This window comes from Cinclus cinclus, chromosome 3 (genome assembly GCF_963662255.1).
Source record: "Cinclus cinclus chromosome 3, bCinCin1.1, whole genome shotgun sequence".
Taxonomy (NCBI): domain Eukaryota; kingdom Metazoa; phylum Chordata; class Aves; order Passeriformes; family Cinclidae; genus Cinclus; species Cinclus cinclus.
In genome coordinates, this window is record NC_085048.1 from 55,614,120 (window position 1) to 55,758,298 (window position 144,179).

A 144,179-nucleotide genomic window follows, 5' to 3' on the forward strand; every position below is an offset into this window, starting at 1 on the left:
TAGGCTGCTGATGGGGAGTCGCATCCTCCACATCCCTCTCCCGCTCCTACAACGAGGGGGAAACAGGTATGCAATAAGGACGGTCTCTCTTTGTTGAATATTTTATGGGAGTGGAGGGATCCAGTCACTCTATTTCCTTCCTCTGCCTCCAGTGCAATGAAAAGAAACTTCAGGGCAGCAGAGACTAATGCCGAAAGAATTTGATTCCTGAATTTTTTATGCCTTTTAAAAGTTTTTAAAACCCTACTGCATAAGGATAATGGCATTTTCTACCAAAAAGTGCATTGCTGCTGACAATGGCAAAGCATTGAGTATTCAACCCCTGCTTTTATCCGATTCCCCTCTGTAATCTCCCAGATAAGAGCAAGCAAAGCGTTTTACTTGTAGACCTTTCATATCCCTCCTGGGAAATTAAAAGTTGCAAAAATCCACCGTGGGATTCTGAGAAGCTTAAGGGAGAAATAATGAACGCTTGTTAGTGAGAAAGGAAGAAAAGTCTGAGGAACCTGAGGACAGAACTGTAAGGAAAGTCAGTAATGACTGAATGGCTCTGGAGAGGAGGATATTAGCCAACAACAGTGAACGGATCAGGATCATTATGTATATGGCCTTAAGGGACTCCACCCAGAGGAGATAGCAGGGAAACTTTCTGCAAGACAGGAGGGAGACATAAAGTTTCTCATCCCTTTCTTTCAGGTTCATGAGAAAAAAGGAGCATCACACCCTAAGGATGGCTCCATGCTGAAGGACAGCAGTAACCCATCTGGCCTGCAAAACTGCTGGGAGGAGGGTCATGCTTTCTAAATGAACTTCATTTCAAGTAAAGAATTTATTTTGAAGAGCCACACACATTTGGCATCCCTGCATTTTTATTGTTGCAAGTTATTTGCAGTGGAAATAAAGAACAATGACAGAGAGGATATACTTTTTTGAAGGAATTTTTTATTATTTATAGCTGAGGAATGAACACCAATATGTTTTACATTTCCTACTTGCAGCTGTCATTTGATGCCCAGTGTAAAGTGTCCAGGTTGCCCACTGCAGCCTACCTGTGGCCCTGGGCTGCTGGACAGTGCAGTATTTCCTAAGAGTTTAGAGCACTCACATGGACTGGGGCAGCAAGTGCTCCCAGCAGAGGTGAGCTCCACGACCCCAGTCTACGATGTCCAGCACTGTATGAGTAGAAAAAAGCAGAGGGAATGTATATAAAGGAGACTCAGAATCTGGGAAAAAGATGCTGGGAGATGAGTGGCAATTTGAAGAGCTGGATATCAGCTGAGAAACGTCACTTCAAGTGCTACTATATTCTTTACTTTTACCACTACTGGGTTGTTCTCAGCACTCTAAAACACATGCACTGAGATCCATTTCAGGCAAGTCTCAAACAATGAGTTTTTAACAACATCCTGATGTACCGGGTTCTTGTGTGCTAAGACAAGCCAAAACAAGAAGTCACCCCTTATGCGTCAGTCTATAACGAAATTAATCTGAAAATTCAGAGTATGTTATTGAATAGCATGCAGCCATTAGTGAAATATAAGTCTATTTTTCTAAAACCTTAGATGACAGCTTTCTAACAACCTGGATACAGATGGCTATTGACCTTATTATAGCAATATAGGTATAATGAGTACTGAATCCAGAGAGTAACCATTTCCTGGGTACAGCAGGTCATGTCCCCCTCCACAGGCTACCCTTGCTTCATAAGCAGGACTCATGACCAAATCAAAGGAAATCAGAGAAAGCCCCAGTCAGTAGTGTTCACACTTCTGTTTTCAAATAGCTAATTTGAGGAAAATAAAGAACAACCTGACTGATGATGATGAAATACTTCCAGCTAATTTGCATCTAAGTAGGAAGAATATTATAGAATTCTAATTGGAGAGAAATGGATGAGTAGATCAAGACAATTCATACCAAGGAAGGCCAAAAGTAATGGATGAGGTGTTAGCTGTTAAGAAATTTCCATGCTTCTGAAATTTTCAGATGCATGTCAGTGTTTTACTTTTTACGAAAACAAAAGTTGATGTAATTCATTTAGCTGTAGCTGACATCAGTTTCAGGCAGAACTATAGCCAGGAGTTTATGATCAACAAGATTGGAGTACAATGGGAAAAACAAGCCTGATCCCACATTGCAGTGAGATTTCACTTCTGTTTGATAAAGTTACCAGCACTGGTGTAGAAAATTCTAATAAAATCAAGAGAAATAGCTTCTCAACTCATGATGAAGGAAATGCACCTGTAGTCTTCCAGTCCCACAGGCAACAGCATGGCCTGAGTCAGAGAGGGAATGACACAGATGTGGTTTTACATGGCCTGTGGAACTGGATTACAAATTATGTTTGAAGACTAAGGACCACAATGGAAGCCTGTCACTCTTTGTGGTTTGGATTTGATGTTTCACATAATTATAAAATTAAGAGTATCATGGAGTATGGAAATGGCCTTTGATGCCAAAGTCCAAACTGACAGAAGTAGTTCTGGCATCCATATAAGAAGGGGAAAAGGAGGAGGGAAATATGCTGAAAATTGCAAATTAACATTTATTTATACGAATTTTTTGGTTGATAAGAAATGAACTGTAGTTGATAAGAAATGAACTGTGGGGAAGATAGACACATTGTCAGATTTTATCAGGTTCATGTCCTCTCCTTTTGACTAACAACCTTAGCTAATAAGCAAAAGTCTTATAGGCATGTGCACAGTCGGGAAGTGAGTTATCAATGCACAAGTGGTCCAAACCCCAGAGGGAAACAGCCCAATGTGGGACTGGGACAGGGACACAAGGGGACACATGGGATCTTATGGCTCTCCCTGGACACATGGGGCCTTATGGCGCTCCCTGGAGATGGGAATCTGAGAAGTCCAAGTCAGAAGAGATCTGAAGCTTCCAGCTCAATCTGAAAGAGATAAGACTTGAAATACTCCCTCATAAGAAGGGAAGAGACAGCTGACCTGACTGCAGGCTCCGAGGGAAATTATAACTCTCGTGAAGCTGAGTTCATCTCCAGATTCAGGCATGCTGGTCATGAAGCAGTGACAGAGACTTTCTGCATATCTCAATAAAGAATTAACTTTGATGTAGAAATGTATTGTTTAAAAGATAACTAATGCTATTTCACCTTTACAGACAACTATACCAGGACATGATTTTCCTATGTATTAGGATTTGGGATTGGGATATATGATTTGTGAAATATGTAAGATAGATAGATAGATAGATAGATATGAAGTATATACAGCCAGTGATTATGGGCCAAAAAAGTAACCTTCCGATTCCTTTTACAGTACAAATGTTCCACAGTAATCAATAAAGACTTGTTAAATACTAGTGAAGAGAGAACAAAATGGGGAAGTAGCAGACTACAAAGGTACCACTTAGATTTCAATTAGCTGTCAAAACTCTTCTCTTTTTAACCTATGGCCTCCAGCAATTCAGCATTGTTTGTCATTGTCATTTGTCTCCTCTACTTAAACACTCACTCTTTGAATGCCTGCAGCAGTCTGATGGGAAACATTCGTGGAAAAAGATATTTCTGAAAAGACTTTGTTGTGTTTGGAAGAACACAATTCAATAGAGCTAAGAAGAAAATGTGATTCAAGAGGGCCACATACATGCTAACATTTTTGGTTTTAATCACAAAAATAGAAGGAGAATTTAAAAAAGGTTTAGAGTGTTTATTTTTTTTTCCCAAGGAGCATTTTAGTGGAGAAATGGGAAAAACTGACTGAAACTGGTTAAAAACAGTGTATCTCACCAGTATTGTCTTCTTGTTACCTCAGTTTCCCTCTTCTGAGTATTCTTCCAGCTTTAGCACATGCCCAGGCTACAGAGCACAGCGTAGCAGTGAATGCCTCCAGCTGTGAACAAGCTTCCTCAGCTTGTTCCTGGCCCAACAAGCAGAGTGTGCTGCACTTCGTGCTCCCACTCTCGAGAGGTCAGTCTCACCAGCAGTAGGTCACAATACCAGCAGCAAGATGGTTGCTCACAGAAGCTGTCCACAGTGATGCCACAAGTCTGGCAGTCCCCAGAACATGGGTACTGTCCCCACATGACACCAACAAGGTAAACATGCTGTGTTATAGTCCTCCCAAAATTCAAGATCTTCTGAAGAATTCAACCAGCCTTACAAAATGCCTCTCTTCTCAGACAGATCATCTGTTATAGAGGAGAGAGCAATTTTTTTAAGAGGGAATATTCTCCATTCAGTGGGTCTCTGTGATATAACTGACCATTAACATGGTGAGATGAAGCCCCTGAGGATGGTGCAGCCACATACCATTGCTCATTAACTACCAACAGCAATGCAAACCAAAGCCTTACTGGCAGTTTTTAAAAATCTTGATAATTTGACATTTAACAGCTAGGAAACGTACCCTCAAGAAAAGGATTGGCGAGTCATGGTGGTCACCAGGGAGCAGAATACTAAACAGGAAAACAATCATGATTCATAAAGTGCTGTAGTGCCACTGAATGTAGCAGAGCTCTACTGGTCCAAGCTCAGGCTCTCTCTGAGAGCACCAGATCCTGTCAGATCTTTACAACAAAGAAGTGGGCCTCACTGCCCACATGCTAATTCCTCATGCTGTCCCACAGATTTTCTCAGTCTATCCACCCCTGCACAGTCCTTTGACAGTGCAGTTTTGCAGCACAAATATTCACGTTAAATACTGCTCACTGCTAATAAAGGATCACACTGTCATTTTCACCCAGGACAGGTGCCAGGGAATTACTGCTCAGTCTAAGGGGGGAAGTAAGATATGCTTCAAGGAAAGAAATATTGAGCAGTAAATTAAACACAGTGAAAGTCTCCTTGAAGAGTCATCAGCTTATGCTTATCCAATGCTGACTACACAATGAAAAGCTCATTTCATTAGGAAAAAAGGCTGACAAATCCATGTGACTAAGAAAAAGACGTCCTGAGGAGGCTGTCCCTGCTACAGTACAAGAAAGCACATTGTGAAACTGCCGTGATGTGGGTGGGAGAAGCAAATTCCAGAATTGCAGATGGTATGTGGCAGCATATTGATCACTCCCTGACAGGACTGTCCCAGCTCCACACAGGCAGTTTGCTTGAAGGAGATAGAAAATGGAGCAGCAATACTCTTGTAACGCAGGAACTACCCTAAACAGTCAGTTCATCTTCTACATGAAATTGTCCACAATGGTTAGAGCTGTTTAATTTCTTCAAAAAGACTTCATGCTCCTGGGGTTTGGGCTTTGAGGCTACAGAAATTGGGAGAAGGACTTTCCAAATCAGCTGTTAAACTGCAATATATTTACTTTAGGTCATTATATAAAAGTATGGGTTCTCTCTTTATTATGATGTAGATTCCTTTGTTTTTCTAAAGTCCTATGCAAACTTTTAGCTATTTAGCACTAAACTTTAGAAGACCTGACCTTGTTCTTCATAACAAAAACATGTGGTAGGGAACCTCTAAGATGAAAGGCCTGCATTTCAACCCATGCACCATATTCAGCTGTAAAAACAGTCTTCACACTCCCCTTGAGAGCTATTGAGCAGGTTTAGCAGTATACTGCCTCAAAAGGAATTGTCTTCATGGCTCAGAGAGCCAACAGCCCTGTTTTAGCTCATACTGAGGGAGAAATCTGAAGGGAATGCTGCTAAAAGGCCATCACACACTGGAAAGTGGAAATGGGAACAGATTCAAGTACAAAGTTCCACATGACTGAGGAGCATGTGGATTTTTTACCCACATTTTAGGCTTTGTTTGACCCAAATCTTCCCCAGACATGCACCTACAACTCCCAGCCTGAGTTCAAACACTCAAGAGATGGCAGCACCTCCTGAGTCCAAGAAAGCAAATTACATCTGGAAATGGTTGCTATGGTTTCTGGGAGACCTGTGGTGGATCCTGGACCTGCCTCTGACTCATCCAGACTGCCAGACTCATGTCTGCAACAGATCTTCAATATGCTTGATGCTCTGGATCTCCAGAGACTGGGATAGATTTCAAGTTGTGCAGAGGTGATGTACAGATCCTTGGTCACACACCCAGAAGGTTATGAAAAACATGTTCTGCTTCTCCTGCCAAGTCTTGTCTTACTTGCCTGTTTGGTGGTCTTCTGAGTTCCCTGAGGTAAAACAACAGCATTTCCTATCACTCTTCACACACTTTTGCAGATAGTCACAGTGAAGTTTTCTTGTAAATGAACATTAGAAATAGGCTTTCCTGGAGTGAAACACATGCCATGAGCAGTGACAGACAACTTCAGGATGATGTATCTCCAACTCAAACCAGATCTTGTCAATGCAGATGCAGATTCAGGCTTTATCAGCCTTTCCCCCAAGCTCTATACAAAACAGGCAGAAATACAATTCTGCTTCAAGCTGGATCAAGCAAACAGCCAGCCAACAAATAAACACACAAAGCTCAGCTATTTAATTTTTAATAGACAATTTTGCAAAACAACTGTTCCACAGCAATAGGGATGATGTTTCATATCAATACATCAGCTATATACGCACACTGACACATTTGTGTAAAGATGAAAGATCAAGCTTTGTGGTAGTCTGTTGCTATCAGGCAATTGGACCAACTGCCAGAATTATCAGATGCCATTCAACTTGGATGCCTTGTAATCTGGATGCCACATTTAGGATATATTGACACAGATTTTCAGGTTTCAGGCACCAGGCAGTGGCAAGTTGGTTTCAGACCTGTAGAAAATAGAAGTTCTCCACACCTCAGAAATAATACTGTCGTCTATGTTTTAAACCAGGTGATACAGCTAGGGACAAAAGATCAGACAGTGTTTCAGGTACACAAGCTTTTGAATGGAATGAAAGGAAACTCACTCTATTTGTCTGATGCTGCGCACCAGACTGAGTCACATCCCAGTGCAGATGTACTCTTTTACATCATGGCTCAAGGAACTGAAAAAGTTGTTTGGTTGTTTTACATGACAGCTACTGATGTCCTATTGAAAAATAAACCCACTCTCTTTTAAGCTTCTTTCTTTGCTTTAGTCACTGAATCATGCTCTCTGTAAGGGAACAGCTCAGTGAAAAGTGGGAGGGCTGAAACACAAACACCAAATGGTAGGACACTTCCTCCAATAGTGCTTTAAAAAAAGTAGTAAGTGATGGTGATTTTGAGCCTGATGACAAAATAGAAATACAAGTGTGTTACACTGCTAGAAGAGTTAGGAAATAAATAAAGGCAATCAAGGATTATGCCTGCTCAAAATGTAGTCATGACCTGGAAAAAAATGCACTCATACAAGGCAAGGCACTCTTTTGCTTCCTTTACAGGTATGCAACCTCATGAGTATAAGACCTCATAGACAAATATTAGCTCTTACTGAAATAATTTTAAGTATTTCTAATTATGTATACTAAAAATTTCTATGGTCCAACTTAATGATTAGGAGCTAGATAACTTACATTTTTTTAATTCCGAATCCTGATCACAGGTGGAAGTTCACAGAAGTGAAAATATCTCTGTGTTGTCAAAGATCTTAGTTATGGCTTTTACTGAAGACCTGTGAGCTGTAAATTGTGCATTTTAGCCATTCTCTCTTCATTTTGAATAAATAAAATGCTTTCTTGCAAAAATCAATGACTCAGGGAAAGGTTTGTTTGCTCTCCAAGTGATTTGGGAAGGCAGAGGAGAATGCAGTTGGGGAGTTCTTGGCACAAATTTGCAGTGTGGAGACAACAGAGTGCAATGGAATTTGGGAAACATTTAGAAAATTATAAAATAGATTGTGTTATATTGTTCTTGTCTCAAGTGATGTGTGGACGATGTTCAGCTCCTGGAGGGAGGGATGGGGGTGAATGGCTGCTGAAGGAGCCAGTGGAATTCACACACTCCAGTCCCACTGGCCTGTGCTTTGTTTTGGAACAGGGGGTGATGGAAGGTGAGAAAAGGACACTGCTTGCACATCTGAAAAATAAAAGGGTTTTTCAACTCTTAGGAAGATATTGTCTTGTATTAATAGTTTATGTGCAAGAAGCAGCAGGGAGAAAAAATGTGGAGGTATTTTTCACCCCTGAACTAGGAAGTGCAGGAAAGCACACATTTAGACAGTCAAAATTGTTTTCCATATTAATTTTTTTGCTAAAATTTTGTCCATTTTGCAAAACATAAGGTGGCATTGTTTTGACCAGAAGGAAGGAAGGAAGAGGGTGGGATAGGGGAAAAAAGTAAAGAGAGGAAGACAAAGCACATGAGCACATGAGAACAGACACATGTAGCACTTCCCAAACAGTACAGAAAAATATGCATAGCCTAAGAAGAATTACAGCACTTCAGAAAATTTGGGGATTGATTAGGGTCACCTGGCAATTTAACCAAAGCAGCCAGTCCATAGTGACCCCTGGTAAACTGACCCAGATTTTCATAGCATTATAAGAGGGCATTTTCAACACGATTATTTGCCTTACAATTACAATCAGTGATGCCTTGCTTATGTAAGGTTACCCCTATTACATCAGGTGTAAAGCAGATCAAGGTCTTAGAAAAACCAAAGCTCAGTTCACTCTGTTTCTAAGCAGAAATCTTATATTTCAAGACCATTGCTGTTCAGGCTTGCAGGACTGCTTAGCTCAGAATGCAATGGGTTGACAGTGGCTGTAGAAAGGAGCCGTGTTTTCATCTTCCCTGTTTACCACTGGCTGCAGCAGACCCAGACACACAGCAGCAAGGGAGCTGAAAGCACCACATGTGGTTACAGAGCAAATTGTCTTTGCATGGTTCCTAGCATCACTACAGGCCATTGCTTAGGGGGAAAGACTATTTGGCAATATTTGGGCATCCAAAATTTAAAGTCGGGAGGGAGTCAGATGTGTGCTCCTCAACATCCTATGCCACACAGCACGTCTACATAAGCCTTCTTCTCTCCTGGACTGAGAAGGAGCAGGTACTTTCCTGCCTAGTGCACATGCACTCACCACATCCTGCTCAACCAGAGGGACCAGTGCAAGATTTCAATACTCACTACCTCCATCAGTCCATTCCACTCCACTTACGTGATCTATGGGAATCATTAGGGGATGTTTGCACAAGCTAGTCTGAAAAAGAAGGTCAGTCAACGCTAATCTGCTGAGAAACTGGCAGCCCTATGAGCTCAGAGCATCAGAACCCATTTGGTTTCAAAAGCAGCAATGTCAAATGCAAACAAGGTCAGGTCAATAACCTCCAGTTCGGTGCCAGTGTACATCGTGGCCAGATTAGAATGGACAGTCTTGCTAAATGTGATAAAGTGCTTTATCATATCTACCCTGGCATCTGATTTCCATGTTAACCCCTTGCTGTCTGTATCTTCCATCCCTTATCTAACACATATTAATAATGTGTTAATAAATATGGAAAGAGTCAGAATTAACATGGTTGTGGAGAGGGGAATGTTTCCATGATAGAGTTACCTGCACATTGGTTGTGTCACTATGTCACTAACACTAATGTATGTGATGCACTGGCTGGTGTTTTTCAATGCATGGTAAACCTACAGTCACGTTAGGTATTGCTGTTATAATGGCCAGCAAGAGCTGTGCAAATGTTAGGGTGAAAAATATGAGCTCCCCTTAATAAAGGTAAGAGAAATTGTATACTGATGTGCTCACATCTTCTTGTGCATTCTTATTGGAAGTAGTCAACCACCTATTAAATTAGGTTACAACATCTGCAGAGATGGAGCTTATGCTTACACATGCAAGAGTTTTACATTTTTACCTCGCAAAGTCATCACACCAGAGACCTGGTTACAATCATACTCTCATAATTGAGAGCAAAGGAACAGTGTCTCTTATCCAAACCAAACTTTCAGTCCTGAGCTACAGACTTTGCATTTTGCATTCTCAGCTCTGAAAACATAGGGTCAACAAAAGCCAGGAACAAGTTTGTGAAATAATTTTGATTGATGACGATAAGTTTGTTCACAGTACATTGCTTCACTGAGCATTAGGAGGCCTTTCCACAGTGATGAGTCAGTGTCTGTAGCTGGAACCAGAAGCCTAACAGCAGATTAATACAAAATCTAACACAAAGGGATCTCCAAGGACTAAAAATCCTGTTAGCACCTTAAACAGCAAAAAGTTGCTGTGGGAAAAGGGCACAAATATCCTTAAGCACACTCTTGTCACATATCCCACAAAACCATTTCTCCAGACTAACACTGAATGGCTTTCTGAGGGACCTGTTGGCAATCAGGACTCCCAGATGTTTATCTGGGGTTGTGAAGACAGGGCTCAGCTCCAGTATTCTCTGAAGTGCTCTCTGAATGGGAGCACACAAAAAATGTGAGTTACCTTGAGCTCTTCCCGTGCAACTGGCACGTGAATACAGTGGTGCTCTGAAACACCTCTGAAAGAAAAAGGTGATGCAAGCATGCATCATAATGAGACATTAGATGGTTAGAGGTACATCACGTTCTGTTAGCGGGTTACTAAACTCTTAAGGAACAAATAGTACGTTTATCCTGTACTTCCTGAAAAGATCAGGGAAGCAAAATGATCCAACTTATTTCCTGTGCTCTCTTGCTGGTCTTGCTTTCTAAAGACCCATGTTTTTTGGCACAGTTGTCTTGGCAAAACTCAATGTTTTAAAATATTTAGTACAGATGCACACTCACAACATTTTTCATCATACACATATTTGGATACAGATCTCTCTATTTTTCTCTTAAGTATGGATAGTAGGTGTTATATTTGTTTGTGGTTTAAAATTCTAAAAACACTCAGGTGCAACGTTTGCCAAGAGCGGCTCTCCATCTGAATTAACACACAGCTTTGAATGAAGCACTAAGTATTATCACGTTTCACTTGTGTATCACATGTTTCACTTGTTTCACCTGCTCAGCTCTTCCATGCTCATCATGGAATATCCATTGACTTATTTTCATTCAGCCCAACTGAGCAAAAAAAATAACAGGCAGAAACCTGCCTATTTTACAATGAAGGCTGAGAGATACTTGTTGGTTGGATGATTTCAAGTATCCAGCTTGACAATGTTTTCATTTGCCCTGGTTTTGAGCTGAGATAATCATATTTTATTGGCTCTACACCAGAGCAGTTCTTCCAGTTGAAATATGGTAGCTAGAACACTCATCTGCTGAAAAACAGTCCATCTGGAATGATGAATCATCAACTCTTGTCTGCCAGTACCCACCCATACAAAATGTGTGTGTCAACCATCCTTTGGATTTACTGAAAGTGGATTTACCACACTTGTTTCTAAGGAATCCGCTAAATTAAAAGCCCATTCATTAAAGTGCAGCTTTAATTCATTTCATGCCCTGTCATGTTATGGATATTCCTATTTCACAATCCAAGCAAGCAAAACAGAACAATCCATCCTTTGATTTGCCAAAACATTCACATGAGTTGGTGACAAATATCTATCGTGGAAGAAATAAGAGCTTTCACATGATGCCTAAAAAAGAAATGTTCAAATGGAGCAACTTCAGTAAACAATTTAAGTTATTTTGAACAAATATTTGCGCACATCAGGAAACAAAACATCCATTTTGTTTTCCAGCTACTTGTTATAAACAACAAAAAATGAAGAACTTATGCGAATTCAAGAACACCACCAACTCCCTTCTTTCCCTTGATGTTTGTAAATTGTCTGCAGCAATGTCCCACACACGCTGAGCAAAACTGCTGATCACTGTCAAAAATGAGATAAATGACACTACAGAGAAAATCTTAGACTGAAGAGGAGGTGATTGACCCTTCCATCATGTACTGTCTGAAAGGGGGCTGCTGCTGATTTGTGAAGAGGCAAAACAAAAGAGCAGGTCTTCCTGATTCCTGGGCCAAAGGGCATGCAGCACAGTTTGTATCTACTCTTCACTTAGAATAAAAAGCCAGAGCGTGCTGAGCTTGTTACTCCCAGCTGCACCTCGAGCCATGCAGCAGATTAACTTTATCCTCAGTTATGTGACTCAAAAAAGTAACATAATCATTACGGAATAGTGGAAAAATCTAAGGGAATTTTAGAGACTTTTAAGTGTCTCCTGTCCTCACATATCTTTTTTTCCATTTCTTAATTTCCAGTGGTGCTAACGACTTTTGGTCTTGACTTTTTATACCCTGAAGAGGATGTTTTAAGCTCTCCTATCTAAGTGCACTAGATCCCTTAAGGGGTTCAGCCCTGAGGACATTGACTCGCTATAAACAGCAGGCAAATGATCCATCTGTTAAGAGGGAATTGTATTGCAAAACCATACACAGCAAGACTGATTTTGCATACACTCCACAGCTGAGATGGCATCAAATTTCTTCAAAAATCTTTTTTTCTTTCATTTAATTTGATCCACCGTTTGCTCCTCTGCATTCAAAGGTTATTGGTAGAAAAAGAAACTGGAGAAGAATTACAATAAACAAATACAAGAACAGGAGAAGTGTCGGTACATTTTTTGGTCCTAATCTTGAAGAAGTTTTACCTTTAGAAGGTCAGCAAGAGGGTACCTACTGATTGTACTGGACATCATTACTTAGGCAAAATAACTAATCTTAAAATTATTTTTACTTTGAGTCATAACAATTAATATGGAACCTTTGAAATAGACTCCCCTTGCCTTGATTCAATCTTTAAATTGGCTGAAAACTCAGGGCAAGGGTCTACTCTCCAACGAGGGGATACAAAAGTCAGATAAACCAGTCCAGAGGCAGCAAAACTACCCTCTTAATTTCTCTCTTAGAGGACATGCCCACAATGGTCCCCACCACAATTGTTTCTGTTGAGCTGCTTGCAGATGATGATGCAGAGAATGCCTGTCTGACACCCTCTGGCAAACATCTGTCTCACAACCTGACAGGTGACTCACCAGTACAGTGAGAGTTATGCTATGGGAAAGCAGTCCCACAGTGTGGAGAAAGAGAATTTGTGGCATAAGTGGGAGGGATAGAGCTCTCTAGCAAGCTCAAACCCACTAGGACAGGTGGATTTGTTTTTTCGGCTCGGCTCAGCTCAGCAGAGATAAAAAGGGAAATTACTTCAGCCCCTTAGTTCATCAAGATGGTACTTGACAACCTCAGGTGGGAGCCACCAGGCTACGGAGACTCTAGGCCAGTTAAGGGATGTGGGAGGTATGTATGAGTTACACTGATGGAATAAAGGATTTGAGTTAGCTAGATAGACAGAAAGAAGGATTTAGTGCAACAGCATCACTTTTTCTTTCTCAGTTTCTTTGCTCTGCCTCCACTCTTCTCTCATCAATAAATTGAGGCAAAGCAAGGGTCACAGCTCTCCAGAAATCCAGACAGCAGCCAGCAAACAGGTAAGAAAAATGCAGTTATGTAACTTTATGGATGTTTTGCTTACACAGGAAATTTAATCAGCAAAGACATCATGTACTTTAGGACTTCCTAAATAGCAGTATTATCTACAAAAGGAGTGAATGCTATTACATGAATTGCCCTTCCAGAGGCAGAAGTATATTTCATCCCCTTCGCCTCCTTGGCATGCTTATAAACCCCAAAGTATTTACAGACAGTGTGCTCCAGGGCTACTGAGCAGTGAATATTTGATTTGGGCAGCTCTTAACCTCTTCTGACTACCATATGTTGCATGATTCAAGAGGTGAGTTTTAAAAACTCAAGAGCCTTTCTTATTAGTGGCTTCCAAATCACCCATTGTTCTACAGATGTGGTAACAGAGCTCCTGCCTTGCTATTTGTCTCTTGGAAATACCCTAAAATCTCTCCTCTTTCAGAGTTACACAACTGAAAATCACATTACAGGTCTGAAATAATAGTATTTTCTTTTAAACTGCAGCATCCCCAAACATTTCCCAAGCCCCAGATTCCATTTGCTGAAAAAGAAAGAGGAAGCAGTCGTGTCCATATGCTCCTTGGAAAGCTACAGATCTAGTCAGGGTTTAAGTTCATACTTCCTTTGTTAATCTCTTATGGCTCCAGAAGAGACACCAGGAGGAGGGGGGTGGGGGGGAAAGGCAGCAATAAGCTGACTTATCCTGTGTCATGTCCTTCTCTGATGTTTTTACAGTTAGCTTGCTGGAGAGTTCCTTAGGCAGCTTCATTTCTCTGCCATGCAGGAACTAAGGAATTTCTTAGCATGTCTTACGGGACTCTGCAAGTCCCTGGGACTTTACTATAACAATTCGAATGTTATGAGAAAGATTGCTTATATTATCTTTGTAATATTCCTTAAAACAACATTTCTTATACCCTGCTTATCAGGGAAGGAAGAAACTAGAAATAAATAAACTACATATTAAATCCTTTGAATCTCCCTCTTTTTAACAGTTAGACTATGCAGTACCTGTAATGTTTGAACAGGAACCTTTCCTCCCTACATATCCATATTATATACTTAATATCTATATGTAGGAGCATGAAAGCCAAGCTTGTTTCATGCACATAAATTGTTTTCAAATTGGTTAGAAAAAAAACATATCCTCTCCTTTGATTCCTGATCCTGAGGACCAACCTCCCCCCTCCCCGCCCCCCCAAGCTTTACACCTCTGCTGCCCTGATTTTCAGGGCATTTGTTTCAGGGTTAGTCCTGCCTGTTGTCTGACTTCTCCCCACCTGGCTCACTAAATTGTGAAGGATGTTTATTCATTTAGAAAGCAGATTATGCATAGGGACTGTAGTGTTCTTCCACCTGTGTGATCCAGAGAGGACAAATAAAAGATCCCCTAATCCCAGTATGTGACAACAGAAGTGAGGAATACAGTACTCTCACAGGAGATGAGTTCAGACAGTGACCAAAGCAAAGCAGAAAAATTTATGGTCAAAACCTATTCTGTCTTCATGCAAAATCTGTGTAAATAAAAACAAAAGAGCAGGAAGGACTGTGAAGATATTTAGGCAAAATTGTTCAACAGGACTACATTTGACAGACTCAGCAAGCCTTTAATAACACTGGCATTCTTCAGGCCATGTGTCCAGTGAATGGCAAAGTTCAATGGAGACTTTTCTAGATCTTCTCAGTCCTTTGATCCACTTGAGCAATGAGTTATTACTCATTCATATGCTATCATGCCAATAATTAAGTGTGACTATTATTACAATTGCTGCTGGAATTTCCCAACAATATTCTTGCCTCCTGTGTAAGCAAGACTTTTATTGGAGACTATCAACCAGTCAAAGCCAAGAAATTTTAGGCAAACGGTAGTGAAAGACAGGAGCTTGTCCAGAATTTGTCCTGCCACTTTTCCTTTGGGGCATCTAATGATATCAAAAGTTCCAGCATCTCAGCTTCTTGAGCATTTTACCATAACCAGCACTACCTCATCCACCAGGTGTCAAGCTTCCAGGCTCCTTGACTTTATTTTGGATCGTAAGGAAGAGCCTCAACAACCAGATCTCTATCATTTTTTCTTCCTCTTTCCCTTACATAAGCCTAAAAAAGTTGTCTCAGATCATCAGCTTCACTTATTTCACACTGTATTTCACTTTTTCAGGTTTGCATTTTAGTTTTAGGAATAACCTATGCTGCTAAAATAACAGAGACACTACAATTTGTATAAAGCAAGGAGTTTTCTACTTCAGTGCAAATTACCTCCCAAAACATTGAAGGACCAAAACTGAGAACGCTTCTCATTTCACTTTATGCCAGTGTAATCTTTGTTGCAAATATCTGAAGAGACAATTTCTTCTTCTCAAAATGAACATTAAAACCTGATGGGCAATATGCTGGCCAAAATAAAACCACACAGCCATATTAAGCACTCTAAAGGCAAATGAGCTCTGCTTGTTAGGCATGCTGTTTAAAGAACCAGAATGAGAATTAGAAGTGTTTTAAGACATCCCCTGAGGGCTAAAAAGAACAGGCTGAATTGAATTTTACTTGTACCATGAAAAGTACACTACCTAGAGCCCTAGCAGCAGAAAGTCAGTAAATGAAAGCCATGCAATATTTGGGCACTACAGGAGAAAGAGAACTAACGTAGAGCACATTAATTATGTCTGTGTAATTGACCATTAATCTGAAAAGAGAGAAGTGATGTTCATCATTCATCTACTTCAACATATGACATTAGAATAAATCATAAGCTTGACAAATCTGGGGAAGAAAACATTGTGTTCTCAAACAGAGAAAGCCTGCAGATTCTAATCCAACCCGTACCAGTGAGTGACAGAGGACAAACGCAAGTGTTTGATGTCCTGAGAACTGGAATAAATCAAGGGCACAAGGGGGAAAACACAGAGGACTTCAGCATTCTTCATTGTTTTTAGATTACAGCAGGGAAAAAATGAAGTCTGGGTTTTGATCTTAAGGAAAATTTGACAACTTTACCCAACTATGTCTTCATATTATTATTATTATTATTATTATTATTATTATTATTATTATTATTCTATTATTAACAGTAGTAGTAGTAGCAGCTTTATTCCTGTTCTCAGGTGTTGATACAAAACTGAAAGAGAGGAATAGGAAATCAAAGTTATCATCCTGGAGTCGAGAAAGGATTTTAACTGTTACCACATTTTACTACACATGCAACAGTAACACTGTAAAAAATCAATTGCTTGTTAATAGCATTACTGTACAAAACAGAGCGAGTACAAGCCCCTTGGTAAATCTTCTGAGGATTGTAGCTCTCCTCACATAAGTTGTTAAGATGTGAAGCTGAAACACACAAGCCAAAGCTCTTAAGCAGGCTCCTACTAATTTACCAGGTGGCATCAAATAAACAACACTTGAAATTAACACCCCATATTCTAAGGGAATATCAGTGTGGAAAAACTCAACGTTGGAATTTTTTTTTCAAATACTGACCAATTCACACCTCTCTTTGTGTGCGCATGTGCATCCCCAAAAAGAGGGGAATTAAAGTTTTAAAATCCCAGCCTTTGAACATGTTTGCCATTAAAAATATGAAAAAAAAAACACAAAACAAACAACCAAACCTCCAACAGTTTCAGCTAGACAGAAGTGCTTCTTTTCAAAAAATGGAAGTTATTTTGATATTTCTATTAGGAAGAGGTAGATACTCTTTTCAAGACAGTGTCAATATTGCAGTTCTTAAACAGGAGGAGACCTTCTATTATCCTGATGCCAGTTTATTGATCCTAACTTTTTCCACAGCCCCCATCACACATCTCTGAGCACTACAAAATCTTTTAATCTATTTATCCTTACAGCACCCCTAAGAGAAAGCAAAGCACTGTTATCCCCATCTGCCAGGTGAGCTGATGAAGGGAATACAGTCCCTTGTGACTCATCATGAGCAGACCAAAGTCCAAGGGCAGAGCAATATCCTTCCAGCAAAGGTAGGAGATTTTATCCACGGCTAAGATACCCCACTACATGAGGAAGACTTTGAGTCTTTGCTCCAAATTACACAAAGAACTGAATTCTTCTCTTTGCCATCTTGGATATTTTCAATGTAGCCCAGCAGCTATTCATGCATATTGTTTGGTACCACATTTGAGCAATGAGACCACTTCTGGAAAAAGTGTGAACAGATAGGAATTTTGTAAAGTGCGTATCCACTTCTGACAAGACCGTGCTGGTGCAAAAACAACCTTCCAGTGTATTTTGCTCATTGTTGCCTCTACATAGGAGGTTGCTTCTCCTGGCACACAGCACAGGAAACCTGCACTTTCAACTCAGTGCTTGGAAAGAGTTGGATCTTGCAGCACTGAGGAGAAAACCTGAGTACAGCATCTTTGAGTGATCTGCCAACAGTAATAGGAAAAAGGTGGTTGAAAATGAAGCAGAGATACCAATTTAGGCATTCCTGACTTCACTTATAAATTCTGGTGTTCCAGCCCCTGGACTATCTTCACTGTTGGGCCATACAGATTTTTGAAAGGAGATAGGAAGCATTCCTGCCCTGACCAACCAGCAATGTTTTTATCCAGGAATGTATTAAAAATCTCTCTACCATCTGTCAACAAGATGAGCACACATGGGGTGGAAATGTTAATCCATGATATTATCTTCCTTCACCTCCTCCAACTGATTCCTGGAGTATACAGCTATGTGAGTCTGATTTAGGCAGAAAGAAATAAAATCATCAAGGGTGGTTAACTTGGCCAAAAAACTTCTAAGATAGAGGTAGCTGTAAGCAATTGGAAGACAGAAAAATTAAGTATGGAAATTAACTGCCTAAATTAATACAAAGGAATGGAAATTTTTCTATATGGTGATGGTTAAGTACTGTCAATTTTTATGCTAGACTAATACAGACTAAAAATTGCAAAAAGCCCAGTTTTCATTTACAGGTCCCAATAAGACATGTACTGCTAGAGTAAAATGGTGTTGTCTAGGTTTCAGTATCAGGCTCAAAAAGGGCATAAATAAAGAACAAGTATAGCAGAGATGAAGGGATTAGACTTCTGGACCAATATACACAAGGCCCAATATATTAAAGGCTAAATTCCTGCCTGCATCTTTTCCACCTAAAGGCAAAACGGGCTGCAGTCATCCCTACTTGCTACTTTGCCACATTTCACAGCTCAGTCAGCATAAACACCATAGGTTTTTGCATTTACATTGAAGCAAACACTTCATGAGAAAGCAGCAAACGCTTCTGTCTATCCCATGACAATATTACAGATTTGCTTTCCTCCTTCTTCATTCTATTCTCTAGTTTCTGTTGTATTTCACAGACTCACAGCTAGTCAAGGTTGAATGGGAACTCTGGAAGTGATTTTGTCCAAGCCCTCCATTCAAACAGGGTCATATCAAATTGGTTGCCTAAGTCTATTCCCAGATGTCTTTTGAATAAATTTATTTTTATTGTCTAAGATCTTTAATCAGCAGTAAAGTCTAAAACAAATTAGAGCTAGCATATATTCTAGGAAGTAAATGCTTTGTAAATGCCTCTAGGCATAGAGATCATTTAAGTTACAGATGTCCTTAGAGAGTCCACATATGGAACCTGACTATCCACCTACAGCAAAATTGAATATTGACTGTTACTGACTGTCATCTAAGTTAGATTCCCTTCATGTTCAGTATAAAAAACTATGGTGGATGAATAGAAAATCTGCCCCTCTGAAAGTCATTTGAGACTTTAGGTAATATTGATGGATTGAGCCCGAATCTCTGTTCCAAGATATTCCAGTGTAAACAAAGCCAATGAACATGAAAAAAGAGAGCCAAGAGTAAGAAAAGAAAGTTTCTCCCATCTTTCAAGAAAACAATGGCACAGAGAAGAGATGAGCTTCAGCTAATTTGCATCTGGTTCAATGCCTTGTACCTGGACCCAAGTTGCCTGGATCATCCAATTTGAACAGAGAACCTTTCCCCAAACTATCCTCCCTTCAAAGCTGTTAGAAATAATACTGCTTACCTATGAAATAAGAAATAAACACTCAAGTCACAGACACAACGTTTTTATGAATAGTTCTGTGAGCACATACTGATGGAGATTTTACAAAGATTGATCTGAAAAAAATCATGTTTCCCTGCTATTTGGACAAGTTTTACTACAGCATCTGAAAGCTTTTTCATTGAACACAGCTCATCACAGCACAACAGGCCCCAGGTTTCCATCAGGTTTCTACATAACACACACTGCTTGCTTTATAAAACCTTGACTGATAAAACAAGTGTGATAAGTGTGCCTCCTGAGCCAAAGAACATTAGCAGCAAACTTTCCATGCAGGCACAGGCAGTGGCTATAAAGTGCACACTAATGGAACAGAGTCAACAGGGATCTCACAATCCATGCACTGATTATGTAAATGTCCTCTGTTTACTTGAGTCATTCTAAGCATTGCCTAAACACAGAGCACAGGGAGTTTTTCAGATGTGAATGAGAATCTACTAAACATCTAAATGCTTTCTTCTTGGGGTTGTTTTTCTCCAGTGCATTTGACTTTCTCAAACCAGTCTAAGTAAGTTAAAGGTGCAATAGCCACTGGAATGAGGAGCCAGCTAGTTAGTATCCTTTAGAAACACTCTTCTTCTTCTAATATGTCAGAAACGAAAAAGCAAGTGCATTATGAAGTTTGGAGGATAGCTATTGTAAATCTTGATGCTGAAAATGATCATTTCAAGCTACGCATCTATGTACCTATAAAAGGTTACAGTGGTTTTGTTTGGTGTGTTGTTGTTGTTTTTGTTGGGGTATTCTGTGGTCCCAGACAGTTAGTTTTAAATGGTGAATCATGCTTCACAAATAAAGTTAATATAATGCTGGAAATTGTGAGGCACAACTACAATACTGTGGATGCCCAGTTCACACTCCTGAAACTTATGTACAAACCGTCCTTCTCATCTCTGTAACTAAGTATATATTCTTTTGCAGCATATGCAGACTCTCCACAGCACATGCCTCACCTAAACCCCCAGTCCTTCAATATTCCTGGCACTCCCACATAACAGATGTCAAAATCTGCGGTTTTCCATCCATGGTCTGCATGCTGAAAGTGGTATTGAAAACTCTTCCATGGTGAATTTGGGGCAGGTGGAAGCAGCAGTTAATGATACTGACTGCACAGATGTTTCCCCAGGAGCTGCTGGATAAATCCCCTGTGTTTCTCACAGAGCAGCTGGGAGTTGAATCAATTAGCAACCAACACAACCATGCTTTTAATGACAATGCAAATTCTTGGTAGAATGAGGTAGGGATCTTTGGATTAGGATGGAAGGTAGACTAGATCATATTTACCCCTGAGGTGAAAGAAGAAGAGCAATTAAAGAAAGCAGAAAATTAGGATTAGATTCCTCATTTTGGCAGACAGGAAAAGAAGGGAAGGAAGAAGCCAGAGAGTGAACTGCTGCTTTAGAGTGTATGAAAGGAAGCAAGGAGCTTCAAACTGGGAAGGGAAGATGGGTGGGAATGAAGTCCTGTTTTGGAAAGCAAGCAGAGACATGCAACGTGCCCTGAAAGTTAGCAACTGGTGCTGCCTTGAGTAGTCCTTCCCAAACAGAGTAGAAAATGAATTACAGAACAAAGGATTTATGGCAAAGAACACCCTGCCCATTCTCCCATCCCTTTTCTTATATAGGAAAAGGAATCTAAGAAGGGCTCAGGCTTGGAAGCGTGGTTCCAATCTCAGACCAGCTAGTGTCAGAACCAACACCCCAAAGTGCATCCACAGGGAGCCAGAACCACTCTGAGGACAGGGCACCTATCCCATATTCCCTCTTTGGTATGTTGCCTACTGACATGATGGTTTTCCATTAAGACAGGACTACTAAGAGAGTACCGTGGAGCAGCTTCCAGTTCTATGAAAGTGGAGATACCATTTGCAGTAAAAAAACAAACAAGCAAAAACATATCCCCCCATAAAAACAAACTCACAACATGTGTACACTAGAAATAATTCCAGGGAATGGCACTGATCAAATTTTTACATTTTTGTTTCATTGACCACCAATGCACACTACAAAAATTTTATATCACTGAAGAAAAGCTCTTCCACAAATTCTTAGATGTAATGTGGCCTAGTTAAGCAGGTGGTTCTTAGCCCTGACTTCAACAGAAATCAGTGATTAGAGTTAAACCCAACCATAAGCATCTGTAGGACCAGAGACTGTGTCCCCATAGTCAGCTTTTCCCAGTACAGTTCACAGCATTCCCAGAGAATCACATCTAAGACCGTATTTTCATATATCCAGTCTATTTAGCTGGTAAGTCAGGCATCTCAGAATAGACAATTTCCACAAAATATTGTTGAAGATTTGTTTTTCTGACTCCCGGTTGTCCTGATAGTCCTTCTTTTTTTGTCAAGATGTGATTCATTAAACTGATTTAAGTGTACTTTGATTTTTAATGTTTACATCAATCATGTTTAGTGAATTCTGTATTTGTATTTTCTGTGATATGCATAATGTTAGAAACACATGAACAATACACCCACTAAGGATAGAAATTACCAGCTCCAAAGGCAAGAAAATTATGTTCATTCCATTATCTAGATCTGCCAACAGAAATCTCATAGATGAACTCTATTCTAATACACAGCCAGATAAGCAATCTTTTATCTCATAATGATTTCTTCTCATTTAGATCTCCATTACTTCTGCCATCTCATTTTTATGTAATTTCCTTCTTACAGATGCTTTTATGTTAAATTTCCCCAAGCAGACAATAGATATAATGTTTTCTTGATATCTATTTCAAAGCCCTTTATGTGCAATGAAAATAAGTGTAGAGAAGCTACAGGAAGGTTTTGTATTCTCACGCACTCAAAAACTATACATATTCTACACTCCAAACTCCTTCTAGATGGAAACTACACTCCTTTTTCTTAGAAACAATCCAATTTCCAAAGGTAAGGATTAAGAAGTTAAGTATCAGGTTTAAAAAACTTTTAATTTTATATAATATTATTGCTCATAATACTGAGGGGGGGAGGGAATCCAGAATGTCTCTATAGTTTATCAGATGAACCATATCCCACAGATCTGATTCAACAATATCATCCTTGAATTCACTACTCCCAACCTGGCCTTCCTGGACCATGTCACTATTAAGAACTGTTTACTAAGGGACTCTCTGAACCAGTGTCCTGAACAGGCCAAAGTCCATAAGTCCAAGGTAGAGGTTTTGTTGACTACTTCCTTAATCCATCAAGAACCAAAAAGTCCTATAGCTTTGTGGGCACTCTGCCTCTTCTACCTTGCCTGTCCCCTCTGAAGAGCTTGCAGCCACCCGCTGCAGCACTCCAGTCATGATGGTCACCCCACTACATTTCCCTGATGGCGACTATGTCACGGCTGTCCTGATGGCCTCCATTTCTTCCTGTTTGTTACCCATACTGTGGGCACTGGGGCAGATGCAATGGTGACTGCTCCACTCTCCTCCAAAATCATCTTCTACGTGTCTCAGGTTCTGCACCTGAAGGGAATTGGAAGCATTTGAAATAATGATCAAATAATCAATGAATAATTCTAACCACTGCATGTTGCTGAAAAACAAATGTGTATGACTCAGATAAGTTCCTGTATGTATTTTGAGACTCAGAAGAGAAGGGGTTTTGAATTAACAGGTTAGAAAAACAGTATGAAGAACATCCTGAGGGCAAATGATCTAACCATTGTGTCATGACATGTATTTTAGTAAGAAAAAATATTAGCTGCCATAGTGAGCTAAGTGATCATTTAAACATTTGCAGACAAATGAACCACTACCCTGCTGAGTTTTTAATGACTTGAGAACAAAAGTGTCTCCACTTAGACACCAGAAGCATTTGACCCTCACAACCCACTGTTGCTGTGGTCACGAGGTTGTGCCCATCCTGCCCTTATGGTTCAGCGTTGAACTGAAACTTCTACTGTCCTAATTCACCATCTGTCAGTTGGATTTGCAGTGTGGTTTTAGCATTTTCAAACTAGATTATCTGAGCAAGAAACTCATCCAAAAGCTCTTCATCCACATATGCACCATATTTGCCTCAGTCTGTAATGGTGACAATAAGTGGCTACATCAATGACTTGTCCTTCAGACAGTCTCAAACTACTGAATGATCAAGACTGCTGTGAGAATTAAAAGATAGGGTATAAAAACTTGCAGGGACAAGAGACAAGGTTCAAGTTACCCATCCCAGTTTGCACAGGCAGATGTTCAGAAATGTCGCGTGTATTTCAGCCTTGGGGATAGTTCTCAGTGTTCCTATTACAAAACTCTAATGGTTGTCTCCATCTCATCTGTCTAGGGCTACTATAATTTTATAGCTAAACATGTCTGGGTTTTCTCCCTCAACAGTCAGTCTAGAATTGCTCTTGCAATATTGCAAAGTTGGGTCATTTCTGGTTCTTGTTTCATCTTGTCCATTTCAGCTGCAGCACTGAATCATGCCACCTACAGACCGTGTAACTTGTTATCCACATGGAAAGTAAGTAGCCTCAAAAACCACATAATGCAAGATCCAAACAGGGTTGCCTAATGCCAAGGTACCCCTGCACCAAAATACTAGGACACCCTTCCTTGCTGCTGCTTCTCTGTGTGCCTCTATCCTGAACTCTCCCTGCATCCCAATGTGCTGAATATGACTTTACTTTTTAACTGAGCAAAGACTGAATTCCTTGTGCCCATAGCTCTCCTTCTTTTCTTGTGTTCAACATGACAGTTTCATAATCATCCATTTTTCTGACAAATACTTCCCCGAGGCTGCCTTAGCCCAGACTCTCTTGGTCATGGGTCTGGGACAGCTTGAGACTGGCTCTGCGCCAGAACGGGAAAGCGCCGTGACGCACCTGCAGCAATCACACAGACACAAAGCACAGGTCTCTGCAGCACTAGGTGTCCAACACAACCTGCAGCAGATCAAGGGGATGCTCAAGGTTTAGTGACCACTGAGAAAGCCCTCTTCCATGATAATTCTTGGCTGCAGCCCTAGGAAGTATCATCCATGGGAGCTCCAGGTGAGGATAATGCAGGGCATTGTGAGGGCAGACTGCTGCAGCTGCCTTCCCACAGCTGCTGTGTGCCAGGCTGCACCCATGCTTGACCCATTTACAGTTGCCATGGAGAGAATGAAGCATATAGAATCATCAGTCCCCCAACTATAATGAGTTCTCATGGAAATAAATATCTATTTGTGAATGCAAACGGGAAATACAATAAAATAATTATGAAAATCCATATTCAGTGATGCTGACAAATATGCATTATTTGACAAAGCTAATCTATCATAATTTGTTATCAGCAGGCTGCAGCTCTAGCCTAACCAACACTCTTAACAAGAGAGGAAATTGGACACAGTTGTGACACCATTCCTTTCAAGACTTTCACATTCAAAACCCAAATACTTTTCATCTTAATGGTGTTGTAACACAAAAAAATGGATTAAAACAGCATTAAGCCAGGAATCACATTTTTATGTGCAGGAATTCTTGCAAATTCCGTGAATAGATTGGTCTCCTTCCCAACGATTAGATTTCTTTCCTCTGTAATTGTGTTGCAGCTACAGCAACTACTAAAGAGAACAGCACGGTGCCACAGATTCTCTAAGATTGCAAAGAAGAGCTCCTTCCAAGTGCTGCTACTCAGCAAGATTTCTTAAAGAAAGAAACAATACTATATAAATGTTCCTTGAGTTTATAGGAAATGACCAAAAATGTTTCATTTAGGCTTCAGTAAACATTTTATACATCTCAATGATTTTTTTCATTAGTTTATTCTCTTTTTCTGCTAAACTATGAATTTATGAATTTCAAGGATATGTTAAATAGTTAAGGTATTGCAAGCATCTCTGCAATTATGAGACAGCTCAATTTTGCAAGCTTGGTGGCTGAAGGTAATTTTGGTCAAGCCTCTGGTTAAGGGTATTTGCAGCACATTTACTGAAACTAGGCTCAGTGAACAATGTTATCTACACTCACGTGTCAGTGGATGGCCCTTGATTAGCCATTTATGCACATGCAGCTAAACACATTCATTAGTTTTTATTTTCATTTGTTTAAAGATCTTAGAAGCCTAGCTGGGGATCACCATTCCCAAACATCAACCACATTTGGAGGAGATTAGTCTTACACTAGAGATCTGATCCCACTTTTTTTCACTGGGCTTTCTGATTACTTTACATTTGTGGTAGCAGGGAGAGAAAAACAAGCTAAAAGAAAAGAGTACAAAAATCAAGGCATATAAAGTCTGTTACTCTAACCAGAATGTCCCACGGGGAAATTATTCAGGGCTAGCAGCCCTGAAGACAGAGGAGGGGAAACCGTGCTAAAGCACGTTTGAGTGACACAGACCCAGGCTGTGGGTTTGTGGGGTTTGGTATTTTTTTCATCTTCTTTCCTGGTAAAGATTAAAGCAGACGGCTGAATACTCAGAGGTAGGCAATGTCTTTCATCAATGTTAGAGGGAGTTGGCTTGTCCCACGGTAACACAGTGCCATCTACTGATTCCTTTCTTTAAGTAAAAAAAAGAAAAAAAAAGGACAAAAGAAAACCACACACGAAATTATATCTTCATATATATATATAAAAAAAAAAAAAAAAAAAAAACCAACCTAAATTGCCCCTCGTGGTAGGGCAGGTGTAATCAACAGCTGCAGCATCAAATGACAGCTGTCCTGATTTTTACCAGGAGCTTTGCAGCACTGCAGCTTACCTCTCTTGACTACCCATAGTTAACTACAGCTAAGCCCAAAATATTTATTTCACAGGTGTGAAAAAATGGGAAAGAAACCCACAAAAATGGGAAGAAAACTTGTATTTTTAAAGAAAATAAACCTAAGGTTTCTCATCACAGAAGACTTCATGACATAAAGGGATGTCTGGATGCTGGCAGTTACTCTAAATCTGATTATCCCTATCCTCTGAGTTGAGGTGCAGGTGCAGGTGCCTTCCAGAAGCCACACATTCCCATGAGCTAAGTTCTGGGCTACATGCCGGGAAATTCCACATATTTCATTTCTGCTCCCATTTGGCCTGAAGAAACCCATCCCTTTGTATTGCTGTATAGCTGCCCCTGGCCAGGAGACAGCTGCAGGCTGCACATAAAGGTGGGGAATGGGATGCAGCTGCATGGTCAGGACTTTGGTATGTGACCACCATGTGTGTCCACTACTCCAGCAGGTGCTATATGGGACTGCTACCTTTCCCTCACCAGCAAATCTACATTTTATCTTCTTTTTTCCTAACTGAGAGGAAGATGACAACAAGCCTGGGATTTAGAAGTGCCAAATACAGCTCACAGCTTCCCACAGATGTTTTTTTTCATACTGTCAGCAAGAAAGAGCCATTCCTAGTGCAAAACCAAAGAGAAACTTTTGCACATTTTTGATTGAACAAGTTTTTATGTCCCGGTGCAGCATTCACCTTTTCCCACAAATAACAATCTTTTCCTTCAACTTGAAATACATTCCTGAAAACTACTGTTTGCATATTGGGCCATAGCAACACCATGAACATACAGAGTCTGAAATGGTGTATCAAAAATAATGGTGAGCAGGCTGCTAGAATAGTAGAAGAGCAGATCCTGAGAGCTTTAATAGTTCAAAGCTAATCTATATTCACCACTAACATGTTATTTTCAATTTACAGGACATGTAGGAAGTTGTCTTTTTGCCCTATCCTGTCCTGACAAGCTCTCATGTGGATAGCATAGCCAGGATTTGGTGCCACCTTCACAATGTGTGTGAAGAGATCCAGTGGAAAGCAGTGAACAATGAGAGATCCAGAAAGCATGGTATGCAAGGAAGACTTGCATGAGGTAATATCACCTAAAAATATATCAAAAGCTACTGAAAAGAGAAGTAACAAAATCTTCCTGCCCATCATGGATAGGAAGAAGATATAATGGCTTTCATTCACAGTTAGGAATGTGAATTCAGGTTGCATGCTGGCAAAAAGCACTTCAGCAGCAGAGGCAGAGAAAGGGGAATAGGGTGCCTGAGAGGCTGTGGACTCCCTTCAACCTCAGGTCCTTACTGAAAACTTTAATAAAAATACAGGTATAATTACTCCAGCCAAAAGCAAAGCCTAGACAAGTTCATGAGGTATTTCAAATCCTCCTTGCTCCATGAACCGCTGATACTAAAATTCTAGCCTAGTAAAAAAATGAGCTTCTTTCCAACTGCTAACACAGGGTCAAAATAAAAGTACAGGCTGATTTCACACATACTGGTGCAAATCAGGAGGTACTAAACTAGGGGCAGTGGAATTACACTGCTGTCAAGCCCAAAAGTATGGACTTTAAGATCATAACCTAGTGAATTTTAGTGTAACAAAAGGCAATTTCTAGATATTTTTGTAGCTATTCTAGTTTCTTTGTTATGTTCTATTCTGGGTTTTATAGCAATAATGATATCATCACCTCATTGACCTGGTATCTAAGTAGTGTGACAGGTGGAAAAAAAATATTAGCCAGGAGAAAGATAAGTTGATTTGTTGCCCCTGCACCATGTTTTAAACCCACCAATAGAAGAATGAAAATTAATACATTCTTTCTATTAAACTCTACTTAGTAAACCAGTATTTCTGCCTTCTGTGGCTAACAGTTTCACACAACTTTATTTTTTAAGCTGGCTAATTTTGTACAGGAAAAGCGTTAATTAAAAATTAAACCAGAGGCTTAGCTAGATCTTTGATTTTCTCTGTGTCTCATCTGTAGCATCTTGCTCATCTGTAACAGAGAGACTGATGTTTTCTCACCCCAGACATCTGCTGTATGATTCATTAAGATTTGTAGGGTGGTTTGCATATTCCCAAGTTTTTAAAATAGATCACAGCATATAATCCAAACACTATATTAAAAATTAATTTCCTTTACTGGAATTTTGACAGAATTCAGAAAATGACTGGAAGATCTGTGGGGTTTTTTTTCCAAGATATACAGTCAGCCAGTGTGACTGCCCATGCTGAACCCAGCAAATAAATCTCTCAGCAGCTTCAGTGGGAATGGGATCAGCTCATAATTTCCCCACTTTTTCTACAGGAAGCCTGACACCTCACTGAGAGACACAATGAGCACCCTCCAAGAAGTGCCTCTACCTCTGCATTTGCATCCTCTCCCAGTGGATCTCCCTTACTAGCACCTCTCAAAAAGCTGGTCCACCACCAGATAGACAGCTTTTATTGCACACAGGAGTATTTATATGTCCTTTCTATTTAGTGTGAGGGGCAAGCAATCAGTACAACTTTGCTTTAGAGGTAATTTACTTACTGACAAGGATCAGCTTAATACCACTTATTGCTGTGGTGAAATAAGTTCTCTTTGGGGTAAAGGAGTTGTTCTTCCTGCCTGGCTGCATGAAGAACATCATCCCTTGTAGTTGTGATAACATTTAACTCCCCATGTGTGGACACCCTTATCATGGGAGTAACAAGTACATTTTCATATTTAATCCATTTCTGAAGATAAATGTTGATAAATGTTTTCTTCCTAAGCAGGAAGAAAACACTGATGTGCCAGGAGCTGATAAAGCCAAGTTTATCGGACTCAGCACAAAAAGACACACCTGATGCTGTGAATATCAAAAGCCCACATTCCAGATATTAACAAATCACCTTAAAACATTTGACTGCACATGAGTAGCCAGCAAACCAGGAAATAGGTATTTGGAAATGTGAGGCAATGGCCACTAACTTGCCAAGGGTATCTGGGACAAAGTGTCCTCACTTTCAACTCTTTCAACTCTTGATGCCATTGACCCCAGACAGGTTGATTTGCCATGGATGAAGCTGTTCAATTCCCCATAGCTGAGAGGGTACCAAGCAAGGACAGCTTCCACTGAACACTACAGCAATGCTCTTGCTTGAGCACTGCAATATCTTTGCTATTTCTCACATTATTTGGTAATTGTGCCCTATAATTTTGCTCTAGCAAAGCTCCTTAGTTTCCACTGTTTCCACATATAATTCTGAAATAAGGAAACCTTAACTTTGTGTTATTAACTTTGAATGCCAGATTACAATTTCCATTATTTATTGACACAACAGACTTTTAAAGAGGCATCTCCACCCAGCTAAATGTAAGATTTTGTCTTCAGGCATAACGATATCTCTGGGAGCTGCTCAGCTCTAGTAAGTATTTACACATATATTTAAATTTAAGCATGCAAGTTGTCCTCTGATGTCAGGCAGAATTCTGCTTAAAAGTAAATTTGTGTTTAACTCACTACACAGATTTTTTCTTCTTTTACTCAATACAGCATAGTTGCTATGGCAATAATCAGTAGCAGAGCACTTGTGGTGGAAGGCAGAATGTTTTGATTGTCATGTGAAGATTCACACCTTTAGAATTACATTCTTTTACTAGCTGCTGCTGTTCTTCCTGCTGGCCCAATGGACTGCAGTGAGTCTTTATTAGCTCTGATAAACAGCAGCAAGACCATGATTGTCCAGCTTGCTCTGAAAGGCCACTTAGCACTGAAGAATTAACAAGGCATTCATTCCCTGTACAAATATCCCAAAGATGATACTACAGAACAGGTGTTTAATCTACAAGGAAACTTCCTTTTCCTTGGTAAGAAAATCTTTCAATTCGCTTCCTCTATAAAGAACACCTGATGAACTCTATTACGTAAATGCTAATCATGATCAAAGGAATTATAAGAAGGGATATCCAAACCATGATCATAAGTCTATAGTTTTCCTGGGTGTGCACAATATATTCAACTTTTATCAGAGTTTCATGGAGCAAAGAACAAATATAGTACCAAGTCATCCACCAAAAACTGAAAAATATCCCCAGCTAGTAAGACGGAAAAACAGATATGTGGGAAAGAATAAATGAAAAGGTATCCAAGCAGACAGAATAAGAAGACACAAGATGCTGTTTTGCCTTAAGCTTACAAACAGGCAACTTTGTAACAATTTCTGAAACTATTTGCCCCGCTGAAAAACCTGAAATCTCCTGGAGTACCTGCTTTCAGGAGATGCTCTCAAGACTGGTCCTGTACAACTTCTTGGGAATTTTAGGAGGAAAATTCAGTTCCTCAGCAGTGTCCTTGCGACTCAGTTGAAGCAGAGTTGGTTAGTTCCAGCCATTCCCTCTGCACGTTCAGTCACCATGCCCAGTATAAAAGGTCAGATGTCCTTCCTTGAGGTCACTGTAGGATAATCAAGGACCCAGTGTCTTGCTACCACCTGCCACAAAGGTCCATGGCCTTTATATGCAACATGAAGACAAGCTGCTACTAAAGACAACATTTCCACAAACAGTGAGGTCCCAGGGGCATCCTGGGATTAAGCATGCTCTGATTGCTCTGTTTCAAAAGTAAAGCACACACAATATACCTGAAATTCATTGCAAATACTTCTCTGATAGAAAGAAACACATACTAAACCTTTGAGACTATAGCTTGGGGTGGGGGGAGGGGGTAGAAAAAGATAGGTACTTTCCATAGCATTTTCTTAGGGAATCTATTTATTCTGACAGTTTTCATGTAAAAGAATGGACCCATGTTAATACAGGAAAGCAAATGAGTAAAGAGACTGAACAGTATTAGTAAGAGCTACTCTGCAGTGGATCTGAAAAGCCACTTTATCTCTGTTTAACTCAGCTGACTCTGAAATGGGAACACACCAGTGGAAAATTTTTTTGTCTCTGCTACCTATTTCTAGACTTGTCAGAAATGTATCACCTGGGTTTTTCCAGTTTTCAGCTGATAAAATGCTTGTTGCTTTTCCCTATATACTTCCATACCACTGTGTTTTTTCATTCACAGTAACTGACCCTGCCTTACCTCAGTTAAACCCTGTCTTATACAGCCTGTTGTCTATGGTCCATTTCCTAATGTTAGTCAGGTCTTACACAACTGTAAATGTCCTACATCCTTCAATTTAAAAGGTACTAGTTTAAAGTCTCAGCATAGAAATTGGAATCTGAAAAAAAAAAAACCAACAGAATCTACCACCAGAAGTGGCTGGACCTTTTCACAGGAACAGGCTGGCATCAATTTCAGGCAAATATCCAAAGATTTGATATTTCAAAGTATATCACACCTATATCTGGTCTAGTACCTGAATCTGAAACTTCAGGTACATGGGTTCCTCACAGGAACAACTTTCCTTCTACCTTTGTAGTGCTTTGTCTTTTTGCTGTATTTTGCTTCAAACTTACAGAGGCAAAGGTAAAGCAGTCAAGAAAAATGTCATTGTAAAAAGATGAGAACAAGGGGGGTTTTTAATAATCAGAACATAATTTAATTTTTAGAAGTTAATGAGCTTCAGTAATTAATTTTAAAAAATCTTATTTATGATTTTAAAATATTTTTGATGAAAAATTTGTTTTTGTCTTTTGAAATAAAGACAAATAAGATTTGAGATGGAAACCAATATCTTCTCCTTGTCCAGAGAAATGCCTGAGAACAACTTGCTGGAAATCATCTGTGACAGGCACGTTGGAAAGCCTCGTGAAAATATTTTTCACAAATGGGTCTCCTACTCAAAAGTAGGGAGGCCCTCCAACCATACACCTTCCATAGTTTGAAAGGAGTATATGTGACCCAGTATGAGAATTTCATGTTCCTTTTGTTTAAACATTAACCAGCTTTTGCAGAAATAGCAGAGAAGTTGCATTCATTCTCTTTTCCATTTATATAAATATTAGATTTGCAAATACATAAAAAATCACTTTGCCCCTCTAAAACTTAAATTACTACAAACCTGAAATATAATTTCATACAATACTTGAAAAAAAACAAACCGTAACAAAAGCAGGAGGGAAAGACCTGAGAATACTTTCCTCTCCTAATATATATGATCAGTCAAATAAGTTTTCTACAGCTATCAACACATTTGCTTCAATATTTCATTTGCAGTTCAGCACTATTAAAATGCCCCTAAACTTAGTCCTCCTTGCTATGTATTTCCACAGAAGCTTGCAACTGTCAGAATTGAGTCTTGGTCAAGCAAAAATCATGAAAATACATATACCACCACCACTCCCTGCAAATTATTATTTTTCTTAAATTTCTCTTGTGCTTAAGGTAAGAGATATAAAAACACCTTAATCTTGCAGATTAAGTCAAGCCATTCCTCCAGTAAATAGCCACTAAGCAGAAAGGAAAATTCCTTTCTTGGCTCAGAAGTTTGTGAATGCTGAGAAGGAGAGAAGACCTCTGCGGGCAGGGTAGTTCCTCAACCTCCTCCCATCCCATCCAAATCAATCAGCAGGACAGCTCTACACACCCTTCAGGGCTGGTTTATATTTAGAACTTATTAAAGAATAAAAAATAGCAAATCATACACCCACTCTGCTTTGGGGAAACAAATGTGCTAGTCAAGGGAAGATATAAATAATGGCATGATGACACAACGAAACGCCTCATCCGGTGGCTTCAGTGCAAGCTGCTGTCCAGGGGCCAGCAGAGCTGCTGGATATACTCCATTAATCTCTTTCTCAAAGTGATGGATTTCTTTTTTTGGGAACAAGCCTAGTTCACTGAGGAGTCATTTTTTCCCCCATCAGCTGAGATCAGTCCCCAGTAACTCATCACTTCTCATCCAGCCCATGCTCTTCACTTGTAACTGAGACTTTCCGGCAACGATACCACAGCTGGCCTGCAGGAAACAACCCCGAACTCCCTATTCATACTCTGGGAAGGGCAGAGGAAGGAGAGAGCAGGCAATCAGATACAGAGTGATAGGAAAAGTGTGACCTTCCTTTCCCTTGATAATGACACCATTTTTTCCCCTCAGCTTTAACCTTTTAATAACATTCAAGAAGCCACGTGAAAACTCACACCTTAATGAAATCTAGATGTAATAACTCCAGTTTTATAGATGCAAAAGAAAACCCATGGTGCTGGGTATAGATACTAGGCCAGAGAAGGTGAACCAACAGCTCCAGGGAAGAGCCATTCTGGGTTATTACTCCACCGGCTACAGGCACTTCTATTAAAAACTGGTTTTATGTTTCATTAAATTAGTTGGACATGCTGTCCTGGGAGCAAGAAAACAGGAGTTTGTGTACCTAGCTCTCCTACTGCAACACAGTTTACCTTTAGGGAATGTGCAAAAAATAAATCTTTATCAGGGGCTTCCATGCCCCCTCCCTGCCAGCCACAAGTGAGGCATGAGGCAAAAGTCATGATGCTTCCAGACACTCGTGTGAAAGGATTGAGAAGCCTGGAACATTCAGATGCTAAGTGCACAGAGAATGAGAAGTTTATATGGTGGCTAAGTAGGACCCCAGGAAACTGCAGCAAAAGTTGCTCAATGTCTTGCCTTGTCCACCCAAAGCTGGCTCTGTAAGTCTACTCAGCTGCACAAGAACTGCAGACACATGTGACTGGAGGTGTACAGGGACGGAAGAGCAAAAAACTGTGATGGGCTTATAGGGAAGGAACTAATAGGATGTTTATTGCTTTCCAGCTGCCTTACAAGAAAGGAGTGCTCAAATGGCAGGCCTGTGCTCTTGGGGTGGTCTACAGCAGGGTGTAAAATTGTTGGGGAGTTTATTTACATGCTCATTCACTCTCTCTGACTTCTAATAGGAGCAAAAGCAGCATGAAATGAGGTCCCAGCTACTGTGAAAAATTGCCAGATAATGGGATTTATGGAAGAGTAAACAAGTTTATACACATCCTGCAAAAGTTAACCACCATATCAAGAAAAAGACATGCTTCCACTTCAAGGGTTAAAACGAATTCATAATTAGAAGGGAGGGTACAAGACCCTGGTGCAATCCCACTGTGCAGGACAAGGAGGAGGCTGGTGAGTGTGTACATACACCTCCTTCTGCTCACAGCAACAATATTTTTATTCATTTTCCCAGATAACAGAATCAAAGAATCATAGAACAGTCTGGATTGGAAGGAACCTCTAAAGGTCATCTAGTCCAACCCTGCCCCCGTCATGAGCAGGGATACCTGCGTTTAAATCAGGTTGTTCAACCTGGCCTTGAATGTTCCCAGGGACTTTAGAGCAACTATAAACTGGAGGGATTTTTGTTAGCTGGGCTGTCACTGCAATCCTGATTTGAGTTAGTGCTGTAGCTCAAAGCCTGTGCTGCCCAGTGTCTCTTTGAGGAGCAGCACCAAGTGAATGAATTTGATCCAAGCCTTGGCATTAACATGGCTGCCAGCACATTTGCTGGCAGTTCCTGGGCACACAGAATGAGTTTCTTCTTCTTAGTCCTAACAGGGCAGAGCTGAGGCACTACTGCAGAAAGCATTGCTTGATCTGCCTCCATCTGAGAGGAGTGAATGTTGGTTTCTTGGGCTGTAAATTCTACCAGTGTTTCTCTGTATTTTACCTATGGTTTTCTCAGAATTAGGGGTGGTGGAGGAAACAACACCAAATAACCACAATACAAGTATTTTATAGTTTAAAAAAAGCACCACCCTAAAAATGGCACAGAGCCACCATTTAAAATTACACAGGGCAAGAGCAATGCCCCTTTGGAAAGTGTCATTTCAAGGTAAAGAGGATGTTGAGGAAAGAGTGTGTGACCCTGCCCATATTTATCCTCCCGAGTAGCTGGGCATGTGTCACGAATCGGTGTTACCAACACAAGCTACTCCTCATTCCCACATGGCAAGCTCTGCCTTGCCACCACGGGAAAGCACAGCCACCACCACAACTGCTCTGTAGGAGCAGCTAACAGCCAGTTTATCACTGTGAACCTGCAGCAGGGAGCCAGCAGTGCCAAAATACAGAAATAGCAGCACTCCTTTTATCACCCAGGGTTTCACAACGCATAATGTGGTGCCAAAAGGTTCATGGATAGGGTGGGGAAATTCCCCTCACCTTTTTCCAGGGCTCATCACTTAGTCTTGACATTTACAAGAACTCTAAGAAAAGGTTTCTCATTTCCAGGTGTGGCAACATGACCCTCACCTCTCAGTTCAGGAACTGGTCCTTACAAATACTGGACTGCATGGGATGCATCCTGAGGAAAGGGTGCAGTGCCACTCTGCGTGACTGCTGCCTGAGACCATGAACTGTATTAACCTTCTGGAGGGAAAGGGGGAAAACGAGACTGAAATATACAGTCACCTTTAAAGAATACTTTGGTCACACAGCGTAATGACTGTCTCTTTACTGTTGCTCCATCCCACTCCAGGGAGAATTGCAGCTCTAAGTGGAAAGCTAAGAGCTGGAGCTGGGCTGTGCTTGGCCAAATTTCCTATTGTGATGACCAGAGGCCAAGTAACGAGAACAGGCTGAGTCCTCCCAGCTCTGCAGGGTTGGTCTGAGTTCACCCTCACGCTTACCCATCTAGAATAAAACTGTCCTGAATGGTAAAAAGGCATCCATTGATGTTGAAAGAACAAAATGCTGCATCCAGCATCTTCCCTAGCACTAGAAAGCACTTTCCTCACATTCTTCCATCAACAAAGTATGCATCAGTCTCCCCTAAAAAGAAATAAGAGTTATTACCATTATGATGATTGAGATACCGAGTGCTCTGCATGCAGATCTATAGGACCACAAATCATATCTATTCAAAGCACAACAAATTGTTCAGGGCCACATAGAAAAAAACTAAATCAAATTTCACATGAGGTTTGTGGAACCCCAGGCAGCTTCCAGACAACCTGATTCGGCATGCCTAATGCACCTGCTGCTCTGATCATGCAGGGCTTAGTCCATGCACAATCACTGCTTTGAGAGTTCACATTTCTTCAGTCTAACTCAGAGTATAGCTAAGTAGCCACATGTGGAAAGAGAAAGAATTCTGTGAATTAATAATAAAAATTACCTGACTTAGCTTCAAGGAAAAGAGCTCTTTCAAGAACACTCAAAATCTGACAGCATCCCAGTGACAACTCCATGGAGTACAACTCCTGCCCTTAATGGCTGTTTCACAAAACCAAAACAAGTTAAGTTCCTATACTACTTCATGGCAGTGAAATCCAAAAGAAAATTTTGTATTGTTCAGAATATTGCCGTAGATTTATTATTTTCCCATACATGGATGAATGTCAGTAATTGCTTTTTCTTTTCATGTGCTGTGAATGGTCTCAAAGGCAAGAGCCAACACCTCCTATAAAAGTTATTTAATTTTTTTCTTTTCTCAGCTTCACCCAAGTCCGGTCCTCACTTATATTCTGCTTCCTTACATCTGCTGTTACTTTCAGTATCTCTAATACTTAGAGGTACATAAATTGATTTACAAGATTAATCTATAGCGAAACAAGAACTAAGCAGCCTTCCTGAATTAGATTCTGACCTCCCAGTGTTGCACACTGAAATCTTTCATTCTTCCTACCTCAGCTCTGCTCTAACTCATCCCTACCAGATACCCAGCAACAAGAGTACACACCAGCTGACACCTTTTTCCTTGAGTTTCAGCAGTTAGTTTTTCAGGATGCCTGAAGACAACGTAAATCCTATTACCAACAAAGAAAGGAATAAGCAAGAAAATTTCAGCCAGGAACATTCTGCCTCTTTCTTACTAGGCAACTTTCTTCTCTAGTGAGATTTGTCACACCATTCCGAACATGACTGCACGAGGGAAAAGACTACCCTCAACTCACTTTGAAGAAATGTCTTGCAGGCATTACAGTATAGTCTGTCCTTAAATTGCCTCAGCAGCAAGAGGAAAAATGCTTCACATTTCCAGATGTAAAATGTGCAAAGAAGATTAATTAACTAAAGTTCATATACTGCTTTGAAGGTGGAAAGACCTCTAAAGAAAGTGTTAAGAACAGATAGCCAGAATCCATTTTTTCCAACCTCATAAAAAGCAGATTGATGCTGGACATAATGTGTACAGACAAATTGTCCAAATGCAGGATTATTCATACAAGTTTTACTTAGAGCCTAAGGAGTTGCTTAGAAACTGGTATTTCCCAGGTGTATTTCAGTCAGAGCTGTGATTTCACTACCTATTTTTGACAGGTAACCCAAATGGGACATTGGAGTAAATCTGGCTGGAGCACTGGGACATTTTCTTCAGCATTCAGGGTTCATAGTTTTGATGTTTAAAGAGCAGATTTCTGACAGCTCACTCAAAAAGTAATTCTTTTTCTGTGTCTGTGCAAGTACATAACAGCTCAGCTAAAAATGCTCTTTCTGCAGCACAGTATGCCCATTAAATAATTCAGATCACTGACTAACACTGGTGAGAAGTGGTATGTAGTAGCAAAACAACAAGTGAATCTGAGTACATGACAGCATATTTCTAAATATTAATTAAGAAGGAAAGAATGAGCATATTTTAATATCAGACCGAAATGTACCTCTTGCTATATTTTGTCCTCAGACAGAACATTATCATCCTTACATCCAAACTTCGTGAACTGCAATATCTTAACCAAACCTCTGGAAGAACAATGGGAGGAATTTCTTTCCTGCTCCAGTGGTGAACAGCTACATCTCTCAGGCAAAGAAGCACAATTTACTTTGGTTAACAATTCTCTAATTCCACTGTGGAAAAGAGGCATTGGTCAGAAAAGTGAGTCTTAGGCAGGATGACAGCAAAACCAGAACCAAACCATCAGTTGATTATAAAAAGTAGACATTGATTTGTACTGTGACCTCCCCTGAACCCTTGTTCTCAAAATAAGGTAGTTTTATTATTTAGATAAGTATATGGCGTAAAGCACTACAAATACATAGCATGCTGTGCTATAAAGAGCTCAGGAATTTAAAAAACTTGTTTTCTCTCTGGCTGCTTGTGGAAATAAACTGAACAGGAAGGTAAGGTCTCACACCAGAGTGAGATTTTCTTTGGAAGCTCTTGGCCCCATACCTCAGCTTGCCCTTCTAACTGAAGGACCACACTATGGAAACTGCATATCTGAACAGTTATGCACATACACATACTTATTTTTTAAACATAAAGCAAAGGTTTCAAAACATATCACCAACAGAGGAAGCAGCCTGAAGTTCCTTGCAGGGGTCAACTGATTAGAAGAATCTCACAATGTTGTAACAGCAAATTTCTCTCTGAATCACCAATAAACTCTGGTGCATGTGGCTCTTGCAGGACACTGGTTTTCACCCCTGTCCCAGTATGACTCAAAGCCACAAAGACCAGAGACACATTTGACCATCCAAAAAACCTCCCCACATTATGCATTTGAATAGGGAAAACTGACAACTCTGGAAAAAAAAAAAATCAACTGTAGGAATATAATTATGGGTTACAAAAAATATCTTTTCCATCCTCAAAAATCTTAGTACAGTTCTGGAAGCAAACCAGCACAGGAAAGAGGTAATTTCCTAATCAAACTTCTAAGGCTATCTTATCATACCAACTCAATGTCCTTTACTTGGAAAACTGGCTACAGTGTCTCCTTGGAAAAGGGACACTGAAATATAGCCATTTAGCAGGACTGAAATCACCTACTTCCAGCAAATAAGTACTCGTGAAAACATGGATATTTCACCACAAGAATCACAAAGAGGCAGATATTCTGCTGTTTCCACCAACAAATATTTTGGCATTCGTCCCGAGGACAAAAGTGCATATTTTCATCTGTTAAATACAGTCAATTCACTGCAGTGCAGCCAATTAAGTGTAAACAAATCAGTTTTTAAAAATTAAGGCAACACTGGGAAATGTTCCTTTTCTTTTATATAATTTTTTATAAATCAACCCTTGAAAATGCCATTTTACAGCTGCAGAAAATGTGGCTTTGCCTGACTTTTTTGTTGGGTCAGCCAAACTAGAAGCAAAACATGAAAACTCTCTGTAACCAAGGATAGACCATTACTTTAATAGGCACTGTTCCCAAAGGAAGAGAAAATCCAATTACTAAAACAGTAGCATAATCTTTTCATTATTATTTCAGGAGCTCAAAGTTAATTGGACAAGTTTAGCATCCTGTGAATGAATGCGTGTCCTCACTTCACAAAAAATAGTCTGTAATTGCTTCAATTTCTCTGAAACCAGGACACAGCTCTCATTAGCAATACCCGGGAAGAAGCCTTTTGTGGCTTTGGGTAATATTACAAACCCCATCATTATCGTATCTGGGCTCCACAGAAGTTCTTACACACAGGGAAATGTTCCTATTTCATCTTTCATGTAATTGCACGAAGGCCACACATGCCTACGCAGGGGAAGCTGCACGAGTGTTTTTGCCTCAGCCTCCACTGCAGCCCAGCATCTGTCTGTCACCTCCTCATGTCCCAGCGGGCTCCTTGGACTGGGCACTCCTGCCTTCACTTGAGCCAAGCTGCAAGGACCAGCACATCTTCCTAAAGCTCAGGACAAAAACAGAGTGGTAGCATCCAGGTGAGAAACCTTGGCCTGATCCACCTGACAGGTCACAACTTCCATCTTCCTCTTTTCACCTTAAACAACTGCCCATCCAGGACCCTTGTGCTCCCTTCTGTAGAAGCATCTGTATTTTCTAGGATATTATTAAGGACACGTGGTGCCAGAGAGAAATGCCACAAGGCAAGCTGTGCCATGGTTAACTCCTCACCCACCAGAGAACACACCTGTCAGGTGTGCTCCACCACCTCCTGTGTTTTAAGAGACAAAACTTGCTCTTCAACACAGCAGCCGAGGAGTGTGCATCTGCCCCTCTGGACTCATCACTGACCCCTGCAATTGCTTCCCTGCATATGAGCACACACAGAGTTGTCTTGGTAAAACAGGCATTTGTGAAGCCAAAAGGTGTTGCAACACATCATGCAAATCCCACACTAGAAGGACTTTTTATAGAATTTGGAGTAATTTTCCTCCCTCCAAATCTTTCTGTTAAAGAGAACAGAAATAGATGCACAATATGACAGTAATATTACATACAAAGGTAAAGATTATTTGCAGATTTAGCACAGTTCTGCTTATTCTTTCCAGGATCATGCTGGCTGTCCTGTTAACTGCAATGATATAGCAAAGCTCAGGCTGAGTTCCACACTGTTGGGCTGCTTTGGCTGAACTGGTATTCTCACACTGATTGAGCTTTCCCTCATAATCTCCAAATCCATTTCAACTGCTCCTTTTCAGGAGGCAGCACCACACACAGCTTCTGGCTGCATAACTAGCCCTCAGCTGCATTAAGATGCATCCTGTTTAACCAATTATAATACTGCAAGGCCTCCCTCTTTTTCTCATTATACCCTGATCTTCACCTAAATTACAACTGTTATCAACAGAGATTTGATGTATTCTAGGACAAAACCTTGGTTTTGCATTGTTATCCCTTAAGTACAAACATCACCCTTCAAGCATTAAGAAAAATGCTTGGAAAGGAGGGGAACAGAATTCAATGAAGAAAATGTCCCAGAATTTCCTGCAACTGTTGTTCATTTCCTCTATTCATTATATTTGGCTTTCTATAGCATATTTAATTACCATCTAGGGTGGAAAGTGAGACCCTGGTCTTACTCTAAGACTATTTCATTCCATTTTCATTTTTCACTCCCCCACCACACAGAAAATCCATTAATTTAATAAGAAACTTGAGGACATGGACACTTCAGCCAGCATCCCTTCTAGAGCTGAGACAGGTGTTGAGCTCAAGCTTCAAGTGTGAGCAAAAACTTAAACCTCAGCCCTGAAGACAAGACTGGAAAGAAACTCCTCACAGTTCCCTCACAATCCCACTGTCTTTTGCCCTTTTTTTTTCCATTGTTGTTATTAAGAGGAAAGTCTTAAGTATCTGACTGCCTGTGAAACTGAATCTTAAGGTGTAGCTTTCTAAAGTTTGGAAATGCAAAGCTTGACTTTTAAAACCAGCCTAGCTTACATTCTCATTCTGCACAATTAAGTTGGGCACGAAACTTTCTCTGACCTAAAAGTCAAGTCTGTTTTCATCCCTGAGAGTTTTACAAATGTGTCTTGCTTTCCCTAAGTTACAAACACTGTGGGAACATGGACATAGCTTGATTTGAGTATAAACATTAGAGCTGATGTGTCCCCTCTCCAAACTACATGCAGAGTCTTCCCTAAGCAAAGCTGCTTTCAGGAATTATACAATAAGAGGGTACTGACATAAATAGGCCGAGAAAATATCTGAAATAGAACAAAAATATCCCTATGCTAATTGAGAGCTGTAAAGGATGGCAAATATATTAATACCTCCCCATGGAAAGTAATAATCTCACACCAGTGAGATAATCTTCTAGTGTTAAACAGAACTGTACTCACTCCATCAGTAAGAATTAACAGATGGAGCAACTCTTTGAGATTTACGTAACAGTAATTAAACAAATCCTCACAATGGCCACATGATTTCATGTACAAGCCAGGGCAGTCTACCAAAAAAAAAAAAAAAAAAAAAAGCTTCACTGTCATGCTGGAAAATTCCAGAAGGTGCAGCCTGAAGAACTCTGCAAGAGCCATCAGCCTCATGACTTGGATCAGCCTGCCTCATCCTCCAGCATATTCTCTTCACTGTCCACTTAGAGTGAGAGCAGAAAACTCAGAAATAAAGCAGCTGTAATAGCTGCTTTATGAAATGAAACACCTTCATTATCTGTAGGAGGTCCTTGGACTGCTTCATCTGTAAGATGAGAAAGTTATCCATACACATTGCCACACTGGAAGTCAGTCTGAATAAAAAACATGTGAAAGCCCTTAGCACTTGATATATAGGAAAATTCTGTGTGCCCACAGAGAGCTTCTGGTACAAGCAGGTTACCTGTCCCATGGCACCTGCTTCACTACCACTAGCGTCAACAGCTCCTTTTAGGGCTAGGACCTGAGGCTGGAGGTAGGCAATGGGAAATGCAAGAATTACCCATTACTCCTAGCAGGAAATTTCCCCACTGGGAAACTCCCTCATGTCTGTACACATATATGTGTGAATGTCTAGTAATCTACAAGAGCAAGTAAATGCACAGTAACTAGAGAAGGAAGAAGTCCACTCATTAGAGATGAAAAACACAGAAAGGGACAATATTTTGTATCTTCACATGGGCTCTCCCTCCTTCTCAAAAGTCAGCAGCATCATTAGCACCAGCACATATCCCTTCCCTCTCTGAGGTGCTGTACACAGGGATGATGGAATGGGGCTCCCCAGAAGCACACCTCTGAGAAACCTTCATAGCCATGCTGGACACAGAGCTGCCACCTCCATATCCCCCACCTGGGGGTCCTGCAGAGCTCTGTCCCTACCCCACCTACTACTCTACCTCTAATGTCTTGGTCCAGAATCATGTAGTTGACACATAGACCTTTGTCTCCAGCATGTGAAATACATCTAGAAATCTCCCATCATATCTAATGCAAAGATAAAATCAAGGCCTGAAAGGAAATTCATCACATTAAACCTGAACCTTGACCAGATCCAGGTGGGAAAATGTATCCCTCCATTTCTACTAATTGTGCAACACTCCATCTGCTGTTGGTGGAAATGTCTGCCACCCACATCCCCCCATCCTCCTGCAACTAAGGACTGTTTCACATCTTTTGGTTTCTCGTGCTCTTCCAAACAGGATGTGTAAATAGAAAATAAATTGGTAGAATGAAACATGCACTGACAAGGCTGTTTATTGCCCTCCCAGTCGAGTGATTGGGGATTAAAAACACCAAAGCAGGTGTTCTGCTGCCACCACATGGTCATGAATAGTCCTAGGCATTTTTAAAATAAAATGTTTACACTTCTTTAGAATACATCAATTCGCTAAGCCGACCACTGTTATGTATTTCCTTAACATGCCTTGAACTGGGGGTTCTTGTACCAAATCCATCAAATGCCCACAGTTCCAACCTGACTGCTAGGTCTGCCCTGCAACCAGGTAGCATCCAGAGATGTGGAGGTGTATCCAACTCTCTTTCTCTTTTTGTTGAAAGCAAAAAAGTTTGTGAGATACCCCATTTAAAAACAACTCTGCAAACAAATGAGGAAGAGTTGGAAGTGGTTTTATATTTTGGTGACAGACATTTCCAACAGTTTGTTCTCTCAGGAGTAAATTCTGGGTTTTATTAATGAAGAGTGATGCTGTCTGTGATGCAGACATATTTTTGTGCAGGGATGTAAAAACCACTATCACTGAGGTCTCAAAGTGACAAGAGGCTTTAATTTTAAAATAGTTGGAGATCAGGTATTAGGATGATTCAGCTTTCTGCCATAAAGAAGGTTAAAATTAAAACATTTATTGTCTCTGTGAATACCAACAGAACGTAATGATCCCATGGTTTAAAACCACTTATTGGGTTAAAGGCAGTTCTTCAGGCTTTCAGTGTAGTGTAGTATCAATCCTTGGCTGCTATCAGTGAAGTGCAATATGGACACATGTGTGGACCACAAGTGAAAATGAGCTGATTCCCCTTTACAATGTCAGTCTTACTATGTGCTTGCTACTTTGTCCCTCAAGGTAATTCACCAACCAGAGCTACTGTCATATATTACTCTTTCTCCAATCTGCCTTAAAGGGACAGATTTTTGAGGCAGGAAAATCAAAAATACAAAAAAGATATCTAGGATCTGTAAGTCATCTGGCTTGGGATGGGTTGGTTGTGGAGTCCACACTGATCTTCTCGTCCAACATGAAAAGCTGACTTTAACATTAGCATTTGGGATGATAATTTTCAGCTGTCATTGATATTACTTGACCAAAGTCCAAGAAAGGAATGGCCACAATAGCAGCCTGTGTTCTGAGCCATTTTTCGTAACTCAAATTCCAGACATTTATTTCACTCTAAAGTACTTCCGTTGACGTATGTCAGTGCTTGATTGTGATCGTTTTGACCTCAGTGAAGAACTCATAAGAATCCTTTGCTCCTTCCCTGCCTATGCCTGAGGCTTTCATCCCACCAAATGGCAAGTTCAGATCTCTCACAAGCCAGCAGTTGGTCCACACCAATCCAGACTGCAGCCTGTGTGCCACCCTGTGAACGCGTCCCACGTTGCCAGACCACACTGTGGCTGCCAAGCCATATTTCACACTGTTGGCTCTTTTGATCACCTCTTCTTCTGTATCAAATGCTACCACACATGTCACAGGACCAAAGATCTCTTCTTGCATGCAACAAGATTCATCCTTGACTTCAGCAATAATTGTGGGCAACATGAAATAGCCTTTCTGGTTGCCAGGTGGGAGGGCCAAAGGATCCACTCCCTCTCCGCAGAGGACTCTGGCTCCTTCAGCCTGGGCTTTCTTCACATAGTTCCTTACCTGGGGAAGCAGCAGAAGAACATCACTGCTAAAGGACACCAAATCCCAAGGGTTCACACATCAGCTGGAGCTCTTGAACATCTCCAGCTGGAACGTGCTGCCCTCTAACAACAGAGGGCAGCATTCCCTAATTTATGGTGTTACATTTCTTTGTATGCAAAGCTGTGTGTTTCTTGCTGAAAAGAACAGTTGTCTTCTCTCTCCTAACACTTACTAGCCTAGCAGACAACACTGCTGGCCCTTTCCACTAAGTACTGTCAAAAGGGTAGGGGGCCCTTGATGAAAACATAAGTGATCCCAAAGCCTTCCTCCCTCCTCCCAGGAGTTTGGGCAGTTTGCCATGTATCTCATGTCATGGTTCACTTATTTACTCCAAGGAATCAGTAGTAATTTCCTGCCTCACAGGCAAGGCTTTTTAAATGTTTACGTGCCACTAGGCTGATGAAGCCATGAATGCTACAGAAAATCTCATCAATAAATGATCAAAGATGTTTCTGTGGCTGCAGCTACCATATGCTTGCTACCTCGAACAACAGAACATACTGTTGATCTGCTTCTGCTGTTCTGCAATTGTTGCCCGGTTTCTCTCCTTACAGAAAGACCACAGAGATACCACAGGGCTTCCTTTTTTCCTTTTAGTCACCTTGGTAGGTAAAACTTGGAAGTTCTCTGTGGTGCTACAGACTAAGGATCTCAGGAAGTGGGTGTTTCTACCACTCTACTTCAGCGCAAGAGAACCTAGAGAGCCTTCTGAGGCATCAGGAAGCGTATCAAAGGTCTGGCTTTCTCTCACTCTGTGGTTTTTCGGTCTGCTTCTTGCATCACAGAGTTCTGGGATATGAGCATCTGCTCTCCCTGCACTCTGACACCACAACTTTCATTTCATATAAGCCACTAAAACAGACTGTGTCTAACTGTGCACCATCTCAGCTGCTCTCCACACACAGACCATTACAAATTACTGCAAGCAGTCCTAGGAAACTGTTTTGCACAAGCCAGAATTTTCCAGAGTGATACAAAAATAAAACTTTTACCTTGTTAACTAACCTATTAGGCAAATTAGTGATCTTAGCAAATGCGCTATTAAAATCCAAGAAAATGTTGTTGAACTCTATGATTTGTGAGTATAAATTCAGAATTTAGAATTATTAGAATTTCCTCATTCAAACAGGAGGAAATATTCTTTTGTCATTTAAAATTATTTATCCCAGGGGAGTTTGATTTTTTTTCAGAGTAATCACATGATCCCAAGCCACAGGCAACAGAAACCTCATTAAAAAGATACCTTATAATGGCTTTGAGTTATTATCCCTCAGAGCTTATCTTGGAGATGAGAAGATCCTTTCCCACATACTCCTGAAACTACCTTTTGTAGCCCTCTAAAAGATGAGATGAAATCACATAAATTCCATGTAACATCACCTTTTCCAGATGCTCTTTACTTATTAGTGCTCCCACATTTATTGTAGGATCTGAGGGATTCCCAGTCTTCCATTTCTTGGTCTCTTCCACAAACCTCTTCAAAAACTCACTGTATATTCCCCTCTGAACAAAGATCCTGGAGGTGCAGAGACAGATCTCACCCTACCAAAAACAAAAAAGAAATCAAAAATACTGATTCATATTACATTGACATGTACTAGGAATTACAATTCACTTCATTTGTGTCCCTGCATCCTCGGGAGTGCAAACTACATTAACCAGCACTGCAAAGTGGGAATATTTTTCCAGATAAAAAACAAAAGAAGGAAAAGGCAAAACAGTATCAGTATCATGCAAACACTACTGTAAGTAAATTTGATTTTATCAATTACATGTTTTCTTCTCCAACATTTTTTATAGAAAACATGATTTCCAACTCTGAATGATCTCTCTCTTCATTTCCTGATAATCTCTCTCTGATACCAAGCCATTTTTCTAACATTTGACCAGACACAATTTCCTGGCTTTGGTGCTCTCTCCTGAGGGTGGTGATGTAATCTTGGTAAAATTTTGGGGGAAGTCCCTTAATTTAATTCTAACAAATCAACAAGCTTCCCACTTACATGGGCAGTGGGACTTAAAGCAGTTGCTTCCCTGAGAGAAAAGAAATATATCTACTTTGAGAGGAGTAATAACACCCTGTTATCTTCTGATGGAAAGCACAAAGAAGAGCCTTTTATTGCTTTGTTTCCCTCCTTGGGAAATAAAGAACCCTTTTTCATATTTTTCTACTCAGGATTTTCTCAAACACAGTCTTGAAATAGACCTTGACAATCTGAGATTCAGATCCAAAGGTAGGTGCACGCATGCATGCAAGCCCTGAGACGTGCCCCTCCTGCCGCCAGCGGGGTTTATGTGTTATAGGGGTGGGAGGCACCTGGTTGGCAAAGCTGGACCTCACGGTGGTGGGGATGCACTGGCCCAAGTCAGCATCATCGAAGATGATGGCAGGGTTTTTGCCTCCCAGCTCCAGCGAGAGCCGCTTGCAGTGTGGAGCACTTTTCTCCGTGATGCGTTGGGCTGTCAGCGTGCTGCCCGTGAAGGAGATCAGAGGCACGTCAGGGTGGCACACCAGGGCCTCTCCTGCCTTGGCACCCCTTCCAAACACGACATTCACCACGCCAGGAGGCACCCCTGATGGGAGCAAAGGCACACAGTCATTGGACCCTCCTGTCGCTCAGGGGGTGTCGCTTCACTTTGTTTTGTCCCTGAAATCAGAAAGTTACCAGCAGCTCCAGGGTGAAAACTTCAGGGGTAGCAAAAATCCACGATATTACCCAGCTCTATGGAACATGGGTTAAATGATAAAACCGTTTCCACTAATCAAGCTTGTCTGACATGCATCATCAGAGATGCAGTGTGCAGTCATCAGGGAACAAGCAACTGTTCTCCCAGTTTTAATTAATAGTTAATTAAAACCAAATCCACCAAATACCACTGTGACACAGTTACCAAGAGCTGATTCTCACTCCTTTATTCTCTCTCTATGGCTCCTTTGCTTGCACCACAGATTTAGGCCATCCATAAGTGGAGTGCAGGAGGGGCAAAACCTTTCATCAGGAGGTAGTGGAAAAAAAGAGCAATAGCTGGACTGGGGAGACAGGATAGTATGAGGACAGAGAAAGCCTTTTGTTCTCCAGTGCAACATTCAGCTACAGCAGTCTTTCCCAAAGCCTTTAAGCACCTTCTGCAGCAAAATAAAACCTCATGCACAGACAAGCGTTTCCATTTCCATTTGACTCCTGCTCCTTAGCATGCTACCAGACTTACCTGCTTTCTCCAAGAGCTTGCACATCATCCAGGCTGTGACAGATGTCATCTCACTTGGCTTGGCAACCACAGTATTTCCACATGCAATGGCAGGAGCTATTTTCCAAGTCAACAAATACAGTGGCAAATTCCAAGGACTGATTAAACCAGCTACAAAATAAAACCACAAAGACAGAGGTCAGACTGCTGGGATACAAAACTCTGACCTCAAGCAGTTATGCACCAATTCAGATCAATGAAGGGAATTTGGCCATGGGTTTTATTTCCAGATAAATGTACAATAAATTTGCAGCATTTCTCACTACAATAACTTCTTATAACATTTGTGAAAATGATTCCAAAACTGATCAGCAGAACTCTCAATAGGTTTTGCTGCTTCTTCAAGGCAGAATCCTATATTCTCAGGAAGTCTTTTAGTATTTCACAGGAATATTAATGCAAGGTTAGTCTTAACAATAATTTACAATTGGTCTATTACAGCAACACATAATACTTTGTGTTCGCAAAAAGCAAGTGAAAGTAATTATGGAATGGTTTGGGTTGAGAGGGTCCTTAAAGATCATGTGGTTCCAACCCCCCAGGGACACCTTTCACTAGACCAGGTTGCTCAAAGTCCCATGCAACCCAGCCTTGAGCACTGCCAGGGCTGGGGCATTGTCCATTTCTTCAGGCAACCTATACCAATGCCTCATCACCCTCACAGTAAATTATTTCTTCCTAACATTTAATTTAAACCTATCCTTGTTCAGATTGAAGCCATTACTCCTTGTTCTATCACTACACGTTCTTGTAAAAAGTCCCTCTTAAGCTCTCTTGTAGGTTTCCCAAGAGTTTTCTCTTCTCCAGGCTGAATGTGTCAGCTCAGACCATCATCCTGCTTTCTCTTGCTCTTTAAAGCCATTTTTTATTTTTCAATTTTAATATTAAACAAACTCTGTATAATATATATTATACACTTTCCAGATAAAATTTTAGTCTATCTTATGAGTGCCAAAATTTATCACTGTATTAACTGTTGTTTCCATGAATTGCTGAATGACCAGAATTATTTTCAGCAATTGCATGCACGAATATTTTCACTTCACATATTAATAGAAAATTATGAAAAAAATATCTGTAATTGTTGCATGTGACTCCTTACAAAAGCCACGGAATTTCTTTCTGTTTGATGGAGCAGGTTCAGCAAGGGACTTTTCCTTATGAGAGTAATTTTACCAGAAAAAGTCATGCTCTCCACTGCTCAGGAAAAGCTGTAAAGAGGTCCTCTAAGTTAGCCATTTTTATATTTTAAGTAATTCAAGTGTAAATGTGAAAAGCTCACATTTATTTAATGTTATATGTTATTTATATTATATATATATAACATGACCTAATAATGAAATCATTACAACACCATTACTTGTTAACTCAGGACAACCACTTTATTTTCTGAAGCAGCAGCAGCATCTAGTGGCCGAGTTCTGCAATTCCCCAGCTAGAGTGGTTTATTCACCCGTGTGCCCTCGGGTCACAGCCTACTGCTGCTTTCCCAAAGGAGAGGGGGATCCTGCTCTTCCCGCTGGAGCAAGAGCTCAGTTCTCCACTGATGTAATGCTGTAATGCTCACCCACAGACACACATGGGAAAAACACAAGAGAAACTGTGAAGGTGAGAGCAATGGTTAAGCCTTATCTTCTTCATATTTTTTTTTTTTTTGCCATGAAGAAGCATAACTGATTTTACATAGAGTTGCTGATGCTTTAGCAGACAAGCTCATGTTTAGCATATGACTCAGAGACAATAAATGCTTTAAAAAAATCTTTGCTGAGCCCCTAATGAGGCAAAGTTTTCCCTACTTTCTGGAAAGCTTTTCAGCCTGTGAGGATCATCATACCAACTCCCACAGGTGCCCTCAAAGTGTAGTGCACACAGCCCATGATTGGCATTTCAGTGCACTCTGTGACATGATGAAGGATGGAAGAGGCAAAGAATCGAAAGTTGTGCACGGCCCGAGGGATGTCCACTGTTCTGGCAAATGTAATAGTCTTTCCTGAAAAAAAAAATAAACATGCTGCTGTCATCATGGACAGAAACACTGCTTTACAGTCCTGCTCTGAAAATTGATTTGTGTGTCTTTTGGGAAATGTCTTTTGTCCTGTGCCCAGGTAATCTCCAGCACAGTGCAGCTGTAGTCAATGACAACAGCTCCCTTCTAGTAATGCATTCCAAATATCTGACAATTGTAGTTAAAGTCAGAAATTCTGAAAAGCAAGAATGCCCCAGGAATCCCAAATCCAAAACCTCCTCAAGGCTCATGCACATCAACTCCAATTTGTTCCAACAGTTCATACCATACAAACTATTTCATCCAAATCCTCCATTTCAATATTCAGCAAGGCACACCATATCTGAAATCAACAGTTCTAAGTCTTACCCTGATCCTTTGACTCTGCTTGTGCAAATGCCTCCAGGTCATGTTCAATCAGGTCTGCCAATTTGTTCAGTATCTGAGATCTTTCCAATGGACTTTTAGAGGACCAAATTGGGAAGGCATCTTTGGCAGCTTTGACAGCAGCTTCCACCTAAAAAAGCAAAAGAGGGATGGTGAATGCTAATGCTAATGCAAGGCTTAAGAAAATATTAAACACTCAGCAGATGAATTCATATTTCAGAGACTGATAATCCAGACCACATTGGTGGGAAGATGACAACTCCTTAGAACTTCCCCATTGTTATCAAAACACTACCCCATAACTCAAGAAGTGTTACTGAAACAGAGTATCTAGAAAACTCTTGTGTTTCTCCAAATTACAGCAACTTGTGGGCCACCCTCCAGGCCTGGAAGAAATGGTGGACTAATCAACTGGCACCAGCAGGTACCACTGGCCAAAACAAAAAATAATCTTGTTTCTCATGGAGGAAAGAGCAAGAATCTCCCCAGAGTAAATGCAGCTTCAGTCTAAATATGCAGAATCCTTGCAACACAAGACTTCAGCCACTTCAGGCAATGATGAAAAAGGGGTTGGTGAAGAAGTGGACTGGATGCTCTGCTAGCTCTTGATTTCTGCCATTCGGTTCAAGCAAGGACAAAGAATATATTTAGGGAATGGACACTCAGAGAAAAAAATGTATCTTACCTGATCACAGCTAGATTGTCATTAATGCCCTCACAGAAAAAAAAAAAAAAGATCCTTTTTAAACTCTGGGGGTTTAGTCAGTTCTCTTACCAGACACCTAACAAAGACTACAGATAAGAATCATTATATGCATTTATACAAAAACACTCCATTCCTACCAGTATTTTGCTTGAGATGTACATGACAGCTACGTGGTCCTTTGGCCTGACATTTCTGAACAGTGGCAGATTACCAGCACTTTTCTGAAGCAGACCCATCTTCAAAGGATTAAAATTCAGTATAATGTTTTCTGTCCCATTAGTCATTTCCTCTGGACTCTGAAATGGAACTTACCTGCATCATTCATCTGTTAATTTATAAACAGTTCCTACTTCATGTTTACCAATCTCACACTAACTAAAGACAGTCATCAATATCGTTCCATATTTTAACTGCCCTATTTCCCAACTTTTGCTTCCTATTTATCACTTTTTCAATACTCCAAATGTCTAATCTCTGCATCAAAGTGGTGGTTTAGTGAAAACTGTCTTATTTGAGTTCCTAAAATTTTCCTCATACAATTTCTTTAGTTTTGAAAATCTGCCAATATCAATAACTAGGAGGATGCTGATGTAATATTAATCAGACCATTATGACCTCTCTGAATGTTGCCATATTGCTAATTCCCATGAAGTCACTGAAGGCTCCTTTTCACCAATTCCCCAAAACTGAGTTCCAAATTTATTCCTTCAGATTGTGATGGGTCTTTTAACACCATCACAAAAGAATTTACAGGCACTCCAAAGATATTTTACTAATGAAGTCATAAAAGTTCAAGCAAGCAAAAAAATAAAATCTATCTACCCCTTCTCCTTCCCCCTCCCACACACATCAGAATTTTTGGGCCCCATAAAAATAATGACCAGAGTTTGAAAGGCAGAGCAGCACCAGTGCAGGGGGGCAAGGTGGAAATTAAACCAACATGCAGAGGGTCACATGGATCACTGGCCAAGCTCAGAAACCTAGACTCTTCCCTTTTGACTGTAGTTCAACAACCTCCTGCTCAAGTGCCGATGGCAGCAGACTGTCAGCTACTGAAGCAGGACCAAACCAGGCCTGGGAAAGGGGAACTGTACCTTCCTGAGTGAGTCCAGGGCAGAAGTCATGCTACCCTGAAAACATTCACCCTCTGTGAAACCATACCGCCTTCACTAATTAACTTGTTCTTTCACCCCCCCATCCTGTGGTACTGCTGCTGCTTATCTGTCCTCTCCTTTGTGGCCTTTTCCACCAGGTGCTGCCAGGAGAGGAGATAGTTAATACTGTCTGCATTTTTAACCCTTCAGTGGGTTTAGAAGGAGGACAAAAATACTGTTTTTTCACGAACAGCAGAAGAGAAAACTAGCAAATGAAGGAATTAAGTGGCAGTACTTTCATCTAACAAAAAGAGGAAAAAAGGAGAGATATGTAGAGAAGAACTAAGCATGCAAAGGTTAAACAGTTACTTAGTTACTCCGACTAGCAAAAACCAGCAAAGAAAGTAAAGCCACAAAGAAAACATGCGTTAAGAATTCAACTATGAAATCCTGTGTCTGAAACATTTCCTCCTGCTTTCCTCTTCTTCACAAGACAGACACAGAAGAGCAACACACAATCCAGACTCACTGTAAAAGGTTGCTATCAAAATACCTCAGGCTGTACTGCCCTCAGGACAAGATGTTTGCTTTTGCAGGGGATGATATGCAGGAGACAGGTTCTTTAAAGAGAAGTGTTTTTAAAGTGGATATTCACCAGCACTAATTCACCAGTCCTTATCAGCCTGTCTTGGATATACAGGGCACCTGCTCACCTTGCTATGGTACTGCTATGTAGAATTTAAGATATCTAGCTGGGGAACAAACTAACCCCTAGGAAAAAATACATTCAGTGTTTTTGGCAGAAAGTGGCTAAAATGGCCACAGCAGATGACCTGGTGCTAAACTGCAGGGTCAGCAACAGATTCGCTGTCTCCCCTTGTTTCACCTTCTAGCTTCTCATTAAATTAACCACGATCACATGCAACTGGACATTGAGCCTTGCCAGAAACCAGCATCCTGAGTCCTTTGTTGAACTCTGGTCCAGATGCTTACTTTGGTATGTCTAGATAACCTCAAGTAGTATGTAACTGCATTTTCTTCAGCACGTTCCATCAGTCACCAGTGGACAGCTCTGCAGAGCACAACCTTCTTGTATAGCTGTCTAAAGGCAGGACTAAAGCACTCACCAAATTTACAGGTCTTTAAACTGGGTTGCCATTGCTACACACAAACACTGACTCAAGAAAGCTGGAAAGAGAAAAACTTTGCTCTTATGATGTTTGAACTGTATCTCTAGAGTGGCCAGCAGCCTCTGGCATTCTCAGATCTCTCTGGTTTTAATGATTTCGCAAACGAATGGACAGGAAGATTTGCACATGCACATCAAAGAGCAAACTTTTCAGGCATACTTAGGATTGGAACGAACTTACATAGATGTATTCCAACAAACCCAACCTGTTGCTCTTTAACCCTTGGTCATCAGCATCTAACAAATATTTACCCAGCTGAAATTACAGTGCAAAGGTTTCTGCTGAGAGAAGCTGTCAATAAGGCTGAAATGTAAGTGAAGGCAACAGCTACACAATGTAGCAGTTTGCTTCAAAAAAATATTTCAAAATGCTGTCCACTATTTGACAATATTTTCCAAGCCCTCTGTGCTATCCAAGCTTGTCCATTCACTTCCCTCTTCAGTAAATCTGCAACACTATTTTAGACACAGATGTGTAGATCCACTATAAAGCAGCATTAATGAAACTGAAGCTCCCCTGATGAACATCATTGCCCATCCACACCTGAATACACAAAAGGTTCCAGGAAACATTCACCCCAGTAGAGAGCACAAGACCAGGAAACCCTATGGATGCAGAGGACAGGGTATGTTATATAAGGAAACCCATTTGTCACAGCCACTGAATATCCAACTGCTAATATCAAAACCAGAGATGTTTAAAATAATTTTTCCATCTTCAGAGAAGAGACACCAAGCCAAAAACCCTTTTCAATGAAAACTGAAAATCATCAAGACACAAAGGAAAAGCACAGTTGCATATGGTGCCTCTAAATTTATTTACAGAAGATATCAATAAACACTCTTCTCACTTACAGATTGTTTGCATTTACAGCCTGTCTGGGTGTTATTGCTCCATGCAAGTTACTGAAGCTTTGTTGATTCACACCAGCTTAGAATCCAAACTTTCTAAAAACATTCTAATAGCAAAATGTAAAAAAATGGCAGCATTTGCTGTCGCAGCAGTGGATTATGCAATACTACAATATAATCAAGAATTTACTTGCTTAAACATTGAAGTCATCATTTTTCTGTTCTCTCGCCTCCAGCCTCTCTCACTCAAAAGGTTGTTACATGCATTTAACTTTTTTCACTTCTTTGTACACGTGGATAGTACTCACCTCTTCTTTGCCACTGTCTGGAACCCTGCAATAGACATCTCCGGTGGATGGATTATAGGAGTCTACGTAGGAGGAACAAGGAACAAATTTGCCACCTATGAAGTTTTCCAGCACTAATAGAGCCTTTGAGTGAGCCATTGTTGGCTGCTCACTTCACCTATGATTTTTTTTCAACGAGGCATCAATTTAGATTAGTATGTCTGTATGTATTTGCACAGTGAGTCCGAACTCCTCCCCCATCTCTCCGTCTTCCTTGCGCCACCTGTAAACAAGTGGGAACAAACCTGGCAGTAGCAGCAGGAAAGAGGAAAAAAATCAGTATTTCTGTGACACTTGGTTCTTTTCTAGGAGTTGAAGCAAGGAGGGAAGAACAGCATAGCTGCTGGAAACGAGCTTTTCTCTGTCTGTAGGAAATAAACAACTGAAAAACAAGAGACAAAGAATGGTTTGACATGGGAATTTCTACCTGTAACAGTTTTTGAAGTTACAGTTTGAAGACATTTTGCAACAACTAAACAAAATCGTTCAACACTCAAACACCTAGCCAGGAACCCACCTCTAAGTGTCAACAGACAAAAGAAAAGATACTTAAGACCAGTATGTCTGCAGCCCATGCTCACTGTTTTGTTATTATCAATACCTTTCCTTGTATCCCCAAAACCAATGCACCTATCAAACCAAAAGATTTGAAGCACTAAGAAACTTTTCCACCAATATCCCCAAACATCAAACACTACAAACAGATGAGTGACCCCTCAATTCAAACAGTTGAGAAGCACGATCCTACCTGGTACACTGTTATGTTGACAGAAATGCATCGGATTGTTTCCCCCCCAGAAAAGCAAGACACTTGCTGTCATGCTTTCCCTTCCATAGAAGGGAAAAGTGGAAGCCACCTTACTACAGAGAAAGTTGTTATTGCAAGTTTTTAATTAACTTCCCAAGAATCTGAACTGCCCAGTAAGAGCTGTATAAAAGACATTTCCTTCAAGACAATGCTGAGGATTATCAAATTGCTTTAAGATCGCATGCAACCTCCTTGTTCTACAGAGATATTCAAAACACTACACACAGAGAGCAGTATGTTCTCACCAGGAGATTGTGAATATCTCAATCAGCAGCTCAGGAAGGTTTTGCATCCTAGACAGCTGCCAAAGCCATCAAGTTTCATGTGGCACAACATGCAATCATATTTTGATTGAAGAAAAGCGATATGCTTTTATTGCACAACAACTGATCATTTATGCTTCAACTAAGTGGCACCTCCAGGCAGAGTTCAAATCTGTGTTGAAATGTCGTACAATCACGTTGAAACTGAATTATGTAACACCTCTGCTTCTCCCAAGCTGTAAACTGGGAAAGCGTGCAAATGGCTTTTCTGTCATCACAAAAAAGTGAGCCTCAAAATTTAATGCAAACATGTGTGAAAAGTGTTATCAGAGATTCACCCTGTATCACACTTCTTTGTCCGTAAACAGTAAGGAATTTATGCAAGTCTTAGAACTGAAGACCATAAGTGTACCCTGATTTAAAGGCAATCTAAACATTTTCAAAGTTTGAAGGCAAGCTCAAGTGGAACAGGTTCAGTGCAGGAGCTTGGCAGTATAAACCTCTGTAATCCAACAAAGGGACCTAAACCTTCACAGTGGCATGTTGAAACGGGCAAATATTTAAGTGCAATTTTTGGTCTATAAAAAGATATAACAAATAGTGGTAATTGATAAACTTGGCAGTAACAGTTTGCAGGTACTTTAGATTCACAAACTTTTACAGAAGTCTTTTCCACATAAAGCATTCCTGATACTTCTACAAATATTCATGCAGCCAACAGTACAATTCATCTATGTGGTCAAGTGCAGGTAGCTGCTGAATTGGGAGCTAAAGAACCTAAGTGCAAAAGAAGTTATCTACAAAAAAAAAAAAAAAAAATCATGTGGGAAGAGTAGGTACAGACCACACAGGACTGTGAACTAAACAACAACCAGACCATTTTTGTGTTCTTCACTAGTCTGGACACAGCTTTACTTTGATTAACCCCACAGATCGATGGTCTGGAGCAAGTGTTTCAGTTCCTGCCTTCCACTACTAACTCTGGGCAAAGGTGAATTGTCTCCACTCTGCACTCACATACAGGTCCTGAAACACCTGAGGTCCTCTCAAAATTCCTACCAAAAAAATCTTCCAAGTCATAGTAAATTGCATCTGTCCTGAGCTGGAGGTGGCAGAAGGACCCTCCCTTCAGCTGGGAGGTTTCATCTGCCCCATTACTGAAAAGCAGGAAAGAGTTACAGGCATAAGTCAGCACAATTTGGCTTTAGCAGACACCACAAGATTAAACTGTCAGCCTTTGTTCAAAAGAGCACTCAATCTGGATGAAAGAGAGGTGTATGCGCAGTGGCTGCACTGAGTAACATGAGAAAAACTGAAATTATTTCATCAGAAAGCCAAGTTGGATACCAGTTTCACATTTTAACTCATAAGTTTACTCTGAAACTTCTCAGTTATGGTAAGTGAAGAATGATTTAACACAATTTAGGAGTGTTTAAATAACAATAGATGAGGGAGACAAAAATGTTCAGACAAATTTATTTTATTATTCTTACTGTTTAAAAATAAAATTAGCCAAAGTTGGCACAGCTTCCACTACACAGCAAAAGAAAATTTTTTTTTTCTTAAATAAATTTAGGGACAGGGAAAACAATCCCATGATAATACTACATGCCATTCTCTTGAAAACAAGGTAAATAATTCTTTTTTTCTCCCTGAATATGCATCAACTCAAATCTAAAAATATTTTAGACCAATAAAGTTACATTACTGAATTAATGTGCAGCAAAAAAGCAATCAAAGAAAATATGTAAACAATTTATATCTGGAAGTAAGGAGTTTGTTTCATGATAATTCATCATCTTTTCCTCTAATTCAACTTTCTAATATTTTTCCATCAAATTCTTTAAGGGCTAAATTCCACACGGAGAAACTCATGAGATTCGTGAGATCAAGAAATGCAACACTTGCAGCTCCTTGTCAGTTGGCATATTGTTCTGCAGCAGGAGAGACTGATGGAGGGATCCCCAGATGTCTCACACAATTCAACTTTTGTCACCACCATTTTCTCCCCAGTTAATTGCACTTGTTCCTTCAACTGAAATTATTGGATTCTTAAATAGAAGTTTGGATATTTGATAAGAGTTTTGCTTGGACGGTGGAAAGTCTGTCATCACTGTCATTCTTTAATCTAAAAATATAAGGAAACAGAAAAAAAAACCTATGGTGAAAAATTAAGTAGTAACTGTAAAATGATTTCAGTGTTTTTCAGTATTATATACTTGTAGAAAAAAAGAATTTCTTTTCCATTTAAATTCTCGGAACAAGAAGACAAATACTAAAATAGCAATTCCCAAATAACATATCAAAGAGGTTATTTAGTCCCAATTCCACAAACATTAGTTTAGCTCTAAACACTGCAGATCTAAATAGAATCCCATTCACCTCAACTTAAATTTAATGAAAAATGGGTGCAATCCACCCTATTTCTGGATTTTATTTAAGTTCAGACAGATTTTTAGGAGCATTATACATCCATAAGGTCTCTGACCGACCTAGGACATAATTCCTATGCATACACAGAGAAACCAGAAATGTTCATGCTGTAATTCTAAAGTTTTCACATTAAATGACTCAGACTTAAGTTCTCAGTACCAAAACTTGGTTAATGTGCAAGATTTTTTACAGGGACAGACAGAGGGACATTCATATTTTTTGCTTCTAGTAGAAGATAAAACATTTATGTTTAGCCCCCCAGTCTTCACTTCCTCTCACACAGGATTAGAAAATGTTTTTAGGCATCAGTAAGAATCAAATGTGTAATTGTCTTTAATTTTAACAGAAAAAGACACTGGAACCAACCTAGACAGAGTTAAAATGGCCAACACTTCTTATTTACAAACTGCTTCTAGTACATGCATACAAGCAGATTTCAACAAGACTGATTTATGTTAACTCAAGGGGAAAGAGGGGAAATCCTAAGCAGGGTAATTTTTACTCCTAATAAATTAAACAGATTCACAGTAAGTTTTCTTCACATCTTGCTGAAGCACTGTCTTATTTATAGCAGAAAGAATTCACTTTTTGGGCTAGAAGGTGTAAAACAGGTCTTAACCATAACATCATTCCTCTGCAGTACAGAAAGTATATTATGAAGATGCCATACCTCTGTAACAACTCCTGCAGCAATAGTGGAACCACTGTAGCGTAACATAAACCTCCCCAGCTCTTTAAAATCTTTGTACAGCTCTAGAGCAACAGGTCTTTGAGTTTGTAGTTCTATTAGAGCATTCTGGCCTTTAGCCAAGAACCTGCAGGTAAAAAAAGCAGAAAAAACTATTAGAAATGTATGCACAGATAAATGAAGAAAAGAACACCAAATAAATGGAAGAAATAATTTTGGAAGGCCCAGAGTATAATTATCAAGCTTGATTTCAAGTATAACCCAAGCCATGAGACTAAAAACTCATTTGCCTGGAGTATAAATATTAATAAGGCATCTAAGTTTTCTTCAAAAACTTCTTGGCAGTCACCACAGTATTTAATAAATTGCTTTGAATCTAATTATCTCATTAACACCTGTTTTTTCACTTTGTCAAGTGGAAACCAAGTCTTGTTTCAACCCCACAACTCAAGAGCCAATTCATTACTTTGCAGAAGTCTGCAACAGTTTCAGCCATGAAGTTTCTGGAAAAGGATTATTCTGAAAAAGTTGTATGTATCAAATAGAATTTCTAGCCAAATACAGCTTTAAATAACTAGAGGGATGTTACTGTAGTTGTATGGGAAGACTCCCTACATTTCTTTTGCACTGACATACTGTCAAATCAAGTGTGTTTTAGACAGTTAGCTATCTCCAGAATTATGTAAGGATCCCATGCTTTAGCATTAAGAGAAGAAATACTGTTTAAAAAAAAAAAAAAGGAAGAGAGAGAGGGGGGGGGGGGGAAAAAAGCCCTTTAAGTGAAGGGCTGCTGATTCCCACTTCTGCAAGTGACCTTAGGCCTAAGTCATTGTACTTCTCAGGTGCTCTGCATTTATCAAGAGGGCAGGAGGTTTTTTCAGTTTGTAAAGCACATTGAAATTCAAACATGAAACCAACTAAAACAATAAAAGCATATTCTTATAGCATACAATTGATTCACAGTAGAACCTGTTTGATACACTGTGTATTAAACATCAACCCATTTCTTGAGTAATTATTAACTATTCATAGCACTTACTTAGGTTTTTTCTTTGTCACTTCACCGGTGCTTTTGTGCAGGACACTCAACAGTCTTGTAATAGTAGCAGGTTCACTTACTGTTTGATAGTGTAAAAGCACCTGAAAATGTTTTCTGCAGTTATTAAACATCCTACAATAATCAGCAATCCTAGGTGTTAATAGTTGAAAACAGCAGACTGTTTTAAAACTGATTCTTTTTTTCAGCAAATACTTATTAAACTTCTCTCACAGGAGTGCCTGCCTCACATCCTTACTCTCCTTAGCTCCCAAACTTTCTGATCATGACTGATATGACAAAGGCCATATTTTATGTCATCATAAGTACATTTTTCATCCTTTAGTGTTTTGCTTTTGCCGCCACAGTGCAGTTCTGTAGCATGAACTGATATTTTGTTTATTTTAAAAGCTACCTTACACTTAAGTGCATCATTATATTTCCACAAGATGTGAGCTTCTAAAGCCTAGCTGTGATGGAACTCACATTCTCTGAAATGGCTCGGCTATATATTAAAAGCCAGTAAGAATATGCATAAACAGCCACAGTAGCCCCATCTAACCACTTAAAATTACAGAAGAATCTGTTTCCTCTGGAGAGACAGAACCACTTCTGGATTCTGAATGTGTCTCATATTCAGGAGGTCAGATAGGAAAAGCCTTGAGCAACCTGCCATGAACAGAGTTTTTACAGAGACTTACAGGAAATCCTTTAGTGATTGGAACCTCAATATTGAAGATGAGAACCCGAGCTCTGAACCGAGTGCAAACTTTAATGGGTTCCTTGGGATCACAAAATACACAGCCCACACTACAAGAGAACAAAAAAAAATCAAACAAACAGGTATCTCTTGACATAGAAGTGTTAAATAATTATCCTTTTCCAATGCAGTGATTAAGACAAGCAAAGGAAAAGCAACACCGCTTTAATACAACCAGGGTTGTGGGGGGTGTAGGTGTGCAGATACCCAGGAGCACTGTATTAAAGCCTGTAACAAAATGCATTCCTAGACAATGTCTACCTTGTTTTGTGTGTATGCATGAAGGGCTTTGTCTAGTTCAGTGAACAATTACGTCCACTGCTAATCAGTTTCTGAAAATGTCATTGTTTCCTGTGTGTAGATATTTTTAAGAATTAGACTTTCATTCAGAGATTCAGGGCTTCCGTTCAACAGCATAATATACTGCAAGGGTGTCCAGAACTGCAATACTGCCGCCTGTAGCTCAATTAATTTCTGGATAATAAGGGAACATCATGATCAGGACTCAAAACCTGAGCTTTCAGCAATACTCATTTCCAAAAAAGTCTACATGGAGTCACAAGAATACTGCTTGCTACAAGTTGGAAAGTAGACGAGACGCAGCTTTTTCACAGAGGCTAGTTTTAGCCAGATGAAATGAAAGGAAAATTAATTCCACAAAGGAAAACATGACAAAAGAGAAAAAAACGGTAAGATTAAACATATACATCAAATTTCATCAATAAAGAGGACTTGAAAATTCGTAGTTTTTCTTGACAGCTCTAACAGACCTCCAAAAGATGAATGACATCAAGGTAACAAATTGACTCAAGACTTCATTCAACAACTACAACAAGATTTCCCTCACCCTTTCACCACTGAGAATCCCACCCCTCTATGAAATGGCAACAAAGAATGCCTGTACTTTTCCCTAAAATCAGAGCATAGATTTGAAAAACTATCAATGCAAGGAGATCTTCAAAGAGTAGTTCAAAAGTTTGCTGTCTGAAGTCCAACTGGAACGTAAAAAAGGTGAACAAATTGTGGATCCTGTTATCTGGCTTGAACAACAAGTGACACTTAAAAGCTTGAGGTTAATGCTTAGCATGAATCCAACAGACTAGAAAAGACACAAAGATATTTGCTCCACCTCAGCACCCCATCAGAATATCAGACCATCCCTTAGCAAAACACTTCAGAAAATAAATCTTACAAGCAGCTAAATGTGTTGCATAAACAGTTTCCATCAATTTCACTTGTACTTATTACAGATTTACTTACTAGTACAAAATGGCAGTTGTTTGCCTGAGCTCTGTTAGAATGACTGATTATTTGAGAAGTTCTTTAAAAATTTTATTTTATTTAGCAACACAGGTTGAATTCACTTCACAACTAAAATGTCCAAGGAGTAGTATAAAAGCAAAGGGCTTGGAAGGTTACTGGTGTCAGCACTAGGGCAAAGGATGAAAACTGACAGTATTCTTCTGAGGCTGCCGTTGCACATGCAGCAGATGTTTCCAACGTTTGTACATGCAAGCCAGGTGATATGCATCACTTTGGTTTTAAATATCCTGGTAGCCACATCATTCTTCAAGTAAACCGCTGTAATGTAGCCCAGTGTAAGTTATACTGCTTTTCATTAAAAACAAACCGTTACTTAGACTGAAACCCAGTTTTGCTCACTTGATTTTGATGATATCCATGCCGGTCAAAGTGAGACTAACGTGATCTCCTGCTGCAGCCCAATCAACTGGCTCATCGTGCAGTGTGATTCCTGGAAATGAGTAAGAACAGAACCTCACAGTGAAGTACCTAGGTTCTGAGCTACAAACAAACAGCTCTGTTTGGGCCATTTGTGCTTCATCAACCATTACTCATCAATTTTCAGTATGAATGGGTTGAGAGTAAAAGCTTTTTAACTGAGAAGCCCGAGGAAGCTTTTTTTACCCCTTGGTGAGGATTCACTCTTCGCTCTCACCACACCCTGCACCATAACATGGCCTTATTCAAGCCAGAGGAGGGGACCTGGCCCTTGTCACCAGCACAGATGACGCAATCCTGAAAACGCTGTAGTACTAATATCTTTGTATCTGCCCCACCCATCCTTTGAGGCACACGCACACCCTAGACCGCATCTTTCATATACTTTATTGCTACTGTGTCAACTTTCATTTACCTTAAGTGGGTTTGCTGACTCTTTCATAAAAAAGTGTAACCGAAGCCTTTCATTCGCAACATCACCTCTATTAGAAAGCACCCTTACAAGCAACTTAATTCTAACTTTTATTTTAATTTCTTTAAAAGACAACCTGGTTGATGGGTGAGGACAAGAATAACTAGCTCTGATTGGACATCTTGAGGTTTCTGGGGGACAACAAGAGAGAAAGAAAAAACCTGGTTTTTTAGAAATACTGCATGTATTTATAGGATCTAGTTCTATTTTGCTGCAGATTGTACCTCTTGACTTGCAGATTTGTTCCTAAAACCATTCGCCAAAAAACATGCCAGAAAGCGTGATTCAACTATAATCATCTTAAGTACCATTTTTAAGCAGCGATGATAATTATTTGATATATCTGCCATTATTACAGAATCAAATAAATTCAGCTTCTTGATTGAACAACGTGAATCCTAATGTTCCCACTGTCTTAAGCAAATATCGTATGCTGAATTAAATTATCACTTCTTTACATTAAATATAAATAGTACGTACTTAATGGACTTATATGCCCAAACTTCGTTTGAATTTCAGTCATACAAGAGGCAGTACAAAAGAAAAACCATAGAATCGTGCTGCTGGAGATACTCAGACCAAATACATCTTTTTCCATGGCACTTCCTCCACTCTCCACACAGAGGAGTGACTACAGTGGTCTGCTACCCAAATTCATCCACATTATTGTAACATTCCTGTGCATGTGAATAATGTGCATAGAACTGCACAAGTTGATAGACTGAAGAGCTTCCCGAATTAGCACTGAACAAGGTGTGTTTGGAATAGAACAGACAACCAAACCAACACATTGCCAAATTCAGCAATAGGCTGAATAGGCTAAATACTTAGATACAAAAAGCTATTCATATCTCAAGGACTCAATTTTTTATTCACAGGCCAACATAAGAAAATCATAATTTTATCTTTCTATTTGCATATCAAATAAAACCAACTTTGCAGTACAAAGACAGTAAGCTTAATCAGGAAACAGCTGAGCACTTAATGTCTAGCTATTTGTTTTCAGAAATCAAATATATTGAAATTTAAATCAAAATTTCTTCTCTTTTCCAGTTTCAAGACACCTATACCCTGAAAGTTTGATACTATGAAAGGATCAGTGACAAATCTTACAACATCAAACAGGAGCGATGACTTAATTCTCAAGCTTTTTCACATCCAAATTTTAAGATTAATTTCTAAAGGCTGTTCAATATCCTCACATTTCCTAAAAGCAGAAACACTCCACAGCAAAGCTGAATACTAGTGATTCCTGTACTGAGTATCTTTACAGACATGGCTGGATCTCAAATGCTTTCACAGGCTCTTCATAAAGCAATGTCAAAAGCCACAAGGCTATAACTTCTGGATTATCTGATATGGTAAAAAAAAGCATGTAACATTTCACATACTCTTCACAGACATATTTATACAGACACAGTCACATCTAAAGAAATTCGTTTTATGCTTTCACAATTTATGTTTGACAGTTAGTATCAGTTTGACAGTCTGTTACCATTTCAGTAACTGTTTCTAGCCCAGTATTGACCTGAAAGTAAACATGCTTCTGAAGACTGTACCTTTTGCAGTGCAAGTTTCATTGGGAGGCATTGCCAGAAGTCGTTCTCCAACCTGAATATAGCCTGCTTCTATTTTACCAGTCACACAAAATCCTGAACCTTGGTCTGCAATAAACACAGAAACAATTTAAAAAAACTTCATAATACAGGTTCCCATCAGAAGTTAGTCCTTCACCAATGCAGAGACAAGCTTTTAATATAATGAAGATTTTTTTCCCTTCTCAGCAGTGTTCAGTACTTGCAAGTTAGCCAGCTGCGCATCATAATGAAAATGAAACATTAAATTCAAAACCTCTAGATCTTTTGTTTTTCAGAACTAAGGAAGAAATATTCTTCTTTAAACAAATGTAGGTACATAAAGAAATATTTTTTAGGGTTTTTTTCAGTATTAGACTAAGCCCCTTAATTTCTAGCATTATTATTTAATTCAGCACTCCCTCACTATAATTACAGATAAAAGGAATATGACAGACCTCTCATAATAATTCTCATGCATACAGGTGCAAATTCCTATGCCATTTACTGTTTAACTGAGTCAGAATCCTACAGACTCTGTCTGCACATTACTTTTTACTCCTGAAATAGTCAAAGAATGATTCAGTTCTATTTAATATGAGGAACTATTATAACAGGAGATGATTTAAATATTGCTGAATAAAAGATTGGCAAAGTTTTCATCTTCAATGTCCTAAAAGTCTGTTGATCACTTGAATGATATGCCAGTTACTTTCCACATACGCTACACATGCACATTTATGCACATACACCTTAAAAAATGCCATGTCTTCTTAGCATCTGTTTGCAGGTGTGTTTAAGAAGAACTCTCTGAACTGATTCTACAATGACATTTTCATTATCCACACAAACAACAAATAATCTTTTGCTGAACATCAGAATTCAGCGATATGAGCAAGCATCTTAGTATTTTCTGTCTCACATTAAATTAAAAGCTGGCTTTAAAGCTGAATTTGAAAGAACAAGTTGATCTCAAATCTTGAGGTCACTTACTACAGACTTGCTCTTTGCACTGATCATAGCTACTGAAGAATGCTTCTGTGTAATGAATGGTTCCATCTTTCTATCTGGAAAAATATCAGCAGTATGCCTACATACTAATTTTCCTCTATTCATTCCAGCAAACGAGATGATACACAGGCAATTAACAGATGACATCAAATGTCACACAGGAAACTGTCAAAGCTGGTACTGGCTAGAAAAAAAGTACCCAAGTCATGTTACAGACACCACCACAATACAGCACACAAAACAACCTGAACTTGGCTTTGCAAGCACTTGTGGTAACCAGAAACATGAACTGATTACATGCTCTCCACCACTCCCAAGCACAATTGAGAACCATTTATCTTTTATTCACATCATCACCAGGTCTGGCTCGGTAAACCAATGTGGTCTTTGAAGCGTCAACTCCCATGCTGACTGCTTCCCTAAAAGTGCCAAGTTCCTTCAGTTCCACCTGAAATCAGTGCAAGTGCAAAATGGATAGTGCGGGACAGAATCGGGGCATAAAAATGGCCCAATTTCTGTGTAGCTGGTATTTGTGTTCTGCCAGGACATGTTCTTTGTCCTCAGGATTTGGTTGGTAGACAAGGCATTTTAGAGTCAAATCAGTCATACCCTAGACAGAATTGTAATATGGTAAGTGGGGACTGATGCAGCAGCAAAGGGATTTACAGGGAACTTTCAGTTCAGGAGATAGTTTGCCTGTAGAGAATGAGTATTAGGAGGACTGTGGAAGATAACAGCTAAAAAAAGTTGGCTGAGGCAGCTGAATCATGTATGTGAGCAGCCTTAATAGAGAAAGGGGTTTTCCAAACTATGTAGGAGTACACTCAGCACTCTCACTTTTTAAACACTTTTATGGACAGCTCCTCCTGAGCATGCACAGGTACTACAACAAAGCTGAGAACAACTGTTGCTTCATGTACTTGTATCTGCAGCTACTTCCTCTGGTGGCATCAAAGTTCATTAAGTTTTGAGATCATAACATAAGAAAAAACAGCCTTAAAAAAACACCTAAAAGGCCACATTTAGTGATAAACCCTCTATATGTAAACTGATTCCCTTCCAAAGTCATTATTTTTTGCATAGTTTAGCAAAATAGATCAAAATTGCTCATTTTGTGAAACTTTGCTCAACCCAAAAATGACTGCTGCTAAAAAGCTGTGATATTATTTTAAAAGATCTCAATCAATAATCCTAACACCCTTTCCCACAGCTCATGAAATTAAAAAAAGAGAAAATAAATACAGAGATGGCATAGATGACAAAACCAGTGGTATCACACTAGGGTAAATTCCCAGGCAAGTTTTCAATATTTAGCATTATGGCTTCAGTTAAATCAGCTAACCAAGGACAATGCACAATATCTAGTGTTTTCGCAAAGGCCCACATGAAAATGGTACAAGCCTGGTATTTGCAGGTTTATACTACTTACAATCAGAATTTTGATCTGATTTTTTTGTACTTCCCCTATAAACACCTTAAATAGAAAGCAAAAATGTTTAAAATATGAATTTTAATAATCATATTTGATTACAAATATTTACAGCAGTTCAAATCATGCTGTCATTTAGTTTGTAACATTTCTCAAGGGACCTACAAAATGTTTCAAATGGCATGAGCTTCTAAGTTACCTGCAATTGTAAATGACTAAATGGAAAAAAAAAAAAATCAAGTTGACCATGAAAATCTTAGAGGCTCAAGGCAGTCTATTTTCGCCAGACAGTGAAAATAAGAACTGATTATAGTTCTTGCTGTTCCATCTTTATTAATGCTAGAGAATAACTCAATTCCTTAAATCCTGTTTCTCACATAGTCTCACCACCACTATCATTTTCTTCCACCTCACCTGCCCAAATTTTTATGAAAAATTAAGGAATGTTATCATTAATCACAACTACAACAATGAAAAGAAAAGGAACAAGACAAACTTGTTTAAAATCTAGGACTGGAAAGCAAAAGAGCCCGAAGCTACACTCATAAAAAGTTTGAGAAATATTGATTTAGTTCAGCAGAACCAGTTTGGGAAAGTCCCACATTCTGCCCCACAGAACCATGAACTCATTACACAGACAAATAACTGGTCATGCAGATTAGCTTCCTTAATTTCTTTTCCAGTGTGTCTCACCTTCAGTAATACTAAAAATTTGGCAAGGTACTTGAAAATGTCCTATTCTGGTCCAGGATTACACATGAAATTCCAATTAAGTCTTATTTTGACAGCCTTTTTTAACACTTACGTGAAATATCAGCGAAATTATGGTAAAAATACTATAAAAACAACCAACCTTTAAAAACATCAGCAACACACAGTCTAAATGGTTTATCCACTGATCTCTGTGGTGGCTTGAAAGAATCTGCAAATAAATTTATAAGATCTTTTAGAATGCCTGTATTGAATAACTATCTCAGCAACTTCTCAGTTAGAAAAATTAATTATGTTGCATTCCAATGATTTTGTCTCATGTTTTCCCAAAAATAAACACACACAGGACTAAGATGTATTATTTTAAATGAGGAAAATTGCACTTACCAATTTGCTCTAACAAACAGTTTCCTTTATACCATTGTGTGAGGTCACTTGACTGACCTCTTGTGACCAGATTTTCACCACCAAGGCCACTTGTTGGGATATAAGCCACATCTGATTCCTGACAAAGAAAACAAACAAATGTGAAGCATACATTAACAACAGGATCCCCTAGCAGAAGCAAGAACTGCATTTTTTCAACATTATGTATCTAAACTTTAAAAGAATAGTTGTCACATTCATATTTCCCTGGGAGAAGGCAGGTTACTCAATGGATCCATTTCCATGGATGTGACCTCTTGCCTGATCACTCTGCTCCAACAAAGAGTTGGAGATACTCAAATATGACGGTATCAATGCTGACAACTAGAAACTGAGTTCAAGTAACAAACTCCTCCATGTTTGACAGGCAAAACTTTGGTTTGTATTGCTGCTTTATGCATAGGGATTGCAGGAAGACCACAGCCGGTCCAAATGAATAGTAGCTGGAACTGAGAAAACATGAGAGGAGTGGTCTCATGAGCTTACAGTCCACACTGACACCTGCTCCAGGTATAAAACTCTCTACTGTCACTCATGCCATCTTGAACATTAACATAGCTCATTCTTGGTCTCTTCTGCTTTGTAGATAACAATCCAAAGAAACTACAAGTGGTCTGAGTACCCCAAAGATTCAACAGACCTAAATAAAGATGATGATACAAAGAGTAATAAAGAACTGATTGCCCTTATGCAGGACTCAATATCACCCTATCACCTAGGAAGACAAGGAATGTGCTACATTATGTGCACATAGCAGTAGCAGGAAAGTGACAAAATAACCCGACTGCAGGAAAAGCTCATCCCACACAAATGCTTGAACAAAGCAACAAAGGCCTCACAAATATATTACCTTAAAGCCGGCTTGCTTAAGAAATTGGCCAAGCTTACTCGTAATTTCCTGAAATCTTTCCTGTTGCCAATTGACCTAAAATAAAGCACAGATTACGATATGATATTAAAAGGATAAATTTTTAACTGTGACTTGGACATACAGCTGCATGTCATCAACTCTGCAGTAGAAACAGACGTGTATTTATAAACACGACATTTCCAAGTGCATTCATACTTTATTATATGAGAGCATACACATTAGCAATTACTGATCACAAACAACACATCACTAAAACTGCAAGCCCTTTTAATTTCAACACTAGCTTTAAAGTTTACACAAAATTCAGATTCAGCAAGATATATTCAACGCAGCAGTAATTTAGAACATAAATAGTAATCTTTAATAAACTTTACATATTTAAATAAAACTATTGAGGTCTTGACCTGAATGACTACAAAGATGATCTTACAAATGCCAGTGAAATCAACTGTTATGTGAGATTTCCACAGGTACAAAAGGGACCCCTGCTCATTTTAGCACCAACATAAACCTTCTGTGTGCTTTGAAAATACACCCATAAATAAAAAGAATGGCATCATAAAGTCTAAATATAAGGGACAGAGCAGGAAAGCAAAGAAGCAATGCTTTCTTGTTAGTTTCATAATACTTATCCTTAAACTTAATATCCACAAATCTAGACAGAAGCCCTTCACTTAAATGAAGAAATTAAATGTGTACCTGATCCATTTTATTGACTGCAACAGCCAACTGTGTCACTCCAAGAGAGCGCACTAATAATCCATGTTCTCGAGTTTGTCCACCCGTCTCAAATCCTGCCTCAAACTCTCCTCGGCTGGCATCCACAACCAAAATTGCCACATCAGCCTATATTATAAAGAAAAAAAAAATCAAAATAGTTTAAGAGGTGGAAATAATCTGGGTAAATACCCCAATGAGTACCATTTCACACAAAACATACTTTACTCAGGAGGAATCCTGATGTGCTCCAAATGTAATTGAAACTTCTCAGTCCCATCTGTATCATACCACCTTTGGTGAGATATGGTATTATGTCATCTTATGTCATAAACCAGCACCTCCTGGTTAAACACAGGACAACTGCTGTTTTGGGGAACCTGTCCCCTTCAATCTACCTACTGTGGATGCTGCACAGATCCAAACAAAAGCAGCCTATGCTCAGAAACTCTAGAACACAATGTATGAGCTCAATGTCCAGCTCTCCCTGTCTCAGTCTGTACACCTTCTTAGTGAGAAGCTGCAAAAATTACAAACTAATCACCATACTATACAACTGGGACTCCCAGCTGTACTGCACAGTTGACTGTATGCTGGATGTGAATGCTTCACAGTCCACTTAACACACTGGAGCAGGCCAAAATCACAAGGTGGCAAAGAAGTCTATGTTACCACCCAGACAAACCCTCTGCCAAAGCATTAAGAGCAAATAGTCTACAGCACTGCACAAAAGTCAGCATGTGAGCACTGGGAAAAACACAGATCTTGATATTAGCCTTAAATGCTGCTAATATTTTTTGTACTTTTCCTGCTTTGGTAAGTAATTGCCAGTTAGATCATCACCATGTACTAAGTGATGGCAACAGATGTGAACAACAAAGGTACTTGTGTCAGCAGGCAGGTGTAAGACAGTTTCAGAGGACTGAGGAGATGGGCATAATGGAAAGAGAGAAGAAACAGTGGCACTTTCTCCCCTTCCTTAAATGCTCATGCTTCTGAATTCCAGGAAAAGGAAGAGAGTCCGGACTCTGAACTTCCCTTGCCTCATCCTAGGCATGAAATCCCCACAGCTCAGAGACAACAGGAGTGTGAGAATGGGAAAAGGATGACTGATTAATTTCCTCAGAGCTCTCAGCCTGAGAAGTGCATTGCAGTGAACTTCTTATTCAAAAAAAAAAAAAAATCCAGCATTTTCTAAATTATGAATTATAAAAACAGCACCTCAGGACTTACTGAATGTGTATCAAAGGCCAGATGCTGGCCTTGATAAGGTTGATTTGCATTCTGCATAACAGCAGTTGGGGATTCACCTCCCAACAGCATTCTCCACAGTAAAAAGGCACTAAAGCCATTTCCAGCCATTACTTCAGCACTGAGCTTACTCTAACAGGCAACAGAAAGTTGCAAAGTTTCAGTGATTCCTTAACAGGCTCCAGAACAGACCAGCTCCTCATCACCCTGAGACCTGGAACAGAGATATCAAGCTTCAATTGGTCAGCCCTCTCTTCTGCTGAACTGATACAATTGCTGGGGGATCTGCAACTCTTCTCTTAATACTTCTCCCTGTGTTACCTTTTCCCCCAAAGAAAAAACTATTTTAACAACAATTGTAAAGAAACAGAACATCTGAGTCAACATTTTCCACTGCTCTGAAACTAAAGATTCACTTCTAATTTTAAAACTCATAAAATTGCTACAACACATTCTGCCATATAGACGGCTGTAGCCATCTAAGCAGTACACCATAATGTGCAAACTTCTGACTATTCTGCAGCCTAACCACTGGATCACAAGGTCTGAATTCTCACCCAGGCTCTGCTTCAGAGCTAAAGCAGAACTTGGGACAAACCAGTCTTCCTACAGTGCAGTTCTCCATCTAGTAAGATCATACTAGCAGTACTCATCCAAGTACTCAACAAAGATCTTAAGATATAACCCATATTTTAGACAGTTATGACACACACAAAGCAAAAACCTATTCACAGCTTATTTTTGAAAAAGAAATTAAGTCTCTACTTTGAAGAATCAATTTTATTGCTTAAAGAAGGGTGTCTTTAAGTGAAAAAAAAACCCCACTCTTTTTATATCATATAACCATGTTATTTTTCCCCCCACCTCTAAGGTACTGTTTCCACAAATAACTAATCTATAGGAGACTGTTAAATGCCATACTGAATTCAATGGGTAGTGTCCAATGCTTTTGACTTCACCTACTGTTTCTTAAACAAGTGGCATGAAGTCTCTGCAAACATCATATTGACAAGATGGATGCACTCTGTATAAACTTTATCTGTTTTCCCAGCCCCTACAAAATACACTATAAAGCAGAAAAATGTGTTTTGCTTGACCTATAAATCCTTTTTCTTTAAGCTCAAAATCACTTAAAATCAATCTACAACAAGACTTCGACAGAACTACTCACTGAGTAGCCATACACCACATCTGAAAAGCGTTCAAAGCTCAAATGTGATATTACCAAACTGCAATTCACTATTAAATTACTTGCATAATAAAAACCTCCTCCCAAACATTAGCGTCAAAAAAAGAAACTACCTTTAAATGTTTAACAAATGTATTCTTATTTAAGTTTAGAAAACACAAAGATATGTCAACACCATCAGTGATTCTATTCCATCTTAGATTTTAAAAGAAAAATAAAACAATTTTAGAAAAATTAAAAATTATACTGATACTGGAAAAAGCATTTTAGACCATCTTTACCTGTGCAGCTCCTGTGATCATATTTGGAATGAAATCTTTGTGGCCTGGAGCATCCATCAGTGTAATTATTTTAGTTGGTGTCTCGAATTTGGTCATGCCCACATCCATTGTCACTCCCCTTAAACAAAGCAAACATACAGTGCACCATTAAAACTGCTTCAAAACTTCACAGAGATAGAAAGTAAGCTATTAAAAAGACAACCATGAAATTATACATTTCATATCTGTCACTGATTTAGCCTTCACCACAGAGATACTGCATATTGGAAGAGCAGACCTCTAGAGCTGCCTTTTAGTAAATCCAGTGGTGAAGAAAAATACCCAGAATTCCCAGTACTACCATGCACCCATTGACTGTGTCCCAACAAGGATAAAAAGAACATGAAAATTGAACTGCATATTTAAATCATTACTAATTATACTTTTGATATTTAGTTCTTCATAAAAAGGTATCCGAGTAAGAGAAACATAGCTGAATTTAAAAAAATAGGTGGCATAGGACTGTAGAGATAAAGTTATATATTTGCAAAGATCCACAGGCAGAATTCCTGATTACCAAGGAAGGACTGCAACACACTTGGACTCAGATCCACATCTCACTAACTTCCACATGTTCTGCATGACACACAGGATAGGACCTATCTCATCAAATGCAAACACCTACCATACACATGTCTGTATCTGGGTTAGTCATCTGCATCTGCTTTAAAGATACTCAAGACAGACAAGAACTTTCAAGGGACAAAACATCTTGTAGTAGCAGATACATTTAGTATGCTACTTCCAACCACCAAAAAATCCCAACAAAATAAGTGCCACAAAATCCCAAACACTTACAGATGACTCCAGAAAGTTGGAGTTTTTTTAAATAAAAAACTCAGAGCAAAGAGAAAATAAAAATAATCAAAAATACTAATTCAGAAAACTCACTTCAATATAAAAATGTAATTTTAGATTTTGTATTTCAAACTAATAAAGGCCTTCTATAAAGCATACAAATAAAATTGTTATTTAATTTGTAGATTTTATTTTAAAAATAATGTAAGTCACATGTGATGAACTGACATTTCAGTGCTTTGTTTATCAGACTAATATTTTCTAACAAATGCTGTTCTTTCACAGAAAAAAAAGTAACTGCCATCAAAATGTATTTCTACCTTTCTCTTTCTTCACCAGTTTCATCCAAGACCCATGCATAGGCAAATGAAGCTTTACCAGCTTTTTTAGACTCCTGTTCATATTTGTGCATAGTTCTTTTGTTCACATTTCCCAAAAGGTAGAGCAAATGACCCATTAAAGTACTTTTGCCTGCATCAACATGTCCTGTGGAAGAAAATAAATATTAGAGCAATTTTATTAATTTATGCAATTTATGTATAGCACAAGAAATTACTACATATATGAACATCACATGCACTGATAATGCTACTGTAATTCATAGAACTTCATAATCCTGTGAGACAGAGACACAGGAAGACTGTTTATTGTAAGAGCCAGTCAACATGACAACCATAGTGCACCTCCAAATTCATGCTAAAAAGAGCACTCTGCAACTATAAAACCAAACCAAACATGTTCTGTATGCTCAAAGGGATGCTAAGTCAACCTTTCAAGTCAAAGATATCGGAATGCAATCCGTCCAAAAATGCAGATGCAACTGAAAACAGTATGAGATTTCCCTTCCCTAGACTGAAGACAGTTTTGCTTCTGTATCACTTCCAGATTCAACCAATGCAGTCTTTATGTTTGTCAGAAATGTAATTTAACAGTATTACCTATTACCACCAAATTCAGCAGTTGCTTTCCTCCTTGTCTCTTCTCCAACTCTGCTTTCACATCTATTTGGGGTTTTGCCTTGCTTGACTTTTTTGCTGGAGTAGGCACCATATTCTGCTCTTCTGAAACCTGCACTACTTGGGATGAAAGAGTAGATTTTGAGACAGCCTCAAGTACCCCAGAAGCTACACTGGCATCTTCAGGTAACAGTCCTTTCTGAGGTGTATTAGGGTGGCCATTTTCCTCAGCAATCGCACTAGGGGAAAAAAAGAAAACAAAGAATGCATATGGCAAAGAAGACACAGAAACAGGGGAGAGAAATTGTGTTTTCCTTTCACTATCATGTAAGCCCCAAGGAATATGTGATAAGCTCATTAAGGTGGAAACAGCTGGATAAAAACTGCACAGATACCAGCTCTGAACATCTTGTCTCAAAAGCAGCACTGTTTACAAAAGCGAGATAAGAAATCTTGTAAAATATATGAAACAGATAAAAGCTTTCCATAAACCCCTCCTTTAACAGGAAGGGAAAGGACAATTATGCAGAACTACCACAGAGCAGGTTTCCTCTGAACTAAGAGCCCAAGTCAACTCTGAAGCACAGATCCTGAGTTTCCACGTACAGTACCATTACTACAGCTGAAAATAGTAATGTATTCTGAGAACAACAACATAACATAAAGAGTTTATATTAAGCACATGTAAGCTGCAATTTAAAGTGCAATGCTTATAGAGAACTATAACAGATGAGTTAAGATTTATCAATATTGAAAAAATTCATGCATCACACAAGGCACCCAGAACTAAAGAGATTTGGATTCTCAAACTACCTTTTTTCAAACACCTTGTTAACCCACAAATCACCATACTTATCCTAATGGTAAATAATCCTAAATATATTATTTTCTTACACTCTCTCTTTTTATCTGCATTTTGTAAATGAACATATTTTTCTAATTTCCACAAGTTTTCTGAGAATATACCATATTATTCTTTACCTGTCATAGCAAAGACAATCATTAAAAACAAACACTAAGCAACATTTTAAAGACAGTAAAAACTTTCTTACTGCCTGACAGAGCTGCATGGCGAGGCATTAATAAGAAACAAGATCAGTACCATCATGCTGCAGATTGACTTCTCTGGAACAGGTTCATGAAGGCTCTCAGAGCCAAGTGTTTCCACATCCACAGTGAAATCTTCACTCTCCACTTTCTGTTTACATGCCACAATTAAACTACCCAGTTTTAATCTTCTGAACTTCTACAAACAAAACTGTTTCTTTTGGTACTTTAGAATCCCACATTGTGACATCTCAACTTTTACTTGACATTACTTCTCATTTTCTGTCTGTGTAGGAGTACTTGCACTGTGTTAGCCCATTTCCATTGCACAGATCTCATGGATCAATAAGGTCTTAACATGTTAGTCTACTGAATAAAGCTGTTGAAGAGCTATGATCTAAAAAATTAAACATTATAATATGTTCAGATCAAACACAAACCTAAGCCTCTTATTACAGCACTAAGTAACATGGGGCATTTTATGGCTTCCCCTTCTTCCCCAGTTTCAGAACCCACCTGTATTACCAGTACTGCAGCAGACTGATTGATTTTGACACCTTTTCATAAGGCCCAAAGCCAAGTTTTTCTCTTGATTGTTGAGACCAAAGCAGAAATTCAAACACACATTTTTTTGGCTACAGTTCCAAAACCCAAGGTCAGGTTCTTGACTCAAGGCTGGATACCCAGGCATGCTTCTCAAAAGCAAACAACCTGCTTTATGCCAGCCATGATGGTTGCAGGGGTATAGATGGTACCTGTGCTTCTGCATAATGGACAGACAGTTCTGTATAAAGTCTGTTTGATATTAAATAAAATATAGATGTATAAAATATTATTTGTATTTTTGCATTAAAGTCTTTCCTAAAAAGAAGTAACTCTATCAAAGTATTCTAAACCATTTGTAGAAGGACAAGCTTCTATCAAACTACTGCCTTAGGTCACACAGTATTGACATTCTAGAATTCACTCTACAAAGCCAACTGTTCTGTATCACCAACTATCGCTCCAATGTTACAGATAGCATTGCAGCCTGATAAGCTGAATAACCTTTATTACATTTGATCCTCTAAACCAAAACAATAGTTGGTCATCATTGCTTTACGTGCAGCAATGAAGAAAGTTGATTACACATTAATTATTCTACAGAGAAGAAAAGTGACTACAACTATTTATGCTTTCTTTTACTGGAAAAAGCTAAGTGCATTTCTATAAGGCTCTGCCTTTAAAATTCCTTAAATAGTACACTGAGTTTTAGTTGAAAACCTACTTGGGAGTGGCAAACCAATTATTTTCTCCAATGTCTCTGCAGAGGAATTTCACTTCATGAAAACAGACTGGAAACAATCAAGTTGATAGAGGAAAAATACACAAAGAATTGTGGTAACAAAGTTTTCTACATATTTTTATGAGGTATTAAAATCATCTGAATTATGTAAAGTATACCAAATAATTTCTGTTATTTAATCAAATATTATTATATTACTAATATATCGATCATTTAAGAAAGCCTCCTATATTTACAATTAATTTGGATTAGACAACTTTCATCAAGATTAAGACTCTTCCATATTTTTCCTTTTTTCAGACAAACTTCAGTTCAGCCTCAGCATAATATGTAGCATGCTCACACAGAAGTACCAGGACTAGTGCCAATATGCAAAGGTCACACTGAAATGCAAATATGGTATTTTACATCAGTATCAAGTTTTCTTCCTTGAAAGTCTAATATTTGAAGTTCTGGAGAAAACTATTTGTATAAGAAGTCATATCAAAGCAGCTTTTACAGCTGGCAATAGCTTTCTCTCCTTTTCAGTGTCTGCATTTCTTCCCAAACCAGATTTTCAAGTAAAAAAAAAATTAAAAGGCAGTTATTTAGATGAAGCTGAAGTAATGTGACCCAAAAACATAACTCTCATATTTTTTTATAGCTTTCCAAAATATATTCAAGCATTGTCACATCAGCCTATTAACAGACAAGAATGCATTTTCAAAGAGAGTTTATTTGTAAGCCTCTAAATTTTATTTCGTTAAACTAGGTAATGATTATTTTTCTAATCCCAAATGCTCAGATCTTCCTGCAGGTCAAACCCTGTATCAGTGAGGATTCCAGGGTGGATTTTGTGTGGTGAAATTCAAACTAATTACAGCATCTGAAAGAACCATGGTTATTGCCAGAGACAAAAAGTACTCTCTCATTTCTACATCGCTTTTTTTTTGTAACCACCACTGCTTAAGGCTGCCAAATAGCTTTTATTTTGGGTGGTGCAAAGAAAAAGTGCTGGATACAAATGAAATTAGAGAAACAAGGCTCCAGCCATCATTAGGCCTTGCTACTTTTTCAAGGGTACAGTATTTGAACAGTCAGTACACTGCTAGAGTTTAAAATTAACAGTTATTATTACTGTGTTTTGGAAACCTGGAAACAACTTGTGCCACAATAAACCCAGACTTGCCATTTCAGAGAAGAAACATCAGAATAGACAGAGCCTAAGATCTACTTAGAGAATATCCCTAATAACACAATTGAGCTTTTTGCTGACCAGTGTCAGAGAAAGGGAGAGCAAGTTTATTTCTAGGAAATTATTGCTTTTCTAACAGGAAAGTGGGAAGATTAAATTCCAGTCTCATGGAAGTACATGAAGAGAAATGCAACAGTAAGACCCTGACAGTTAGTTATGCTTCATGGCAACCAGATGAGTGTTTTATTGAAAGTTTGATAATGGCTCATAAAAATACTAAGGAGCTCCATTTCTGACAAAATGGATGAAACGGAAATGCTCTTCAGCTAGCCCCTTCCCACAAGGTTTTTCAAAATTATTGAACTGAAAATTCCTGTCAGAAGGCAGTAGCTAGTGTGTCACTAGTGCAGGCAGTTGAGGATATAAGTTGAGGTCAGCTGCACTAGAAAGCATCTTTGGTAGCAAAGTTCCAGCTTGGTCTGAGCCATGACAATCTATCACACGAAGGAAAATGTATATTGGAGGAAGACCACTTCCTAAACCACTGCTTGCATCATTGTTTGAGAACTTGATGGAACTATCAAAAGCAGTCTCAGTTTGCCAACCACTGCTATCTGGTAACATGGAGCCATTGATTGATAATGCAACTCAACTTCTTTGAAAGGAGAGAACTATTATGAACCTTACACGCACACTGACATGATGCACTCAAGAAAGCTTGACCATCAGCAAGTCAGGCGCCAATGTCAAAACAGCCTGTCACAGATCTTTTGGAAATCAGCAGACAAACCAAAGCCTGGCAAGGACCAATGTTTAATCAAAATTAGAAGTGCCAGGCCAGAAACTTCCTATGCTGTCTTACCAACAAGGACCATAACAGTAAACTGAATAAAATGTTATGGTTACATTACTGTTTTCTGGAGAATAATAATAAATACAACATATACTGTTATGTGTTAGAAGGCATTCCATCTCCCACAAGTATTGAAAGGTTCACACCACCACACATTCAAAGAGGAACCTGAAAGCTCATCTGCTCAATATTAACTCTTCAGAATTTAGCTTTTAAACATTATTTTCAATCTACTAGTCTGGATGCTGGGTGAATTATTTTTACACAACCGACTCTTTCGGAGTACTTACAGTCATTACAGAAATGTCTACATTTATTTCCTCTTTCAAAATTATTAATTACAAAATATTGGTCAGACTAGTTACAATAATCAACCCTTTTTTGGTCACAACTTCTCTTGGCTTCTTTTATTACTTAACAAAAATTAAAAGCCCAGTAAACAGTTTTGCTAGAGCACCAGTTTACCAGCAAACTCCATTTTCCATTGACAATCCCACCAAGAATACCCAGCAACAAAGGCAATCAATGTTCAAAGCAATTAAAGACTGCTAATAATCCATCTATTTCAAATAAGATTCACTGATTAATATGAGGTTATACCTCATAACAAGACTGAACCATAAACTGAATAGTTAGTCAAAGAAAGGGTTTTTCTGCCAATGTAAGGCTGCTGCTTTTAAAAACTTGGTCTGAAAACTACCTTCAAGACCCCATATGGGCAACAATAAAAACTACTTCATATGTACTATACAATTTCCTTCTAATGGTATCTGCTCCAGCACCATACCAGTATTTTGGAGTAGAAGTAGGGGGCAGAGTTACAGATGTTTTTAGAATCCATTTAGAATGCTTTGAGCAATTTATACTGGTGCTTTTGGTGACATAAAAGATGTACTTAAAAACCTGTATTATTATAAACCTAAATTTACCCTGCAGTAAATTAACAATGAAAAAAGAACACAGAGAAGTTATGAAAGGGGTCAAAGGAACAAGTTTTTCTTAGCTGTTAATAAAAACAGATTCCTCCTGTTCCTTAATAGTTTATCCTTACCCTGCCATCAATCTAGAAGGTAACTGCAGAAGAGAAGAACTAATCCTAATACTCATTGAATAGAGGTGGAGGTTCATGTTTTGTTTTTCAAGTTTAGATATAGATGATTCTCTGCTTCCATAAAGTCAAGGTCACAGGCTTTGGCAGTGCCTCCACAGCAGTCCGCTAGACAAAAGAAGAAAGGAGGCTGTCACCAGACTCCTTGAAGAAGGGGTCTTTAAGACCTGCAAGTAACTTTACCATTTAAATTGTATCTTCTTCCATATTCATTGATTGTCTGCTCCAAATCTCATGCTCTTTTACAAATCATTAACTTCTTACCTATTCCTCCACTTCAAGCTAAATACCTAATGCATATCCAATTTCTACAGTAAAAAGAAGTTTGTTTTCAATTGTTTTTCAGCAGTACCGCTAAGTAAGATGAATAAAAACCATCTTCACAATCACAGAATGACAGAATGGTTTAGGTTACAAGGGCTCTTTAAAGGCCATCTAGTCCAACAATGAGCAGGGACATCTTCAACTAGATCAGGTTGTTCAGAACCTGGTCCAGTCTGATTTTGAAAGTTTCCATGGGTGGGGCATCCACCACCTCTTTGGGGAACCTGTTCCAGTGGCTTAACACCTCCACTGAAAAAAACTTCTTCCTTACATATGATCTAGGCTCTACTGCAGTTTAAAACCATTACACCCTTTGTCCTGTCAGAACAAGCCCTCTTAAAATGTCTGTCCCCATCTTTCTTATATACCCCTTTTTTAGGTACTGGAAAGCTGCAATAAGGTCACCCCAAAGCATTCTCTTCATCAGCTTGAACAACCCCAGCCTTCTCAGGCTGTACTCATGGAACAAGTGCTTCATCCCTCTAATAATCTTGGTGGCCTCCTCTGGGCCCACTCCATCAGGTCCACATCTTTCCTGCACTGAAAACCCCAGAACTGAACGCAGCACTCCAGATGGGGGTCTCACAAGAGCAATATTAAGGATTTATCCAAAGGATATACCCACAGGTCCTGAAGGCTTAATCTTTTTTCTGCCACTGAACTGTATGCAAGCATGGTACAAACTATGTCAGTGTCCCTGAAAAGAAGCAGAACGGCTGAGAATCATGTTGGAGACAACCACCCTTCATCAGAGACTGAGTCATCACCAGCCTATCCAAGAATTACTTTAGTCTACAGATAAGGAAGCATTCTACTTATCTCCTCCTTCCCTGAGGAGCAGGCACACATACTAAGTAAGTATGAGACACAAAATTCTGTACTTGCTTTTTTTCAGAAACAAACATTTTAAACAGCCATTATAACAGACAAAGAAAAAAAAATAAATCAATCACAACTACTTAAAATTAGCTGGCAGATCTTCTTCACTCACTTAATATTCCTATTCTTTCTTTTTTCTCAACTTCTATCCAAATTAAATTACTACACAAAAGTCCCCATGGAAAACTCCTACTTTTAAGAAGTTTAATAAGAACATAAGAGATGAAGGTGCCCGGAACTTCGTGAGCCCAGTTGTCAAACCTAGAGTCACTGATTAGTAGTCAGCAAGCAAAAAAAGAAAAGAAAAAAAAAAAAAAAAGAAAAAGAAAAAAAAAAAGAAAGGAAAAAATTTAAATTCTTTTATATATTGCAAATCTCAAACAATTCAGACAAAATATTTTGAAAGTCCCAGAAAATTTTCATTTGGAACTTATTGCATCTAAGGAGATTGAATGAAGGTGATGTCTTTCAGCAATGACATTTAGCAACACAAAGGAATAATGACATTGGCTTCACACTTTGTATTAAATGTGCTTATGTAGATGAAACTGCTCGCTTTCCAATCAAACATGTACAAGAAACACAAAGACTGTGCTGTCCTCTTACCCCCCAGAATGCTTTCCAGGTCAGAATTCCAAACAGTGCAAGATGAGTTTGGGATTTTGGCACTTACACTTGAGAATTTTTTTACCTCAGGTTGTACTATAGGATTTTTTGCCACACATTAGATGGCTATTATAAGACTGGGTTCAAAAACAGAATAAGGGGACCTAAGCAAGAAAAGTACATTTGCCATTCTTAATACAAATAGACAAAACCAAAAAAATAAATAAAAATTAGGAATGTGGGAAAATGTGAGAAGGAAAATTAGGAAAATTAAAAATGTGGGAAGCCACAGAACACATGAAATGATACTTCATGGACCACATTCTCAACATACATGCCATGTCCTTATATATTTCTTTAACTTTTCACTGCTGGCTATTGCTGCAGGTAATATATCTCTGATTCAGATGTCTGTCTTCTTGCTCTCATGAGACATCCGCCTCAACAGTTCCAAGTCAGGATAAAATTAGCACCACTTTAATTTAGTTATAGCACAAGTAGGACCAAACTCTACAACAGTTGTACCCTGCACACCTGTTAAAGTTAATAAAAGCTGCAGAGGAAGGCAAGGTTTAGCCATAAGTGATTGTTTTCCCCATCAACTATTCTTAAATATATTACTTCCTTTGAAGAACAAGCAATTACAGTTAAGATTTATTGATTTCATAATTCCACTTAGAGAACTAAATTTAAAATAAACGAACACCAAGAAAGTTCAGTATTCTATGAAGCGGATGCTTAAATAATCTGACTACCTGATATCTCTACACACGATTCATAGTGAAAGGATTTGTTAAACTCAAAACGTGAGGTACCATACTCTGAAAGTAATTCTGAGTCAAACAAGAAGCTGAGATGGTTAGTTCTGAAGAGTGACACTAAAACTGCTATGAAAAATAGAAAAAATAAGACGAAAACTTGCTACAGGTGCATCAGTCTGAAAGAAGAGCTGCTGATGTACCTTGATGTACGAGGGCTTGGCTTACCATGGAACTTCAAATCCCATAGATTGTTTCTTTCCAGACACTGTCATTTTGGTAACTTTTGGCACAATTTCAGATTCCATTCTGGCTGACTGGGAATCCATTGTTTTTCCTAGTAATAGACAAAAAGTAAGTTTGAACTTAAGGTTGTGACTAAAAGGTGTTAAATATAAAGTTTAACAAGTCCCACTACTTCTCTCCAACCCAACGATACCAGTCCTTCATGACCAACTCTCACATTTCAGTGTCTTATGTGACTATATTACATAATTAAAATAATCTACAGTTAGATCCATTGTGAAAATCTCACTTCTATCTCCAAGCAGTCACATGACAGCTACACTATGCAAGAGCTTTACTAGAAGCAGCTCTGCAGGATACCAGAATTATTTAATGCAATGTAGATAAAGAAACAGTTTGCAGGTACCCACTCGACAATTGCATTAATTCTTCTTTAGAGTTTTTATTTTGCCTTAACATTTTTAACATTGTAAAACAAAAAGTATGTCCACCTCAGGGAATGCTAGCAGCAGCACCAGCTATGTGTGGGCTGCAAGGCCTTCCCTGAAACCTGAAAACAGAGTTGTCTTACAATGAATTATACTCAAGAAGCCAAGCAAAACTCCAAAGCTAGCTAATTTCAAGGTTATTTAGAAGTAATTACCTTGAAACTTAATTACTCAAAGGTATTAACTTTTACCATAACTTGAATGAAAACAAAGCTCATTCTGAATTTTGTGAAAACAGTTGCACAACTAATAGCACTACATGCTATCAGTTTCTCACCAAGCTGTAAAAAAAAATAATATTTATTTACTCTGCAGAGGAGGAGTTTATAGAAAAGAAGCAAACTAGCCATTTTCTTTACACAGTTCCCTTGTTATTATGTTAGGATCCCTTCTTCCTTCAAGGAAAAAGACTTCCTGCTTTACAGCACTTCTGACAGCTGCTACATATGGCATTCTGAAGGATGTTACACACATGACAAAGCAAAACAATAGCCCAAATCCAGAATTAAGCTGCAATTTTTAAACAAGTTTTACCTAAAAGTGTATCTGAAAAGAAGAAAAATGCCATTACTCTTCCAGTACTAGACCAATTTGGATATTCAAGAGTCAAGTGAATACCAAGTTACTCGAAATTTCAAGTGTTTTAGATATACTATATTAGGATGAACTGTTGGAGCCATTTGGCCCTACTCAGATATGTTTAATGCTGCACTTCTTTCTAAAGCACAACGGCTACACCTTTAAACCACAAGATCATATTGGTTTGCAGGTTACATAAACGGCTGCGGTCAAGACTGCTGAAGATTTCAGGCAAGGAAACAGAATACCACAGACAAGTCGACAACAGCAAACCAAAAATTCAAACCAAAAAATCACAGTACAGATGGAGACATTTTTATTTATCTGATGACTTGGTCTTCATCTCCCTCATTTGTCTTATCTGCTGATACTCATTTATATGCCACCTGCAGATCTCTGGAAGAAGTAGTCTGTATGTGGTTTATCAATAGTTGCACGCAAATAAGAAACAAAAGTAAGAGAAATAAAGGCAATAACAGAAAGTATGGTTTACAAGAATCTCAAATCATGTAACAAACAAATATAAATATTCAGAATATAAAATTCTCACTGGACAGGGACTACTAGTTAAGCACTAAGATTGTGTTTCATCTTCAAGCTCTTGAAGGGATCACCTACAGCATTTTTTAATAAGTAAACACTTTAGTTACAGTAAAAATTACATTATTTTTGTTGCCAAATTGGTATGCTATTTTCTGCATCAATTCTAACAATTTTCAAGCAGACATAATTTTCAACTGACAGGTGAACATGAATGTTTTACATGTCATTTCAAATCTGAATTCTCAGAAAATACCATGCTCAATATGTGGCTACAAGGAATTTATAATTACAAAAAAACCACCAATTAAATTGAAATTAGATTAGTTGAAAGAAAAGACAAAAATAAATATTATATAACTTGAAAATAACTTGCAATCTATTCATTCAAAAGTCAAAGGTTTTACAAAATATATCTTCTCTAATCAATTTCAAAATTACTGTGTACAAATAATGCTGCAGTGTTTGACACATACTCCGAGTTAAATTGTGCAAGGAGACTAAATACATTCAACAAATGAAGTATTTGAGACAGAAAAAACCCTTAAAACTAGAATTTAGGAAACACTACAAGTTGAAAGAAGATACAAAACTAAAATCACAAAGACCAAGAGAAAGTGAAATAATAGTCCATTAAAGCTGACAGTTTGGGTGGTTCTTGTCTTTATTTATACATTATATATATATATATATATACTTTAGTTTTATAAGTAACAATTACAATAATAAATAATTATATAAATAAATAAACAAATGCTAAAGCATAGGCAGAGCAAGGAAGCAGACTGGGATCAGATAAATCAAACCACAGAAATAATCCCAGAATGGCGACATTCAAACAGATGAAAAGGCAAGGCAAGCATTATTAGTAACACCACTGATAGAAGCATCAAATACGATTTTCTGCCTTCAATGTTTTTATAACCAAGTACAATAAAATCAAGCAGCACATTTGAGATAAGGACCAAGTCTGTCTTTTATGCATTGCAGGCGCCATCAAAGATTAATAATTATGGCTTCATTACAAAGGACAGAAGGCTGGGAAAGGAGTATACTTTACTATCTAATCTATAGGGAACCGGACAAAACTACATGATAAATTCTTATCTGCTCTAGCAGGCAAAGCAAAAGCTATTTGGCATTTAACAGATTGCATGCAAATCCTTAAGTTGCACCTTGGAACTAAAAGGAAGTCAACGCACAAAGCTGATACAATTCTTAAAATGCTTCTTAATCTACAAGCAGGGTACCCTATGGTAACTGAAGTGTACTACAAACCCATAAAAATGTAGAAACAGTAATCCCAATCTGATTATGACAAGAGTGGTTGTGGAAAATGAACTTCTGAAGGGAAAGGATTACGAGTACGTACCGATTTTTGCCAAGTCCTTAATCAAGTTCTTTATGCCTACTGCCATTTGGACATTCTCAAACACATACCTAGGTAATTCAATGAAAATACATTTCCTAAATCAAGAGTACAGATAAAAACAGATACATCTTTCACAAACTCCAAAAGAAGTCCCAGTACCTCATCACATTTCACTACTCTAAGCACTACAAGAAGTAAATCTAAATGTGTATCCCTACAAGTAAATGCACTGATTGACATAACACTAGGAAAATTTAAAAATTTTCCTTCCACAGAAACACATCTATAAATTATAAAAATTAAAACTGAAAATTAAAAAGTAAAACCTTAAAGGCTTATCAGCATGACAGTTCTCACAATTCAGAATGTTCAGAACCCCAAACTATGGGCCTATTTTAAGCAAAGTAGCTTCCAGAGAGGTATTTGGTATTTAGACTGCAGCAACATGAGAGTACCTAGGCTAAAGCACACTGCAGCTACAAGTCAAACACTACTACAAAATTAAAAGTATACTGACAAACCCTCAGTATTAAACTGGAATCAGCTGAACACCAAAGGGAACAGACAGACCTGCACTGCCATTACTCCAATACAAGTGGAGTGTACAACACCTTGACAAAGTACTCTTCTATTATTCTTGGTTGTGTTTTTACCTTTCCTGTGCCTGCCAGTTGGTCTTCTGACTTAACAGACTTTTGACTTAGTCAAAAAGTATTACTAATGCCACCTGATATAACTTAAAAATTCTTAGCAAATCCCAAAGTCAGATGGCACAATAAAGTACCTGCAGGCTGATAAACATAGACGATGATGATGATGACACAGAAAAACACATATGCAGGAAGGAAGTAAAACATTGGGACAGTCTTTAAAAATTAACACAGTCTCTCTAGATGTTCAAGATGGAATAGCAAAAGTATATAGATTTAGTCAATCACCTCCCTCTACTGTGAGCAACTCCCTCTGGATTTCTTTTCTAAAATTGGTTGTAAGCAGTACCTGTAGAAAATCTGTACAAACAAATCAAAAGATCACCCTTGCTAGATTATCAAACATAACAGGCTTGATAAGTCCTTTTTTTACTTTTGGTTCACACACATACTTAACACTGAAATTAACAGGAGGATAAAAACTAAGCTTTTTCTCTAATTCTGCTGGAGATATGGAAGGTTTCAGTAAATGGAAGACTTGATTGACAGTCTAGTCTGTTCCCAGGTGGTTTACAGGTGAATGAAAAGAGGAGTCTGTTAAACAGCCATTCTCTCAAGAAAGACACACTGATACCAAATGGATATTGGTATATTTGGAGAAATGCACATTAGCACTGGGTATTTTTAAATCCACACTGACTTTCTTCAGATGACCATATCGCTCCAACAGCAGAAACAAAATGCCACTGCTTTCAATTCCTATACATATAAGCTTCTCCTCCCAAGTAGTCTTTCACTCAAACTCTAAATTGGTACTGAAACTTTACACTGAACTACCCCAAAGCACAGAGAAGCCTGTTTCTAATACAATGAACCAGAACGTTTCATGTGCCTGAATTCAGCTTGAAAAACAAAGACAAATGTCAATTCAGGCATGTCTTGAGCCTATGCCTTTTCAGATGGCAACTCCATTTAAATAAATCCATGTCTACTCACAAACCAACTACTAATGGTATATATGCACTGGCAAAGAATCACACCTTCAAGGGAATTATGTTCCAATTAACTGTAGGCAGCTTGCAGTTAGTTTTTCCCTTGAATGCTTTTGACATTTTAATTGGTTATACTGAATCTTCTCTTTTCAAAAATGGATGTGCACTTCAAGGCAGCTGCATACTGTTTCAATTCTGAACAGGGCTGAGGATCTTACATTTGACACTTGACAGACAGAATAAAGTTACTTAAGCAGGTCCTCCAAATGCTGTCTAAACCAGCACTGCCATGAAAAAAACCACACATGCAACACCATGCTTTCTAATCTACAAGATACAGTTTGCATCCCTTCCTCTGCTACAGACTTTCTATATAACCACAAACAAGCCACTTACACCTCTGTCTGCTAATTATACAGCAACAGCCACCAATTACATAAAAGCAAACAGGGCAGTGGTTTTGAGCACCATGTCATGCATGATCTTGGGGCACATGCCATGAGAAGACACAGTTCTGTCTGAAAAGCAGAATTAATAACCAAGGCTCCTCTCAAGATAATACTTCCCTTCCCATATGCTGTGCTAAACTTTTAAACTATATTTAAGACCCTATAATTGTGAAAATATTTCCAGTATTGACTACACATGAGTGAGTCAACCAGACGTAGATACCACACAATATCATGCTCAGAAGCATGTATCACCTGTTTGCCCACATATCTCTGGGTTTATATTAATATCTAATAAATCCATCAGGTCACATAACCCACTCAAAAAACTTCTGCAAAGTCTGCATGTGTGAGAACTTCAATTTACAGAATTCCTTCCATACACAAACTTCAGTAATTAAACTGGTTCAAAATATCCAGTGTTAGAAAACCGTATGACATTACGGTCCTATGAACCATAATATACAAGGGGATTCCACTGAACATCCACAGCACTCCCAAAAATAATGCAACAGTCCAAAATAATAGAAAAGGCAACTTGCTAAGTCACCACCCAGTGATGAGACACAGCCATTCTAAAGATATTACTGAAAACAATTCCCCAAACAAGAACTCTGAACTTTTTCTTTTTAAAAGAAAGGTTATTTCCTAATAGAAACCACAGTCAGGGGCTTTCCAGGTAACTTGGTCTCACTGTTATAACTATTATCTTCTCTGCAAAGTTTCAGATGGTGCATATGATTTTTTTTTCATGAAACTGGGAGTAGGCATTTTCCCTGAAAAATGCTGAAAATAAAAATGTTCACTTGCACCTAACTACAAGATTTTTTTTTTGTTTGTTCTTAAGGTTTGATACAGCAAGAGAGAAGAGAGAGAGCAGGTTCTTGAGTGGTGATATTCTGGAGTCTCTCCATCATGGGCTAGTTTTCTTGGATCCACAACACAAAAATAGCACAGCTTGCTACCCCAAAACTGAAGTTCCAAAACCAGTTTGCTTCACAATATGCAGCTGCAACAACTGGGTGTGCAGCAGCTACAGTCAGAAGGGCTGGCAGCCTGCTACAGCCAGCTGCCACTCCTCACCTCTCTGGCTTTATTTTCAATGTTTGCAGCTTTCAGCAAGTTGACATCTCTAGTCCAAAAATTAATTTGTTCAAGTGGGGGTTCTGCTTGGGCCTGACCTTTCTTTTTTAAACTTCCAAACAGGGAGAGCAAACAAACTGAAAGATAAAAGATACAACAGAAGATTTTTTAAAATGGCACCTAAGGAAAGTATTATTTGCATAAACTAAATCCTTCAAATGATCTTTCCACAGTCTGAAAACCCACTTGATTTTGCCTTAGCAAACAGTATGCACATGTTCTTATGGCTTATGTTTTAAAAACTAAATCCCTGAAACATTTCATCAACATTCAGTATGTAGCTGCTGCAACTGTTTTTGTCGAGGGTGACACAATTGTGTTACCTGAACTCAAATTCTACCTCTCCTGTGGTCTCCATAGTTTCCTACCACATCAACAAACTGGAGGCATAAATTTGTCCTGGATAAATCATAAAAGCAAACAAAACTGGAGGGCAAGAGAAGAAAACAATACAGTGAGAACTGGCAAGCAGCAAGACACACAGATTATCAAGGACAGACAAAGACTAGAAGAATGAAAACCAGTCAAGCAGAGAAGATGAAATGACAGATAGAGTGACCATGAAAAAAAAAAAAAAACCCAAAACAGTATTAGTGAACAACCTAACCTGGAAAAAAACCATGTATAAGGAGAAGAAGAAAGTAAGAGTTCACATACTTAATGACAAGTTACACGTAGAGATAAACATGAAGAAAAGAAGCAGAAAATGAGCAGAACTGAAAGTAAACTGAAAGCTATGTCTGGAAAAGAGCAAACATGGAAAATAATAATGACCAATGATTTGAAACATAGGTAGGAAACTGGAAATGGCTAGATATAGAGTTTGAAATTATGAAGTAGAAAAAATGGAACTGCAATAAAAAAAACTCGAATGACATGAGGAAATAAATACTGTGTTTAGGGCACAAAGACAAATTCAACAAAAAACCTGAACACAGTAACTTAGACGATTAGGAGGACATAGACACAGATGTTAGATCAGGTTTAAAGTGGGTGGAGTGGAATGTGTTATAGCACAGCAACAACACATTTTCTTTCCTGTCTGAAACATAGCCAAAATTTCTGGAGTCTCACCATGTCTCTTGCCATCAATACTACCTCCCCGAATGAAGCCAAATGATACAGAATCCAACAGTCAGTTACAGCTGCATTCTCTTGCTCTTCTCACCTGAAACAAACATCTTCCTGTGAGAATTTTCTGGCCATCAGGACTTATTTAAATTACACATGGTCAACCCTGCAAGCAGCACAAAACTAATGCCACCTATTAAAACTACTTTTTCCCAGCAACTCCTTACTGCAATCATTCCATCAAATGGTGTACATTTCATTTAGAATATCTAATGTTGCCACAGAAACATGCTTCAGAGAACAGCGTATATTTTTATATAAAAGATTTTACTAATGTCTATTACAACTGGGAGCTTTCAACATTTTCACTACTTACACTTGTATGTCTCAATACCTGGATGCTTAATACAACATTCCAACTTTTATGAAATTAAGTTTAAGCAACACACAACAGCAAAGAAATGCACAGCCCAGTTCTATATGTAGACCATTAGTACAGTCCTTCCAGAAACATGGATAACTAGTCTGGTTTGCATTGATGGTTAATCTGTTAAGGCAAAGACAGGCATTGTTGCCGTAGCAAAACTCTTAAGATTTCCAGTTTCGCTAAGCCAACACCTCCCCTGTAAAAGAGTGGAGATCTCCTGTACAGAAAGGCAGACTGGGGGGTGGTGCGTGTTTTCTTTTCGAAAGCACCCAAACATCAGCTGTCTTCTTTTGATGTTTCCGATACAGAAAATGTGTGAAGGTCCAATAGGAACTCAACAATCAAACGGCAACTTTCTCATCCACCAAGTTTTTCAAAAGGATGTCCCTGTGATATTTCTCATACCTACTGCTCATAGTTCAATGGACTAAAATTCAGTCCTCCACACGACCGTAACTCAGCACAACTCATCCTGTAACTACTGAAACCTAATTTGTGGGAGGCGTATTGCTCTGCACTCGAGCAATGCCAACGATACCCATTCTCAATCTGTAACTGAACCTAAGATCTCCTGTAAAAATATTTTATTGGATATTTGCAGTTGTTCTTTACTCTCCCCCTTTAAAAAAAAAGTAGCACCTTTACTCTCCCCCAGATACACAACCATAAGTCGTTGGTGGTGTTTTCTAACTCAACGAATTTTTCTTAAATGACTGTGAATTGTCTTTCACTGAGATTTATTAAAAGCTCAGTCTGATATTTCTGAAGTGCAACTTCCTACCATAAATGGTCACATAAAGAGCAGATTCAGCACTATGGGGAGGATAACCCTAAAAAGATATCCCCCTTTAGCCAGTCACTTAATTGCCAGAACACAGAGTCCATGCAAATTACCAGAATTTCTGTTAAACCTTGGCCCAAAATGAGTATGTAAAACTGAAAGTACAGAATGTACGTACTATTGCAATTATATTGGATTTCCAAAAATAACAAATAGCAATTTCAGGTTTAATTCTTAACTAATGCTATCATGCCAGCGGATGGTGCTATTTGCCTGCACATCATCCTGATAATTCAGAAACAACATAATGCCCTTTGCACGTCAACATTATTCATGCAAGTACAATCCTATTGATTGCACTGAAGGAGTGCAAAGCATTTTACAAAAAGAAAGCTTTCCAAATCCACAACTTTTTTTTGTGCACTGAAACTATTTCAGTATGAAACAGAAGTTTAAGAACAGTGAATATGAAAAAACATAGAAGCAAACTGACAGTATTTAAAGAGTAAAATCATCTTACATTTGTTCAACTTTTCCACAACCATTCTGCAAATTTTCTCCAGAAAAATAATGAGGTATCCTTTTAAAGTTGCAGAAGAAAATGTATTTATCAGCCCTACATGACTGCTAAAGCTGCAAATATTTTTAGCATTTTTAAGTTCCAGAAAACTGCAAAAGATTTGTGTGGTAAGAACTTCTAGGTAGACTAGCTAAAGCCTTATTTAAATTTCGGTTCTGTGAATCCTCAACCCTCTCTGCTTTTGACATTACAATCACACTGGATCCTCTCCATGACTTCAGGGATGGCTATGCAGACTGCATAAAGCAATGCCACAGCATAAGACACATTTCAGAGTGGAAGACTGGTGGCTTCAGAAGGCCAAAATCCTAATCACATATCAAAAATTTATCAGTTACTGACAAAAAAGCAGTTCAGGGGCTTATGTAAGATGTGATTTTAAAGAAGCAAGCGTTCAACAGGTTGAGTATAGGTTAAAAAAAAAATCAAGGTCCAGCAGTACAACAATTACTCATAATACTGTGTATACACAAACACCTATCCCTTACTGTAAATTGAAATACAAATGCATTTAATAAAAAAACCTAGGAGTTGTTATTGAGTACAAGGGAGAAACTCACTGACTTTGACTTTTGCATTTCTGCTTGCAAGGTTATGGTAATCAAACAGCAAATCCTCAGAGACGTCCCCTTTCATTTTGTGGGCTTTTCCCCTTAAAAGGACAAAAAATAGACATATTCTACTTACATATTTTTCAAAAAGTCAGTCAAGTACTCCCATTTTGAAAATTTTACCTATAATAAAGATAAAGGAAGAGATAGTATTTACAAGAATTTCATTAAAGGTAAAGACAGTAGGTATAGGATTGCCAGCAGAAATGCAACTGAAAAGATGGAAGTGCATTATGTGGAACAGTTTGCATTTCAAAAGTTTTTGCTTTGTTTTGATGAAACTGACTTCTTGATCATCCTTGCCATCCTCCTACAGTGACTTCTTCCTAAGCTAGTAGTTAGCGTACTTTTCTGGGATCTGGCAAAACTAAGTACAAAGTCTTTACTATAACTGACAGAAACTGGATGATATGGGTATCACCCACAGAACAGTAAATGTTCAGACTTGATGTTTTGGGGGGCTCTCTTCTTCTACTTAGGCAAGAGATAACCCTCCCACTAAAAAGCATTTCACTATAACTACTAACCAGCTTTGGGTGTGAGCCTCAGTTCAAAACCATCTTTGTGCTCAGTATTTGTTCATATACAGAACTCAAACCAGACCTAAGTTGCATTTTTGCTACAAATACTTAAATGCCTCTTGAATTGCACAGTCCATGTCCATAATGGAGATTTGAACTCAAGAAGAATTGCTTCAGGAGACTGTGCTGCTTTGACTAAGAAAGAAAACTGCTACATAAGAAAGAGATACTAAGGAACAAAGATGAATAAAATTCCAGTACTTTTTCTTCTGAAACAAATATAAATAATACTCTAAATAGTCATAATATAAAAAAAGTACCCTACAGTATTATGGTTCTCTATATTGAAAACTACAGTTAGATACAAGAACACAAAAAAAAACAATGCAAATAAAAAACTTCTCTCTAATATAGTGAAAACAAGTGTGCTATTTTAAATCCCAAAATGGAAACATTAAAAACATTATTTTGACCAAATAAATTAGACACAGTCACTGTCAAAACACAATGTTAAGTGTTTGGGTTTCTTGATCGGGAGCAATTTTAATAAACTGAGGAAGCTGACAAGGAAAAAGCTGACTGGAAGTAATGATGCTGCATGGCAGGCTCCAGCGAAGATAAAACAAGTAGAACACAAGACTGACATTCTAACAGGCACCCCTTCAGAAAGAGTTGCGTTCTATGCAAGGCTGCTAGCTCAGTGAACCCAAGAATAAGAAGAGAAATAGGAACTAAGATGTTACACCTAGTATTTGCTCTCACATTTTAAAAGCAATCTAGAACAGGGCCTTCCTGTGTGCCTTCATGAAAATATCTAACTACTGTAAAAAGCTCACACAAACTAATAATATACATGAATGATGGAAAAGGTACCTCTGACAGGTACCACTACAGAATTCCCAGATCCAGTAGCTGATAGGCCCCTCATTACCAGAGGTGTAATCAAATATGATAAGAGTACGAGAGATGGTATTTACAGTTCTACAAAACAGAATAGCTCAAAGGTACTGTAACTTGAAAATCCTACCTATTTTGCTATTCCAACTAATCTCTCTTAATCCAAAACTAAAGCTGCTACTTAAAATGTATAACCTTGTAAGAAGAACTCAGTTTAACTGAGTTTATTTTTAAAAATGGAATATTTAGCAGTTAAATGCATACATTTAAAAGCCACCTGAACAATTACTTTAAAGATAAAAATGTTAAATGTTCAAATTTATACCATTAAGAAAGACTAAAGGTCAAGAAACGACAAACCGGAAACAAAAGGAATGAAAAATACATTGATCTTTGCCCATGTAAATTAATACAATTTAAATATTTCACACAATCTGTTTGAAGGAAATATGCTCAGTGAACATACCCCCTTCGACAGTGCTTCTTGTACTAGGATTAAATGTAAAATAATAAAGCAAAAACACCTAAGAGAACCAAGAAAAGTAATTAACAAGGTGCTGTTTATCCTTTGCATTTTTCTTCAAATAAGACTAATATTGATCAACCTACTCTTCCATCTCCCCCACCTTAACTGTTCCAAGATTTCAGATGAAGGGATGATGCTTCATGTTATTGGTTCAATTTTGTATTGTTACAGTAAAAAAATAACTGCAGGATCTCAATTCTTTCCTAGAAATTTCAGAAAAGCAAAGTAAAGTTTAACATTTTTTCTTATATCAGATTCAGCCTAAAATAATTTTTAAAATATTAGATTTACAAATTATTTCTACATAGATGGGACAGTTTAAGTACTCTAGAGGCATTCAATTCTAAAAACAATAACAGGAGAAAGCACTTAAGATTTCCTCCTTCAAGCCTAATTTTATTTTTAGTGAAGAGAGAGAAAGGGAAATGAGGCTTAAAGTCCAGTCATGCTAATATCTAATAGCTCTTGGTAATTTGTCCATAATATAATCGGATATGTGAAGTTGTGTTATTCCACATGTGACTGCTCACAAATGGAAGTGACTTTGACTGCTCGTACGCTGGTGAACCACTATTTGATTCTACCTTACTGCTGGCATTCAAAGATCACCATTTCTGATATAATGAGCTACATCACCACTAGTATCTCTTGCTGGTAGACTTTACAGACATTCCTATGCTGTAAAGGACACTGGTTCTTTTGCAAGTACCTCCTAAACTCAAGCAACTCCTACCTTCTGGAAAGAAAGTGCAATCTCAGTTTTGTCCTCAGTGCTATACAGATGAAAGTTCAATTATCACACACAAAAACCCACTCAACAGCAGCTATCTTTAACATAAGACAAGTAATAACCAAATACATCTACAGGAGAGGATGACCACATTCTCAAAGCCTGAGATAAAAACTCTTAGATAAAGAAGTTTGATATCACTAAGTCATACTTTAATGTCACGTTTTATTCTAGTTCGTTTTTGTGATATTTTCTGTTTATCTTCACTGTAAGATCAACAGACTTTCTTCAACACCTACTTTTGCTGCTTCTTTTAATTCTAATGGAAGGCACTGTACTCATTTCCTAAATAAACAGAATTAGCTTGCCACACTGTCATCTTGTCCTGTTCATAAATAGAGTACATTTGAGGAAGAGCAGAAATGAAAAGAAAGCAATGGCTACTAAAAGTACAAAGGGAAAAAAAAAAACCAACAAAAACAACAACTTTAGAATTATTTCTTATTTAAATATCTTACTGGTAATCCAAAGAATATTTGAATGCTAGCTGTGAAACTGCTGAAGATCTCTGAATCTAACTTGCAAAACAAACTTAAGCTGCATCAATGCAGTAGGCTGATCAAAGGTACTTAATTTATCTGCAATACAGAACCTCCACAGCATCAAAACCAAAATATGAGCAGAAAAAAAAAAAATCACTGAAAAAAGTTCACACAACTATTACCACAAATTTAGAGACTAATCTTAAGCTATCTGAAAACCCACAAAGTTTTCCTGGACCATTACTGTGCAGTTTGTACAAACACCTAGTTCTAACAGATTATACACCAGAGAGACGTATTTCCCTAAGGAATACATTATGGATGATACCAGCAACAATGGACACTGCTAAGGATTTAGAGAACCTACCATTATTTTGGTGATTTGACAGTAGGTCTTTGAGTGGCTAACTGATACAAAATCCTGGAACTAAGCTCTAACTATATTTATCAGGGAAACCATTGCAAGGAAGAGCGCAGATACTGGCCAAGCTGAAGTAAGCAAGGTTCAGTCAATGCCAGAAGAATTTCATTTGCCAGCCTGAAGCAGTGCATTTCACTCTCTCATGACTACAGAAGGGAACTTGCACAGACTCAAATTGATTGCTTCATGTTTTTCTCTACACTTCACATTTACAGTAGCACTTATAAGCACACAGCATCGACAATCCTGTAATAGTTTTTTTGCATACATACTATCATAAAAATAGCATGAAAAGCATCAAATTTAAAGGACATTTCTGCTTTGAAAAAATGTTTATTTAAGATCTTTGGGTACCACTTTTTTTTCCTTTTTTTCTACTCAAGCACAGCACTTGGTGTATACACAGTTATGCCATCTTGCCTAGGGGACAAGAAAAATTAGTCATTTTCCTGTTTATGTGGGTCAGCAATAGGGAAGAGGAAAACATTAAAAATAGGAAAATGTGATTCTAAAACCACAAAAAGTTGCAGCAAGGACGTGAACAAGGAGTACCCAAAATAACTTCAACTCATTTTGGAATTAATTAGATAAAAAATTTCCACTTAGCATGAGCTTCTATAGGCAGTAAAAATATAGAAAGAGAACTGAAGCAACAACCAGTCAAAGCTCTTCCATGTCTTTGACAATATGGCATTACAACTTCTGCAGACACAAGTATTTTCCACAATAAAGTCAGCTAGTTTTCCAAGCTTTAGGCATTTTAAGCATTAATTTCTGAGAGCAGACTCATGAGTTTTAATTTTAATGGCCATTTCAAACATCACAAGTATAACAGAAGGAAGGAAGGAAACTAGTACTTCACATATTTGTAAGTGTCCTCGCTGAAGACTGAAAGGCTATGAACACAGAAGCTGAGATGATGAAAAACTGATCGTATCTTGTCACCCAAGAAGAAAACAGTTCAAGTGTAACTAGAGGCACTTGTGGTGGCATTTCTGTTATGTCTGATATGTATGTGCCATAATACACTAGACTATGCAACTGAAACTGCTAATAGGCTTTGTAACAATTCTGAATCATCAATACTGCAGAAACACATCCAGAAGACTGTACAGAGATGAAGTGTGCATTGATGACACCAATTTCCTAGGGAAGGAACAGCATTTATAGTGAAAAAAACACTTAGCATAAACAGACATTGTGAAGTAATTTTGCGTTTAAAGCTTGCATTTTTACACTATCCTGGCTTTCACTTTTTAACTTATTTTCTGAATATTCCCAGGTTTCCTGTTAGCACACAAGCTCCTTTCTACCAGTAGGTAATGTATTTTAATGTGTTTCTTTTTGTTCACACTAGTTTGGATTGGATATGCCATTTCTACCATTTAGATTATTTACTAGTTTCTAGAGTGGAAATGCACAATGTCATTATTTTCAACTGTGAAACACTACCATTTCAGCATTCCCAATAGCCTTGCTTTGAGTACTCAAGTGCAAACTTCAGGTAGGACTTACAATCTTTAAATCAATACATGATAGCATGACAGCAGCAGTGATTCAGGCATCCTTAAGACAGGATTTTTTTAAAAAAAATCTGACTCCAATCATACCTTCCTGGCAATCCAGCAATCCTACCTGAGAATTTAGTAAATTCTTCACTTTACCTTCTAAAGACACTGAGAAAACCAAGTGACAGTCGATCTTTAGCATGACCTGAGGTAGAAGGACACTGTAAGAACAAGTGGAGCTACAGTTGCCCGTTTTTCTGGTTCTCCTGGAATCCCAAAGTTTTAAAAAGGACACAGTCATTTTTAGTTTCATGCAAGTTCTCTTCGCTTCCAAGCAAAACACTCAAGTTTCGTACATGATACGTTAATGTACAGAAATGACCAACTCTGTATTGGTTTACCCTTTGTCCTAACAAAAGTAAATCAAACTAGTGTTAGATGACCATAAAGGAAAACTCAGAAAAAGCATGGAGTGTCACTTTTTCCAGTGTAGGTGTACAGTATGTATGAGGAGAATCTAAAAAATGTATTTCAAAGGATTTTAAAAAGCTTTTCATTGCTGGTGACACATTTTTCCCTGAAATAAGCCACTTCCTTTCTAAAACCCACACAGTACCTCCGTGTCAAGATTCAGTAACTTCACGAAGTCTGTGTATATATTTTTCTTACCCAAAACACGGAAGTCTTAAATTCTCATTTACTTTCCATGATTTAAGATATATCACACCAGATTTCAGACATTTCCATTGAGAAAAGACATTTTCTTTGTCACAGACAGAATGAATAACATATCTAAGTATAATTAAGTACAAAAGGTCCTCATCTTTATAGCAGGCATTTGAGAATTTAATGTCACAGAAAAGTTACCAGAGCCAATTGAAGAGGGGAATAAAAATTTCTCCTGAGAGACCAATATATAAATAATGGATTTTCAAATGAGCAAAATCAAAGCATCAAAGCCTTATATTATAAATGGCAGTAAAACCTGAGGAACTCTAAATCTAATGAAAATATATTGCACATCACCATTAAACTTCAGAATGTTTCCTCTTCTTTGGAATTCTCCCTACAAATAAAATCCAAAAGTATCAGTTTGTCCGGTTTTGGTTGGGGCTTTTTTTTTTTTGTCATTGAAGCCTCCCAATTTCATCTGTTAGTTGACCACAACCAAAAGTGATAAAAGTTATCTGTTAAAGCACAATAATCTACATTCTGAGACTTTGCACTAGGAAGTTAACTGTCATCACAATGTCCATCAACAACATAAAGACAGAAAACAAGTATTTGTCCATGGAAAGAGAAACACCTATCATTCTGAACCAAAGCCAAATCTCTGAGTAAAAAGACCTAATTACACCAAGCCACACTGTGGCGATGTTTGTGTGATTTTTTCATTTTTAACTGCTACTGGTGTAAAGCAAAAATGAAGGAATACTTATACAGGAGAGGCAAAAAAATATAAAAATCAGAAAATGAAAAGAAACATTAACAAAATGCCAGGCAAGCACCTGCCAATTTTATTTGTGCTTTTCTTGAAACTGCCCACACTTTATTAAGTTATGTCAAAATCCTGAATACATGCAAAATTAATAAAAAACATAAACCAAAAATACATGCCAGTGAAAAAATACCTTTTTCTCTATTAACATCTATTAACTGCTTCTCCATTAGAGAAAAAGTAGTAAAGCCCAGTATCTACAAACCTAGACTTAAATGCGAGACATATGCTCTATTCCTAGATTATCTGGCATGTCATGAGTAAGGCTTTTCAGCTTCCTGTGCCTTACTTTCAACTTTGACTTTTTAGAGTGAAGTTTGTTTCTTATTCAATATTTACAAAAACAGACCTGTTCTGTTCTTGGTGTTATTCTTGAAAAATTACCATAAAGCAAAGTGGCCAGTGCCACCACAAAGACAGCGCAACACTAGATTCCTTTCTGCCCCTACAACAATCAAACCAAACAGATTCAGTTTGCAGGACTTTTTATTTCCTGCAAGGACTGCGCATTTACAGACATCTGACCTCCTTCTTGCTCAAGCATCACTAAAATCAAAAATCTTCATGTCAGAAAGCGGTTAACAATTCCGTTAATGGTGCCTGAAATAGAAGAGAACCTTGCTCAAACACCAGTATCTCTTCTGTAACACTAACACAAACAAAAAGAAAGAAAATGTAGTTTAGCTAGAAAGAGCAACATGTAGAAATGTAATGAAAATGCAGAAAATTAATGTCTTTTCCACTGAGAGAACCACTTCCACATGAATACTTTTTAAAAGTTTGAATTTTAAGGAAGATTTCTCAGAGAACCCATAAATACCAGCTACATTTCCTGAAACAAAAATCTTTGCCTCTCATGACTATAATGAGACAAGACTACAGTGAGGCTACAAGACTACAACTTACTACAAGACTGGGTTGCAAATTGTACTCTCTGAATATCACTAATACCAGAACAAGAACACCTGAGAAATGCTACATGTCAAGAACATATGCCACCAGTCAAAAAAGAGAAATCTGTATTAAGCTTTCATTCTTTCATGTTAATAGATAAAAAGACTCAAAATATCAAAATAATGTCTGTCTTCATCAGCTACCACCTCCATACATTGACAAAAATCACAAAATTACAGTACATTCTGAGTTGGAAGGGAGCAACAAGGACCAAGTCCAGGTCCTAGCCCTGCACAGCACCATCCCCAAGAGTCACACCCTGTGCCCAAGAGCATTGTCCAAACACCTCCTGAACTCTGTCACACTGGTGCTGTGACCACTGCCCTGGGGAGCCTGTTCCAGTGCCCAACCACCCTTCAGGCAAAGAACATTTTTCTTATATCCAACTTAAACCTCCTCTGAAACAGCTTCAGGCCATTCCATTCATTCCTGTCACCATAGAGAGAGATCAGTGCCTGCCCCTCCTCTACCCCTCACCAAGAAGCTGCAGACTGCAATGAGGTCTCCCCTCAGTCTCCTCCAGGCTGAACAGACCAAGTGACCTCAGCCACTCCTCACAGGGCTTCCCCTCAGGCCCTTCACCATCCTCATGGCCCTCCTTTGCAAGCTCTGCAATAATTTAATGTTGTTATATTGTGTCACCCAGAGCTGCCCCCAGCACTGGAGGTGAGTCCACCCCAGCTCAGAGCAGAGCAGGACAATCCCCTCCCTTGCCCAGCTGTGATGCTGTCCCTGATGCCCCCCAGGTCAGGGTTGTCCTTCCTGGCTGCCAGGGCACTGCTGACTCGTGTTCAACTGGCCATGGACCAGGACCCCCAGGTACCTTTCAATGGCACTGCACTCCAGTCTCATTTCCCAGTCTGTTTGTACATGCAGGGTTGTCTCACCCCAGGTGCACAATCCAGCAGTTTCCCTTTTCACCTTCACTTGGTTGGTGACTGCTCAACCCTCCAATTTATTGAGGCCTCTCTGCAGGACCTCCCTGCCCTCAAGGGAGTCAGCAGCTCCTCACAGTTTTGTATCATCTGGGAACTTGCTCATTTTCCCTTCCAGTCCTGCATCCAAGTAATTAATGAAGATGTGGAAGAGCACAGGGTTGAGGATGGAGCCCCACTAGACATGTCTGATGTCATCTCACTCACTATAACCCTTTGTGCCCAATCCATGAGCCCACTGCTCACCCATCTCATGATGTATTTATCCAGCTGTGTGCTGGACATTTTGTCTGGAAGGATCCTGTGAGAGACAGGAAAGCTTTACTGAAATCCTGAAAGATTACAACTGGATTCCCTTGGTCAGTTAGTCAGGTTACCTTGTCATAAAACAAAATCAGACAGGATTTTCCTCTCATGAAGCCATACTGGCTGTGACCACTGACTGTGTTGTATTTCAGATGTTTTTCAATACCTCCCAGAATAATCTCCGCAGTAACTATCAGACACTGAAGTGAGACTGACAGGTCTGTAGTTTCTGGGGTCCTCCTTAATGCCCATCTTGAAAACTGGGACAATGCTCACCCGCTTCTAGTCAGCTGGGACCTCAATGATGACGAGTAAATACTTCACGAGTAAGTCTTCCCTAAAATCTCCATAACCTTATTATAAAAAGAGTAAAATAATTTTCACTATGTTTTCGTAAGTCTAATTCTTAAGAAATGGTTGAAGGATTCTCTTTCAAATATCATTTTAATCTCTACAGATTACAACCATTTTACAAGTTCTAGTCATCTTCTGGTCTTACTATAGGGCAATGGGTTATTTTTTAAAGGAACCTACCAACACGAAGCATTCTAATCAATTATTTGAGCAACAAACTACTGACATACCTCAGAAGTCATCGACAATTGCTCCTAATGGACCATTTTTAAGCATGCAATGCAACGAATCCACAAACCAGATAAAGAACACTTGCATAATGATGCTAGAAGCTGATGAGCAATTTCAAACAGACTGCTCATCTCAAGAATCACCTAAAATCACAAACTGCAATCAGCTTTTACTTTTTGGTAAAATGGTGCACTTGAACAGACCACAAAAAGAAGCAACTGCTGCATAATACAGCAATACTGAAATAGAGACCCATTCCCACTGAACTGCATTGAGAAAGCAATTTCAGAAGACAGTCCATCAATAAACAAATCACCATTGGATTTTTGTTTCCTCACATTGTTCTCCAGTGCAGATAGGTAACTTGGACTAATAACATCTCCTCATCATCTAATTAGAATTTCTGGATGCAGGAAATTGAACGTAGTCTTAGTTTATGAGCTGTTTACATTTAAACAAAATGAAACAAACTAAAAAAAATTCAAATATATAAGATATCCATAAAAATTCAAGTAAAAAAAAAAAAAAAGGTAAAAAAATAAACCTACCAAAACTAGAAGCACCCCTTTTCAGCACTTCAAGAAGTAGTTTACCTTTACTACACGAATTACAATGTGATTAAATATTTGCTTGAAATATTGATCCATAACCAAACCTAATACAGAAACATTTTAAAAATCTGAGCAGTTGAGTACTTTAGATTTGAAAAATATGCAACTGTTTGTATAACCCTAGCCTACAGCTCTTGTACAAAGGTGAACTAGTGCCTTTGTATAATGGCACTGTAATAAACTTCATACGTTTCATAAAATGTCAAGCCATATCCTACCTTCATAGAATTTTTTTGTCCAGACATTCATTTTTGCAGTAGTAGTTGTTGCTGTTTAACTTTTTGCATAAGTAAAGATTTTCAGAAATTGCTGATTACAGAAAAATGTTTTTGAATGGCACAGTAACGAAACAGGGCAAAACATGGGACTGCAAAGACTACCTGCCTGCACTAATTAGTCTCTTAAAAATAACATTTTAATGTACTATTGTGCAACAGTTCTAGAAATTCAAGCAGCTTGCTGCATGTGAAATTTAAAATCTTGAAAACTGTCCAAATAGATTTTGCCTTACTTTCTCCAAAGGAATCTTCTGTGCAAAGAATGCCCATGCAAACCTAGACAAGAACTAGATTCTGTTTCCACAGCAGATACAAACATTACAGAACATTCAACTCTATCAGGTAAGTTAACAAGAAATTGTAATTAACTCAGTCCTTTAATAATATGCATTTTATTTACATACATAAAGCAACATTCAAAAGTCCATTTTGTATTAAAAATAGTCAGCAGCCATTTAAAAATTATGCACAAAATATATTTGATGTATTAAATGCCTTAGGAGTATACAGTAGTAGCATGTCTATGCAGTTTAATATTATCTTTTTCTGTTTATATGCAAACACAGACAAGTATTTTGCAATGTTAATACGTGAATTCCAAAACAAGTAACAGAATTAAGCCATATTAAGCCAAAGATAGACAGCAGCTGCAAAATGAGGGGGAGGAATTATATACATAAATTAAGAAAATAAACTCACCATGTCAAAGGCAGATTTAGTTTACTAGAATTCTAACATTCATTAGGCACAAACTCTTCAGTGCAAAGGCCAAACACAGTTGTTACATAAAAATGCCACATACCATATCATGCAGTAGTCTAACACAATTAAACATGTCCTTGACACCATAAACCTCATTCTCAGTAAAGAATTAAAGGAATAATTAAGGAAATTATTAAAATACCTGTTTAATTTAAAAAGCAAATATAGTGACGACACAATACTTTTTGTTTAGAAAAACAAAACTATAAAATTGTATAGGCATGAAAATAGATCTCTGCTGAAAATTAATTGGAATTCAGGTTTATCCACCACTCAGGTACCTTCTCCAATGCTCAGCCTGCAGGTCTGTATTAATTCAATGCTCACCTCAGGATTCAGGATTGCAAACTGAGGAAAAATCCCTCCCCTTCTGTTTACACACTTAACAGCATACACTGCTCCTTCATGACCACTAACACCACTGTCAAATGCCAATGAAAAAGTAATTATATATGAAAATCTAGCTACCTAACAAGATCCAAAGTTGTTTACTAAGGTAACAATCCCACAGTAAGATCCACGATAAACATACAGTGCTGATGCTCTTTGGTTTCAGACACCTGTTCAAGCTTCAGTCTGCATGAAAACTGTAACAAAACTGAGCTTCAAGTACTACACGTTGCCCCCTACTACCTGTTTCAATGGTATCCACAAGATCTCTATTTAGTTATGTGTCCAGTTCATGCTCTAAAATTATTACAAATGCTAAAAAGTTTTATGCAAATAAGGGCAGCCAGGCGAATGAGGAAACAGACCAAAACCAAAAAGAAGATAGACAGAGAAAATAAGAAAATATTTAGATGAAAAAGCAAAGCTTTCAATTTTAAAAGATCCACATAAATTAGAAATATGTACTGATGTTAATTAAGTCCTCTGGAGTATCTGTAACACAGGAAAGCAAAACCACCTACAAATACAACAGGCATGACTTTGCCAAACACTCATATTTAATGCTGAAAAATTAGAATTTCTCTACTAGAAAAATTCACACAATTCTGGTAAAAGTGAGCTTTCATTACAAACTCTGCTCATAGGACCCTTTGGTCAGTAGGAAAAACAGACTTGGATTTTTAAGCAGGAGGAAGTTACAGCTTGGACTAACTGCAGAGAAACAGATCACTGAAAAGTATTTCATATTCTTGACACAGTAGAATTTGCTATTATGACTAATCAATAAAACAATCAGTATTACAATCAGTATCCCTCAGACTTCTACAGAAAGTCTTCTCAGGAAATCAATTATGCTCCTGCTAACGAACTTATCAGATCATAGTATGTACAGTGGATTGTATTATTTAATCCTTTAAAGGAACTCCAGATAGGTTAGAACAGATTAACACGTCAACTGAATATAAACACTGCAGCACTGTCATTATATAAAACTTTTATTAATTAGGGTAAGAAACATTAATTTCATTCACAAGGTCAAAAATCACACTGCTCTTAGTCCTGAATGACAAATGCATCAACTACACAAACAAGGAAAATATACAGACCATTAAATTTATACCTGAGAGAACTGGAACATTTGTTTTATTTTATTTAGAAACAAAATTGTAGTGCAACCTGAAGTCAGGAATAAAGCTAAAGGTACTGTCGTCTTTTTGATGTAACATCCTCAACAAAAATTACATTGAAACAAGATGAAAGTCATACCTACTGTTTTATACTACCTGCCAAGTTCAGCAAAAGTGTATGAACACACATTTTTCTAGTTGCAGCAGTATCTCTATTGAACTTATTGCTGTTCTGAATCTAAAATACTGACAATGATACTGGAAATTTATTAGAAGTCATAATGTGTACTAAAAGAAAAGCTAAAACATACATGCATCTACTAATTTGAATAACAGGGCACCATAGTAAGCCCAGAATCTTCTGATTTGGATCTTTCATTTAAAGATTCAAAGTGACAGCAATGGGTGCAAACAGTAGAAGAGAATGCATTTCCATTTCTAAAGGAAGTTTTCTTCAAAAAAGACCAGAGGCAGACACAAATAGCACTTAGGCTTTGCCTGAAGTTTTTTTTTCCATTGAGCAAAGACTCTCATGCTACAGTTGAAAGAATTGATACTTCTGTACTTCTCTGAAAGACTTGAGAATAAACAATAGAATCCTAGGGAAACTTCTTATGAAATACATGCAGCATGTACATACCTATAAAACTGCTGGTTTAAAATGCTGGATATCACATTTTGATAGCTAACTGGAGTCGGGGGGCACAACAGCAATTTAATTGCTTGCCCCACAAATTTGGTCCTATCAAAAACTACAATATGTACTACCACAAACAGAACTGTGAAAACCTGAGGTCCTTGAGGCTTTTAAAAACTGAAGGCATTTCTGCTGTAATAGTGCGATCAGTATCAAGATAGAATAATGACATTGACTGGAAACATCAATTACAAGACTGGCAGTTTAATAACATACCATTATCAGAAAAATCTAACCTTAAGAACTTTGAATAAAACAGCTGTAATATAAACTGAGGTTCCTGCTCCCCAAACTATACACTATATAGCAAAAGTAAGTTACTTTACAAAATAATAATTCACTGTTCTTCCCAAAGAACTGTATCATCAACAACTAGAGTGATAGCTCATGAAGTCTAACAGTGTTTTCAGAATTTTGTACATGCAATATCTGAATAGTAAAGTTCAAGACTTTCCAAAAGTTAAAAATGTTAAACTGTCGGTGAAAATTATGCAAAAAATTAAGATATTCAGTGCAACACTTTAAAAGTTCACATACAAATTTCTACCTATCAGCAAGAATTGTAGTATGTCCATTTAAAAAATAATTAAAAAAAAATCAATTCTGGATCATAAATAGGTCCTATATAATTTTTTTTAATAAATGCAATATCAACACTGATACTTTTTTTTTTCATTACTGTCTTGTAAAAGCTTTTCTTTGGTTAGCTTTCACAATATCATCAGGAGATGCTGATTTAAAGTCAAATGGTGTTATGGCTATTGTAGGACCAGTTTCCTTGGGTTTTACATCTTGTACTTGTCTACTGTATAGGAAAGTTTTATGTGTCCCAACTGTGTGCCGCTTATACCCTTTTGGAGGATAACGGAGGCACAAGGTTAAAGCAAAAGCTGAAGGTCTTGCACGCAGTGCCTTTATCCATGAAAGGGACAAATCCTGCCTCTTAAGACCATGCCCTTTTTTGGGTTTTTTGTTTGTTTTGGTAAAACCAGAACATTTTCCTTGTTTTTCTTTTACACGTTTTGTTTCAGGACTCAAGGTATTTGACTGTCCTACCACACTCTTCTCTGTAGATACATCTGCACTTTTTACAAGGACACTTAAATCAATGCTGGTACCTTGGGAGGGCCTCAATTCAATGAGATCGCACAAAGGCAAGTCCATCCTTTGCTGAGTTTTATCTATTTCAATAGTCTCTGCTATTAAATCCGAGAGTGATAAATTCTCAACCTGCTTTACTGGAGAAACTTTAGAAAGGGCTAGAGAAGACAAAGATCCTGTTAGCTCTGGCATCCCACCTGAAGTTTGGGGTTGACTTACTAGTTGTGATAATGATGAGGTTCCCAATTGCCTATCAGTGGGACTTGCTGTTGACTGGGTGTAAAGATCAGCCAAAGAGTAACAGGGACTAGCAATGCTTTCCTGGGGTTCCTGAAGCAAGTCAGCCAATGATGTAGTTCCAGATCTTAATACTGGCAAAGCAGCCATGTCTGAAGAGGGGCCTTCTTGCTTTCTACTTTGTGAAAGTAAAGAAAAATTTTCAAGAAGTTCATTCTTTTCATTTACAGTATGACTGACTTCATTATCAAGAGCTAAGTTTCCTAAAGCACTTGCTAAACATGGAGGACTACAAAAAATTGAATTACTATTACAATTAGCAGTTTTTGAGGATACAAGAGGAATGCTGTGTCCAGGACTCAGAGAATCACAAACCACATCCTGCAACAGCAAGGATTTCAAGTCCTGTGTCTCCTTGCATTTCAATGGGTTACTTCCTATGCTAGAGTAAACATCTTGACCATCAGGAACCAAACTTACTGCATTAAAACTTTCTGGTAGGTGCTTCTCTGCCTGTTTGTTCACAGGTTCACAAAATGATCCTTTACACAAATCATCACTGAACGCAGATGACAGAACAAGTGAAGAGGATTTCAATCCTTTTCTTTCATATGAAGGTATATTACATTTTTCAAAATTTGTAGTTAAAGAATAAAGAGTTGAATCACTTTTGGCTGTCAAGTTTCCAAACCCAGGTTTGTTGGTGCTGTCAGCAAAACTGTGTACTGCACAAGATAAATTGTCTGTATCAACACACATTTCTGGACAATAATGTAAGTCTCCTTACCTTACAATAGCCAATAATTTTCAGATGGAAGTCCAGTCACAATGAAATATTCCATTTTTAAAAAGTTGACAGCAGCAACAACAAAAAAAAAAAATCAAGAAACATGAAAAGGCATTTAATTACTAAGTGTCATCCAAAGGTAAGGAATGCTCTACAATGAAATTACAGGTATTGTCTGAAACACAAAAATAATTTTAAGAATCAGCAGAGAATGCCAGTAAAGACTACCAATATTTAAGTACAAATAAAAATAAGAAAGTTACTGTATAGACACTACCCAAAAAGGGAGATATTAGGGATGGGAGATGTCAGTTTACCCAATAAATAAAACAAGCACTAAAAACTTAAAGATGCTTTCCAAATTTAAGGACATGCATTAATTCAGTTAAGTCATATATTACAAATCAAAAATCTATCATGAACCGCAGACGGTTGCAGCTTGAATTTAAACTGACACTGAGGTGTTATTTTGACCTCTGGCTCAAGAAAAGCTCTTTCCTTTAAACATTTTGGAACATATATATAATAAGTCAGTCTTCTTTCATTTTCCAAGAAATGACTATTGCAATGATAAGTGTCTTCAGAGTTTGTAAAGCCCAAATTAAACCACAGATAGAAATTAATCACCTTGAATGTAAACAATTAAATATAAGTATACCTTTTGTAGTCTTTGCTAAAATCACAGCATCCTTATTCTTGGTCTTCGCATTTTGCTTACTGCCTTGTGAAAGCACAAGATCCAAAGCCTTTTGTACATCAAATTTAGTGTCCAGTACTGCTTGCACCATTGCTTGCTCTGGTATGGACTCTGCCAAAACTTCTCTCATTTGATCAAGGCATGAATTAAGACGGGCTGAAAGAAACACAATACTCTTATAAGCTGCCCAAAAATATGTCTTCGATGGCCTAACCACATTAGCACCACATTTCTGATTAGCAAACAGAAAGGAAAAATATTACAATAAGGGTTAAAACCTGTAGAAATTAATTTCAATCTCATCTACTGCCCTGATAGACTTTGTCCCCATGCCCTGCAGAATATACGACCTATTTCAGATATTGCAGTAAAGAACATATTACTATTGATTAATCTAGAAAGTCTCAGTACTGAAATATTTTGATGTTGTAAAACAACTACCTTTACTGCAGAGAAGAAATACAAATAACCACCTTAAAATTATCCCAAGTATTATACTAAGTCAATGTAGAACCCCAATGAACAGCACATTTTAAGTGTTTACAGATATTACAATTAACACCCAAAGTAAAACAGTATTTTCAGGGTCCTTAACAACGGAAAACCTGGATCAACATTCCAAGTTTCAAACTACCTGTAACTTTTATCTTATCTAAAACTGTAATGTATTTTTGGCTGATAAAATCAATTTTCTTTGGAGCATACTTCTGCAACTACTACAAGTCTTTACTAAGATATCTGCTGCACAACAAGAGACTGAAAATTCAGCAGGCTGCCACTCACTGGAAGCCATACAAACACTAAAGAGCAGAAGGAAATCTTCCTGAAATCCCGGTTTCTGCCAAATCCCATTTCAGAAAATAGGAACTGAAGAACAGGAAGACAGCTACATATTTTTATTTGAACACTTCCTGGAAGATGTTTAAAGAAGTTTGCTAAGGGAATTCAATACGACAGAATTCCAACCTCCACAAGGTAACTTGTATTAATACCCTTTACCTGTAATTCAAATAGCAAGTGAATCTTCCCCAGACACTTGCTCTGCAAAGCCAGTGCAGAGCCTTGCACAACGTGCTGGTTATCATTTTACTATCTAATACTCGACCAGAACAACCTTGTGGAATTCTCTGCAGCCACCCTGGCTACATCAATAATTTTGTATTAATGGCCAACACTACATACTATATCAAACACAATAGGTCATGTGAGACCACTGCTGTTTTCACAGAAGTGGTTATTTTGAGGTTTCTTTTCCCCCTCTTTTTAGTCCAAAATGCTACTTTCCTTCCTGCACCAATACCAGTTCTTAACTGATTGAGTCTGTCAAAAGCATTCTGCAAAGCCAGAGGACTGCATTGTCTACATCACCTGTACCATTATACTGGCTCATTCTTTCAAATTGCCCTCCACAGCTTTATTTCCTCCTGTAAAAACATGTATATTAATCCTCAATGTATCATATTTAACCACGTCTCTAACCATTAGCTTAACTTCTACCAATTTACTTGACATGGAATCAAAATTCTATCTAATTCACTGTTCTGAATTTTCTGCAATTTTTTGAAGTACCAAATTTCAACACACTTTAGTCTGATCTTTTCAACATTTTAAAAATAACCTTGATTATTTCCAAAACATTTAAACCTGTATTAACTATTCAGACTTAGGAAAGAGACTTGAGAATCTTTTTCACAAAGCAAGTAATTAGATGACTAGGCAGCAAGTTTAAAAAACAAAAGGAAGTATTTTTCCTCAACCATTCAGCTCAGAGCTCCGCAAGACTGAATGGAAACAAAACTCTTATGAACTCAAAACAGTGTAAGAAAAGGTTGTACAGAATACTGGCTACTCTTTCAAGGAAACGCGAGACTTTGAAAACCTCTTAAATACTGCTAATTGCTGTAATTTGGAATGCAAAACAAAAAGAAATCATTCTAATACTAATACTCAGTTATTAATATTCAGAGTCAAGATTTGAGCTGTCAGTACAGCTGTTCTAATGTCTCCACATAAAATCTCATTATTTCTAGTAAGAAACTAAGAACACATTTCAATGTATGCAACCAAGTTACAAGAACTGCACAAAAGGTTGTTATGAACTTGAAGAACAACCAATGAAAGCAGCTCCATGAAGGGTACTGTTTTATAATAAGATTCCAAAATTGTCAGCAATGTCAGTCAAGTAATAAACATTAATTTAAGACTATTCTAGTAAATCTTTAATTCATGTAAGAGATTATTCTGATAGTTGTTTCCTATAATTACCTCTATCAACTTCAGTCAACTGATGAGTGGGTGTAAAACAATCAGCAGCAGAATCAGTACCTTCATAGCCATATTCTTCTTCTAATGGCTCAGCAAATGTGGCTGGTTTGTCTCGTCTGGAGTAAATAAACTGGGCTGCTGCATTAGGTAAAAAACAAAGCATTAAAAAAGTCAAATGTTTTTTCCTCCTTTAAAAACAAAACACAACTAAAAGTAAGTTAGAATGCTGAACTGTTGCAGTGGCTTCAAGGGGGTGGTGAGACACTACTGTGCAATAACTACTACCTGAGGACTGCACAGAGCATACAAGAATATAAACAAGTTGCCATCACAGTGAAACTGCAGGCTGAGCAATATCCATGTACCCATGGGACACAGTAATTCGGCAAAGATCATCATTACAAAAGAGATTATACTCCAGGCTTGAAAAACAGTATTTTCTATACAAATCCATGGCCTAATGTCTTCAGAACCTTACACAACCATTTTTAAACTCAGTTTGAATTTTAAAAAGTTAGCATGAAATTAACATTGCTTTTACAGTATGTTAAATTACTGATAAGAATTTAATAGAGTTGAACACATCCTTTCTTTCTCGGAATTTTATTAGAAATACAGTCCATGAGTAAAAATGCATATTCACACGAAACTTCAAACAACTGCATGGTTTCACTCGGGTTTAGCAACACTGAGGCATTTACAGATTACACTCCTTGCTAAACAAGAGCCCCAGTTATACTCTCTCAGAAACGTGCAAAGCAGAATGCAAACAAATTGTCTTACAGGATGTAATATTCTCCCCAGCTCTGAAATCCCCACTGAAAGCAGGTGTATATGCAGAAGTAGCAACTTCTAGCAACTGTTTCCCTAATGCACACACACCATTTTATATTCAATCACCATAACTGAAGCAACTATTAAGATTGTTACACTATCTTGATCAGATTATTTCATAATTGAAGCTTCCACACAGAGTTCTTCAGAAAATTACTGTGCAGAGACAGGAATTAATTTTGCCATTTATCAGTCTATACTTGAGTGAAAACTACACATGGCACATTTTCCTCACTGAATTCAACAGCATGGGAAAGGACCAGAGTTTTAAAGACCTAATTATCTCAAGTTCATGTGGCCAAAGGTCACACACACTACATCATGGTCGCAGTGGATTAGATCCAAACGAGTTATTACCTGCAGTAACACAGCTTCATGTCAACACCAGCTGTACTATTTTCAGGGCCTACTCAGCTCTAGAAACACTGCCCCGAAATCTGGGGAAACCCTAAACTGATAATCTTGCCAGGGACTTGACTGGAGAACACAACCTAATAGTCCTACAGCCAGGCTGAACTCAGCTGGGCTGAGCCACTCCAATTATGCCTCACCCGAGCACACAGCCATCACTATTTTTAAACCTACTTTGCAACATTCCAGATGCTGGAAGGCTGATTAGCTCCATGTGATCTTGCATGAGGATCAGCACTGCAACCCACAATGAGACTGCCTGCCCTACATTTACTCAAAGTTTCATAAAAGACATCAACTACCAGGTTCACATTAACAACTGTTAAGGCCAGGTACATCCTACCAACCATATGAAAAGAGACCAAATGTTTCAAGATTATCAACACATTCCCACAGAGCAGATTTTTACACTACCAAGTACATTCCAACCAACTAGGATAACATACATGTAGGATTCTAGATGTGGCCAGTTGTCTAATGGGACTTTCAAAAGTCCAGTGCCTAACACAACATCACTGACTGTAATAGGATTACGGCCACTAGGCACTTTTCAAAGTGTCACTGGCTTTTAAAAGTTGCTTTAATTTAGAAATAAATATCAGAACAGGTATCAATGAACAACACTTCATAATTATTTGAACTAACCTGTTGAAGGAGAAATGCAATAATCATCTTCTACTGATTGGCCATATACATCATCATCTTCAAAGTCTATGAAGCAAAAACAGCAAGATTAATCTGCACAATTTCTAAATAACATTATAATTCAAAGCATAGGTTTTGCACAAGGTTTTAGGAAATAATGCATTTCCTGTATTCCAGAAGTACAGTTAGGTTCTGCTTATTTACCTAGTTAAGAAGTAATAGTCTAAGTTCCAAAAACAGAATTTTATTACAAAAATGTAATTTAACATTTAATACTCTATTCATTAGGCTGAAAATTTTCAAGAGCTACATTTCACACCTCCTCTTCCAGCATTTCCTTTGCAGTCACAGACTAAATCCAACTTTCTACAGTCTCACAAATCTTTATCCACGGCACTTCTCTTGATATTTTTTCTTGACCTCTCAGTCTTTCCCCCAGAGAGACAGTTCAATTACTATTTCTACTCCAACAATTCACGATCAGAATTTCTACTCCATTCCTATGCACTTCTCACCTTTCTTCTCTATTTTATGCTCACATCCATCCACCTTCCAAATGAAGTCCAGCAAGACAAAAAAAAAAAAAACACAATTCACAATTCCCCTTGAATATGCAAAACCGTTTCAGGTAAAAAGCAAGTATCTTACACAGTTACTTAAAGATAAGAATATTCTTTCCTCATGAAAAGAAAAAGGCACCAAGAAATACAAAGAGTAAGCTATGCACTTTTCCCTCCAAAAAAACTAGCATTATGTCAAAATTTTAAAATAGTGTAATTTTCACTAAGTAATAATTAAATACACAGAAAAAAAGTAACAAACTATTATTAAAGACACTACTACTTGGCAGTTTCACAAGTAACATGTATCTTTATCATTCTAAAAGACAGACCACAGCATGCACTGTCCTTAAAAATTAATATTTAAAAATTACATAGATTTCAGAGAATGGAGTAGAAGCTACTGAAGCATTCCAGCTGTATTGCCAAGATATTTGCAGATGGAATATCACATCTGGTTATGATCATAACATCTCAGAAAGGAGAGGGGGAAAAAAATGGAATATGGTCACATAAAGACCAGAAGATCTAAGGTCTCAGAAGTCTTCCTATGAAAGGAAACCAAAAAATACTGCAAATATTTAGTTTAAAAATGCAACTCATATTTGGGCATTACAGAATCACATGCAGCATAAAAAGAACATATTGCATACAATAGAGAGAAGAAGACATCAAGTCTATTTCATTTGGGCCATAAATGATTCTGTGTGACTACAGAAGAAACATATGGTACGAGGGTGAAGACCTGACATGTAATCTCACAGTCATGCTTCCAAGAGCAGTATCAACTAAATGACTACAGCAAATTACTGTGCATCTCAGCAAACTCATTAGAAGAGACTGATGAGTGTATGAACACTGAAATTAACTCTATGGATTACATACTCAACTTCTCAACAGCCAGAGACTCAGCTGAAATCAACATTTCAACCAATCTGTGATGAAAAATGGGCTCTAGAGGATGAAAAATCAAGCAGTAAAATTCCCAATCTAGCTCAAGATTTTTCCTGTATTAGGTAAATTTACACTAGTATCAAGTGCAAGGTAGGAACACACAGCCATCACAACTCACATGAATTTATAACTTCCAAGAAATTCCAAGATCACAGCGCAAAGCCAAATTTGCACTACTATAATTCATTAAAACCGTGTAGTTTGTTCACTCAACAGGAGAACAGAAGCAGGCTGAAACATTTCTTGCATTTTTTTAATAATCTGTCAAAGTGAAGCAACAAAATTGCTGCTCTCTCACCAAAGGGTTCTTTAAAATACTAGTATGAACTGAAGTATGTCCATTTCTCCACAGCCCAAGCCAACAAAAATAAAGACTTTGGGGGGGGGGGGGGGGTGAAAAAGACTCTTGATTTACAGTTTGCCTAAGTTAATGGGGCCAGGGCACACACAAAGAAAGCTGCAGTACTGTAGGTATAAGCCAAGTTCTTATGGAAGAACTCAACTCCTTCATTCCACGTAAGAAGCTTAAGTGAAATGAGACAGGTCCTGAAAATCAGATTATTCCCTAAATGCACAACTCCATCTTTAAGAATTACATTTCTTCCTCAAGTAACAGCTGTTGACTCCTATTTATTAACATCAGCAACACTTTGCTAGAGTTTGGCCATGAATACAAATTTTTAAGTTTTTCAAGACTAAAGATGGATGGATTCAACCATACTGAGGCTTTTTTCAAGCCAGTGCCGCTACCAAAAAGCGGCATCAATTTGGGCAGCTCAAGGTAACGCAAGTAGAACCCAGTTGTGGCTTGGACCACGAAAAAATGCCACGGTCGCCCCGTGCGGAAGCTCCCGGCAGCAGGAGCAGGTAGTGGACGGCAGAGCGGCCACGTGTGCCCGACCCTTCCCACTCGGGCGGGAAACGAGCCGGGAACGGGGCGGGGAAAGGCCTCGCCCGAAACCCAGTCCAACCCCCGCCGAGGGGAGGTGAGGGGCGGCTTTTCCCCTCCCACCGTCCCTGACAGCCCCCCGGGCCCTCCCCTACCGCACCCTCCTGCCCGCGGCCACCGGGACGGGAGGCCCGGCCGGTGGCAATGCCACGGGCCGGGGGCAGCGCGGAGGAGTCGGCAGCAGCGGCGGGCCCCGCAGCTCCGCCACCAGCGCCTGCTCGCCATAACCGCTACCTTCGTCGTAGTTATATCCTCGGACGTTCCTGTGCCGGGACATGACGACGGCGACGGCGGCGGCCTCGCTCGCCCGCCCGTGGTGGCGCTGGCGCGGCCGGCCTAGGTCGCCATGTTGAAGTCCGGCGGCGCCCGGCGGAATCCCCTCTCGCGCAGGCGCGCGGGGCGCCGCTTCCGCGCTCGTGCGCGGCTGGGCATGCGCACGGCCCGTCCCGCCCTGGCTCGCGCGCTGGCTGGGGCGGGCGGGTCGCGCGGGGCCGGGGGCGGCTCCGGGATGCGCTCGCGCCCCGCCCCGCCCTCGCGCCGGGCCCGGCTGAGGCGGCCGGTGGACGGAGGGAGCTGGGGAGTGCGGGCTGGGGCGTTCGAGCGGCTCTGGAGCTGAGCACCACCCATCCGTCCCCCCGGCGGGGGCCAGCCCATGTTTGGCCTCAGATGATCTCGGAGGTCTCTTCCAACCTGGATAAACGTTGCTGTGATTCTGCAGGGTCTAGTAGCACAGAGTCTCGCTGTAGTAGTTGTCTGTTTAGTAATGTGAGTTCCAAGGAAGAGCTTGGTATGAGATGCCCATTTTCTGTCAATGATGAGTTTAATTCAAGCCAAAAAGGGGAAGTTTTACATACACACATGTCAGCAAGTGTTTTAAAGCCGATTCAGAAACAGTTGGTGAAAAGGGAGCGTTCTGGATAGGCTTAAATTTCACTAAGGGTATGCCTATTTGAACACTTGAAGTGTCTGTGAAATGTGTACCACCAGAGGAACAGGGTTTGAAAGGCTTTGGAATTAAGCACAAGGCCTTTCTCAATTCTGCATTCTGCATTCTGAAATAGCTCCGGTTGGCCTGGCTTTTTGGTGAGAAGTAGCCATTACTCATTCATTACAATCCAGGGACTGACTAGTACCCAGGCTTAAATGAGCTGCTGTAGGTAAATGCAAGTTGTAATAATTAGCATTGCTGTTGGCAGTGTTAAGAAGCAAAGTGTCAAAGCATTAGGTTTCCCGGAGCCTTGATCTGACTACATTGGCACATTACGGTGACACTCTCTAATGCCAAGCTTCAGCCTGCAGGAGCAGCTGCATTGCCAAGGGTTTGGATAACCGAGCAATGTCCCTACAGCTACTCGTCTTGCTGGAGCAGACAGGGAAGGACAAGCAAGGTGAGAAAGGGAGCTGGGATAGAGATCCCAGTCCATGAGCTCCAGCTCTGACAGAATTGTTTCATATATATCTGCCAGCCCAGTTGTTCCCCAGATACCTGCATTTGTCTATGGGCTCAGGACCTGCTAGGCAGATGATTCCATTAATATTTCTGAAGTCAGGTGTCTTCATCTTTGAGACCTTCAATAATTTATTTACCAACTTTTCATCCAGTCTTGACAATACCAAAAATCAAGCCCCCCCCCCCCCCCTCCGGCCACCTGCACACTCCAGGTGTCCTCCAATACCTCAGCGCACAGTCACACATCTCTACAAACACACATGCCCTGCTTCTGTACCTGCCACCTAACTATTGTCATTGCCCACATGCCAAAATTGTCACGATCTACCACTCCACATCCTTCCTGGTCACCACAAGAGGTAGGGAGTATTAACCATAAGCTAAAAGTTTGTGTTCATACACAAGCAGTATGCAAATGTGCAGATTGTTTCCTTGTTTTTTGCATATTTCTAATTAATTTCTACAGAGAAGCACATGCAGCTGAACAGGCTTAGGCTCTATATAATGACTTTCATATGGGGTTAGGATTAAAGCAGAATTGGAAATAAAGATTTCTGATTAATACTGGTGTCCTGTTGACCTTTAGTGTCCCAAATATTCTCTGCAGCAGAGGTTTGACAATAGTTTTGCTTATCCTTATCTGTCCCAATCTCTTGACGTGAGTCAAAGATACAAAAGTGAAGACTTGTATCATCCGTTATTGCTACAGCCAGGGTAGCACACTTCTATATTGAAAACCTGATTCCAGCGTTTGTTTTCATAGCCTCAGTGAAGTAAATTGAGACACTGTTATCACTACAACTACAGAGCATCCTGCCAGTCTGCTTCCAACAGCTTTACTTTGGGAAAAAACTCACTTTCCCGGCTCTGAAATTACTTCCATTCTTCAAATATTAAAAAACTCTAGTAAATATTAATAATGTAAATTTAGATTTTTTTTTCTTTCAGGTAGTGACAGTTCTCATTTCTCACACCTGACCATTATGTTGCAAAGATATTTCTTTTATCCTCCTTATTTATGCTTTTTACATAAATCACCAGCTGCTTATCAAATAATAAATTTTTCATGTTTGATTTTTTTTTATTACCTCTTTAGATTTTCAATGACTGTGACCTCCACAGATATGATGCTTATTTCATTTGCTGGATAGTCAAATGTAACGCTGTTTTCAAGATTTCAAAATTAGTTATAAACAGGAAAATAAATGACGGTTGTAAAAATATAAAGGTAGATGTAAGGCTAAGCCAAATGGAGATTACATACTATGCAGTCTTTCTGTGGCATTAACAGTGAACTTGAAAGGTTTCTATTTTTCTTAATTTTCAACAATTTCTTACAGGACCAAAATTATTTCATATTATACTATATCAAAGGGTCATAAATAGTCAGACTGTGATTATTCATTGCCTTTTCTTAATTCTGAGACTTATGTAAATGTTTTAGGGAAAAATGTTCAAGAAATAATAAGCTTTAGTCCTCAAGCCCTAGCTATACCTTAGTGCTACTTGTATATTAATGCAAGGTTCATAAAAAGTATTCATCTGATAGCAATGCAGTCTATAACTAAGCATTATTCCTTCAGCAGCAATTAAAGCACCGTCAGAGAACCTTGTCAGTCTGGCTCCAGTAGCTCTGGCTGAGGAATGACTAACCAGGTCACTTCTGGCATTCATTTCCTTCCCGCCCACTGAGATTATATATTATTTTAAGGTGTGTGCTTTAAGAAGCCAACTAAGATCACTGGTCTCAATCCTGGTGGCAGCATTTCTGGTAATCCTCTTTTTTTCAGCAATCTGCTGGGCACTCCCAGTCCCAGCACTATGAAATTATTTTTTGTATCTGTAAGAATAAGTTAATAAAATATTCAATAACTTCATTTTAGCTAAGTGGAAAGTCTTTCATATGATGTTATTTCTTCTTAAAGTGAAACTGCCAAGCTTTTTAGTAGTTTAGTAGTCTTAGTTACACAATATTCAGTCTATTTCAATATTGTATTATCCATTTAAACCCAAGTCAAGCAAGGCCTGGTCTGGGAAAAAAACAGCATCATTCCAGATATTTTACCACACTACCAGGTATGGATGTTAACCTCTAAAATATAGATATTATCAATGTCGCTAAACACATTTCCAGCTGCTAAATGATCTGACTAAAAAGAACTGCAGCCAGTAAATACGTCTGTTTTTGTCTAAAATGATGCCATGTAGTCAGAAGCTGATTTAGAAGTTAGAAAGCAAGGAGTATTAATAAATTATCATTTTGTACATATGGTAAATAGCAACTGTCTCCAGCGTTCCACAGTATGAATGAGCTTGTTAAATATATTTATTATTTATTTGGGAATGGATCAGTGCAGCATAACAAGTTTCACATATGAGTGATTTATGTTAAGACCTTACACAGTTTCAACAGGATCTATTAACAGCTAAGTTAGATGGCAGCTGATGGCAAATGGTGATGTAATGGCAATTCAATCTGGAAAAGTGACCTATTTGTGTAGTTTAACATAGAATCATTAAGACTGGAAAAGACCTTTGGGATTATTGAGTTCAATCCAACCATAAACCTAACACTGCCAAATCGACCACATTTGCGCTCCTCACAAGTAGGTAAACTTCCTGTTACAATAAGGAATAAAAAATTTCAGTGGCTTCAAGCACATCTGTACTTTCTGAAACACATTGATTTCAATCCCAAATTCCTCTGTCACTCTGCTGCCTCCCTGCTAGCTCTCAGACTGCTTCTCATCTGCAGTGATCCATATATTGGCCCAGAAACAGAAGTTCAGTCTCTGCAAGGAGGGAAACTGCCTTGAACCACACAGCTGGGAGAGAAGGAGTTCAAATTCGAGCATGGTTGCCAAGAACAAGGTAGCTAAAGCCACTGTGAAGCACTCAGTGAAGACCTATTATCTATTGGCTTTACCCCTGAATAAAAACAGTATTTTATTACAATAGAGTGGCATTCACTTCTAGTTCGTCTATGAGGTTTATTTTTGGTACAGAGAGAGATAAGTGATGAAAATGATCAGCAATATGGGAAATTTCTTGTATGAAGAAAGATGAAAAGGATTAAGAGTTTGTCTGACAGAGAAGATGTATAAAATGGAACATGACCAAAGTTTATACTAGGAAATTACCATTGGGTTGTTTGTTTTTTCTCATAGTAACAGTTCTTTTCAATTTCCTTGCAACTGAAAGAAGGCAAATTTTAAACTGATAAAAGTAGATGCTTTTCATTCAGCACAGAATTAGGCTACAAAGTTCACGAGCAAAATGAATTATCATGGCTAAAAAAATTAGCAAGATTAAAGCAGTTTAAATCCCTGTGTAGATGACAAGAATACTTAAACATGATCACACTAAATATTTAAAGTCTATATAAAATTCTTCAAGGTATGAAAATTTTCATGTTAGATATTCCATCTACTTTTCTCGTTACAGGTGACTAAGAGGATAGATTAAGAGAGCTGTAGACCCAAGGAAGAGGCAAAACAGAAAGCAATTTATAATGAGATATATATATATTTATAGTGCATACAGGCAGCATTCTGTTGTGTGTGATCATATACATCAATTTGTCAAGCACTTTTAAAAGTTTGTCATGGATCCTGGCTACGACCATTGACTTCATCAATTTGTCTGTAATGATTGAACACTGAGATGCAGTCAAACTTTGAGTAAAAGCAGTGAGACCTTTTTCTACTGCATCTGTAGAAAAAAACAAACAAAAAAAGAAAAAACAAACAGAACTTGTATCCAGGAAAATGTCTTGAGAGACATTACACAAGTATCCATAGCTGCAAATCAAAGCATGGTAAATAGTTTGGGAAACCCATCACTTTTCTGTATAGAGTAATTAATGACACAAATCTGACTGGAACATTCCACTACTGATCACTTCTTATAGACCTTAAATGAAAAACAAATGCTTTACTTCTGGGAGACAGAAGAATTATGTTAGAATTACTCTGATTTTGTTTTCTATGTTCTGCCATTTCACTTTTTTGGGACCTGCCTTTGAGAAACCCAACTATGTATTTTGGGCCGTTGAGTCAGGGAAACCCCCTGTACTTGCCTCTTTCAGAAATTCACCACCTCAGTGATTATTCTGAGTCACATTTCTTTGCACATGAGGCTCAGAACTGAATCTGTAAAACTGGGATACATCAGGTTGAAAATATTTTTGTGGTGTTATTGAGTGTGTCAGGGAGCATCATTTGATGAATAAGAAACGTGGCTTCATTCAGACTGATACTATACGTCAGTCTTTGACTAAAGTTTTTGTTTCCTCTCCCCCCAAAAATTTCACTTTCAAAGGGTGATTCTTCGAGAAATTATCAAGTTCTGCTTTATCTCTCAAGCAATTCTCATATACTGCACAATGAAGAATCCCATAGCAGGTATTGCTAATTCATCCTGCAATTAGAGGATATAATGCACTTCAGATGTTCCTTTATTTTGCAATTTTTTGCTTTGCCATCTGGTTATATTTGGTGTATCCTAGAGTCAAATGCAGTTCTGCAGCACAAAGCAGTGACTCTAGGGGGGAATGGAAATTTTGCACAATAATATCCTTTTAGTTCCATTTTTTTCTTTTTATCTGATAACCAGAAACTACTTAACAAGATGCTTATTTACTATCTAGTTTGTTTCACATGTTCAAAGTATAAAATTCTATCACTTGCTATTAGAACAACATCCTATCTTCCAAGAGCTAATCTTTTATGGCAGATGCACAGTCTTTAATGTATAAATCTATTAGAAAACCAATCTGATAAAAATTTATGCCTGCAAAATGATGATTCAGTTATATCAATGTACTTGTCACTCAGACCTTAAAAAAAATACATAATACCACAGAATTGGGTGGGTGCTTAAAATATGCAAGACCTCGATAATAGGAAAATATTAGCCACAAAGTGTAAAGGAGAAACACCAATTAAAAATAATATTACCAGTCCAAAGTTTCCAAGTTTGTACAACATATATTATGAACAGCAGCACGTAAGCTTTTGGTCTTGGGGTGCTGCAGCAGCTACCTCATGGGTGACAGCGTGATTTTAATTTAACTGAAGATATCTTACTGATCTTTCCAATTTTCATATCTGTACTTTAAAAAGCAAACATGGCTTAGGCCTTATGAGTCAATATTTTAATACTGGTGTCCAAAGCTGAACTGATGTGGCTGTTCAAATTAAACGTCATGCTACCTCCAAAAACACCCATCAGAAAAGAATATTGTCTCACTTTCTAAACTATCTCTGAGGACAGACAGGTGAACTATATAAACATTAGCTTAATGTGCTTAAAATTATAATTGTTTTATGTGATTTTGTTGCCAATTGCAGATGTTATTAGCTTTCATCTTTGTATTGAAGTTCACATATGTTTTATGTTTGTATCCATGGAATGAATTCCCTGAAAGACAACAACATTGCAGTGTTAAGTCAAATTCAGTTAGCATTAAAGTTTGGGGTTTTTTTTCCCCAAACCCTGCATGGACACAATGGTTCTTTCTGTCTCTCTGCTATGGATAAAATATTTTCCCAGAATACTTCATACTGGAAATTTTGCACCAATTATTCCTGCAGACAATACCTGTCTAACACCTCTGACTTACAGTATCAACTATATCATCTTTGAATGGAGGGGATCCCTGCGGCAACAAATCTCTTTGCCCTGCACTCATGGAAATAAAGAATGAACTTAATTTTCCTTCTATGTTAGTAATTTTTGTGGAGGCTTTGGTGGGGGGAGGGGGTGTGGAGGTGTGCAAACTTTTATAGAAGCAAAGTTTATGAAAATAACACTTTTCATGTATTTAACCATCATAAATTCAGTGGCAAGATGCAAGACAGGGACTCAAATTAGTGCTCCCTCAGATGGAAAAATATGTAAAAAGTGAATATTGATGCATGTTCACTCTCACACAATGTTACATGCTCTGTGTATATACGCAGATTTTCACATAAGTCATAGTGTGGGCCCAGTGATGGGTCACAGAGATACAGAGTCAATTCTGGTTGCAGCTGTGAAGATTAGTTAGGGGACAACAGATAAAGTGCAAAAGAAATCCCGTTTCATCCCTTCACTGCTTGTGGAATAGCTCTTTTATTTGACATAAACTATTCCTGTAGTCCGAAGTATATAATAGAAATCATCAAAAACTATCCACACTACTTCGATGGATGGTAGGTTGAATATAGGACTTACTGAAATTACTTCTGTCCAGTGATTAAAAATTGACACTGCAGAATTTAGAGTGAGTGGATTAAGTCACTGTCATTTACTTTGCACGGTATAATAGTGTATTATGTGAGACAATCAAGAATACATTTTAATCCTGTAGCAATAAATTTAATAATAAAACGTCTACTTGCCACTTAAAGCCCTTTTTCTGGTGAAGCATTAGATAGATTCATCAGTAATTTTATGGATTTCAAAAATTTGAGGTTATAATTTGCAGCTATGATGCAATGCCAGCCCTCTATATTGGTCACATAATTCTGTTGAAGTTTAGAATAATCAGAAATGTTACCATTGGGATGAGCAAGGACATCCTTTTCAATAGCAACAGAAAATACTCTTTCTTCACTTTAGTTTGTCAGAGGTCATGAGGAAATCCACATTTCATTCCCAATAAAAGCTACAGAAGAATGCTACTAATACTGTCCAGCTACAAGATACTGGTCATCTTTTTGTAAAAATTCATTTGGGGGCTGGTCCAAACCTTCAGAAAGTCAATAGAGATAATTGCATTTGCTTTCATGAATCAATTTGACATTAACCAGACCAAGAAAATATATAAATAAGAGGATTTTGGTGGAACAAAAGCACAAAAGTTTACATTGAGCTCCAGTGGAGTAAATTGTGTTAGCCATCCTATTACTGCTAGAGAAACCATGAGCTGAGCAACAAAAGATAATAATAGGTATAGCAAATTTCTTATCTATGTTCTCAGGCAGTGAGAAAATGTCAATGGATTTTATCTGTGGAAACACAAGATCGTATTAAAAAAAAAGGTGAAATATAGCCGAGGAGGCAAATAACCAAGGGCCCCTTTGAGCCTGAGGAGGTGAGAGAGTAGCACTGGAACCTGCCAGTCCTGAGCCTCCATTTGGCCAAAGGGGAAGGCATCAAGTGAGTTCTGCTAAGGACCAAGAAACTCAACTGAGTCCATAGAATCCTGTTTGTAGGGGGTTTGGTTGGAGGGAATAGCTTGTGTTCTGCTACTTGGTAGGGTTTGCATTTCAGGTGATGAACTGTGCCTGAGAGAAGGGCTTTAAAGAGCCCTGGGTGTGGTACTTGGTTATTTTAACTTGGCAGGTGAGGAAACCTGCCAGTTTACAAAAATGTATGGACTTAGCAAGTACTGTGTGCTTGTATGAGCACCTCACCTTGCAATAAAGACATGACCATTTTCAGTATTTTAAAGCAGACCTGACATATTATATTTGAGTGTGTATCAAGAAAAAATATCACCTCTCAAAACAAAGAGGAGAAATTAGGTATTTTGCAATCCATTTATTTCAAATTTTAAAGAAAACTTCTTGTTTGTTGAAAAGTATATTCCTCAACCAGAAAAAAAAGCTTGTCTCAGGCTGTAAGCTGTTTGGAAAAAGATTATCTGTATTTTTTCCTGTATTTTTGCCCTAATGAGAACAGCATAATTCTTCTCCAGAAATGACACACAAGTGCAATAGCGGTAAAACAGTGGTATCTCAAAGATGAAAATAAGCGCACATATTTATGACCAGTCAAAACACTGTCAATGTATTGGAAATCCACTTGTAAGTCTTACAGAAGAGTTGCATTTGTACACATTACATGGCTTCTACAGGCTCCTGAAATAAGTTAATGTTGTCCAAATGATCATCATTGCTTGACTCTGCAGATGTCTTTAATGTGATTGCACAATAAGTTTACAGGATTTAAAACTTTCTTTTTATAACCTGTATGCAAGTACCATATCTTTCTTAAAAAATCCAAAAACTGGTCAGGTATAGACCCAGAGGAACTGATTTTTCTCTTTTATTTCATGCTGTCATTCTGAAAAGAGTCCTAATCTATGTGTGAAATAGTGGAAAACAGTATTACTTACCTATGTAAATTAAAGAACTCATGGTTAGTCACACTGGTTCTGAGCTTCCAAGGCACAAAATGAGCTATTGAAATCTTGTTGAGATGTTTTTCTATTGTAAATAACCAGGGAGAAATCAATCAATTGAGAATGGAGGACAAAAATATGGCCAAAACAAAGATATATACATGGAGAAAGGAAAATAATAATTGAGGAAAGCTGAAGTGATTGTATATGTTTCCTTCAGAGAAGGCAAAATCTGTAAAATTAGGTCTACATTCAGTTTTACCCAAATTGCAAATTTTTATGCTATCCTGTCTCTCTGGAAGCTAAATTTGTCTCTTACAGTACTTTACATCAGCAGCAAAAAGCAAAACACAGACAGACGTTCAATATAGTTTAAGTGCGATCTCTGCATCAGCAGTATTGAGGAGAACGTTTTAGCTGGTAAAAGGGTGAACATATTGCTTTGATGTAAAAGTTTTATTTCATGACAATGCTCAAACAAACAATCTGTTCCAGTTATAAGCTATGTAACTATTTATAGTCTGAGCCTAATACAGACATAACATACTTGACTCTGTGAACAGTAAATACTTTGTGAGGGTTAGAAAGTGAAAAAAGAGCTGCTTGCAGGCACTGCCACATAGTGTACAGTGTTTGCTGAGAATGACAATGCAACATCTGCAGATTCCCACAGGATGTGTAATTCTTGTTATTTCAGGATCTCATCCAATTTACTTGACATTATTGTAAGATTCACATAAAGATGAATTGATTTTTGTCCTTAGCTTGTCATGTAAAATACTGGCTAAATACAGAGTTTATATTTGGATAAGTGAAATAAAACCTTCCTATTCCCACACCCTGATTAAGCACTTTCACCTTGTTTAAGATCATTCCAAAAATAACAGGAAGCAGGCAGGTAATAGGTACTATCTGGCCTAACATTATAATTGCAGCCCCAGGCAAGAAGGGAATAATGGATTCTTCTATACACATTTTCCCCACAACCAGATCTTCAAGGAAAAGGGGCAACTGTAATAATAAAGAATCCAAATCTTTAAAAACATTTTAGAAGCAAATTTATTAAATCATTACTTTAAGAATCAATCATTTCTACCAGTTCTACGCAACACAGACATAGATGTTTACTATTTACTCTGTTTCCCTCCTTCACTTGAGGGATGTCTAATGAAATGAACTTGTAAAACCACAGGTTAGCAGATGAGTGAAGAAAAATAAGCTTGTGCTTAAAAATTTAGATCTCAGTTGTCAAAGTGTGCAAATGCTAGATTGTCACTCTTCTTTATTAGGCTTTCTGATGGTAGGAGTTAGGGAAGGCATGAGCTGGGAAGGCATGAGCAGCAAGGGATGTGTTGTACATCCATCCATCCATCCATCCATCCACCCATCCATCCACCCATCCACCCACCCATCCATCCATCCATCCATCCATCCATCCATCCATCCATCCATCCATCCATCCATCCATCCTCTGCAAGTATAACCAGTCACAGGTACATTCCCATATGTTGCAAAGCTCTTATATTAATGGTATTTGTCACTTCAGCTGTTGATTTCCTACTCTTTGTCTGTGACCTTGGCTTCATCCTTAACAACTGCAGTGAGCTCCAGTTCCATGGTACCTGTTTGTATTTCAGCAGCCTCTCATGAACTAAACTTAGCCTGGAAAAGCAAGAAGTGAAGCCCACAGTTAACCTTTCCAGTGGAAAAGTTGTTAGAGGTAGAACAACAATATTGCCATGACTCAGTGACAGGAGAGGCAGACAGGATCACGGGAAGAAGCAAGTGTGGCCTTCAGGTATTTTTTTGTGAGGGACACACACACAGAGATGTGGGTGATCTGAGGCAGCTGTGTAATTCCATCACCTTAACGGTGCAATCATGACTTAGGACAGTCCCTCCTGATAAAGGAGTATAGTTAAGCCACCATCAGTAAAAAAAAATTAAGCTATATGCAATATTTTTTTCATTTTTGATTAATGGACATGAGAATCCACATAACGATATTTCTCAAAGAGTGCCTTCATTCATTAGTGTAAATTTTTTCTGCTGAGCACAAAGTGGTTGGTTATGCAGTATTAGTGTGGCAATTCCTGGGAGATTTGTACACCATCAACAATAAGGGTTCTGTGCTCATCAAATACATGGCCTGCAGATGATCAGTGTATATGTCTGAGCTCTCAGCTCACACTGTCTTGCTAAACTTGTCTGGGCTGAGGAAACTTGTTTTTGCTCTTTCCTGTGGGCGTCCCACTAAGAAACAAAATGGGTTGATTTCAGTATTTCCATCTCTGCTCTCAAAACCCCACCTGATTCTGAAAAATCAAAATGTCTCCCCTTAAAAAGATCACAAAATGTAACACTGATCTCTGCAGAAACAAGAAAACATTTGCAAAAAAGGTGAATGAAACCTCCAGCATGTGTGCAAAAGACAATGAGTAATTACCAAGGATAATATGTGATTTGTTTAACTAGAAATACTGCACTTCATTATGCTTCTTTCAACAGCCAGTGAAGATTGTAAGGCTTTTCCTGGTATCATCAATGAGAGCTGGAAGACAATACTTTATGTTCATTTATAACCCACACACAAGTTTCTGCTGATTTCAACTTAGCTCCAGCATTCAGTAATAATGGAACTACCTTTAACCTTGAGACAGGTTTCATCTTCACACAAATTACTTGCCTGGCTTCTGTGCAAGTTTATTGTTCCTTTCTGACAAACATTCTTTTCTGTCTTGTCCAGCAATACAGATAATTTTAAAGATTATAAATGAAGAAGAGTCATGTTATCACATAACCTGGCTTCCTACATAAACTACCTGAAGAAGTTCTTATTTTAATTGATTCATGGCTTTTAGATGTACTATTTTATCCTGATCTCTTCAGTAAAAGCTTGAAAGACAGGAAAAAAGGTCGAGACCTGCAGGAAACAACCCCTGACCACTTTGTTCTGGCTCCCTTTCTACAACAGGTCTTTTGGACTGCATTTATAGGTAAACCAGACTGGAAACTGCAGTGACCCAGAAAACACATGACACAGTTTGAATCCAGATCCAAAAATCCCCACCACCCCAACCCAAACAGATTTATTTTATCCAGAACTAATGGGAAATAATGCTGACCACTTCGTGATACCCACACATTTCCAGGGGTGGTAGTGCCAGTTGTCAAGGATCAAAGTGTACTAAAACTGTAAAAGTACCAGAAATTGCAGAGGGGTGCATGAGTGTGAGCTCTGACCCTGTTTTACTTGCACATGTAAGAAAAAACTCCATGACCTTTATCTAAACTTGCAGCCACTCTCTTAGGTTTCTTCATCTACAGTTTATTTCTCTGTCATTTATGCAACACTCCCTCTCCATATACTCCACTCCTCCCGTGTATTTGTCTTGACTCCTGAGTATCTCATAAACCTAGCTCATACACCATAACCTCAGGATCCCCAAGACGTGTATTCTTACATTTTCAACCTGCATCACAGACCTCACATATATTGTTTCCTGTTTATTCTCCCAAGTAAATAAATATGTGGTGTGGTAGCTATCCTTAAAGCAGGTTAACACCTTGCTGGGCTGACTGTCCTTGCTGAGGAAATGGACATTTGTGGTCTATCCCAGGGAAAGTAACATCTGAGGAAACATTCACAATTGGTGCAATTGATCACTGCAATTGCAATAATATGACAAAGTAGCATTTTGAGAATTGAAAATCCTGAGCATTAACAGGATAATGAATTATTCTGATCTGAATTATTCTGGTCACAACTCTATACAGTTGTCTTCTGAAGCTGTCTGAGAAGCAAACTTATTTACTTATTTTTGAACTGTGAGGTGGGGGGGAGGGGGGTGGCATATCAAGGCCTACTGTGTAGGTGCCTGTTCAGTATAAATTCAAGATTAGTGTTAATTTTTATGGCGTTGAATTTTCTTCACAGGTTCAGGTGGGCAAAGGAGGCCACTCATTGTTCCTGTTCATGTGAGGGGATAATAGAAAGTATCTTTTTAAATAGTCAGCCATGCATCTTTTGGTTGGGTTTGTTTTTTCAGTATTTATTGTGGCTTGGGGGCCTTTATGGAAGTACCATTCTTTCAAAAAGTTTAATATCCTCTAGGAGAAAGCAGTGATGTAAAGGACCCAGCCCTTCTACCTGAAGTATTTGAACATTGAAAGACACCTACTGATTCCATCCAAGTTTTGTCTAGCTCTCTGGGGAGGAAAGAAGGAGTTTTTGACTGTTTCTGCCCAATCATAAGTCTTCCATGAGGTTGGTGAGTTTTCTTCTCAGTTAGGCAGCAGGTGTCACTTCCTTCTTCACTCAATGTGTCTGATGGCAGGGAATGAGATCTCAGGAAATAAGATATTCACAGTACTTGAATAAGGGGCAGCTCCAAGCAAAAAGACCTGTACATACAGCTGCTGCTGGGATCACAAGGTAGGATGGGAATGTGGTACAGAGTTTGGGGCTGTTGTATTTGGGAAAGAGCTAAGGTGTAGGAGTCATGGTATGTGATGATAGGTTAGGGGCTCAAATTATCCTAGTGGAGGTAATTGACTTCAGTGCTTAAAATGTGTCCTTTTTGCTTGCTAGTAACTAACTCCTTTATAAAAGCAGCTAACTTTCTTTTCAAATTTCTACACTGGACCTCTGACACATACAAAATCAGACATGATTCATATTATTTTTGAGACTACAAATATAGATGCAGGTGGCATCATGATAGTGTTGGATGTCACCCTCTGCAAAATGTGCCCTTCTCAAAACCACAGTCTGCCTTTGTGGTTGTTGTTTTAAAAGCAGCCCTTCAGCTGGTGTTATCACATGATGACACAAACTGTGGGAAATGAGACAGTCAACAGGTGCTAAGAGACCTTGAATAGTAGAAACAAGAAAAAAGAGAAAAAAAGACTAAAGTTAATGCCAAGGAGATATAAAAGTACCATAAATTTTGAAAATTTTAGTCAAGGTAACAACAACTCAAGCAATGAGAATGATAGGTCATTCTTGCTAGATCAGAGGAACTACTGTGTGAGGATACTGTATTCATAGCCCATATCATCGTGTGATTGTAAGATTTCCCAACTCTTACATCAGGCTTTCTCTAGGACCAAGTAGAAAAAGCCTTTGATTTACTGCTCTCTGTTTGGAAGGTTTTGTTTGCAACAGTAATGCCATTCAACACTTCATTGTTTTAGTGTTGCTTTTTCTGTTGAACTTAGTTTCAGGACATGGATTCCAGGGTAGCCATAGATCTGGGGCAAGCTCTGTCCTAGAGCTACTGAAAAGCTACAGTAAGTCAAACATCATAAATTTTCCTCTTCAGTTTTTTTATCTTGAATTCCTAAGGTAATGAGCATTTGATTTTGTCCAGAGGTCTATCTCTTCCTTTGCATGTCTCCTGCCCCATACCTTCTGAATTCACTAGCCAGTTTCTAGACATTTCAAAATGTGGCAAGTATCTCAAAGACAATTATGATCCTAAGTGCTTCTTGGTATTGAACTCCTTAGTGGAATACCATTGTACATTAATACTGCAGAAAAGCAAAAGGAAGAAGAACTCAGCAGTTCCAATAAATATTTGCCTTGTCCAATGAACCTACACATACTGGCTGACCACAGAGCACATCAATCTTGCCAGGTCATCCATGAAAAAAATATTGTTGAGACAGGTCAAAATGGCTAAGGCCAGATCTTAGGAAGCCATCAATTCCTTTGCTTATGGAGCCATCTGTTAATTACAAATACAAAACTTCCCCATTATCAGAAATACTCAGCATGCTTCAGAAATATTCAGCATTCAGAACAGCTTCCCAGCTATTCGATAAGCATATGCATGAATAAATACCCCAAATGCATCTTTAAGTGCAATTAGGTACGTGTACAAAATAGCCAAGGAATATATTAATATGTATATGCATCAGTTCTAAACATTCAAATGTTTACTTGCATAAACAAATACAATGTACAATTACAGCACTTTCAATATAGACACACAGAAAATTTTATTGTCATTTCAGTTTGATTAGCATTATCAATTTTCTCTAGACTACTGACAAAAATCTCAAGTCCAATTAAAAAAGAATAACTGACACAGATGCATTTTAATATATTAGTACAGGACCAAAATTAAACATAATTAGTTGTAGGAATATATGTTTCAAAGCAAAGAGTGATAACAAAAGGTATCTTCTGAAACAAAGGCTGAGACAAACTTTTAGTCCAAGACATTGTTTTTTCATTGTTATCACCAGTGGGGCACATGGCCCATCGTGGCTTCTCTGCCAACTTTTTTTTTTTTATGAGTCATCGCAGCATCAAAAGCCTGTCAAACAACAGAACAGAGATAACACATCCATAGACCACACTGTTCCAAATCTCCACAGTTTTGTTCTAGCATACCAGAAGAGGACTCCCAAAATGACTGCTTCCTCAAATCCAGCCACTTCTTCGAGTGCTACTCTATGTCATTTTTGGGGAGTTGAGCAATGGACAAAACTAAACGAGACCAGCATTAGCAAGGACCGTGGGAGTCAGTCTGGTCACTGCTGTGGTTTAGCCAGTGCTCCTGACACCTCTGCCCAGCTGAAACACTGTGGTACCCCAGGAGCTGTTTCCAAGACATGCTTACTCCACCTGTGGCAAGCCCTCCAAAAATCTGGCTTTCTTCAAAAATACCAGGAGGGAGAAATGTGGGGGCAACTACTTGCAAAACTACATTACAGCTTTAATTTTTTTGATTTTAAGTTGAACCTTTATAAAGGATCAGACCTCTTACATAAAAGACTGTATTGTACTGGTAAAGAATATTCTTCCTGAAATCACCAAAACAACAATAAATTCCTCTAAAAAGAAGTCATTACCTGTGGTCAGAGTTTTCATATGTCAAACAGGTATTTTTCTCAAAGAATACCTTCTCTTGTTTCTTTGGTTTTTTTCAGTTATTCAGGATATTTCTTTTTCTTTAGTCTTCTCCACACAATGAACACCATTAAAATTAACCAATAATGAATTTCCTTAAAAGTTTCTACAGCAGCTTTTAAAAATGGATTTTTAAAAGCTTTCATTTCTAAGGAAGCATTCAGAGAAACTCTCATCGTTTCAATATATTATATCATCACATCTTCCAAATGTGTCTGTAAGGAATAACATTAATATATCACATTTATTCAGTACAATTCTTCACTAAAAGTAAAAATAAGGAAAAATTCTGAAGATAGGCATGTTATATGCAATACAGAAAAGAATACTAAAACTCAAACCAAGTGGAAAGTCATCAAAATGAAAAATTCCACTGAATAATAAACAGGTGTTATTGAAAATAGGGTGAAGTGGTTTTAGGTGTATGTCCTGAAGGAAGTAGTGTGGTACCATACTAAATAGTGCATTACAGGAAAGTGAAATCCTACCCACCTAGTTGCTTTGAACCTCTAAGAACTGCCATTGCACTGGTGGTTAGTAAAGGCAGGAGCTAACAAGGAAGTCTGGAGCACAACTGCATCCTACTTCTTGAAAGTGTCTCAGCATCACTCCAGACAATTAAAATCATCCTGATGATGTTATTGAGGCTACTGTCAAATAACAGGATGGCTGCTACACTCTAAAGGAGTATCCAGGTCCAAAGCTTAGTGAAGTCAATCATGAGTGAGCTTCAGTGGGTACTGGATTTAGAGGCAGATTGTAGGAGGCAGAGAATCTACTCTCAGTGCTCAGGCAGAAGCCCACACAACCCATCCCATAGCAATCAGCAAGAGAGTTCTTCTTGTGGACCTACACATTGTAATCCAAAGACGAGTTGAGCTGTCTTTGGCTATCCAAAGCTTACAGTAGCTGAACCAGAAGAGGCCAAGAACATAGTGTTGCACAGTAAGCTAGTGTGACAGACTGAAGTGAATGCGTTCATAGTATGGACTCATGGAGAAGACTAAAGACAAAGACATAGCCCGAATAACTGAACATAAACAAAGAAACATGAGAAGGTATTCTTTGAGAAAAATACCTGTTTGACATATGAAAGCTCTGACCACAGTATGAGTCACTGCAAGTGACTTCTGATGATTCACTGCCATTTTTAAAACTCTGATAACAATCATAACAATTTCTAGTTGTTTCAAAAGCTGTTTTTTTTTTCTTGTGAATAAATAGTTTGAGTAACTTTTAATATCAAAAACCTGTGATTTAGTTTTCTTCTTCTTTTTAACCTCTAAACAGCCATACCAGTGGGCTCTGTTGGGTAGAGCATACATTACTTGCTCCTCATATCTTGGAAGGCCATTTCTAGTGTAGAGAATCAATGTTAACTGCTCTATCTCAGACTGTAAATTACCTGAAATTCTGGTGGTGATGGTCATCTCCCAAGAACTGGACCAAGGGAACAGAATCCATGCTAGCAAACCACCAGAATGTCACCAGATTATGACTCTTGGTTACTTCCATGGCCTTTGAGTTGTGATTCCTGCCTTACTTACGCAGGAAGGTTGAGTCGCTCGCTTATACCAGTATCATTGCTCAGATAAAAATAGCTTGAACTTTCTATCAGGTATGAGAAAGTTCTTCCCAGTCAACCATGAATCCCTTTCCAAATGAGGTAATACAAACTGAAAGAAAAAAAAAGAAGCTTTTTCCTATCAGAAAGAAACAGTTGTGGGTCATTTGAGTTTAGCTAAATCAATGTAATTTGATGCATTTAGCAGTGTCCATGTGGACACAGATTAGCAGTGAAAGACTCTGGCCTACAATTACTAGTCCTCTTGACTGTTCCCACAGTCTTCTGCCCTAAATGTTTTTTTCCCCAGCTCATCTGAATTTAGGTGAGGTAAAAATGTATCTTATAATTATCAAGGTATTCAGACAAATTTTGCAGGCAACACTTGAAAATTGACACAGTTTTGTAATAGCTTTGAATAGTTTTGGAAAGTCATTCAAGTTTAATCTGCTTTGCACAGAAATTATTTAAATAAACTAAATTATACCCTTCCTAGTTTATACCTTAGGAATTATTTTTTTACTCTGTTCATTCTGTACCTTATTACACACAGGTAACATGAAAATTTTGTGTGGGCAGCACCAACAGTCAGAAAATTCTTCAGTAATTCTGATCTGAATTTTTATTCTACTTCAAGGCATATATCAGTGATTGCAACCACCTGAAAAAAACCCATCAGGTTTGGGATTATTTTTTGCTTTTATTACTGCTGTCCCTGTGAACACTCCTAGTCCCTTTCAGTGCATTGTTGAAGAAGCTAGCTACTAACTGAACCAATTTTAGCTGATCTTGATCTAATATGTTTGACTTCATAACAGAATGCTTATTTGTTTAGTTACCAAGCCTCACCTGGGAATAGCAGCTAAGAGTAATTTTTTCCCAAGTTGTTTGTTAGAAAAAATATGGTAGATACAAAATCAGGTCTTAGAAGTGCAAGATCAGACTGCAAAAATATTGTTCTGGGTGAGACCTAAGACTGATCTAGCTCAGTATTCAACATCTGCATTGGCCACTAGCAAATGAGGGGTCTCTCTATCTGAAACTTCCTGATGAATCCATTCCGTGTTGATTTGACTGATGTCTTTTAATTAATCTACATTTTGACTTCCTTGCTGTCCTGTGGCATTGGTTTCACCACAGTGCACTTAGACACCACAGGGAAAAAATTCTCCTTCTATTAGGCCTAACCATTTTATGGAGTGGGTCAGGTCCTTACATAGCAAGAAATAGAAGTAAAAACCAAGAAAGCTTTTACTAAATGTAAAATAATTTTATTGTATTTTATTAAATGTATGGTCAGTATTGTTTACTTATAAATCAGTCTGGATGTCCAAGTCCCTACTGAATTTTCAATTTAGGAAAATGCATGTAGACCTGGCAGTTTTTGCCATTTCGGTTATCATACAGAGATCAACGCTTTTCTGATTCCTATGGGGACATCTGTTCATTAGCACACAGGGTGGCCAATATTGCTTTAGGTAAAGATCAGCTAGTTCCTCTGTTCTACACACTTTGGAAGAATAGCTTTGCTTATAAAATGTAACAAATGTTTCCTGGACTCCAGCCAATATATTTTTGATCCTTTCTTGATCTTCTTTTCACTAATCCTTTTCTTTTTGTAATCTTGCCTTTTGTTGACATGCCAAAATTCTGTCAGTCTTGTTTCCTCTTTCAAAAAACGTATTTTTGTTAAGTTGAATTAAGCATTCTACCCTGTTGCCAAGAGCAAATTAAGTTCCCCCACACTGAAATCAAATTTCGTAAAGTGTCTGGGCAATTAGCTCTAATATGTGGTTGCTGTAACTCTTAATTTTCCCCCTTTAAGGGTTTTCTTTTTTTCTCTGTCTTTGTTTCTGAATAGAAGACATGAAATTCTTTCTTTTCCCTCTGGTTGTCGTCTTTCAGTTCCCCAGCATCCAGCAACCATCCAGTGATACTTAGCCAAACCTCACTTTTAATCTGTAACCCAAAGGTATTTAAGTAACAAATTGTTCATTCTTCAACCAGAAAGCTGAGCTGGTGGACCAGCCTGCTGGAACTGGAACAGGAACAAAATTTGAAGAGCAGACTTCTGAAGAGCTCTCCCAAGCACCACATTTAAGCATATCATATGCACATCCAGAGATTTCCCATGACAATTTAAAACTGGCACAGCTCACCTACATAACAACAGAAGTCTTTTACATCAGGACTTATCTTCTGTGCATTTGTTGTCAGGGTTTTGATTCCAAGATATTCAAGGACCAAATAAGAGTACATAATTATTCCAAATAGATGGAAAAGGAAAGGCCCAGTTTCAGAAGGATCATGACAAAATTATGACTGTTTTTATATGGTGGAATGGCCCAGTTCTAGCCTAAACTTCTTGCAAAGCTTTAGCGTTCTCACATCTGCATCAGACTACCATAGGCTTTCTTCTCCAGGCTACCTTCAGCAAAGAGATCTTTCTTATCCTATTCCTCAAACTGTTTGTCTTGATGCACAGGCAGGATGCATAAGAATAAGACTTCTCTCTGCTTGCCCTACCAAGCACTCTGAGGTGAGGAAGGATGTAATCAGAGCCAAGGAAGTAGTTGTTTCAGTTCCAATAAAAAATCATCTTATATCAAAAAACCCAAATAATAAAAAAATCCTGGATGGTTTCCCAATGTCAGCTAGATTAGGATCAGCTAATTTGTTCATGATAAATTTGACAGTTTGAACATTACGCAGTCAGCCACCATCCCTCTCTTTCCTTTACATCCCCATTTATTTTGGCAGACTTAAATAATGCACACATGATAAAGCTATCGTACTATTTTAAACATAACCCTGGAAGTCAGAGAAAATCTGCTTGGATTCCTAAGGATGTAGATAGATACAGATACAGATACAGATACAGATACAGATACAGATACAGATACAGATACAGATACAGATACAGATACAGATAGATACAGATACAGATAGATGTAGATGTAGATGATGTAGATGTAGATGTAGATGTAGATGTAGATGTAGATGTAGATGTAGATGTAGATGTAGATGTAGATGTAGATGTATGTATGTATATACTTATGTATCTATATATCTGCAAATTGATCAGCCACACTGCAAACACTCTAATGAAGCAAGAACTGATTTCAACATATGAAACCTGAAATTGCATGAAATGCTCTTTTGTTTAAAAAATTACTTCTATCCACAGAACCACACAGAAGTGTTTCCCTACATCCATAATTCCCATGGCTGATTGCCAATCCCTGTCAATATAATAGTCTTTCAACCCAAAGACATGGGTATGTTCTGCTGTTGCTGTTCTCCTTTTCTTATACCTATTCACCCCAGCAAAACTCCTTAGTCTACCTCTTCCCTGATTTAGCTTTCTGTCAGATCTGTAAGTGATGCAGAAGGGAGGTGCAGCTGAGAGTTTAGTGTCTAGTCCTCAATGATGTTCTCTGGGAACTGGCCACTAACTGCCCTTCAGTGTTTTGAAAACACCATAAAGAATAGTAACTTGGTAAAAGTTCAGTCTCCACTTCAAGTTAATGTGGCCAGAACAGCACCCAGAAATTCATAGCTAGTCTTTGCCCTTGGCTGTATATACCCATCTACTTCAGCCAATTCTTCTATTTCTTCCAGGCAACTTTAAAAAATTTCCTTGTGGTCAAGGGCAAGAAGGTCAGAATATATCTCCAGAGAACAGGCAGAGGGATCCTGGGGAGGATATGGTGACAGGTGGGGGGTGAAGCATATTTTCCTTCATCTATAGCACCACTGCCGCAATGGAAGGGCACTACATGGTAATGGAACCCCACTACCAATGGAAGAGGTTGGAAAGGGTTTGGAGCTAGGACATGAACCTCCTTTCCTTCTATTCTAGGTGAACATGTGGGCTTTCCAAGCCCAGCACAGGCTCATCACATGTGATCTCGCCATAGCAAGCATGTGTGACCTGCTCCCAGTTTCATGCATACAGGAACACAGACAGCCACCTTTCTCTGTGTCATCAATACCAGAACTGCAGTGCCTGTACTCACAGTACCTCTCAGAAAAGGTTGGGATGTCTGAAGGCAAGTCTGATAACTTGTGAATTCCCACAAAATTCACCATTTTAGTTCTTCTCTATTTCATGAGCTACCCCCTGCTCTTCTCTCCTCATCATTTCATTCTCCATCTGCCAGACCTGATTCATGCTCTATTCTGTCCCACATGCTTCAGTCTTCTTAATCCTTCATGATTCTTACTGCTAATAAGACTGACTTCTCAGTTATTAATATTATCAAAAGGATGAATTAAAATTAATTCAAGACTTGCAATTCAGCTGCATTGTTGAAGTGAAAAGTCAAGCCAGTCAAAACAGCAAATGAAACATGCTCAAAGGCATATCACAGCAGCTTTTAAAAGAAAACACAGACTCTTTATAAAAGCCTAGGATTCTAAACAGAAAAGAGAAATGTGCGTGACCATACAAGGGACAATACATACTCAGAGAAGCTATTTGTGAAGCACATATAATACTTATCAAAAATTTTAGGTCAGTTACACGATAAGCACAAAATACCTCATGATACTGGTACAGCATCTGTATGTCAAATCTAAAATATAATCTTCTCCAGGAAAAAAATAGAATTTTTATATTGTAATCTTGACACTATTTTTCTAATAACATCAGTCACCTTTTTCCATATTTTCCTGATATTACAAATATTTTATCCAATATATTTGCATTAGTTTCTAGTGTCATATAATATGCAGCTACTGGTTCTAAGCTTTGAGTGAAAGGAAGAAATAATTTTCTTTTTGAAAAACAATTGCTTGTTTCCCAGTCACTTTAATTCTCATTTTTTTTGGAACTCTATTTTGCAAGCTAAGTACTTAAACTTGTGTTTCCTGGCATTTATGTTAGGATTTCCACTTTTACAACAAGCACTCTTGAAAGGCATATTATTTTGTATTATTTCCAAGGATGATCAAGTGGGGGAAAATCAGAAAAATCTCAGGTGGAAAATACATTTAAAGTATCATGAGGCATAAAATGAAAGGAAGAAAGTAACTATGAATGTATTAGAAAGAGGAGGAAGACAATGTATAGGTCCATTACATAATGTAAGAAGCAAGCAAGCATGGCTTCACATACACACAAACATGAAAGATACATTGAAATCAGACACGTGGAAAAAATATATTTTAAGAAGGACAGAAGACAGAGTAACAGAGTACAGAAAAAGCAGGTTAAAGAACAAATTTGAATTAATGTTTTAGCCAGAAGAGGTAGATGAAATTTACTGTTGACAAAACGAAAGAAAGTTTGAAGTAGCCAAACTAGCTGATTTTGGAACTAACCAAGATATTTTCCCAAGTATTAGTGATTGCATGTGGGAATGTGGGGAGGGCAAGGGAAGCTCTAGAAAATGAGAAAAGGCAGAAGTCTTTTACAGAGGGAGAAAGAAAGATGTGGAAATGCTGAGCATCATAAACTAATCAGTCTATAAAAATATTGGAATGAATTACTGAGCCTTAAAGATAATAAAGTGATTTTAAAAAAGGAACAGGGGTGTGTTGAGAGCAGCCCACTTCACACCAAACTAATTCATTTCTTTGACAGCTAATAGACTTAAGAAGCCCAGAAGGAAGACACAGAAAAAGGCTGTATTTCTGCCGCAATAAAGGTTTGTCATTGTCCATGTGGTGTTCTTGGGGGGAAGGAGAACCTTGATATGGTCACCATCAGGCAGATGAGGTTGGCTGAATTGGTTTCAAATCTGCTTATCAGTGACTTCCCACCAAAAAAAAACCCAGTATCTCAAGTGGATGTGATTCTGACTTGAGTCTGTTGAATCCAGCTGTATTTAATGTTTCCATATGACTAGCACAGTACGGTAGACATTGCCCAGTACAGCAGAGAGATGACATACCACATGGCTAGGGAAAAAAAGGGAAATACTGGTTTATTCTGGGCTGGGGATACTTCTGATGGTGCCTTCACCACCTTTGCTAATACTATGAGCCCCCAAAAGCATTCTAATCACATCTATATTGCATTTTAGATGTATTCTGCTTCTCTTGTCAAGCCTGGGATCCATTCTTGTTCTCCTGTTAAATCAGAGGTGGAAGTATATTGCTTGTGCTGGGTAGTTTTGAAGATGCATAAGGTATTGTGAAGTTGATAAATGGATCTATGGATTTGACTCAGAGACCACTTCAGATAATACAAGTAGTGGTGTGCAGATTGGTGATAAAAGCCTATTGGACAGATTCTGGAAGACTTTACTCACTTTCCTAGAAGAATGACTGAAGTATTTAAAGATCAGGTTGAACGATAATCTGACAACTGCACTTGTTTTTTACTTTAGTGGCAGTAGTCTTCCAGCAGTAGCTCCACACTTCCATCATTAATTTACAGTAGTACTGATTCTCAGTGAGGGAAAACTGGCTGCAGCACTACTTGGGAAAAGCAAGTTTGTCTGATGTATAAGAGATCATGAATCTTGCCCTACCTGTTCAAATGTTAATATATCCATCCATGTTGTGTGAATATTTTTCCTGGGAATATTAAGGGAATTTATATGAATTTAAAAAAAAATTATATATACTTTTCTGGTTTATATGTCATCTTCTATTGTAAAAAAAAAAAATTAAAAATCAGTTATTCAATATAATTTGGTTTACTTTTGTTTTTACTGAACATTGGTATATATCACATACTCAGGATTTTATATCAAAGGCCAATAACCACTAAGGTCAAGTTTAGGGGCAAGATTTCTTTTAGTTACTGAATCATACCTATACTTTTTGTTTACTTCAAAGTCAAATCACTCTTACTTCTTCTCTTTATTTTTCAACGACAGACTGCCCAGAAAAAAAAGGCCAGGATTACTTACAGGCTTCAAGACAGAAGAAGGTTTAATCAAATATAGCAAACTAAAATTGCAAGGGCAAGGTTTCAGAATCAAAGATTCAAAACCCTGCTCAGACAAAACACCACCTCTCCATCTTAGGTGACTACAGGAGCTTCCCGAAGAAAACAAAAGTAATGGCTTTAAGTACAAGGGCAGATGAGCTGAACCTTAAAAACTGGTCTCATTCACTTTGACCTAAAGCTTGGACAACTGAACAAAATAAGTGAACCTAAGTTAACTTCCAGGTTAGCTGGCTGAGTGTTGGGAAGACTTTGCCTCTGTGAATATTGCTTCAGAAAATGTAATTTCTTTTTCAAAGCAACCCTTTTCACAGGTACAAGAACAGGATAAAAGGTTGGAAAAAGAAAGCAGTATTTACAGTTGATCTTTTTTTCACTTAGCTCAGACACACAGCTGTGATTCATTTTTACCAATAAGGGAAAGTAAGAGCATACCTTTCATGAGTCATATTCTTTTTTTTCTTGTGGATTTCTCAGTTTTCAATGTTTTGTTTATTGATTATCCTTTTAATTCCTTGTGACAGAGAGAAGTTTAGTAATAAAAAGGTCACCACCAGATGTGTTTTCTCCTCATACTACCTTCCTTTGCATTTTTGAACTAAGTTGCAGATCATGTCTTCTTGTTGGCAATAACACTGGAGTGAGAAGTTCAGCTCAGTCTTAAGTGCCTAAAGTTATGGAATCTAAAACATACATTGCTTTCATCTTTGGTTCAAGAGATACATCTCATCAAGCAGGCCCTATTGCATAGACAGGTATGCAAGTAGACTGAGCACTTACATTCGGTCTTTACAGTGTGAAGATCTTGATCAGCTTTTGGGGGAAAACAAAATGAAACAAAACAAACAAACAAACAAAACAAACCAAAACAAAACAACAAATAAACTCAACAAATTTTATACATATAAACATAAAATTCTCAATTTAGCTCTGATATAACTCATCTGGGCCTCCCAAATCACACCAGAAATTATTCAGCTGTAAAGAAGTAAGGCTGAAAGGGATCAAGAGTATTCACTGACTTTGCATGCCTCTGTTTACGGTTGTCTGGCTTTAAAGACTTACCAGCAGGTGTCTAATTTAGGCTATCTTAAAAAAAAAGAAGAACTCAAAATGTGGGGGACTTTTTAGAAAATATTTCCCCAAGTGGCTTGTACAAGGATTTTGAGTGAGCCAGTGCTCAATTCAGAAAGGACGGGCAAGGGCCCAATCCAAAACTGACTGAAGGACACAGTTGGCTTGTATTACTCTTGCACTCTCATACTCCTGAAAGTGGCAAGCATAACATACACCAGATTAAGAAGTATGATGCATGTGTTACAAGATTCTGAGGCACAGAGGTGATAGTTTTCATACTGAAACTATATACTGCTTTTGTATGCACCTGGTACGTGCTCCATATATAGACCTTGTGTTCTCTGAAATGAAGAAGGGAAAAACAAAGTGAGAGCTGGTTTTGATCCATTTCATTCATGATCTACACTACAACCCTGAAACCAAGGAAAAAACCCAATATTTAATCTTTCTCTTCTAGTCAAGGAGTGCCCAAGGAACATACTGAAATTATTTTGACTAGTACATAGAAACTGTACCTAGATTTTTTAAATTTCTCAAACTTTCTAAAAAATCATTGTCCCTTGGACACCAGCTGTTGAAGTATTCTAGACTTCTGCTTCAGTTTTCATATCCTTCAAAGACTGATAGCACAAGATTTTAAAACTCAAAATACTTTAGCCTATTTTTATGTGCGTTTCCAGCTCTTGTGAAATCGTTCATCCCTCCTCACTGGCCAATGGGGCTTAAAAACTTCAGTTGTCTTGTCTTCCTCAAGATTTTATCAAAGATTAATTAACATGGCTTGCAATGCAACCCTTTACTTAATGAAAGAAATTTTAATTTGTATTTTAATGTTTTTCAAGTTACCACCAGGAGAGTCAGGATATGAAAATAAAATATTTTAACAATATAGACAGAAAGACAGTTTTGCAGAAGTTAGCCTAATCACCTGACAGTGGTGGAGTCCAAACAGAGGGGAGAAAGGAGGTCAAATGTACATCAGTTTCTCACACCTGTGAGAAAGTAGGTGTGGGGAAGAGTTCGCTTAAGAAAAAATAGGGAAATGTAAAAGTCTGTAAGACACTGAAAAGAGGTTGTTGAACTCCCATCCTTCCCAATCCATTTTGTTAAAATAATACAGGACAGTATTCGTCTGACTTTTAGTAGAGGAAATTGGGGTAGATTTAGAAGTTCTCTGACTCTTCTACAAAGGTAGAGGAAAAAAATTCCCAAGTTCAAAGGTAGAGGAAAAAAATTCCCAAGTTCTTGGTTATTATATGTATCCAACTAAGCACAGGATTTGGCCAAATATTTTTCATTCCAGGAGAGAAATTATTTATATATTTTTAATGAAATTTTTACTCAAGCAAGATTAATACCCAACTTAAAGCGAGTGTGAAATCCTCCCTTCTGGGTGGGGATGTGTGCTGCAGAGCCCTGGGAGGTAAGGTACAAAAAGGATGTCATGGAAGATCTCTGCTCTTAATTCCCACTCTTGCACATAGGTGAGCAGGTAGGGCAGCCCAACAGGCATGGATGCACTGCATGGCATGTTGATGTTGACGTTCCAATGTCCACCCACGGGATGTTACGTGAGGTTTCAGTGTGTGAGCAGCTGGAGTCTGGCACCAGGTGCTGAAAGCTCCTGCCAGGCATCCCCAGCTTACTTCCAGCTGAGAGAACACCCAGCCTCTTCATTCCCCCAGCACAGGGCAAGTGAGGCAGGATGAGTAGGGCGTTCCCTTGGAAGGTGCACCTGTGAGGTGCAGGGGAAGCCTCCCATGTCCTCTCAACCAGGGCACAGTCGGACGGGATGGGAGCACCAGCCAGGCCCTGTCCCAGCAGGAGGAGCAAGTGGAGAAGCACCAAAGCTCTTTGGCCAAGCAAGTTCAGGCCCCGAACTGTTCAGTCATGTCCTCACTGAGGCATTTCTCACACAGGCAGAGAGATGCAGAAGTTTAGGCTAAGCCATCAGTTTGTTTCAGGTCTGTGCCATTTAAAGCATCATTCTGCTGCCTAAGCAACATTTTAGGGACCTGTGTACTACTTCGAGTCATTTGCCTGAAGCCACGACAGCCATTTGTGGCAGAACAGGGAAATACACCTTCATCCCCAGAGGCTCTGGCTAACACCATAACCGCACCGACGTCCTTCCTCTTTTCTCCTTCCTCCCGGCTGGTCAGAACCAGCTTGAAAGCACATAAGAATAGATTTTGATCACAGAGACATGAGGCTGTGAGAGGCATTGCAATTTAACAGCTCTCCCTGAAATGGAGACACTTTGATCACAAAAAGTCCATGTGGCACGTAACCAGCTGGACTGAGCCCACAGTGGTCTGTCAGAGATGAAATGGCTGCAGCCATATGAAATAAGAGAGTTGTGGGGTTGCAAGAGGGAAAAGGTGGTATTGAGGTGAAGAGAAATGCTGCAAAAGGTATTTATTCAAAAGAAAGTAAAAATCTTAGCTGTCACCCTGTTTTTCTCAGTGGCAAAATTTCCACTGACTTCAGGACAAAGGACTGGCAAGCCATGCACGTGACTGCAGAAAGCGACCACCAGTGTGCAACTCAGTACCACTCCCTGAGCACCTTTGAGATACTAACACTTGGTTTCATCACAAATCAGCAGGACTAGTTAAATATTTGATTTTTTTTTCCCAAACTGAAACATTCTGTTATATTCTGGAACATACTTTGTTTTCAGTATACGACAAGATTTATTTTAGGCCTTGATGTTTTGGCTAATGCTGTGATAGTAAAAGCTGCAATAGTGAGTATGGAATGCCCTGCCAGTTTACAGAACCACAGAATGCTCAAGGTTGGAAGATGTATTGAAGATCATCTAGTACAACCATCAACCCAGCACTACCATAATCACCCCTAAACTATATCCCGAGGTACCACATCCAAACATCTCTTGAACACTTGCAGAGATTGTGACTCCACCTCCTAACTCCCTGGGAAATTTATTCTAGTGTGTGACCACTCTTTCAGTGAAAAAGCATTTTTCTAATGTTTAATCTGAACATCAGTTTAGTATATCAGTATACAGAATTTGAAAACTGAAATGATCAGCCATTCTTGTAATTTCTTGCCAAAGTATTACAAAACTCAGTAATTCACATTATTCTTTCCTTGTTTAATTGAACAAGGTTCTGGATTCCCACACAACTTTCCATTCATTACTTTTTACAGGCTGTACTTGCATGAACAGGAATTTTCATCTCAAAACATAAAGCTTGAATTTTCAAAATTCAGGCAAGTTACCATGTCCAAAATCTTGCTCCTTCTAATGAAGAAGACTTGCCAATTAATTTTAATGAAATTGTGATGGTACCTACTACCTTTCACAAGTTTTGGATCAGGCCTTTGTTGAAAATTGTTTAATTATATATCTCATCACTCTAACAATCTAAAGATAAGGAAATTGATTAGAAGTAATGAAGAAACTTTTTTCCCCTCAAGGCTTGTTCTAACTTGTTGCTTAATTTGCTCTAGTCAAATATTTAATTTATAACACTTTACTGTGTGCAAAAACCAGTGAAAACCAATAATGATTAAAAATAAAATTAATGGAATATTTCTCTCTATGCATAATAATCTCTTCAACAATTCACATTTTCTAAATTACAGTGCCATTCTTTATGTTTTCATTGCACATACAGAAGTAGTAGTGTATATGTGAACTGTTATCAAATATTCTGAGGTGTACGTTTTCTTGTGGTATGTTTTCAGACTTAATACAAGATGTATTCATCTCCCATTCTGTCCTTTGTACTAATAAATCACAAAAAAAAAAAAGTAAATTAAAAAAAAAAGTATCTTGCTAAAAATATGT

At 38.4% G+C, this 144,179-nt stretch overlaps 2 protein-coding genes across 9 annotated transcripts; both read right to left on the bottom strand.

Moving 5' to 3' along the window:
- Positions 1–43,651: 43,651 nt before the first annotated feature.
- Positions 43,652–54,296, bottom strand: ALDH8A1 (aldehyde dehydrogenase 8 family member A1). 3 transcript variants are annotated; one of them, XM_062488835.1, is made up of 7 exons: positions 54,159–54,296; positions 49,992–50,139; positions 49,452–49,607; positions 47,579–47,728; positions 46,686–46,942; positions 45,749–45,910; positions 43,652–44,326 (listed from the first exon to the last, which is right to left on the bottom strand). In XM_062488835.1, the coding sequence occupies exons 1-7, from the start codon at positions 54,294–54,296 to the stop codon at positions 43,874–43,876; spliced, it is 1,464 nt and encodes a 487-aa protein (XP_062344819.1). In that variant the 3' UTR covers positions 43,652–43,873. The 3 variants fall into 3 exon arrangements, with proteins under 3 accessions (XP_062344819.1, XP_062344821.1, XP_062344820.1); XM_062488837.1 differs by lacking the exon at positions 47,579–47,728; XM_062488836.1 differs by lacking the exon at positions 45,749–45,910.
- A 2,436-nt stretch (positions 54,297–56,732) lies between these two features.
- On the bottom strand, positions 56,733–114,708 carry HBS1L (HBS1 like translational GTPase). Of its 6 annotated transcripts, none has more exons than XM_062489996.1 (18): positions 114,576–114,708; positions 111,879–111,944; positions 110,049–110,126; positions 107,685–107,879; positions 81,913–82,021; positions 73,633–73,889; positions 73,015–73,180; positions 71,858–71,975; positions 69,119–69,265; positions 68,399–68,473; positions 67,510–67,627; positions 67,265–67,333; positions 63,957–64,061; positions 61,848–61,938; positions 60,127–60,235; positions 59,429–59,529; positions 58,372–58,516; positions 56,733–57,396 (listed from the first exon to the last, which is right to left on the bottom strand). In XM_062489996.1, exons 1-18 carry the CDS (start codon positions 114,616–114,618, stop codon positions 57,385–57,387), a joined length of 2,004 nt encoding a protein of 667 aa, XP_062345980.1. In that variant the 5' UTR covers positions 114,619–114,708; the 3' UTR covers positions 56,733–57,384. The 6 variants fall into 6 exon arrangements, with proteins under 6 accessions (XP_062345980.1, XP_062345979.1, XP_062345984.1 ...); XM_062489995.1 differs by having other exon boundaries at positions 109,989–110,126; XM_062490000.1 differs by lacking the exon at positions 114,576–114,708 and adding an exon at positions 112,394–112,437 and having other exon boundaries at positions 109,989–110,126.
- Positions 114,709–144,179: the final 29,471 nt, after the last annotated feature.

Bases quoted from the DNA above. Each gene is read 5' to 3' on its own strand.
- HBS1L (XM_062489995.1), bottom strand. From the start codon at position 114,618: ATGTCCCGGCACAGGAACGTCCGAGGATATAACTACGACGAAG. The intron at 64,062-67,264 runs GTTGGTTGTTTT...TGTTTATTGCAG, and splicing joins TGTTGCTGATGTTTTTAAAG to ACCAAGGTTCAGGATTTTGT. The intron at 61,939-63,956 runs GTACAGTCTTCA...ACTCATTTCCAG, and splicing joins TGAAACTTGCACTGCAAAAG to GAATCACACTGCACGATGAG.
- ALDH8A1 (XM_062488835.1), bottom strand. From the start codon at position 54,296: ATGGCTCACTCAAAGGCTCTATTAGTGCTGGAAAACTTCATAGGTGGC. The intron at 50,140-54,158 runs GTGAGTACTATC...TTGCTTTTTTAG, and splicing joins CAGACAGTGGCAAAGAAGAG to GTGGAAGCTGCTGTCAAAGC. The intron at 46,943-47,578 runs GTAAGTCTGGTA...TGCTCCCATCAG, and splicing joins CAAGCTCTTGGAGAAAGCAG to GGGTGCCTCCTGGCGTGGTG.